This window comes from Camellia sinensis, chromosome 8, assembly GCF_055761805.1.
Source record: "Camellia sinensis isolate YWXY chromosome 8, ASM5576180v1, whole genome shotgun sequence".
In the NCBI taxonomy this organism is placed as follows: Eukaryota; Viridiplantae; Streptophyta; class Magnoliopsida; order Ericales; family Theaceae; genus Camellia; species Camellia sinensis.
The window spans coordinates 100,244,508-100,387,900 of NC_138968.1; positions in this window are offsets into that span (position 1 = coordinate 100,244,508).

Here is a 143,393-nt window from a genome sequence, read left to right on the forward strand (position 1 = left end):
TAGTTCTTGGCCATTTGAACTACACCGGGATATGTCCCTATGTTTCCCCCTCTTGGGTTAAGGGCATTTGGAATACGTTCCAATGCTTATACCTTTCCGAAACACCGGGATACGTCCCTATGTTTCTTGCATGATCATAAGTTATGCCCGGCTTCGTGCATTGTCTTGCATTTTGCCCCTGCCCTCGGGCGCATATCTTTGTCTGCTGCTTGTATGCTTTGTCCAAGTCTTCGGCCTTGTCAAAAATGGGTCGTCTTTGGGCTTTGGCACTTACTCCCATCATTCTTATGACTTTCGAGTTCTGTCAAAGAGGGGCAACTGTAGACACCCCATTTTTGACCGTCCTCAAGACCTGGCCGTCACCGTTTGAACACTCGGTGGTCGTCCTTGTTTGTGTTCGTCTTGAGTTCCAGGAGGTCTCGGCTACGCGCCTTGCCTCAGGATCTCTCGAGTCGGTTGTGTTCTATTTCCATCGGCCAAATGTTTGGCCGGTCGGCACTGTATTTGGTCGGCCGGCCACTGATTTTGGTCAATCGGCCACTTTTTCTGGCCGAGCCCTTCTCTTGAGAGGGTTTGAACCTTTTGAACCCCTGTTTTAGCGTCTTGTGAAAGCTTGAACCCTTTGAACCCTTAGCTCTAGCTTCTTGAGGAGGCTTGAACCTTTTAAACCTTTTGAACCCTTGGTTCTAGGTTCTTGAGGAAGCTTGAACCTTTTGGACCCCTGGTTTTAGCCTCTTGGGGAAGCTTGAACCTTTTGAACGTTTGCTACAAGCTTCTCCAAGAAGCTTGAACCCTTCTAAGGTGCCAAGAGAAGCTTGCACATTTTGCACCTTTTGCACAAGGTTCTAAGAGAAGCTTGACCCCTTAGCCTAGCCTCTCCAAGAAGCTTGGCCCTTTTGCTCCAAGCTTCTAAGAGAAGCATGACCCCCTTGACCCTTTCGCCTGGCTTCCCTTAGAAGCTTCAAGCCTTCATCTTTTCTATGAATCGGGGGCCTCTCCTCCCATTTCAAGGGTTAGAAAATCTGATATATATCATATATATATCACTCTCTCTCTATATATCTCCCTCTCTCTCTACATTTGTGTTGGTTAGGGGGTGCAAAAGGGTCTAGTTCTTGGCCATTTGAACTACACCGGGATATGTCCCTATGTTTCCCCCTCTTTGGTTAAGAGCATTTGGAATACGTTCCAATGCATATACCTTTCCGAAACACCGGGATACGTCCCTATGTTTCTTGCATGATCATAAGTTATGCTCGGCTTCGTGCATTGTCTTGCATTTTGCCCCTACCATCGGGCGCATATCTTTGTCTGCTCCTTGTATGCTTTGTCTAAGTCTTCAGCCTTGTCAAAAATGGGTCGTCTCTGGACTTTGACCCCTACTCCCGTCATTCTTATGACTTTCGAGTTCTGTCAAAGAGGGGCAACTGTACACGCCCCATTTTTGACCGTCCTCAAGACCTGGCCGTCACCGTTTGAACACTCGGTGGTCGTCCTTGTTTGTGTTCGTCTTGAGTTCCCGGAGGTCTCGGCTACGCGCCTTGCCACAGGATCTCTCGACTCGGCTGTGTTTTGTTTCCATCGGCCAAATGTTTGGCCGGTCGGCACTCTGTTTGGTCGGCCGGCCACTGATTTTGGTCAATCGGCCACTTTTTCTGGCCGAGCCCTTCTCTTGAGAGGGTTTGAACCTTTTGAACCCCTGTTTTAGCTTCTTTTGGAAGCTTGAACCCTTTGAACCCTTAGCTCTAGCTTCTTGAGGAAGCTTGAACCTTTTGAACCTTTTGAACCCTTGGTTCTACCTTCTTCAGGAAGCTTGAACCTTTTGGACCCTTGGTTTTAGCTTCTTGGGGAAGCTTGAACCTTTTGAACCTTTGCTACAAGCTTCTCCAAGAAGCTTGAACCCTTCTAAGGTTCCAAGAGAAGCTTGCACATTTTGCACCTTTTGCGCAAGGTTCTAAGAGAAGCTTGACCCCTTTGCCTAGCCTCTCCAAGAAGCTTGGCCCTTTTGCTCCAAGCTTCTAAGAGAAGCTTGACCCCCTTGACCCTTTTGCCTAGCTTCCCTTAGAAGCTTCAAGCCTTCATCTTCTCTATGAATCGGGGGCCTCTCCTCCCATTTCAAGGGTTAGAAAATCTGATATATATCATATATAAATCACTCTCTCTCTATACATCTCCCTCTCTCTCAACATTTGAGTTGGTTAGGGGGTGCAAAAGGGTCTAGTTCTTGGCCATTTGAACTACACCGGGAAATGTCCCTATGTTTCCCCCTATTTGGTTAAGAGCATTTGGAATACGTTCCAATGCTTATACCTTTCCGAAACACCGGGATACGTCCCTATGTTTCTTGCATGATCATAAGTTATGTTCGGCTTCGTGCATTGTCTTGCATTTTGCCCCTGCCCTCGGGCGCATATCTTTGTCTGCTGCTTGTATGCTTTGTCTAAGTCTACGGTCTTGTCAAAAATGGGTCGTCTCTGGGCTTTGACACTCACTGCCGTCATTCTTATGACTTTCGAGTTCTGTCAAAGATGGCCAACTGTAGACACCCCATTTTTGACCGTCCTCAAGACCTGGCCGTCACCGTTTGAATACTCGGTGGTCGTCCTTGTTTGTGTTCGTCTTGAGTTCCCGGAGGTCTCGGCTACGCGCCTTGCCTCAGGATCTCTCGACTCGGCTGTGTTTTGTTTCCATCGGCCAAATGTTTGGCCGGTCGGCACTCTGTTTGGTTGCCCGGCCACTGCTTTGGTCAATCGGCCACTTTTTCTGGCCGAGCCCTTCTCTTGAGAGGGTTTGAACCTTTTGAACCCCTATTTTAGCTTCTTATGGAAGCTTGAACCCTTTGAACCCTTAGCTCTACCTTCTTGCGGAAGCTTGAACCTTTTGAACCCTTGGTTCTAACTTCTTGAGGAAGCTTGAACCTTTTGGACCCTTGGTTTTAGCTTCTTGGGGAAGCTTGAACCTTTTGAACCTTTGCTACAAGCTTCTCCAAGAAGCTTGAACCCTTCTAAGGTTCCAAGAGAAGCTTGCACATTTTGCACCATTTGCACAAGGTTCTAAGTGAAGCTTGACCCCTTTGCCTAGCCTCACCAAGAAGCTTGGCCCTTTTGCTCCAAGCGTCTAAGAGAAGCTTGACCCCCTTGACCCTTTTGCCTAGCTTCCCTTAGAAGCTTCAAGCCTTCATCTTCTCTATGAATCGGGGGCCTCTCCTCCCATTTCAAGGGTTAGAAAATATGATATATATCATATATATATCACTCTCTCTCTATATATCTCCCTCTCTCTGTACATTTGTGTTGGTTAGGGGGTGCAAAAGGGTCTAGTTCTTGGCCATTTGAACTACACCGGGATATGTCCCTATGTTTCTCCCTCCTTGGTTAGGAGCATTTGGAATACGTTCCAATGTTATACCTTTCCGAAACACCGGGATACGTCCCTATGTTTCTTGCATGATCATAAGTTATGCTCGGCTTCGTGCATTGTCTTGCATTTTGCCTCTGCCCTCGGGCGCATATCTTTGTCTGCTGCTTGTATGCTTTGTCTAAGTCTTCGGCCTTGTCAAAAATGGGTCGTCTCTGGGCTTTGACACTCACTCCCGTCATTCTTATGACTTTCGAGTTCTGTCAAAGAGGGGCAACTGTAGACACCCCATTTTTGACCGTCCTCAAGACCTGGCCGTCACCGTTTGAACACTCGGTGGTCGTCTTTGTTTGTGTTCGTCTTGAGTTCCCGGAGGTCTCGGCTACGCGCCTTGCCTCAGGATCTCTCGACTCGGCTGTGTTTTGTTTCCATCGGCCAAATGTTTGGCCGGTCGGCACTCTGTTTGGTCGGCCGGCCACTGATTTTGGTCAATCAGCCACTTTTTCTGGCCGAGCCCTTCTCTTGAGAGGGTTTGAACCTTTTGAACCCCTGTTTTAGCTTCTTGTGAAAGCTTGAACCCTTTGAACCCTTAGCTCTAGCTTCTTGAGGAAGCTTGAACCTTTTGAACCTTTTGAACCATTGGTTCTAGCTTCTTGAGGAAGCTTGAACCTTTTGGACCCTTGGTTTTAGCTTCTTGGGGAAGCTTGAACCTTTCGAACCTTTGCTACAAGCTTCTCCAAGAAGCTTGAACCCTTCTAAGGTTCCAAGAGAAGCTTGCACATTTTGCACCATTTGCACAAGGTTCTAAGAGAAGCTTGACCCCTTTGCCTAGCCTCTCCAAGAAGCTTGGCGCTTTTGCTCCAAGCTTCTAAGAGAAGCTTGACCCCCTTGACCCTTTTGCCTAGCTTCCCTTAGAAGCTTCAAGCCTTCATCTTCTCTATGAATCGGGGGCCTCTCCTCCTATTTCAAGGGTTAGAAAATCTGATATATATCATATATATATCACACTCTCTCCATATATCTCCCTCTCTCTCTACATTTGTGTTGGTTAGGGGGTGCAAAAGGGTCTAGTTCTTGGCCATTTGAACTACACCGGGATATGTCCCTATGTTTCCCCCTCTTTGGTTAAGAGCATTTGGAATACGTTCCAATGCTTATACCTTTCCGAAACACCGGGATACGTCCCTAGGTTTCTTGCATGATCATAAGTTATGCTCGGCTTCGTGCATTGTCTTGCATTTTGCCCCTGCCCTCGGGCGCATATCTTTATCTGCTGCTTGTATGCTTTGTCTAAGTCTTCGGCCTTGTCAAAAATGGGTCGTCTCTGGGCTTTGACACTCACTCCCGTCATTCTTATGACTTTCGAGTTCTGTCAAAGAGGGGCAACTGTAGACACCCCATTTTTGACCGTGCTCAAGGCCTGGTCGTCACCGTTTGAACACTCGGTGGTCGTCTTTGTTTGTGTTCGTCTTGAGTTCCCGGAGGTCTCGACTACGCGCCTTGGCTCAGGATCTCTCGACTCGACTGTGTTTTGTTTCCATCGGCCAAATGTTTGGCCGGTCGGCACTCTATTTGGTCGGCCGGCCACTGATTTTGGTCAATCGGCCACTTTTTCTGGCCGAGCCCTTCTCTTGAGAGGGTTTGAATCTTTTGAACCCCTGTTTTAGCTTCTTGTGGAAGCTTCAACCCTTTGAACCCTTAGCTCTAGCTTCTTGAGGAAGCTTGAACCTTTTGAACCTTTTGAACCCTTGGTTCTAGCTTCTTCAGGAAGCTTGAACCTTTTGGACCCTTGGTTTTAGCTTCTTGGGGAAGCTTGAACCTTTTGAACCTTTGCTACAAGCTTCTCCAAGAAGCTTGAACCCTTCTAAGGTTCCAAGAGAAGCTTGCACATTTTGCACCTTTTGCACAAGGTTCTAAGAGAAGCTTGACCCCTTTGCCTAGCCTCTCCAAGAAGCTTGGCCCTTTTGCTCCAAGCTTCTAAGAGAAGCTTGACCCCCTTGACCCTTTTGCCTAGCTTCCCTTAGAAGCTTCAAGCCTTCATCTTCTCTATGAATCGGGGGCCTCTCCTCCCATTTCAAGGGTTAGAAAATCTGATATATATCATATATATATATCAGTCTCTCTCTATATATCTCCCTCTCTCTCTACATTTGTGTTGGTTAGGGGTTGCAAAAGGGTCTAGTTCTTGGCCATTTGAACTACACCGGGATATGTCCCTATGTTTCCCCCTCTTTGGTTAAGAGCATTTGGAATACGTTCCAATGCTTATACCTTTCCGAAACACCGGGATACGTCCCTATGTTTCTTGCATGATCATAAGTTATGCTCGGCTTCGTGCATTGTCTTGCATTTTGCCCCTGCCCTCGGGCGCATATCTTTGTCTGCGGCATGTATGCTTTGTCTAAGTCTTCGGCCTTGTCAAAAATGGGTCGTCTCTGGGCTTTGACAATCACTCCCATCATTCTTATGACTTTCGAGTTCGGTCAAAGAGGGGAAACTGTAGACACCCCATTTTTGACCGTCCTCAAGACCTGGCCGTACCCGTTTGAACACTTGGTGGTCGTCCTTGTTTGTGTTCGTCTTGAGTTCCCGGAGGTCACGGCTACGCGCCTTGCCTCAGGATCTCTCGACTCGACTATTTTGTGTTTGGTTTTCCACCAAACACTTGTGTTTTGCCTTTGAGGGGCAGGGAGTGGCTTGATGGCCATCCCCACATATCACCGGCCATGTCTTGAGGCCACCGGCTGTGTTTTGTTTCCATCGGCCAAATGTTTGGCCGGTCGGCACTCTGTTTGGTCGGCCGGCCACTGATTTTGGTCAATCGGCCACTTTTTCTGGCCGAGCCCTTCTCTTGATTTTGAATCCCTGTTTTACCTTCTTGTGGAAGTTTGAACCCTTTTAACCCTTAGCTCTAGCTTCTTGAGGAACCTTTTGAACGTTTTGAACCCTTGGTTCTAGCCTCTTGAGGAAGCCTGAACCTTTTGGACCCTTGGTTTTAGCTTCTTGGGGAAGCTTGAACCTTTTGAACCTTTTCTACAAGCTTCTCCAAGAAACTTGAACCCTTCTAAGGTTCCAAGAGAAACGTGCACATTTCGCACCTTTTGCACAAGGTTCTAAGAGAAGCTTGACCCCTTTGCCTAGCCTCTCCAAGAAGCTTGGTCCTTTTGCTCCAAGCTTCTAAGAGAAGCTTGACCCCCTTGACCCTTTTGCCTAGCTTCCCTTAGAAGCTTCAAGCCTTCATCTTCTCTATGAATCGGGGGCCTCTCCTCCTATTTCAAGGGTTAGAAAATCTGATATATATCATATATATATCACACTCTCTCCATATATCTCCCTCTCTCTCTACATTTGTGTTGGTTAGGGGGTGCAAAAGGGTCTAGTTCTTGGCCATTTGAACTACACCGGGATATGTCCCTATGTTTCCCCCTCTTTGGTTAAGAGCATTTGGAATACCTTCCAATGCTTATACCTTTCCGAAACACCGGGATACGTCCCTATGTTTCTTGCATGATCATAAGTTATGCTCGGCTTCGTGCATTGTCTTGCATTTTGCCCCTGCCCTCGGGCGCATATCTTTGTCTGCTGCTTGTATGCTTTGTCTAAGTCTTCGGCCTTGTCAAAAATGGGTCGTCTCTGGGCTTTGACACTCACTCCCGTCATTCTTACGACTTTCGAGTTCTGTCAAAGAGGGGAAACTGTAGACACCCCATTTTTGACCGTCCTCAAGACCTGGCTGTCACCGTTTGAACACTCGGTGGTCGTCCTTGTTTGTGTTCGTCTTGAGTTCCCGGAGGTCACGGCTACGCGCCTTGCCTCAGGATCTCTCGACTCGACTATTTTGTGTTTGGTTTTCCACCAAACACTAGTGTTTTGCCTTTGAGGGGCAGGGAGTGGCTTGATGGCCATCCCCACACATCACCGGCCATGTCTTGAGGCCACCGGCTGTGTTTTGTTTCCATCGGCCAAATGTTTGGCCGGTCGGCACTCTGTTTGGTCGGCCGGCCACTGATTTTGGTCAATCGGCCACTTTTTCTGGCCGAGCCCTTCTCTTGAGAGGGTTTGAACCTTTTGAACCCCTGTTTTAGCTTCTTGTGGAAGCTTGAACCCTTTGAACCCTTAGCTCTAGCTTCTTGAGGAACCTTTTGAACCTTTTGAACCCTTGGTTCTAGCTTCTTGAGGACGCTTGAACCTTTTGGACCCTTGGTTTTAGCTTCTTGGGGAAGCTTGAACCTTTGCTACAAGCTTCTCCAAGAAACTTGAACCCTTCTAAGGTTCCAAGAGAAGCGTGCACATTTTGCACCTTTTGCACAAGGTTCTAAGAGAAGCTTGTCCCCTTTGCCTAGCCTCTTCAAGAAGCTTGGCCCTTTTGCTCCAAGCTTCTAAGAGAAGCTTCACCCCCTTGACCCTTTTGCCTAGCTTCCCTTAGAAGCTTCAAGCCTTCATCTTCTCTATGAATCGGGGGCCTCTCCTCCCATTTCAAGGGTTAGAAAATATGATATATATCATATATATATCACTCTCTCTCTATATATCTCCCTCTCTCTCTACATTTGTGTTGGTTAGGGGGTGCAAAAGGGTCTAGTTCTTGGCCATTTGAACTACACCGGGATATGTCCCTATGTTTCCCCCACTTTGGTTAAGAGCATTTGGAATACGTTCCAATGCTTATACCTTTCCGAAACACCGGGATACGTCCCTATGTTTCTTGCATGATCATAAGTTATGCTCGGCTTCGTGCATTGTCTTGAATTTTGCCCCTGCCCTCGGGCGCATATCTTTGTCTGCTGCTTGTATTCTTTGTCTAAGTCTTCGGCCTTGTCAAAAATGGGTCGTCTCTGGGCTTTGACACTCACTCCCGTCATTCTTATGACTTTCGAGTTCTGTCAAAGAGGGGCAACTGTAGACACCCCATTTTTGACCGTCCTCATGACCTGGCCGTCACCGTTTGAGCACTCGGTGGTCGTCTTTGTTTGTGTTCGGGTCTTGAGTTCCCGGAGGTCTCGGCTACGCGCCTTGGCTCAGGATCTCTCGACTCGGCTGTGTTTTGTTTCCATCGGCCAAATGTTTGGCCGGTCGGCACTATGTTTGGTCGGCCGGCCACTGATTTTGGTCAATCGGCCACTTTTTCTGGCCAAGCCCTTCTCTTGAGAGGGTTTGAACCTTTTGAACCCCTGTTTTAGCTTCTTGTGGAAGCTTGAACCCTTTGAATCCTTAGCTCTAGCTTCTTGAGGAAGCTTGAACCTTTTGAGCCTTTTGAACCCTTGGTTCTAGCTTCTTCAGGAAGCTTGAACCTTTTGGACCCTTGGTTTTAGCTTCTTGGGGAAGCTTGAACCTTTTGAACCTTTGCTACAAGCTTCTCCAAGAAGCTTGAACCCTTCTATGGTTCCAAGAGAAGCTTGCACATTTTGCACCTTTTGCACAAGGTTCTAAGAGAAGCTTGACCCCTTTGCCTAGCCTCTCCAAGAAGCTTGGCCCTATTGCTCCAAGCTTCTAAGAGAAGCTTGACCCCCCTGACCCTTTTGCCTAGCTTCCCTTAGAAGCTTCAAGCCTTCATCTTCTCTATGAATCGGGGGCCTCTCCTCCCATTTCAAGGGTTAGAAAATCTGATATATATCATATATATATCAGTCTCTCTCTATATATCTCCCTCTCTCTCCACATTTGTGTTGGTTAGGTGGTGCAAAAGGGTCTAGTTCTTGGCCATTTGAACTACACCGGGATATGTCCCTATGTTTCCCCCACTTTGGTTAAGAGCATTTGGAATACGTTCCAATGCTTATACCTTTCCGAAACACCGGGATATGTCCCTATGTTTCTTGCATGATCATAAGTTATGCTCGGCTTCGTGCATTGTCTTGCATTTTGCCCCTGCCCTCGGGCGCATATCTTTGTCTGCTGCTTGTATGCTTTGTCTAAGTCTTCGGCCTTGTCAAAAATGGGTCGTCTCTGGGCTTTGACACTCACTCCCGTCATTCTTATGACTTTCGAGTTCTGTCAAAGAGGGGCAATTGTAGACACCCCATTTTTGACCGTCCTCATGACCTGGCCGTCACCGTTTGAACACTCGGTGGTCGTCTTTGTTTGTGTTCGTCTTGAGTTCCCGGAGGTCTCCGCTACGCGCCTTGGATCAGGATCTCTCGACTCGGCTGTGTTTTGTTTCCATCGGCCAAATGTTTGGCCGGTCGGCACTCTGTTTGGTCGGCCGGCCACTGATTTTGGTCAATCGGCCACTTTTTCTGGCCGAGCCCTTCTCTTGACAGGGTTTGAACCTTTTGAACCCCTGTTTTACCTTCTTGTGGAAGCTTGAACCCTTTGAACCCTTAGCTCTAGCTTCTTGAGGAAGCTTGAACCATTTGAGCTTTTTGAACCCTTGGTTCTAGCTTCTTCAGGAAGCTTGAACCTTTTGGACCCTTGGTTTTAGCTTCTTGGGGAAGCTTGAACCTTTTGAACCTTTGCTACAAGCTTCTCCAAGAAGCTTGAACCCTTCTATGGTTCCAAGAGAAGCTTGCACATTTTGCACCTTTTGCACAAGGTTCTAAGAGAAGCTTGACCCCTTTGCCTAGCCTCTCCAAGAAGCTTGGCCCTATTGCTCCAAGCTTCTAAGAGAAGCTTGACCCCCCTGACCCTTTTGCCTAGCTTCTCGTAGAAGCTTCAAGCTTTCATCTTCTCTATGAATCGGGGGCCTCTCCTCCCATTTCAAGGGTTAGAAAATCTGATTTCTATCATATATATATATCAGTCTCTCTCTATATATCTCCCTCTCTCTCTACATTTGTGTTGGTTAGGGGGTGCAAAAGGGTCTAGTTCTTGGCCATTTGAACTACACCGGGATATGTCCCTATGTTTCCCCCACTTTGGTTAAGAGCATTTGGAATACGTTCCAATGCTTATACCTTTCCGAAACACCGGGATACGTCCCTATGTTTCTTGCATGATCATAAGTTATGCTCGGCTTCGTGCATTGTCTTGCATTTTGCCCCTGACCTCGGGCGCATATCTTTGTCTGCTGCTTGTATGCTTTGTCTAAGTCTTCGGCCTTGTCAAAAATGGGTCGTCTCTGGGCTTTGACACTCACTCCCGTCATTCTTATGACTTTCGAGTTCTGTCAAAGAGGGGCAACTGTAGACACCCCATTTTTGACCGTCCTCAAGACCTGGCCGTCACCGTTTGAACACTCGGTGGTCGTCTTTGTTTGTGTTCGTCTTGAGTTCCCGGAGGTCTCGGCTACGCGCCTTGGCTCAGGATCTCTCGACTCGGCTGTGTTTTGTTTCCATCGGCCAAATGTTTGGCCGGTCGGCACTCTGTTTGGTCGGCCGGCCACTGATTTTGGTCAATCGGCCACTTTTTCTGGCCGAGCCGTTCTCTTGAGAGGGTTTGAACCTTTTGAACCCCTGTTTTACCTTCTAGTGGAAGCTTGAACCCTTTGAACCCTTAGCTCTAGCTTCTTGGGGAAGCTTGAACCTTTTGAACCTTTTGAACCCTTTGAACCCTTAGCTCTAGCTTCTTAAGGAAGCTTGAACCTTTTGGACCCTTGGTTTTAGCTTCTTGGGGAAGCTTGAACCTTTTGAACCTTTGCTACAAGCTTCTCCAAGAAGCTTGAACCCTTCTAAGGTTCCAAGAGAAGCTTGCACATTTTGCACCTTTTGCACAAGGTTCTAAGAGAAGATTGACGCCTTTGCCTAGCCTCTCCAAGAGGCTTGGCCCTTTTGCTCCAAGCTTCTAAGAGAAGCTTGACCCCCTTGACCCTTTTGCCTTGCTTCCCTTAGAAGCTGCAAGCCTTCATCTTCTCTATGAATCGGGGGCCTCTCCTCCCATTTCAAGGGTTAGAAAATCTGATATATATCATATATATATCACTCTCTCTCTATATATCTCCCTCTCTCTCTACATTTGTGTTGGTTAGGGGTTGCAAAAGGGTCTAGTTCTTGGCCTTTGGAACTACACCGAGATATGTCCCTATGTTTCCCCCTCTTTGGTTAAGAGCATTTGGAATACGTTCCAATGCTTATACCTTTCCGAAACACCGGGATACGTCCCTATGTTTCTTGCATGATCATAAGTTATGCTCGGCTTCGTGCATTGTCTTGCATTTTGCCCCTGCCCTCAGGCGCATATCTTTGTCTGCTGCTTGTATGCTTTGTCTAAGTCTTCGGGCTTGTCAAAAATGGGTCGTCTCTGGGCTTTGACACTCACTCCCGTCATTCTTATGACTTTCGAGTTCTGTCAAAGTGGGGCAATTGTAGACACCCCATTTTTGACCGTCCTCAAGACCTGGCCGTCACCGCTTGAACACTCGGTGGTCGTCCATGTTTTTGTTCGTCTTGAGTTCCCGGAGGTCTCGGCTATGCGCCTTGCCTCAGGTTCTCTCGACTCGACTATTTTGTGTTTGGTTTTCCACCAAACACTTGTGTTTTGCCTTTGAGGGGCAAGGAGTGGCTTGATGGCCATCCCCACATATCACCGGCCATGTCTTGAGGCCACCGGCAGTGTTTTGTTTCCATCGGCCAAATGTTTGGCCGGTCGGCACTCTGTTTGGTCGGCCGGCCACTGATTTTGGTCAATCGGCCACTTTTTCTGGCCGAGCCCTTCTCTTGAGAGGGTTTGAACTATTTGAACCCCTGTTTTAGCTTCTTGTGGAAGCTTGAAACCTTTGAACCCTTAGCTCTAGCTTCTTGAGGAAGCTTGAACCTTTTGAACCCTTGGTTCTAGCTTCTTGAGGAAGCTTGAACCTTTTGGACCCTTGGTTTTAGCTTCTTGGGGAAGCTTGAACCTTTTGAACCTTTGCTACAAGCTTCTCCAAGAAGCATGAACCCTTCTAAGGTTCCAAGAGAAGCTTGCACCTTTTGCACCTTTTGCACAAGGTTCTAAGAGAAGCTTGACCCCTTTGCCTAGCCTCTCCAAGAAGCTTGACCCCCTTGACCCTTTTGCCTAGCTTCCCTTTGAAGCTTCAAGCCTTCATCTTCTCTATGAATCGGGGGCCTCTCCTCTCATTTCAAGGGCTAGAAAATCAGATATATATCATATATATATCACTCTCTCTCTATATATCTCCCTCTCTCTCTACATTTGTGTTGGTTAGGGGGTGCAAAAGGGTCTAGTTCTTGGCCATTTGAACTACACCGGGATATGTCCCTATGTTTCCCTCTCTTTGGTTAAGAGCATTTGGAATACGTTCCAATGTTTATATCTTTCCGAAACACCGGGATACGTCCTTATGTTTCTTGCATGATCATAAGTTATGCTCGGCTTCGTGCATTGTCTTGCATTTTGCCCCTGCCCTCGGGCGCATATCTTTGTCTGCTGCTTGTATGCTTTGTCTAAGTCTTCGGCCTTGTCAAAAATGGGTCGTCTATGGGCTTTGACACTCACTCCCGTCAATCTTATGACTTTCGCGTTCTGTTAAAGAGGGGCAACTGTAGACACCCCATTTTTGACCGTCCTCAAGACCTGGCCGTCACCGTTTGAACACTCGGTGCTCGTCCTTGTTTGTGTTCGTCTTGAGTTCACGGTGGTCTCGGCTACGCGCCTTGCCTGAGGATCTCTCGACTCGACTATTTTGTGTTTGGTTTTCCACCCAACACTTGTGTTTTGCCTTTGAGGGGCAGGGAGTGGCTTGATGGCCATCCCCACATATCACCGGCCATGTCTTGAGGCCACCGGCAGTGTTTTGTTTCCATCGGCCAAATGTTTGGCCGGTCGGCACTCTGTTTGGTCGGCCGGCCACTGATTTTGGTCAATCGGCCACTTTTTCTGGCCGAGCCCTTCTCTTGAGAGGGTTTGAACTATTTGAACCCCTGTTTTAGCTTCTTGTGGAAGCTTGAAACCTTTGAACCCTTAGCTCTAGCTTCTTGGGGAAGCTTGAACCTTTTGAACCCTTGGTTCTAGCTTCTTGAGGAAGCTTGAACCTTTTGGACCCTTGGTTTTAGCTTCTTGTTGAAGCTTGAACCTTTTGAACCTTTGCTACAAGCTTCTCCAAGAAGCTTGAACCCTTCTAAGGTTCCAAGAGAAGCTTGCACATTTTGCACCTTTTGCACAAGGTTCTAAGAGAAGCTTGACCCCTTTGCCTAGCCTCTCCAAGAAGCTTGGCCCTTTTGCTCCAAGCTTCTAAGAGAAGCTTGACCCCCTTGACCCTTTTGCCTAGCTTCCCTTAGAAGCTTCAAGCCTTCATCTTCTCTATGAATCGGGGGCCTCTCCTCCCATTTCAAGGGTTAGAAAATCTGATATATATCATATATATATCACTCTCTCTCTGTATATCTCCCTCTCTCTCTACATTTGTGTTGGTTAGGGGGTGCAAAAGGGTCTAGTTCTTGGCCATTTGAACTACACCGGGATATGTCCCTATGTTTTCCCCTCTTTGGTTAAGAGCATTTGGAATACGTTCCAATGCTTATACCTTTCCGAAACACCGGGATACGTCCCTATGTTTCTTGCATGATCATAAGCTATGCTCGGCTTCGTGCATTGTCTTGCATTTTGCCCCTGCCCTCGGGCGCATATCTTTGTCTGCTGCTTGTATGCTTTGTCTAAGTCTTCGGCCTTGTCAAAAATGGGTCGTCTCTGGGCTTTGACACTCACTCCCGTCATTCTTATGACTTTCGAGTTCTGTCCAAGAGGGGCAACTGTAGACACCCCATTTTTGACCGTCCTCAAGACCTGGCCGTCACCGTTTGAACACTCGGTGGTCATCCTGGTTTGTGTTCGTCTTGAGTTCCCGGAGGTCTCGGCTACGCGCCTTGCCTCAGGATCTCTCGACTCGACTATTTTGTGTTTGGTTTTCCACCAAACACTTGTGTTTTTCCTTTGAGGGGCAGGGAGTGGCTTGATGGCCATCCCCACACATCACCGGCCATGTCTTGAGGCCACCGGCTGTGTTTTGTTTCCATCGGCCAAATGTTTGGCCGGTCGTGTGAGGCCCCAGACTTTTTGTAAACCTTATTAGGTCCCTAAATTTTGAATTATTATAATAAAGCCCTTAGTTCGTCGATTAATCGCAAATTAAGCCCTAGGACTGAAAACGCATCACGGGCGAATCCATACAAACCCTAATCGATCCTGGAAGCTTAGAAATCACCTCTAACACTCTAATATTAATTACTTAGCTCTCAAATTTTAGATTAATTGCTCTAAACCTTAACTTTTGATTTTTACAGTCATCGTTCGGTTATTTACCTTTAAATTCAAAGCAAGATAATACAAACTGAATTATTTTACACTTGAAATAGATACTTTAATTGAACCTAACCCCTCACATTTTTATTAAATCACAAATTGACCCCAAACAAGTACTTATATATATATATATGCACTTTTACCCAAAAATCTTTTTTAATAATAAATTTTACAATTTCTTAGATTTGTACAATATATATATATATATATATAACATGTCCATCAATGCACCATCACATGGCTAGCCATCATACCCCCCCTAGACTATAATCATTGTACTTTAAAATCTCTTGAAATCTTGGAGCAATAATGACTTTGGTACCTATAAAGATTTGCTATATATATGTGTGTACTTCTAACTAGAAGATATTTACATTAGTCCTAGACCTAACTAGATCATAATTAAATACATCATTAAGGTTCCAATCCTCCTCCTTTCATTATATTTAATGTGAAGCCTCGGAAAAATGTATTTGAATTATTTCCTTAAATCTCCTTAGTTTCTTAAATTATTTCGAATCTTATCAGTTAGCATTTTTAATTTTTATCGGAACAAGAATATCCTAGCCTAATTAGGTTCCTTAGCCTAATTTAATTTAATTATACATAAGTAAGGTTCCAATACATGAGTTTAATTCCAACTCCTCACTTCTTTATTTAAATTCTAAATTTACCCCAAACTAGTATTTGTACCTTGTACCTTGAAGTACCATCAATCTTGTAATATATATGTATACACCATGAGGAATGTGCCTAGGATATATAAAAAAAAAAAAAAAAAAAAAAATCTCCCTTCACCCTTCCCTATGCCTAGCCTTCCTAGAAGAAAGTGAGAAATCAATTTCCAAGAAACATCATCATGAACTTCTAGGAAAAACCACCAACCTAGTACCTAGACCTAGGGTGCTAATTCCAAAACTAGTTCCCTTTTAACTAAGTGTTGCCTAAATCATTGACCAAGCCTCCCAAATCCCTTCCAGTTCCTTAGAATCCAAACAAATCCTAACCTTTCCATCCATTTCCAACTAAGGGACTTTTTAGACTTTTTGCCTCAAGGGATTGTCTATAAATACCAACACACCCCCTAGCTTGAAAACACACATAACACACTCACTCATACACACATTAGGTTAGAGAGAGGGAGGAGAGCAAGAAAGAGAAGTCTAGAGGAGAAGGAGAGGGAGGAAGAAGAGAGCCTTCTTATGCAAACTTAGTAGGTAAGCCACCAACACAACCTTCTCTTCATTTCCTTTTCTAATGCATGTTCTAAAGTTTCTAAATATTGTTCTGGATCTGTTATTATCAACTTCTTATGTCAAAAAAAAAAATGCTAAGGGTTGTGTATTGATTTCTCCCCTCTTGTATTTTTCCCATTTTGGCATAAACCATCTTCTCTTTGTACAAGTCTCTCAACTTTTCAAGGGCACTCTTTCAAAAAAAATTTCTGAGTTAAACATGTGATAGATAGCATATTTTCCTCACAAAAGAAATGAAACTTTCCCATGGTGGAACCCCCTTTTTATAAATTTACTTGTTTTGGGCATTCTACCTTAAAACTTGTTTTTGCAGTCAACTTTAAAAAATTCCAGAACAATTTAAAAAAATATTCTGAACCTCTATTTTATGTCAAAACCTTCCTTTAAAAGGTAGCTTTCAAATAAAATCTGTTTCATAAAAAAAAATTGAGCGGTTTGCAAGAAAATCAAGTTTTCGTAACAGTCGACGGATCTGGACAGATTTTGGACAGCACTGGTCTATTTTCTAAATAACATAAAATCTGGAAAAGTAATCCCATTTACGAAAAATGTTCTAGAAACTAGATCAAATTCTCTACGAACCATAGGGAGACCAAGTCCGGTGGAGGATCTAAAATAGATCTTTTATTTTAATCTTTATGTGATACTAAATCTGGAATTTTTGTTATGTGTGGATGTTTTATACCCTTGAGTACATGAGATTGCTTATTAGCTTATGATCATATCTTGGCATGATATTATATGTGTTGTGGTTATGTTATTTACCTTTATCATCTTAAGAATGCATGCTTATATGGATATTATTGTCTTATAAGTTGTCTATCCTTGATGTGAAACATTTAACTCAACGGGAAACCTAATTGGGAGGGTATTGGGTTTTCGAGCACTTGAGTAATGAAATGATGAGAATATGTGTTATATGGATTGATTGGGATGCGTTCCCTACTTGAAGGTTAAGAGTTGCGCGAGTGGTTTTCGAAACCCTTGAACGGAGCGGTTGTATTCGGACCCTAGGTATTTGGTGTGAGGAGGGATTTGGGCAAGGCCCTATTTTACCGTCTCTTTTGAGGCCCTGCGGTTGGCGCTACGCGGTATGTAACCGTTGGTAGGCATCCGAGGTTAGTTCTACAACAAAGCAGCAAAAGAGGGGGCATACCAAATAATCCGCATCCGATTCTTGTGGTTGGGAGGACGAAATCTCTTTGGGGGATTTCTAGTTTACTAACATCTAACTTGTAACCCTTTATTTATTTATTTGAGTATCATGCTTTACTACTTGATGTTATAATTGTGATTATGTATTGGACTGGGAAAAAGGGGTGGGGTGTGTGTGTGTTTACTGGGCATTCAAAGCTCACGGCGTATCATGCCAGGTGACGACGCGGAACTTATAGCAAGAGACGACGAGCCGGAAACCTTCGAAGACTTTTGGCTATCTTAGGAAAGTTAGGAGTTCTTCTTGGATATTTTGTAAGACTCATGCGAAGATTTAAACTTTCTTTTGGGATGTAATGTAATGGAACAAACTTTTGTAATAAAGATATTCGTGGCTATTATGTTCTATATATTTATATGTATGAACCTTATCGTTGCTTATGAGACCTTGTGTCAATACCTTTTAAGATCTGTCAAAAGGGTAGTGCACTGCCTAAGAAAGCTGGACTTAGAAGGGAGGCTATTTTGACTCCTCCGGCGATCTGGGATCTTACTTGGCTATTGACCATAGGACTCATTAGTGAGTCTCTCTTGACTACAACCAATAGTGTAGAATTGGGGCGTCACAATATGGTATCAGAGCCTAGGTTCAACCCTTACCCACGCGTTTCAACCTGCGATTAGAGACTACCTTGCCCTGACTATGTTAGAATCTTTCTTGACCTATCTTAGGGAATTCCTTCGAATTTCGGGCACGCCAACATCAACTTGTGAGGACCTACTTCAGGATCGTGAAATGGTTTTAACTTTGAGTGAGGCCTCACATCGCACAGTAGGGGGTACTATTAGTTCTGTGCGTCTTCTATCGATTGTCGTACCCTCATCTTGTATTCATAACCTTTATTCAGTGTCATCCTTTTCCAAGATTAAGTCTTGTCCATCTGGTCCTGTTTTATATACTACTATTTGTAAATTCGACCTTCTTTGACCCTTGGTTATTTTATTTAGCCCAAGACTTCTTGTAAATAATTTCATTTTCTTTACTCGGTGATGAATCTTGGATATTCAGTTTGAAACGCGGATGGCCAACGCAGTTTCAAGTTAAATATCTAGTTTAGTCACTACATTTATAACCTTGATCACATTGAAGTTCGAAACCTTAACATCATACCGTTCATCCATATTTCAGTTAATCCTCATGTTATCACCATAACTGCTTCGTATTCTTCGCCTCCACTTCAATCCAATTTTAGGAATCTCGTAATTATTATTATGTATATATGAAGTTGTGCTATGTGAACACCCTAGGATAATTAAACTCTGAATTAGTAGCTTACCTATAAGGAATTGCCTCTGTAATTTTTGACTTACACCTCACCCTCACTCAAAGAAAAACAAATGGTGGACCCTACTTCGAGACAAGTAATAACATGAGCTTGCAAGCAACAATAGAAATGAGGTACTAGGAAATCGAAACGTTAAGAATGGACTAGTGACCGTGGCTAAAATCCCGAACCCTATCAAGAATCAAATTTTGGAAGAGTCTTACCATCTTTGTGGAAATAATTGGCAAAACATTGACTTCAGAATGAAAGGAGGTAGAATCCAAGAGGATTTGGAGCTTGTAGAAAGAAAACCCAACTTCATGAGGGACCAGAAAGGAGCAACCAGAAGGCAACCGGTAGAGTATTTGCCTTGCAAGAGAAAGAAGCAGACCTGTCAGTAATTGAGGGTAATTTAGTGCTATACAATTCTTGGGTGCGCGTTTTATTTGATACCGGTGCATCACATTCTTTTATATCCTCTGCTGGTGCTAAGTCATTCGAACTTGTATGTGAACCTTTAGAAACTGCCTTAAGTGTAATGTCACCTATGGGAGGATGCGTTCGGGTAGGATCGATCTGTAAGGACTGTAAGATAGGGATGACAGACCTCCGCTTAACTTGCGACCTTCGTGTCATGGAAATGTCAGATTTTGATATCATCTTAGGCATGGACCGGTTGTCCGCCCACCGAGCGGTGATCGACTATCGTCAAAGGAAAGTGGTAGATGAAACACGTTTCCAGTTTAAGGGGGATAGACAAGGCCCCATGGCTTCGACAAAACATCGGACGCAGTGGCGCGATGAACTTGCGGGTAGAATAGCAAGTCTGATTCTAAATGAGGAGGGCCATGGAGAAATAGAACTTCCGCGCATAGTATGCGATTATGCAGATGTATTTCCTACGGAATTACCAGGATTGTCGCCAACTCGGGAAGTAGACTTTAGCATCGAGCTGTAACCTGGAACTACCCTAATATCCATGGCCCCGTATCACATGGCACCCGCAGAATTACTCTAGCTGGATATGAACTAGGAGGGGAAGCAGACCATTAGTGGACCTTAATCAAGGAATCTAGGGACATCACAATGATGACATGGGCGCAGTTTAGAAATCTATTCCTAAAAAGGTATCTTCGAGATGTGACCAAACAAGAAAGGATTCGAGAAATTCAGAAGCCAGAACAAGACACAATAACACAATATGTAGTAAATGCTGAAGGAAAGACACGGAGATTCGAGTGGGGCCTAGACCCTATAGCTAGAGAAAGGGTCTTACCTCAACGACTCCAAACCTATGACAAAGTAGTAGACACTACCTTAGATAGGAAAGTGGCTGATGCAAGGAGGATTTGGAACAAAAGGAAAGAGAATCAATCATTTGTAGGACCCCGAAGAAACCAAAAGGGAAACGTGGCACAAAAACCTTATTCCAGACTGCCACCACAACAACCATAACAACAAAAATTGAAGAAAAGTTTTCAAGAAAGACCAGTAAGGCTGATCCAGTGCTATCATTGTCAACAGATGGGACATAGGAGGTTTGAATGTCCCCAGCAGGACAGAGATCAAGAAAAACATTTAAGACAACAACAATGGGTAATTAAGCCAGTGACTGCTGAGCAACAAAGTTTCAAGGTGAACCCAGCCAAATTAGCACTTTATGATAAGGGAACACAAGGTAAACAGAGGCGTAATGAAGAATGGAGGAATATGATGAGGAAATGTTACAAGTGTGGCCAACCAAGACATTATAAGAAGAAGTGTCCTCAACTTGCTAAATTAGGATATCAGGTAAAAGGAACGGGAGCAAACACGCAAGGGATTAGCGGTCAAAAACCATGGATAAATATAACAAGCTGGTCGAGTATGTCAGTGGATAGGAAACAACAAGAGGTCTAGACCCAACAGTAGTTAGGGGCCAATCGGCAGAGCATTCACACTACAAGCAGAAGAAGATCTCACCATGCCGCATCCAAGGGACAAGTAAGGTGCCGCAAGCAAACTGGAAGAACTGCAAAGAGGGCTTAAGGAAAGTAAAACTAGGATAATAGTTAGGACCTTCTTTGAAGGACTTTTTGTAATTCGCGCATAAGGTGTAAATTCTTCTTAATTAATCCATGTCTTGGTACTTTACACTCATCTCATAATTCTTAAGTACATGTTTTATCCATCCCATCCCTCGTAACTATGCTATATCAAACCATTAGAACTTGTATGTGGACCCTTGGAAATTGAATGTACGACAATTCTTGACTCCTGAAGAACAAAGATACCCGACATCAACCTCATCCTAGAAATAGATTTGTTACCTAAACCTTAGCTATTCTCTAAAGTTGCCAAATGAAGGAAATGACTTACCCATCCAACAGAATGCTTTTATTATTTAAGGGGGATAGATTAATGATGCAACAAATCAACCAACACAATGGGAAGTGTAGATCGCCACATCAGGAAATTGGCAAAACAAGCCCTCACGCGGAAGCAGCAGCGTCATTACCCTTGTAGTCAATAGTTCAAGAAGCGCGGGATATTAGCTTATCTCCTTAGTCATTAATCAGAGAGGAATTCGATTCAAGATGCTATTATTAGAAAGACCAATGGGGACTCTAGACAGAATGAAGAATAACATAAAAGAGAAGATGATCTGAATGATTTAAAAACACGCTGCCAGCACAAGGACGTAATTACCCACAACAATTTCGAGGACGAAATTTATTTAAGGGGGATAGGTTGTGAGGCCCCAGACTTTTTGTAAACCTTATTAGGTCCCTAAATTTTGAATTATTATAATGAAGCCCTTAGTTCGTCGATTAATCGCAAATTAAGCCCTAGGACTGAAAACGCATCACGGGCGAATCCATACAAACCCTAATCGATCCTGGAAGCTTAGAAATCACCTCTAACACTCTAATATTAATTACTTAGCTCTCAAATTTTAGATTAATTGCTCTAAACCTTAACTTTTGATTTTTACAGTCATCGTTCGGTTATTTACCTTTAAATTCAAAGCAAGATAATACAAACTGAATTATTTTACACTTGAAATAGATACTTTAATTGAACCTAAGCCCTCACATTTTTATTAAATCACAAATTGACCCCAAACAAGTACTTATATATATATATATATATGCACTTTTACCCAAAAATCTTTTTTAATAATATATTTTACAATTTCTTAGATTTGTACAATATATATATATATATATATATATATAACATGTCCATCAATGCACCATTACATGGCTAGCCATCATACCCCCCCTAGACTATAATCATTGTACTTTAAAATCTCTTGAAATCTTGGAGCAATAATGACTTTGGTACCTATAAAGATTTGCTATATATATGTGTGTACTTCTAACTAGAAGATATTTACATTAGTCCTAGACCTAACTAGATCATAATTAAATACATAATTAAGGTTCCAATCCTCCTCCTTTCATTATATTTAATGTGAAGCCTCGGAAAAATGTATTTGAATTATTTCCTTAAATCTCCTTAGTTTCTTAAATTATTTCGAATCTTGTCAGTTAGCATTTTTAATTTTTATCGGAACAAGAATATCCTAGCCTAATTAGGTTCCTTAGCCTAATTTAATTTAATTATACATAAGTAAGGTTCCAATACATGAGTTTAATTCCAACTCCTCACTTCTTTATTTAAATTCTAAATTTACCCCAAACTAGTATTTGTACCTTGTACCTTGAAGTACCATCAATCTTGTAATATATATGTATACACCATGAGGAATGTGCCTAGGATATATAAAAAAAAAAAAAAAAATCTCCCTTCACCCTTCCCTATGCCTAGCCTTCCTAGAAGAAAGTGAGAAATCAATTTCCAAGAAACATCATCATGAACTTCTAGGAAAAACCACCAACCTAGTACCTAGACCTAGGGTGCTAATTCCAAAACTAGTTCCCTTTTAACTAAGTGTTGCCTAAATCATTGACCAAGCCTCCCAAATCCCTTCCAGTTCCTTAGAATCCAAACAAATCCTAACCTTTCCATCCATTTCCAACTAAGGGACTTTTTAGACTTTTTGCCTCAAGGGATTGTCTATAAATACCAACACACCCCCTAGCTTGAAAACACACATAACACACTCACTCATACACACATTAGGTTAGAGAGAGGGAGGAGAGCAAGAAAGAGAAGTCTAGAGGAGAAGGAGAGGGAGGAAGAAGAGAGCCTTCTTATGCAAACTTAGTAGGTAAGCCACCAACACAACCTTCTCTTCATTTCCTTTTCTAATGCATGTTCTAAAGTTTCTAAGTAATGTTCTGGATCTGTTATTATCAACTTCTTATGTCAAAAAAAAAAAATGCTAAGGGTTGTGTATTGATTTCTCCCCTCTTGTATTTTTCCCATTTTGGCATAAACCATCTTCTCTTTGTACAAGTCTCTCAACTTTTCAAGGGCACTCTTTCAAAAAAAATTTCTGAGTTAAACATGTGATAGATAGCATATTTTCCTCACAAAAGAAATGAAACTTTCCCATGGTGGAACCCCCTTTTTATAAATTTACTTGTTTTGGGCATTCTACCTTAAAACTTGTTTTTGCAGTCAACTTTAAAAAATTCCAGAACAATTTAAAAAAATATTCTGAACCTCTATTTTATGTCAAAACCTTCCTTTAAAAGGTAGCTTTCAAATAAAATCGGTTTCATAAAAAAAAATTGAGCGGTTTGCAAGAAAATCAAGTTTTCGTAACAGTCGACGGATCTGGACAGATTTTGGACAGCACTGGTCTATTTTCTAAATAACATAAAATCTGGAAAAGTAATCCCATTTACGAAAAATGTTCTAGAAACTAGATCAAATTCTCTACGAACCATAGGGAGACCAAGTCCGGTGGAGGATCTAAAATAGATCTTTTATTTTAATCTTTATGTGATACTAAATCTGGAATTTTTGTTATGTGTGGATGTTTTATACCCTTGAGTACATGAGATTGCTTATTAGCTTATGATCATATCTTGGCATGATATTATATGTGTTGTGGTTATGTTATTTACCTTTATCATCTTAAGAATGCATGCTTATATGGATATTATTGTCTTATAAGTTGTCTATCCTTGATGTGAAACATTTAACTCAACGGGAAACCTAATTGGGAGGGTATTGGGTTTTCGAGCACTTGAGTAATGAAATGATGAGAATATGTGTTATATGGATTGATTGGGATGCGTTCCCTACTTGAAGGTTAAGAGTTGCGCGAGTGGTTTTCGAAACCCTTGAACGGAGCGGTTGTATTCGGACCCTAGGTATTTGGTGTGAGGAGGGATTTGGGCAAGGCCCTATTTTACCGTCTCTTTTGAGGCCCTGCGGTTGGCGCTACGCGGTATGTAACCGTTGGTAGGCATCCGAGGTTAGTTCTGCAACAAAACAGCAAAAGAGGGGGCATACCGAATAATCCGCATCCGATTCTTGTGGTTGGGAGGACGAAATCTCTTTGGGGGATTTCTAGTTTACTAACATCTAACTTGTAACCCTTTATTTATTTATTTGAGTATCATGCTTTACTACTTGATGTTATAATTGTGATTATGTATTGGACTGGGAAAAAGGGGTGGGGTGTGTGTGTGTTTACTGGGCATTCAAAGCTCACGGCGTATCATGCCAGGTGACGACGCGGAACTTATAGCAAGAGACGACGAGCCGGAAACCTTCGAAGACTTTTGGCTATCTTAGGAAAGTTAGGAGTTCTTCTTGGATATTTTGTAAGACTCATGCGAAGATTTAAAGTTTCTTTTGGAATGTAAGGTAATGGAACAAACTTTTGTAATAAAGATATTCGTGGCTATTATGTTCTATATATTTATATGTATGAACCTTATCGTTGCTTATGAGACCTTGTGTCAATACCTTTTAAGATCTGTCAAAAGGGTAGTGCACTGCCTAAGAAAGCTGGACTTAGAAGGGAGGCTATTTTGACTCCTCCGGCGATCTGGGATCTTACGTGGCTATTGACCATAGGACTCATTAGTGAGTCTCTCTTGACTACAACCAATAGTGTAGAATTGGGGCGTCACAGGTCGGCACTCTGTTTGGTCGGCCGGCCACTGATTTTGGTCAGTCGGCCACTTTTTCTGGCCGAGCCCTTCTCTTGAGAGGATTTGAACCTTTTGAACCCCTGTTTTAGCTTCTTGTCGAAGCTTGAACCTTTTGAACCCTTGGTTCTAGCTTCTTGAGGAAGCTTGAACCTTTTGGACCCTTGGTTTTAGCTTCTTGGGGAAGCTTGAACCTTTTGAACCTTTGCTACAAGCTTCTCCAAGAAGCTTGAACCCTTCTAAGGTTCCAAGAGAAGCTTGCACATTTTGCACCTTTTGCACAAGGTTCTAAGAGAAGCTTGATCCCTTTGCCTAGCCTCTCCAAGAAGCTTGGCCCTTTTGCTCCAAGCTTCTAAGAGAAGCTTGACCCCCTTGACCCTTTTGCCTAGCTTCCCTTTGAAGCTTCAAGCCTTCATCTTCTCCATGAATCGGGGGCCTCTCCACCCATTTCAAGGGTTAGAAAATCTGATATATATCATATATATATCACTCTCTCTCTATATATCTCCCTCTCTCTCTACATTTGTGTTGGTTAGGGGGTGCAAAAGGGTCTAGTTCTTGGCCATTTGAACTACACCGGGATATGTCCCTATGTTTTCCCCTCTTTGGTTAAGAGCATTTGGAATGCGTTCCAATGCTTATACCTTTCCGAAACACCGGGATACGTCCCTATGTTTCTTGCATGATCATAAGTTATGCTCGGCTTCGTGCATTGTCTTGTATTTTGCCCCTGCCCTCGGGCGCATATCTTTGTCTGCTGCTTGTATGCTTTGTCTAAGTCTTCGGCCTTGTCAAAAATGCGTCGTCTCTGGGCTTTGACACTCACTCCCGTCATTCTTATGACTTTCGAGTTCTGTCAAAGAGGGGCAACTGTAGACACCCTATTTTTGACCGTCCTCAAGACCTGCTGTCACCGTTTGAACACTCGGTGGTCATCCTTGTTTGTGTTCGTCTTGAGTTCCCAGAGGTCTCGGCTACGCGCCTTGCCTCAGGATCTCTCGACTCGGCTGTGTTTTGTTTCCATCGGCCAAATGTTTGGCCGGTCGGCACTCTGTTTGGTCGGCTGGCCACTAATTTTGGTCAATTGGACACTTTTTCTTGCCGAGCCCTTCTCTTGAGAGGGTTTGAACCTTTTGAACCACTGTTTTAGCTTCTTGTGGAAGCTTGAACACTTTGAAACCTTAGCTCTAGCTTCTTGAGGAAGCTTGAACATTTTGAACCTTTTGAACCCTTGGTTCTAGCTCCTTGAGGAAGCTTGAACCTTTTGGACCCTTGGTTTTAGCTTCTTGGGGAAGCTTGAACCTTTTGAACCTTTGCTACAAGCTTCTCCAAGAAGCTTGAACCCTTCTAAGGTTCCAAGAGAAGCTTGCACATTTTGCACCTTTTGCACAAGGTTCTAAGAGAAGCTTGACCCCTTTGCCTAGCCTCTCCAAGAAGCTTGGCCCTTTTGCTCCAAGCTTCTAAGAGAAGCTTGACCCCCTTGACCCTTTTGCCTAGCTTCCCTTAGAAGCTTCATGCCTTCATCTTCTCTATGAATCGGGGGCCTCTCCTCCCATTTCAAGGGTTAGAAAATCTGATATATATCATATATATATCACTCTCTCTCTATATATCTCCCTCTCTCTCCACATTTGTGTTGGTTAGGGGGTGCAAAAGGGTCTAGTTCTTGGCCATTTGAACTACACCGGGATATGTCCCTATGTTTCCCCCTCTTTGGTTAAGAGCATTTGGAATACGTTCCAACGCTTATACCTTTCCGAAACACCGGGATACGTCCCTATGTTTCTTGCATGATCATAAGTTATGCTCGGCTTCGTGCATTGTCTTGCATTTTGCCCCTGCCCTCGGGCGCATATCTTTGTCTGCTGCTTGTATGCTTTGTCTAAGTCTTCGGCCTTGTCAAAAATGGGTCGTGTCTGGGCTTTGACACTAACTCCCGTCATTCTTATGACTTTCGAGTTCTGTCAAAGAGGGGCAACTGTAGACACCCCATTTTTGACCGTCCTCAAGACCTGGCCGTCACCGTTTGAACACTCGGTGGTCGTCCTTGTTTGTGTTCGTCTTGAGTTCCCGGAGGTCTGGGCTACGCGCCTTGCCTCAGGATCTCTCGACTCGGCTGTGTTTTGTTTCCATCGGCCAAATGTTTGGCCAGTCGGCACTCTGTTTGGTCGGCCGGCCACTGATTTTGGTCAATCGGCCACTTTTTCTGGCCGAGCCCTTCTCTTGAGAGGGTTTGAACCTTTTGAACCCATATTTTAGCTTCTTGTGGAAGCTTGAACTCTTTGAACCCTTAGCTCTAGCTTCTTGAGGAAGCTTGAACCTTTTGAACCATTTGAACCCTCGGTTCTAGCATCTTCAAGAGCTTGAACCTTTTGGACCCTTGGTTTTAGCTTCTTGGAGAAGCTTGAACCTTTTGAACCTTTGCTACAAGCTTCTCCAAGAAGCTTGAACCCTTCTAAGGTTCCAAGAGAAGCTTGCACATTTTGCACCTTTTCCACAAGGTTCTAAGAGAAGCTTGACCCCTTTGCCTAGCCTCTCCAAGAAACTTGGCCCTTTTGCTCCAAGCTTCTAAGAGAAGCTTGACCCCCTTGACCCTTTTGCCTAGCTTCCCTTAGAAGTTTCAAGCCTTCATCGTCTCTATGAATCGGGGGCCTCCCCTCCCATTAAAGGGTTAGGAAATCTGATATATATCATATATATATCACTCTCTCTCTATATATCTCCCTCTCTCTCTACATTTGTGTTGGTTAGGGGGTGCAAAAGGGTCTAGTTCTTGGCCATTTGAACTATACCGGGATATGTCCCTATGTTTCCCCCTCTTTGGTTAAGAGCATTTGGAATACGTTCCAATGCTTATACCTTTCCGAAACACCGGGATACGTCCCTATGTTTCTTGCATGATCATAAGTTATGCTTGGCTTCGTGCATTGTCTTGCATTTTGCCCCTGCCCTCGGGCGCATATCCTTGTCTGCTGCTTGTATGCTTTGTCTAAGTCTTCGGCGTTGTCAAAAATGGGTCGTCTCTGGGCTTTGACACTCACTCCCGTCATTCTTATGACTTTCGCGTTCTGTCAAAGAGGGGCAACTGTAGACACCCCATTTTTGACCGTCCTCAAGACCTGGCCGTCACCGTTTGAACACTCGGTGGTTGTCCTTGTTTCTGTTCGTCTTGAGTTCCCGGAGGTCTCGGCTACGCGCCTTAACTCAGGATCTCTCGACTCGACTATTTTGTGTTTGGTTTTCCACCCAACACTTCTGTTTTGCCTTTGAGGGGCAGCGAGTGGCTTGATGGCCATCCCCACACATCACCGGCCAAGTCTAGAGGCCACCGGCTGTGTTTTGTTTCCATCGGCCAAATGTTTGGCCGGTCGGCACTCTGTTTGGTCGGCCGGCCACTGATTTTGGTCAATCGGCCACTTTTTCTGGCCGAGCCCTTCCCTTGAGAGGGTTTGAACCTTTTGAACCCCTGTTTTAGCTTCTTGTGGAAGCTTGAACCCTTTGAACCCTTAGCTCCAGCTTCTTGAGGAAGCTTGAACCTTTTGAACCCTTGGTACTAGCTTCTTGAGGGAGCTTGAACATTTTGGACCCTTGGTTTTAGCTTCTTGGGGAAGCTTGAACCTTTTGAACCTTTGCTACAAGCCTCTCCAAGAAGCTTGAACCCTTGAAAGGTTCCAAGAGAAGCTTGCACATTTTGCACCTTTTGCACAAGGTTCTAAGAGAAGCCTGACCCCTTTGCCTAGCCTCTCCAAGAAGCCTGACCCCCTTGACCCTTTTGCCTAGCTTCCCTTAGAAGCTTCAAGCCTTCATCTTCTCTATGAATCGGGGGCCTCTCCTCCCATTTCAAGGGTTAGAAAATCTGATATATATCATATATATATCACTCTCTCTCTATATATCTCCCTCTCTCTCTACATTTGTGTTGGTTAGGGGGTGCAAAAGGGTCTAGTTCTTGGCCATTTGAACTACACCGGGATATGTCCCTATGTTTCCCCCTCTTTGGTTAAGAGCATTTGGAATACGTTCCAATGCTTATACCTTTCTGAAACCCCGGGATACGTCCCTATGTTTCTTGCATGATCATAAGTTATGCTCGGCTTCGTGCATTGTCTTGCATTTTGCCCCTGCCCTCGGGCGCATATCTTTGTCTGCTGCTTGTATGCTTTGTCTAAGTCTTCGGCCTTGTCAAAAATGGGTCGTGTCTGGGCTTTGACACTCACTCCCGTCATTCTTATGACTTTCGAGTTCTGTCAAAGAGGGGCAACTGTAGACACCCCATTTTTGACCGTCCTCAAGATCTGGCCGTCACCGTTTGAACACTCGGTGGTCGTCCATGTTTGTGTTCGTCTTGAGTTCCCGGAGGTCTCGGCTACGCGCCTTGCCTCAGGATCTCTCGACTCGGCTGTGTTTTGTTTCCATCGGCCAAATGTTTTGCCGGTCGGCACTCTGTTGGGTCGGCCGGCCACTGATTTTGGTCAATCGGCCACTTTTTCTGGCCGAGCCCTTCTCTTGAGAGGGTTTGAACCTTTTGAACCCCTGTTTTAGCTTCTTGTGGAAGCTTGAACCCTTTGAACCCTTAGCTCTAGCTTCTTGAGGAAGGTTGAACCTTTTGAACCTTTTGAACCCTTAGTTCTAGCACTTGAGGAAGCATGAAACTTTTGGACCCTTGGTTTTAGCTTGTTAGGGAAACTTGAACCCTTTGAACCTTTGCTACAAGCTTCTCCAAGAAGCTTGAACCCTTCTAAGGTTCCAAGAGAAGCTTGCACATTTTGCACATTTTGCACAAGGTTCTAAGAGAAGCTTGACCCCTTTGCCTAGCCTCTCCAAGAAGCTTGGCCCTTTTGCTCCAAGCTTCTAAGAGATGCTTGACCCCCTTGACCCTTTTGCCTAGCTTCCCTTAGAAGCTTCAAGCCTTCATCTTCTCTATGAATCGGGGGCCTCTCCTCCCATTTCAAGGGTTAGAAAATCTGATATATATCATATATATATCACTCTCTCTCTGTATATCTCCCTCTCTCTCTACATTTGTGTTGGTTAGGGGTTGCAAAAGGGTCTAGTTCTTGGCCATTTGAACTACACCGGGATAAGTCCCTATGTTTCCCCCTCTTTGGTTAAGAGCATTTGGAATACGTTCCAATGCTTATACCTTTCCGAAACACCGGGATACGTCCCTATGTTTCTTGCATGATCAGAAGTTATGCTCGGCTTCGTGCATTGTCTTGCATTTTGCCCCTGCCCTCGGGCGCATATCTTTGTCTGCTGCTTGTATGCTTTGTCTAAGTCTTCGGCCTTGTCAAAAATGGGTCGTCTCTGGGCTTTGACACTCACTCCCGTCATTCTTATGACTTTCGAGTTCTGTCAAAGAGGGGCAACTGTAGACACCCCATTTTTGACCGTCCTCAAGACCTGGCCGTCACCGTTTGAACACTCGGTGGTCGTCCATGTTTGTGTTTGTCTTGAGTTCCCGGAGGTCTCGGCTACGCGCCTTGCCTCAGGATCTCTCGACTCGACTATTTTGTGTTTGGTTTTCCACCAAACACTTGTGTTTTGCCTTTGAGGGGCAGGGAGTGGCTTGATGGCCATTCCCACACATCACCGGCCATGTCTTGAGGCCACCGGCAGTGTTTTGTTTCCATCGGCCAAATGTTTGGCCGGTCGGCACTCTATTTGGTCGGCCGGCCACTGATTTTGGTCAATGGGCCACTTTTTCTGTCGAGCCCTTCTCTTGAGAGGGTTTGAACCTTTTGAACCCCTGTTTTAGCTTCTTTGTGTAAGCTTGAACCCTTTGAACCCTTAGCTCTAGCTTCGTGAGGAAGCTTGAACCTTTTGAACCCTTTGTTCTAGCTTCTTGAGGAAGCTTGAACCTTTTGGACGCTTGGTTTTAGCTTCTTGGGGAAACTTGAACCTTTTGAACCTTCGCTACAAGCTTCTCGAAGAAGCTTGAACCCTTCTAAGGTTCCAAGAGAAGCTTGCACATTTTGCACCTTTTGCACAAGGTTCTAAGAGAAGCTTGACCCCTTTGCCTAGCCTCTCCAAGAAGCTTGGCCCTTTTGCTCCAAGCTTCTAAGAGAAGCTTGACCCCCTTGACCCTTTTGCTCCAAGCTTCTAAGAGAAGCTTGACTCCCCTGACCCTTTTGCCTAGCTTCCCTTAGAAGCTTCAAGCCTTCATCTTCTCCACGAATCAAGGGCCTCTCCTCCCATTTCAAGGGTTAGAAAATCTGATATATATCATATATATATCACTCTCTCTCTATATATCTCCCTCTCTCTCTACATTTGTGTTGGTTAGGGGGTGCAAAAGGGTCTAGTTCTTGGCCATTTGAACGACACCGGGATATGTCCCTATGTTTCCCCCTCTTTGGTTAAGAGCATTTGGAATACGTTGCAATGCTTATACCTTTCCGAAACACCGGGATACGTCCCTATGTTTCTTGCATGATCATAAGTTATGCTCGGCTTCGTGCATTGTCTTGCATTTTGCCCCTGCCCTCGGGCGCATATCTTTGTCTGCTGCTTGTATGCTTTGTCTAAGTCTTCGGCCTTGTCAAAAATGGGACGTCTCTGGGCTTTGACACTCACTGCCGTCATTCTTATGACTTTCGAGTTCTGTCGAAGAGGGGCAACTGTAGACACCCCATTTTTGACCGTCCTCAAGACCTGGCCGTCACCGTTTGAACACTCGGTGGTCGTCCTTGTTTGTGTTCGTCTTGTGTTCCCGGAGGTCTCGGCTACGCGCCTTGCGTCAGGATCTCTCGACTCGGCTGTGTTTTGTTTCCATCGGCCAAATGTTTGGCCGGTCGGCACTCTGTTTGGTCGGCCGGCCACTAATTTTGGTCAATCGGCCACTTTTCCTGGCCGAGCCCTTCTCTTCAGAGGGTTTAAACCTTTTAAACCCCTGTTTTAGCTTCTTGTGGATGCTTGAACCCTTTGAACCCTTAGCTCTAACTTCTTGAGGAAGCTTGAACCTTTTGAACCTTTTGAACCCTTGGTTCTAGCTTCTTGAGGAAGCTTGAACCTTTTGGACCCTTGGTTTTAGCTTCTTGGGGAAGCTTAAACCTTTTGAAGCTTAGCTACAAGCTTCTCCAAGAAGATTGAACCCTTCTAAGGTTCCAAAAGAAGCTTGCACATTTTGCACCTTTTGCACAAGGTTCTAAGAGAAGCTTGACCCCTTTGCCTAGCCTCTCCAAGAAGCTTGGCCCTTTTGCTCCAAGCTTCTAAGAGAAGCTTGACCCCCTTGACCCTTTTGCCTAGATTCCCTTAGAAGCTTCAAGCCTTCATCTTCTCTATGAATCGGGGGCCTCTCCTCCCATTTCAAGGGTTAGAAAATCTAATATATATCATATATATATCACTCTCTCTCTATATATCTCCCTCTCTCTCTACATTTGTGTTGGTTAGGGGGTGCAAAAGGGTCTAGTTCTTGGCCATTTGAACTACACCGGGATATGTCCCTATGTTTCCCCCTCTTTGGTTAAGAGCATTTGGAATACGTTCCAATGCTTATACCTTTCCGAAACACCGGGATACGTCCCTATGTTTCTTGCATGATCATAAGTTATGCTCGGCTTCGTGCATTGTCTTGCATTTTGCCCCTGCCCTCGGGCGCATATCTTTGTCTGCTACTTGTATGCTTTGTCTAAGTCTTCGGCCTTGTCAAAAATGGGTCGTCTCTGGGCTTTGACACTCACTCCCGTCATTCTTATGACTTTCGAGTTCTGTCAAAGAGGGGCAACTGTAGACACCCCATTTTTGACCGTCCTCAAGACCTGGCCGTCACCGTTTGAACACTCGGTGGTCGTCCTTGTTTGTGTTCGTCTTGAGTTCCCGGAGGTCTCGGCTACGCGCCTTGCCTCAGGATCTCTCGACTCGGCTGTGTTTTGTTTCCATCGGCCAAATGTTTGGCCGGTCGGCACTCTGTTTGGTCGGCCGGCCACTAATTTTGGTCAATCGGCCACTTTTTCTGGCCGAGCCCTTCTCTTGAGAGGGTTTGAACCTTTTGAACCCCTATTTTAGCTTCTTGTGGAAGCTTGAACCCTTTGAACCCTTAGCTCTAGCTTCTTGTGGAAGCTTGAAACTTTTGAACCCTTTGAACCCTTGGTTCTAGCTTCTTGAGGAAGCTTGAACCTTTTGGACCCTTGGTTTTAGCTTCTTGGGGAAGCTTGAACCTTTTGAACCTTTGCTACAAGCTTCCCCAAGAAGCTTGAACCCTTCTAAGGTTCCAAGAGAGGCTTGCACATTTTGCACCTTTCGCACAAGGTTCTAAGAGAAGCTTGGCCCCTTTGCCCAGCCTCTCCAAGAAGCTTGGCCCTTTTGCTCCAAGCTTCTAAGAGAAGCTTGACCCCCTTGACCCTTTTGCCTAGCTTCCCTTAGAAACTTCAAGCCTTCATCTTCTCGATGAATCGGGGACCTCTCCTCCCATTTCAAGTGTTAGAAAATCTGATATATATCATATATATATCACTCTCTCTATATATGTCTCCCTCTCTCTCTACATTTGTGTTGGTTAGGGGGTGCAAAAGGGTCTAGTTCTTGGCAATTTGAACTACACCGCGATATGTCCTTATGTTTCCCCCTCTTTGGTTAAGAGCATTTGGAATACGTTCCAATGCTTATACCTTTCCGAAACACGGGGATACGTCCCCATGTTTCTTGCATGATCATAAGTTATGCTCAGCTTCGTGCATTGTCTTGCATTTTGCCCCTGCCCTCGGGCGCATATCTTTGTCTGCTGCTTGTATGCTTTGTCTAAGTCTTCAGCCTTGTCAAAAATGGGTCGTCTCTGGGCTTTGACACTCACTCCCGTCATTCTTATGACTTTCGAGTTCTGTCAAAGAGGGGCAACTGTAGACACCCCATTTTTGACCGTCCTCAAGACCTGGCCGTCACCGTTCGAACACTCGGTGGTCGTCCTTGTTTGTGTTCGTCTAGAGTTCCCGGAGGTCTCGGCTACGCGCCTTGCCTCAGGATCTCACGACTCGGCTGTGTTTTGTTTCCATCGGCCAAATGTTTGGCCAGTCGGCACTCTGTTTGGTCGGCCGGCCACTGATTTTGGTCAATCGGCCACTTTTCCTGGCCGAGCCCTTCTCTTGAGAGGGTTTGAACCTTTTGAACCCCTGTTTTAGCTTCTTGTGGAAGATGGAACCCTTTGAACCATTAGCTCAAGCTTCTTGAGGAAGCTTGAACCTTTTGGACCCTTGGTTTTAGCTTCTTGGGGAAGCTTGAACCTTTTAAACCTTTGCTACAAGCTTCTCCAAGAAGCATCAACCCTTCTAAGGTTCCAAGAGAAGCATGCACATTTTGCACCTTTTGCACATGGTTCTAAGAGAAGCTTGACCCCTTTGCCTAGCCTCTCCAAGAAGCTTGACCCTTTTGCTCCTAGCTTCTAAGAGAAGCTTGACCCCCTTTACCCTTTTGCCTAGCTTCCCTTAGAAGCTTCAAGCCTTCATCTTCTCTATGAATCGGGGGCCTCTCCTCCCATTTCAAGGGTTAGAAAATCTGATATATATCATATATATATCACTCTCTCTCTACATTTGGGTTGGTTAAGGGGTGGAAAAGGGTCTAGTTCTTGGCCATTTGAACTACACCGGGATATGTCCCTATGTTTCCCCCTCTTTGGTTAAGAACATTTGGAATGCGTTCCAATGCTTATACCTTTCCGAAACACGGGGATACGTCCCTATGTTTCTTGCATGATCATAAGTTATGCTCGGCTTCGTCCATTGTCTTGCATTTTGCCCCTGCCCTCGGGCGCATATCTTTGTCTGCTGCTTGTATGCTTTGTCTAAGTCTTCGGCCTTGTCAAAAATGGGTCGTCTCTGGGCTTTGACACACATTCCCGCCATTCTTATGACTTTCGAGTTCTGTCAAAGAGGGTCAACTGTAGACAACCCATTTTTGACCGTCCTCAAGACCTGGCCGTCACCGTTTGAACACTCGGTGGTCGTCCTTGTTTGTGTTCGTCTTGAGTTCCCGGAGGTCTCGGCTACGCGCCTTGCCTCAGGATCTCTCGACTCGACTATTTTATGTTTGGTTTTCCACCAAACACTTGTGTTTCTCCTTTGAGCGGCAGGGAGTGGCTTGATGGCCATCCCCACACATCACCGGCCATGTCTTGAGGCCACCGGCTGTGTTTTGTATCCATCGGCCAAATGTTTGGCCGGTCGGCACTCTGTGTGGTCGGCCAGCCACTGATTTTGGTCAATCGGCCACTTTTTCTGGCCGAGCCCTTCTCTTGAGAGGGTTTGAACCTTTTGAACCCCCGTTTTAGCTTCTTGTGGAAGCTTGAACCCTTTGAACCCTTAGCTCTAGCTTCTTGAGGAAGCTTGAACCTTTTGAACCCTTGGTTCTAGCTCCTTGAGGAGGCTTGAACCTTTTGGACCCTTGGTTTTAGCTTCTTGGGGAAGCTTGAACCTTTTGAACCTTTGCTACAAGCTTCTCCAAGAAGCTTGAACCCTTCTAAGGTTCCAAGAGAAGCTTGCACATTTTGCACCTTTTGCACAAGGTTCTAAGAGAAGCTTGACCCCTTTGCCTAGCCTCTCCAAGAAGCTTGGCCCTTTTGCTCCAAGCTTCTAAGAGAAGCTTGACCCCCTTGACCCTTTTGCCTAGCTTCCCTTAGAAGCTTCAAGCCTTCATCTTCTCTATGAATCGGGGGCCTCTCCTCCCATTTCAAGGGTTAGAAAATATGATATATATCATATATATATCACTCTCTCTCTATATATCTCCCTCTCTCTCTACATTTGTGTTGGTTAGGGGGTGCAAAAGGGTCTAGTTCTTGGCCATTTGAACTACACCGGGATATGTCCCTATGTTTCCCCCTCTTTGGTTAAGAGCATTTGGAATACGTTCCAATGCTTATACCTTTCCGAAACACCGGGATACGTCCCTATGTTTCTTGCATGATCATAAGTTATGCACGGCTTCGTGCATTGTCTTGCATTTTGCCCCTGCCCTGGGGCGCATATCTTTGTCTGCTGCTTGTATGCTTTGTCTAATTCTTCGGCCTTGTCAAAAATGGGTCGTCTCTGGGCTTTGACACTCACTCCTGTCATTCTTATGACTTTCGAGTTCTGTCAAAGAGGGGCAACTGTAGACACCCCATTTTTGACCGTCCTCAAGACCTGGCCGTCACCGTTTGAACACTCGGTGGTCGTCCTTGTTTGTGTTCGTCCTGAGTTCCCGGAGGTCTCGGCTACGCGCCTTGCCTCAGGATCTCACGACTCAACTGTGTTTTGTTTCCATCGGCCAAATGTTTGGCCAGTCGGCACTCTGTTTGGTCGGCCAGCCACTGATTTTGGTCAATCGGCCACTTTTCCTGGCCGAGCCCTTCTCTTGAGAGGGTTTGAACCTTTTGAACCCCTGTTTTAGCTTCTTGTGGAAGCTTGAACCCTTTGAACCATTGGCTCAAGCTTCTTGAGGAAGCTTGAACCTTTTGAACCCTTGGTTCTAGCTCCTTGAGGAAGCTTGAACCTTTTGGACCCTTGGTTTTAGCTTCTTGGGGAAGCTTGAACCTTTTGAACCTTTGCTACAAGCTTCTCCAAGAAGCTTGAACCCTTCTAAGGTTCCAAGAGAAGCATGCACATTTTGCACCTTTTGCACATGGTTCTAAGAGAAGCTGGACCCCTTTGCCTAGCCTCTCCAAGAAGCTTGCCCCTTTTGCTCCCAGCTTCTAAGAGAAGCTTGACCCCCTTGGCCCTTTTGCCTAACTTCCCTTAGAAGCTTCAAGCCTTCATCTTCTCTATGAATCGGGGGCCTCTCCTCCCATTTCAAGGGTTAGAAAATCTGATATATATCTTATATATATCACTCTCTATCTATATATCTCCCTCTCTCTCTACAGTTGTGTTGGTTAGGGGGTGCAAAAGGGTCTAGTTCTTGGCCATTTGAACTACACCGGGATATGTCCCTATGTTTCCCCCTCTTTGGTTAGGAGCATTTGGAATACGTTCCAATGCTTATACCTTTCCGAAACACCGGGATACGTCCCTATGTTTCTTGCATGATCATAAGTTATGCTCGGCTTCGTGCATTGTCTTGCATTTTGCCCCTGCCCTCGGGCGCATATCTTTGTCTGCTGCTTGTATGCTTTGTCTAAGTCTTCGGCCTTGTCAAAAATGGGTCGTCTCTGGGCTTTGACACTCATTCCCGTCATTCTTATGACTTTCGAGTTCTGTCAAAGAGGGGTAACTGTAGACAACCCATTTTTGACCGTCCTCAAGACCTGGCCGTCACCGTTTGAACACTCGGTGGTCGTCCTTGTTTGTGTTCGTCTTGAGTTCCCGGAGGTCTCGGCTATGCGCCTTGCCTCAGGATCTCTCGACTCGACTATTTTGTGTTTGGTTTTCCACCAAACACTTGTGTTTTGCCTTTGAGGGGCAGGGAGTGGCTTGATGGCCATCCCCACACATCACCGGCCATGTCTTGAGGCCACCGGGTGTGTTTTGTTTCCATCGGCCAAATGTTTGGCCGGTCGGCACTTTGTTTGGTCGGTCGGCCACTGATTTTGGTCAATCGGCCACTTTTTCTAGCCGAGCCCTTCTCTTGAGAAGGTTTGAACCTTTTGAACCCCTATTTTAGCTTCTTGTGGAAGCTTGAACCCTTTGAACCCTTAGCTCTAGCTTCTTGAGGAAACTTGAACCTTTTGAACCCTTGGTTCTAGCTTCTTGAGGAAGCTTTAACCTTTTGGACCCTTGGTTTTAGCCTCTTGGGGATGCTTGAACCTTTTGAACCTTTGCTACAAGCTTCTCCAAGAAGCTTGAACCCTTCTAAGGTTCCAAGAGAAGCTTGCACATTTTGCACCTTTTGCACAAGGTTCTAAGAGAAGCTTGACCCCTTTGCCTAGCCTCTCCAAGAAGCTTGGCCCTTTTGCTCCAAGCTTCTAAGAGAAGCTTGACCACCTTGACCCTTTTGCCTAGCTTCCCTTAGAAGCTTCAAGCCTTCATCTTCTCCATGAATCGGGGGCCTCTCCTCCCATTTCAAGGGTTCGAAAATCTGATATATATCATATATATATCACTCTCTCTCTATATATCTCCCTCTCTCTCTACATTTGTGTTGGTTAGGGGGTGCAAAAGGGTCTAGTTCTTGGCCATTTGAACTACACCGGGATATGTCCCTATGTTTCCTCCTCTTTGGTTAAGAGCATTTGGAATACGTTCCAATGCTTATACCTTTCCGAAACACCGGGATACGTCCCTATGTTTCTTGCGTGATCATAAGTTATGCTCGGCTTCGTGCATTGTCTTGCATTTTGCCCCTGCCCTCGGGCGCATATCTTTGTCTGCTGCTTGTATGCTTTGTCTAAGTCTTCGGCCTTGTCAAAAATGGGTCGTCTCTGGGCTTTGACACTCACTCCCGTCATTCTTATGACTTTCGAGTTCTGTCAAAGAGGGGCAACTGTAGACACCCCATTTTTGACCGTCCTCAAGACCTGGCCGTCACCGTTTGAACACTCGGTGGTCGTCCTTGTTTGTGTTCGTCTTGAGTTCCCGGAGGTCTCGGCTACGCGCCTTGCCTCAGGATCTCACGACTCGACTGTGTTTTGTTTCCATCGGCCAAATGTTTGGCCAGTCGGCACTCTATTTGGTCGGCCGGCCACTGATTTTGGTCAATCGGCAACTTTTCCTGGCCGAGCCCTTCTCTTGAGAGGGTTTGAACCTTTTGAACCCCTGTTTTAGCTTCTTGTGGAAGCTTGAACCCTTTGAACCATTGGCTCAAGCTTCTTGAGGAAGCTTGAACCTTTTGAACCCTTGGTTCTAGCTCCTTGAGGAAGCTTGAACCTTTTGGACCCTTGGTTTTAGCTTCTTGGGGAAGCTTGAACCTTTTGAACCTTTGCTACAAGCTTCTCCAAGAAGCATGAACCCTTCTAAGGTTCCAAGAGAAGCATGCACATTTTGCACCTTTTGCACATGGTTCTAAGAGAAGCTTGACCCCTTTGCCTAGCCTCTCCAAGAAGTTTGCCCCTTTTGCTCCCAGCTTCTAAGAGAAGCTTGACCCCCTTGGCCCTTTTGCCTAACTTCCCTTAGAAGCTTCAAGCCTTCATCTTCTCTATGAATCGGGGGCCTCTCCTCCCATTTCAAGGGTTAGAAAATCTGATATATATCTTATATATATCACTATCTCTCTATATATCTCCCCTCCCTCTCTACATTTGTGTTGGTTAGGGGGTGAAAAAGGGTCTAGTTCTTGGCCATTTGAACGACACCGGGATATGTCCCTATGTTTCCCCCTCTTTGGTTAGGAGCATTTGGAATACGTTCCAATGCTTATACCTTTCCGAAACACCGGGATACGTCCCTATGTTTCTTGCATGATCATAAGTTATGCTCGGCTTTGTGCATTGTCTTGCATTTTGCCCCTGCCCTCGGGCGCATATCTTTGTCTGCTGCTTGTATGCTTTGTCTAAGTCTTCGGCCTTGTCAAAAATGGGTCGTCTCTGGGCTTTGACACTCATTCCCGTCATTCTTATGACTTTCGAGTTCTGTCAAAGAGGGGTAACTGTAGACAACCCATTTTTGACCGTCCTCAAGACCTGGCCGTCACCGTTTGAACACTCGGTGGTCGTCCTTGTTTGTGTTCGTCTTGAGTTCCCGGAGGTCTCGGCTATGCGCCTTGCCTCAGGATCTCTCGACTCGACTATTTTGTGTTTGGTTTTCCACCAAACACTTGTGTTTTGCCTTTGAGGGGCAGGGAGTGGCTTGATGGCTATCCCCACACATCACCGGCCATGTCTTGAGGCCACCGGCTGTGTTTTGTTTCCATCGGCCAAATGTTTGGCCGGTCGGCACTCTGTTTGGTCGGCCGGCCACTGATTTTGGTCAATCGGCCACTTTTTCTAGCCGAGCCCTTCTCTTGAGAAGTTTTGAACCTTTTGAACCCCTATTTTAGCTTCTTGTGGAAGCTTGAACCCTTTGAACCCTTAGCTCTAGCTTCTTGAGGAAGCTTGAACCTTTTGAACCTTTTGAACCCTTGGTTCTAGCTTCTTGAGGAAGCTTTAACCTTTTGGACCCTTGGTTTTAGCTTCTTGGGGATGCTTGAACCTTTTGAACCTTTGCTACAAGCTTCTCCAAGAAGCTTGAACCCTTCTATGGTTCCAAGAGAAGCTTGCACATTTTGCACCTTTTGCACAAGGTTCTAAGAGAAGCTTGACCCCTTTGCCTAGCCTCTCCAAGAAGCTTGGCCCTTTTGCTCCAAGCTTCTAAGAGAAGCTTGACCCCCTTGACCCTTTTTCCTAGCTTCCCTTAGAAGCTTCAAGCCTTCATCTTCTCTATGAATCGGGGGCCTCTCCTCCCATTTCAAGGGTTAGAAAATCTGATATATATCATATATATATCACTCTCTCTCTATATTTCTCCCTCTCTCTCTACATTTGTGTTGGTTAGGGGGTGCAAAAGGGTCTAGTTCTTGGCCATTTGAACTACACCGGGATATGTCCCTATGTTTCCCCCTCTTTGGTTAAGAGCATTTGGAATACGTTCCAATGCTTATACCTTTCCGAAACACCGGGATACGTCCCTATGTTTCTTGCATGATCATAAGTTATGCTCGATTTCGTGCATTGTCTTGCATTTTGCCCTTGCCCTCGGGAGCATATCTTTGTCTGCTGCTTATATGCTTTGTCTAAGTCTTTGGCCTTGTCAAAAATGGGTCGTCTCTGGGCTTTGACACTCACTCCCGTCATTCTTATGACTTTCGAGTTCCGTTAAAGAGGGGCAACTGTAGACACCCCATTTTTGACCGTCCTCAAGACCTGGCCGTCACCGTTTGAACACTCGGTGGTCGTCCTTGTTTGTGTTCGTCTTGAGTTCCCGGAGGTCTCGGCTACGCGCCTTGCCTCAGGATCTCTCGACTCGGCTGTGTTTTGTTTCCATCGGCCAAATGTTTGGCCGGTCGGCACTCTGTTTGGTCGGCCGGCCACTGATTTTGGTCAATCGGCCACTTTTTCTGGCCGAGCCCTTCTCTTGAGAGGGTTTGAACCTTTTGAATCCCTATTTTAGCTTCTTGTGGAAGATTGAACCCTTTGAACCCTTAGCTCTAGCTTCTTGAGGATGCTTGAACCTTTGAACCTTTTGAACCCTTGGTTCTAGCTTCTTGAGGAAGCTTGAACCTTTTGGACCCTTGGTTTTAGCTTCTTGGGGAAGCTTGAACCTTTTGAACCTTTGCTACAAGCTTCTCCAAGAAGCTTGAACCCTTCTAAGGTTCCAAGAGAAGCTTGCACATTTTGCACCTTTTGCCCAAGGTTCTAAGAGAAGCTTGACCACTTTGCCTAGCCTCTCCAAGAAGCTTGGCCCTTTTGCTCCAAGCTTTTAAGAAAAGCTTGACCCCCTTGACCCTTTTGCCTAGCTTCCCTTAGAAGCTTCAAGCCTTCATCCTCTCTATGAATCGGGGGAGTCTCCTCCCATTTCAAGGGTTAGAAAATCTGATATATATCATATATATATCACTCTGTCTCTATATATCTCCCTCTCTCTCTACATTTGTGTTGGTTAGGGGGTGCAAAAGGGTCTAGTTCTTGGCCATTTGAACTACACCGGGATATGTCCCTATGTTTCCCCCTCTTTGGTTAAGAGCATTTGGAATACGTTCCAATGCTTATACCTTTCCGAAACACCGGGATACGTCCCTATGTTTCTTGTATGATTATAAGTTATGCTCGGCTTCGTGCATTGTCTTCCATTTTGCCCCTGCCCTCGGGCGCATATCTTTGTCTGCTGCCTGTATGTTTTGTCTAAGTCTTCGGCCTTGTCAAAAATGGGTCGTCTCTGGGCTTTGACACACACTCCCGTCATTCTTATGACTTTCGAGTTCTGTCAAAGAGGGGCAACTGTAGACACCCCATTTCTGACCGTTCTCAAGACCTGGCCGTCACCGTTTGAACACTCGGGGGTCGACCTTGTTTGTGTTCGTCTTGAGTTCGCGGAGGTCTCGGCTACGCGCCTTGCCTCAGGATCTCTCGACTCGACTGTTTTGTGTTTGGTTTTGCCACCAAACACTTGTGTTTTGCCTTTGAGGGGCAGGGAGTGGCTTGATGGCCATCCCCACACATCACCGGCCATGTCTTGAGGCCACCGGCTGTGTTTTGTTTCCATCGGCCAAATGTTTGGCCGGTCGGCACTCTGTTTGGTCGGCCGGCCACTGATTTTGGTCAATCGGCCACTTTTTCTTGCCGAGCCCTTCTCTTGAGAGGGTTTGAACCTTTTGAACCCCTGTTTTAGCTTCTTATGGAAGCTTGAACCCTTTGAACCCTTAGCTCTAGCTTCTTGAGGAAGCTTGAACCTTTTGAACCCTTGTTTCTAGCTTCTTGAGGAAGCTTGAACCTTTTGGACCCTTGGTTTTAGCTTCTTGGGGAAGCTTGAACCTTTTGAACCTTTGCTACAAGCTTCTGCAAGAAGCTTGAACCCTTCTAAGGTTCCAAGAGAAGCTTGCACATTTTGCACCATTTGCACAAGGTTCTAAGAGAAGCTTGACCCCTTTGCCTAGCCTCTCCAAGAAGCTTGGCCCTTTCGCTCCAAGCTTCTGAGAGAGGCTTGACCTCCTTGACCCTTTTGCCTTGCTTCCCTTAGAAGCTTCAAGCCTTCATCTTCTCTATGAATCGGGGGCCTCTCCTCCCATTTCAAGGGTTAGAAAAGTTGATATATATCATATATATATATCACTCTCTCTATATATATCTCCCTCTCTCTCTACATTTGTGTTGGTTAGGGGGTGCAAAAGGGTCTAGTTCTTGGCCATTTGAACTACACCGGGATACGTCCCTATGTTTCCCCCTCTTTGGTTAAGAGCATTTGGAATACGTTCCAATGCTTATACCTTTCCGAAACACCGGGATACGTCCCTATGTTTCTTGCATGATCATAAGTTATGCTCGGCTTCGTGCATTGTCTTGCATTTTGCCCCTGCCCTCGGGCGCATATCTTTGTCTGCTGCTTGTATGCTTTGTCTAAGTCTTCGGCCTTGTCAAAAATGGGTCATCTCTGGGCTTTGACACTCACTCCCGTCATTCTTATGACTTTCGAGTTCTGTCAAAGAGGGGCAACTGTAGACACCCCATTTTTGACCGTCCTCAAGACCTGGCCGTCACCGTTTGAACACTCGGTGGTCGTCCTTGTTTGTGTTCGTCTTGAGTTCCCGGAGGTCCCGGCTACACGCCTTGCCTCAGGATCTCTCGACTCGGCGGTGTTTTGTTTCCATCGGCCAAATGTTTGTCCGGTCGGCACTCTGTTTGGTCGGCAGGCCACTGATTTTGGTCAATCAGCCACTTTTTCTGGTCGAGCCCTTCTCTTGAGAGGGTTTGAACCTTTTGAACCCCCTATTTTAGTTTCTTGTGGAAGCTTGAACCCTTTGAAACCATAGCTCTAGCTTCTTGAAGAAGCTTGAACCTTTTGAACCCTTGGTTCTAGCTTCTTGACTAAGCTTGAACCTTTTGGACCCTTGGTTTTAGCTTCTTGGGGAAGCTTGAACCTTTTGAACCTTTGTTACAAGCTACTCCAAGAAGCTTGAACCCTTCTAAGGTTCCAAGAGAAGCTTGCACATTTTGCACCTTTTGCACAAGGTTCTAAGAGAAGCTTGACCCCTTTGCCTAGCCTCTCCAAGAAGCTTGGCCCTTTTGCTCCAAGCTTCTCTTAAAAGCTTGACCCCCTTGACCCTTTTGCCTAGCTTCCCTTAGAAGCTTCAAGCCTTCTTCTTCTCTATGAATCGGGGGCCTCTCCTCCCATTTCAAGGGTTAGAAAATCTGATATATATCATATACATATCACTCTCTCTCTATATATCTCCCTCTCTCTCTACATTTGTGTTGGTTAGGGGGTGCAATAGGGTCTAGTTCTTGGCCATTTGAACTACACCGGGATATGTCCCTATGTTTCCCCCTCTTTGGTTAAGAGCATTTGGAATACGTTCCAATGCTTATACCTTTCCGAAACACCGGGATACGTTCCTATGTTTCTTGCATGATCATAAGTTACGCTCGGGTTCGTGCATTGTCTTGCATTTTGCCCCTGCCCTCGGGCGCATATCTTTGTCTGCTGCTTGTATGCTTTGTCTAAGTCTTCGACCGTGTCAAAAATGGGTCGTCTCTGGGCTCTGACACTCACTCCCGTCATTCTTATGACTTTCGAGTTCTGTCAAAGAGGGGCAACAGTTGACACCCCATTTTTGACCGTCCTCAAGACCTGGCCATCACCGTTTGAACACTCGGTGGTCGTCCTTGTTTGTGTTCGTCTTGAGTTCCCAGAGGTCTCGGCTACGCGCCTTGCCTCAGGATCTCTCGACTCGACTGTTTTGTGTTTGGTTTTCCACCAAACACTTGTGTTTTGCCTTTGAGGGGCAGGGAGTGGCTTGATGGCCATCCCCGCACATCACCGACCATGTCTTGAGGCCACCGGCTGTGTTTTGTTTCCATCGGCCAAATGTTTAGCCGGTCGGCACTCTGTTTGGTCGGCCGGCCACTGATTTTGGTCAATCGGCCACTTTTTCTGGCCGAGCCCTTCTCTTGAGAGGGTTTGAACCTTTTGAATCCCTGTTTTAGCTTCTTGTGGAAGCTTGAACCCTCTGAACCCTTAGCTCTAGCTTCTTGAGGAAGCTTGAACCTTTTGAACCTATTGAACCCTTGGTTCTAGCATCTTGAGGAAGCTTGAACCTTTTGGACCCTTGGTTTTAGCTTCGTGGGGAAACTTGAACTTTTTGAACCTTTGCTACAAGCTTCTCCAAGAAGCTTGAACCCTTCTAAGGTTCCAAGAGAAGCTTGCACATTTTGCACCTTCTGCACAAGGTTCTAAGAGAAGCTTGACCCCTTTGCCTAGCCTCTCCAAGAAGCTTGGCCCTTTTGCTCCAAGCTTCAAAGAGAAGCTTGACCCCCTTGACCCTTTTTCCTAGCTTCCCTTAGATGCTTCAAGCCTTCGTCTTCTCTATGAATCGGGGGCCTCTCCTCCCATTTCAAGGGTTAGAAAATCTGATATATATCATATATATATCACTCTCTCTCTATATATCTCCCTCTCTCTCTACATTTGTGTTGGGTAGGAGGTGCAAAAGGGTCTAGTTCTTGGCCATTTGAACTACAGCGGGATATGTCCCTATGTTTCCCCGTCTTTGGTTAAGAGCATTTGGAATATGTTCCAATGCTTATACCTTTCCGAAACACCGAGATACGTCCCTATGTTTCTTGCATGATCATAAGTTATGCTCGGCTTCGTGCATTGTCTTGCATTTTGCCCCTGCCCTCGGGCGCATATCTTTGTCTGCTGCTTGTATGCTTTGTCTAAGTCTTCGGCCTTGTCGAAAATGGGTCGTCTCTGGGCTTTGAGACTCACTCCCGTCATTCTTATGACTTTTGAGTTCTGTTAAAGAGGGGAAACTATAGACACCATATTTTTAACCGTCCTCAAGACCTGGCCGTCACCGTTTGAACACTCGGTGGTCGTCCTTGTTTGTGTTCGTCTTGAGTTCCCGGAGGTCTCGGCTACGAGCCTTGCCTCAGGATCTCTCGACTCGACTGTTTTGTGTTTGGTTTTCCACCAAACACTTGTGTTTTGCCTTTGAGGGGCAGGGAGTGGCTTGATGGCCATCCCCGCACATCACCGGCCATGTCTTAAGGCCACCGGCTGTGTTTTGTTTCCATCGGCCAAATGTTTGGCCGGTCGGCACTATGTTTGGTCGGTCGGCCACTGATTTTGGTCAATCGGCCACTTTTTCTGGCTGAGCCCTTCTCTTGAGAGGGTTTGAACCTTTTGAACCCCTGTTTTAGCTTCTTGTGGAATCTTGAAACCTTTGACCCCTTAACTCTAGCTTCTTGAGAAAGTTTGAACCTTTTGAACGCTTGGTTCTAGCTTCTTGAGGAAGCTTGAACCTTTTGGACCCTTGGTTTTAGCTTCTTGGGGATGCTTGAACCTTTTGAACCTTTGCTACAAGCTTCTCCAAGAAGCTTGAACCCTTCTAAGGTTCCAAGAGAAGCTTGCACATTTTGCACCTTCTGCACAAGGTTCTAAGAGAAGCTTGTACATTTTGGCCCTTTTGCTCCAAGCTTCTAAGAGAAGCTTGACCCCCTTGACCCTTTTGCCTAGCTTCCCTTAGAAGCTTCAAGCCTTCATCTTCTCTATGAATCGGGGGCCTCTCCTCCCATTTCAAGGGTTAGAAAATCTGATATATATCATATACATATCACTCTCTCTCTATATATCTCCCTCGCTCTCTACATTTGTGTTGGTTAGGAGGTGCAAAAGGGTCTAGTTCTTGGCCATTTGAACTACATCGGGATATGTCCCAATGTTTCCCCCTCTTTGGTTAAGAGCATTTGGAATACGTTCCAATGCTTATACCTTTCCGAAACACCGGAATACGTCCCTATGTTTCTTGCATGATCATATGTTACGCTCGGCTTCGTGCATTGTCTTGCATTTTGCCCCTGCCCTCGGGCGCATATCTTTGTCTGCTGCTTGTATGCTTTGTCTAAGTCTTCGGCCTTGTCAAAAATGGGTCGTCTCTGGGCTTTGACACTCACTCCCGTCATTCTTATGACTTTCGAGTTCTGTCAAAGAGGGGCAACTGTAGACACCCCATTTTTGGCCGTCCTCAAGACCTGGCCGTCACCGTTTGAACACTCGGTGATCGTCCTTGTTTGTGTTCGTCTTGAGTTCCCGGAGGTCTCGGCTACGCGCCTTGCCTCAGGATCTCTCGACTCGACTGTTTTGTGTTTGGTTTTCCACCAAACACTTGTGTTTTGCCTTTGAGGGGCAGGGAGTGGCTTGATGGCCATCCCCACACATCACCGGCCATGTCTTGAGGCCACCGGCTGTGTTTTGTTTCCATCGGCCAAATGTTTGGCCGGTCGGCACTCTATTTGGTCGACCGGCCACTGATTTTGGTCAATCGGCCACTTTCTCTGGCCGAGCCCTTCTCTTGAGAGGGTTTGAACCTTTTGAACCCCTGTTTTAGCTTCTTGTGAAAGCTTGAACCCTTTGAACCTTTTCAACCCTTGGTTCTAGCTTCTTGAGGAAGCTTGAACCTTTTGGACCCTTGGTTTTAGCTTCTTGGGGAAGCTTGAACCTTTTGAACCTTTGCTACAAGCTTCTCCACGAAGCTTGAACCCTTCTAAGGTTCCAAGAGAAGCTTGCACATTTTGCCCCTTTTCCCCAAGGTTCTAAGAGAAGCTTGACCACTTTGCCTAGCCTCTCCAAGAAGCTTGGCCCTTTTGCTCCAAGCTTTTAAGAAAAGCTTGACCCCCTTGACCCTTTTGCCTAGCTTCCCTTAGAAGCTTCAAGCCTTCATCCTCTCTATGAATCGGGGGAGTCTCCTCCCATTTCAAGGGTTAGAAAATATGATATATATCATATATATATCACTCTCTCTCTATATATCTCCCTCTCTCTCTACATTTGTGTTGGTTAGGGGGTGCAAAAGGGTCTAGTTCTTGGCCATTTGAACTACACCGGGATATGTCCCTATGTTTCCCCCTCTTTGGTTAAGAGCATTTGGAATACGTTCCAATGCCTATACCTTTCCGAAACACCGGGATACGTCCCTATGTTTCTTGTATGATTATAAGTTATGCTCGGCTTCGTGCATTGTCTTCCATTTTGCCCCTGCCCTCGGGCGCATATCTTTGTCTGCTGCCTGTATGCTTTGTCTAAGTCTTCGGCCTTGTCAAAAATGGGTCGTCTCTGGGCTTTGACACACACTCCTGTCATTCTTATGACTTTCGAGTTCTGTCAAAGAGGGGCAACTGTAGACACCCCATTTCTGACCGTCCTCAAGACCTGGCCGTCACCGTTTGAACACTCGGGGGTCAACCTTGTTTGTGTTCGTCTTGAGTTCCCGGAGGTCTCGGCTACGCGCCTTGCCTCAGGATCTCTCGACTCGACTATTTTGTGTTTGGTTTTCGACCAAACACTTGTGTTTTGCCTTTGAGGGGCAGGGAGTGGCTTGATGGCCATCCCCACACATCACCGGCCATGTCTTGAGGCCACCGGCTGTGTTTTGTTTCCATCGGCCAAATGTTTGGCCGGTCGGCACTCTGTTTGGTCGGCCGGCCACTGATTCTGGTCAATCGGCCACTTTTTCTTGCCGAGCCCTTCTCTTGAGAGGGTTTGAACCTTTTGAACCCCTGTTTTAGCTTCTTGTGGAAGCTTGAACCCTTTGAACCCTTAGCTCTAGCTTCTTGAGGAAGCTTGAACCTTTTGAACCCTTGGTTCTAGCTTCTTGAGGAAGCTTGAACCTTTTGGACCCTTGGTTTTAGCTTCTTGGAGAAGTTTGAACCTTTTGAACCTTTGCTACAAGCTTCTGCAAGAAGCTTGAACCCTTCTAACGTTCCAAGAGAAGCTTGCACATTTTGCACCATTTGCACAAGGTTTTAAGAGAAGCTTGACCCCTTTGCCTAGCCTCTCCAAAAAGCTTGGCCCTTTCGCTCCAAGCTTCTAAGAGAGGCTTGACCTCCTTGACCCTTTTGCCTTGCTTCCCTTAGAAGCTTCAAGCCTTCATCTTCTCTATGAATCGGGGGCCTCTCCTCCCATTTCAAGGGTTAGAAAATTTGATATATATCATATATATATCACTCTCTCTCTATATATCTCCCTCTCTCTCTACATTTGTGTTGGTTAGGGGGTGCAAAAGGGTCTAGTTCTTCGCCATTTGAACTACACCGGGATACGTCCCTATGTTTCCCCCTCTTTGGTTAAGAGCATTTGGAATACGTTCCAGTGCTTATACCTTTCCGAAACACCGGGATACGTCCCTATGTTTCTTGCATGATCATAAGTTATGCTCGGCTTCGTGCATTGTCTTGCATTTTGCCCCTGCCCTCGGGCGCATGTCTTTGTCTGCTGCTTGTATGCTTTGTCTAAGTCTTCGGCCTTGTCAAAAATGGGTCATCTCTGGGCTTTGACACTCACTCCCGTCATTCTTATGACTTTCGAGTTCTGTCAAAGAGGGGCAACTGTAGACACCCCATTTTTGACCGTCCTCAAGACCTGGCCGTCACCGTTTGAACACTCGGTGGTCGTCCTTGTTTGTGTTCGTCTTGAGTTCCCGGAGGTCCCGGCTACACGCCTTGCCTCAGGATCTCTCGACTCGGCGGTGTTTTGTTTCCATCGGCCAAATGTTTGTCCGGTCGGCACTCTGTTTGGTCGGCAGGCCACTGATTTTGGTCAATCGGCCACTTTTTCTGGTCGAGCCCTTCTCTTGAGAGGGTTTGAACCTTTTGAACCCCCTATTTTAGTTTCTTGTGGAAGCTTGAACCCTTTGAAACCATAGCTCTAGCTTCTTGAAGAAGCTTGAACCTTTTGAACCTTTTGAACCCTTGGTTCTAGCTTCTTGACAAAGCTTGAACCTTTTGGACCCTTGGTTTTAGCTTCTTGGGGAAGCTTGAACCTTTTGAACCTTTGTTACAAGCTACTCCAAGAAGCTTGAACCCTTCTAAGGTTCCAAGAGACGCTTGCACATTTTGCACCTTTTGCAAAAGGTTCTCAGAGAAGCTTGACCCCTTTGCCTAGCCTCTCCAAGAAGCTTGGCCCTTTTGCTCCAAGCTTTTCTTAGAAGCTTGACCCCCTTGACCCTTTTGCCTAGCTTCCCTTAGAAGCTTCAAGCCTTCTTCTTCTCTATGAATCGGGGGCCTCTCCTCCCATTTCAAGGGTTATAAAATCTGATATATATCATATACATATCACTCTCTCTCTATATATCTCCCTCTCTCTCTACATTTGTGTTGGTTAGGGGGTGCAATAGGGTCTAGTTTTGGCCATTTGAACTACACCGGGATATGTCCCTATGTTTCCCCCTCTTTGGTTAAGAGCATTTGGAATACGTTCCAATGCTTATACCTTTCCGAAACACCGGGATACGTTCCTATGTTTCTTGCATGATCATAAGTTACGCTCGGGTTCGTGCATTGTCTTGCATTTTGCCCCTGCCCTCGGGCGCATATCTTTGTCTGCTGCTTGTATGCTTTGTCTAAGTCTTCGGCCGTGTCAAAAATGGGTCGTCTCTGGGCTTTGACACTCACTCCCGTCATTCTTATGACTTTCGAGTTCTGTCAAAGAGGGGCAACAGTTGACACCCCATTTTTGACCGTCCTCAAGACCTGGCCATCACCGTTTGAACACTCGGTGGTCGTCCTTGTTTGTGTTCGTCTTGAGTTCCCAGAGGTCTCGGCTACGCGCCTTGCCTCAGGATCTCTCGACTCGACTGTTTTGTGTTTGGTTTTCCACCAAACACTTGTGTTTTGCCTTTGAGGGGCAGGGAGTGGCTTGATGGCCATCCCCGCACATCACCGACCATGTCTTGAGGCCACCGGCTGTGTTTTGTTTCCATCGGCCAAATGTTTGGCCGGTCGACACTCTGTTTGGTCGGCCGGCCACTGATTTTGGTCAATCGGCCACTTTTTCTGGCCGAGCCCTTCTCTTGAGAGGGTTTGAACCTTTTGAATCCCTGTTTTAGCTTCTTGTGGAAGCTTGAACCCTTTGAACCCTTAGTTCTAGCTTCTTGAGGAAGCTTGAACCTTTTGAACCTTTTGAACCCTTGGTTCTAGCTTCTTGAGGAAGCTTGAACCTTTTGGACCCTTGGTTTTAGCTTCGTGGGGAAACTTGAACTTTTTGAACCTTTGCTACAAGCTTCTCCAAGAAGCTTGAACCCTTCTAAGGTTCCAAGAGAAGCTTGCACATTTTGCACCTTCTGCACAAGGTTCTAAGAGAAGCTTGACCCCTTTGCCTAGCCTCTCCAAGAAGCTTGGCCCTTTTGCTCCAAGCTTCAAAGAGAAGCTTGACCCTCTTGACCCTTTTTCCTAGCTTCCCTTAGATGCTTCAAGCCTTCGTCTTCTCTATGAATCGGGGGCCTCTCCTCCCATTTCAAGGGTTAGAAAATCTGATATATATCATATATATATCACTCTCTCTCTATATATCTCCCTCTCTCTCTACATTTCTGTTGGTTAGGAGGTGCAAAAGGGTCTAGTTCTTGGCCATTTGAACTACACCGGGATACTTCCCTATGTTTCCCCGTCTTTGGTTAAGAGCATTTGGAATATGTTCCAATGCTTATACCTTTCCGAAACACCGAGATACGTCCCTATGTTTCTTGCATGATCATAAGTTATGCTCGGCTTCGTGCATTGTCTTGCATTTTGCCCCTGCCCTCGGGCGCATATCTTTGTCTGCTGCTTGTATGCTTTGTCTAAGTCTTCGGCCTTGTCGAAAATGGGTCGTCTCTGGGCTTTGAGACTCACTCCCGTCATTCTTATGACTTTCGAGTTCTGTTAAAGAGGGGCAACTATAGACACCATATTTTTGACCGTCCTCAAGACCTGGCCGTCACCGTTTGAACACTCGGTGGTCGTCCTTGTTTGTGTTCGTCTTGAGTTCCCGGAGGCCTCGGCTACGCGCCTTGCCTCAGGATCTCTCGACTCGATTGTTTTGTGTTTGGTTTTCCACCAAACACTTGTGTTTTGCCTTTGAGGGGCAGGGAGTTGCTTGATGGCCATCCCCGCACATCACCGGCCATGTCTTAAGGCCACCGGCTGTGTTTTGTTTCCATCGGCCAAATGTTTGGCCGGTCGGCACTATGTTTGGTCGGTCGGCCACTTATTTGGTCAATCGGCCACTTTTTCTGGCTGAGCCCTTCTCTTGAGAGGGTTTGAACCTTTTGAACCCCTGTTTTAGCTTCTTGTGGAAGCTTGAACCCTTTGACCCCTTAACTCTAGCTTCTTGAGAAAGTTTGAACCTTTTGAACGCTTGGTTCTAGCTTCTTGAGGAAGCTTGAACCTTTTGGACCCTTGGTTTTAGCTTCTTGGGGATGCTTGAACCTTTTGAACCTTTGCTACAAGCTTCTCCAAGAAGCTTGAACCCTTCTAAGGTTCCAAGAGAAGCTTGCACATTTTGCACCTTCTGCACAAGGTTCTAAGAGAAGCTTGCACATTTTGGCCCTTTTGCTCCAAGCTTCTAAGAGAAGCTTGACCCCCTTGACCCTTTTGCCTAGCTTCCCTTAGAAGCTTCAAGCCTTCATCTTCTCTATGAATCGGGGGCCTCTCCTCCCATTTCAAGGGTTAGAAAATCTGATATATATCATATACATATCACTCTCTCTCTATATATCTCCCTCGCTCTCTACATTTGTGTTGGTTAGGAGGTGCAAAAGGGTCTAGTTCTTGGCCATTTGAACTACATCGGGATATGTCCCTATGTTTCCCCCTCTTTGGTTAAGAGCATTTGGAATACGTTCCAATGCTTATACCTTTCCGAAACACCGGAATACGTCCCTATGTTTCTTGCATGATCATATGTTACGCTCGGCTTCGTGCATTGTCTTGCATTTTGCCCCTGCCCTCGGGCGCATATCTTTGTCTGCTGCTTGTATGCTTTGTCTAAGTCTTCGGCCTTGTCAAAAATGGGTCGTGTCTAGGCTTTGACACTCACTCCCGTCATTCTTATGACTTTCGAGTTCTGTCAAAGAGGGGCAACTGTAGACACCCCATTTTTGGCCGTCCTCAAGACCTGGCCGTCACCGTTTGAACACTCGGTGATCGTCCTTGTTTGTGTTCATCTTGAGTTCGCGGAGGTCTCGGCTACGCGCCTTGCCTTAGGATCTCTCGACTCGACTGTTTTGTGTTTGGTTTTCCACCAAACACTTGTGTTTTGCCTTTGAGGGGCAGGGAGTGGCTTGATGGCCATCCCCACACATCACCGTCCATGTCTTGAGGCCACCGGCTGTGTTTTGTTTCCATCGGCCAAATGTTTGGCCGGTCGGCACTCTATTTGGTCGGCCGGCCACTGATTTTGGTCAATCGGCCACTTTCTCTGGCCGAGCCCTTCTCTTGAGAGGGTTTGAACCTTTTGAACCCCTGTTTTAGCTTCTTGTGAAATCTTGAACCCTTTGAACCTTTTGAACCCTTGGTTCTAGCTTCTTGAGGAAGCTTGAACCTTTTGGACCCTTGGTTTTAGCTTCTTGGGGAAGCTTGAACCTTTTGAACCTTTGCTACAAGCTTCTCCAAGAAGCTTGAACCCATCTAAGGTTCCAAGAGAAGCTTGCACATTTTGCACCTTTTGCACAAGGTTCTAAGAGAAGCTTGACCCCTTTGCCTAGCCTCTCCAAGAAGCTTGGCCCTTTTGCTCCAAGCTTCTAAGAGAAGCTTGACCCCGATGACCCTTTTGCCTAGCTTCCCTTAGAAGCTTCAAGCCTTCATCTTCTCTATGAATCGGGGGCCTCTCCTCCCATTTCAAGGGTTAGAAAATCTGATATATATCATATATATATCACTCTCTCTCTATATATATTTCCCTCTCTCTCTACATTTGTGTTGGTTAGGGGGTGCAAAAGGGTCTAGTTCTTGGCCATTTGAACTACACCGGGATATGTCCCTATGTTTCCCCCTCTTTGGTTAAGAGCATTTGGAATACGTTCCAATGCTTATACCTTTCCGAAACACCGGGATACGTCCCTATGTTTCTTGCATGATCATAAGTTATGCTCGGCTTCGTGCATTGTCTTGCATTTTCCCCTGCCCTCGGGCGCATATCTTTGTCTGCTGCTTGTATGCTTTGTCTAAGTCTTCGGCCGTGTCAAAAATGGGTCGTCTCTGGGCTTTGACACTCACTCCCGTCATTCTTATGACTTTCGAGTTCTGTCAAAGAGGGGCAACAGTTGACACCCCATTTTTTACCGTCCTCAAGACCTGGCCATCACCGTTTGAACACTCGGTGGTCGTCCTTGTTTGTGTTCGTCTTGAGTTCCCAGAGGTCTCGGCTACGCGCCTTGCCTCAGGATCTCTCGACTCGACTGTTTTGTGTTTGGTTTTCCACCAAACACTTGTGTTTTGCCTTTGAGGGGCAGGGAGTGGCTTGATGGCCATCCCCGCACATCACCGACCATGTCTTGAGGCCACCGGCTGTGTTTTGTTTCCATCGGCCAAATGTTTGGCCGGTCGGCACTCTGTTTGGTCGGCCGGCCACTGATTTTGGTCAATCGGCCACTTTTTCTGGCCGAGCCCTTCTCTTGAGAGGGTTTGAACCTTTTGAATCCCGGTTTTAGCTTCTTGTGGAAGCTTGAACCCTTTGAACCCTTAGCTCTAGCTTCTTGAGGAAGCTTGAAACTTTTGAACCTTTTGAACCCTTGGTTCTAGCTTCTTGAGGAAGCTTGAACCTTTTGGACCCTTGGTTTTAGCTTCGTGGGGAAACTTGAACCTTTTGAACCTTTGCTACAAGCTTCTCCAAGAAGCTTGAACCCTTCTAAGGTTCCAAGAGAAGCTTGCACATTTTGCACCTTCTGCACAAGGTTCTAAGAGAAGCTTGACCCCTTTGCCTAGCCTCTCCAAGAAGCTTGGCCCTTTTGCTCCAAGCTTCTAAGAGAAGCTTGACCCCCTTGACCCTTTTGCCTAGCTTCCCTTAGATGCTTCAAGCCTTCGTCTCCTCTATGAATCGGGAGCCTCTCCTCCCATTTCAAGGGTTAGAAAATCTGATATATATCATATATATATCACTCTCTCTCTATATATCTCCCTCTCTCTCTACATTTGTGTTGGTTAGGAGGTGCAAAAGGGTCTAGTTCTTGGCCATTTGAACTACAGCGGGATATGTCCCTATGTTTCCCCGTCTTTGGTTAAGAGCATTTGGAATATGTTCCAATGCTTATACCTTTCCGAAACACCGAGATACGTCCCTATGTTTCTTGCATGATCATAAGTTATGCTCGGCTTCGTGCATTGTCTTGCATTTTGCCCCTGCCCTCGGGCGCATATCTTTGTCTGCTGCTTGTATGCTTTGTCTAAGTCTTCGGCCTTGTCGAAAATGGGTCGTCTCTGGGCTTTGAGACTCACTCCCGTCATTCTTATGACTTTCGAGTTCTGTTAAAGAGGGGCAACTATAGACACCATATTTTTGACCGTCCTCAAGACCTGGCCGTCACCGTTTGAACACTCGGTGGTCGTCCTTGTTTGTGTTCGTCTTGAGTTCCCGGAGGTCTCGGCTACGCGCCTTGCCTCAGGATCTCTCGACTCGACTGTTTTGTGTTTGGTTTTCCACCAAACACTTGTGTTTTGCCTTTGAGGGGCAGGGAGTGGCTTGATGGCCATCCCCGCACATCACCGGCCATGTCTTCAGGCCACCGGCTGTGTTTTGTTTCCATCGGCCAAATGCTTGGCCGGTCGGCACTATGTTTGGTCGGTCGGCCACTGATTTTGGTCAATCGGCCACTTTTTCTGGCTGAGCCCTTCTCTTGAGAGGGTTTGAACCTTTTGAACCCCTGTTTTAGCTTCTTGTGGAAGCTTGAACCCTTTGACCCCTTAACTCTAGCTTTTTGAGAAAGTTTGAACCTTTTGAACGCTTGGTTCTAGCTTCTTGAGGAAGCTTGAACCTTTTGGACCCTTGGTTTTAGCTTCTTGGGGATGCTTGAACCTTTTGAACCTTTGCTACAAGCTTCTCCAAGAAGCTTGAACCCTTCTAAGGTTCCAAGAGAAGCTTGCACATTTTGCACCTTCTGCACAAGGTTCTAAGAGAAGCTTGCACATTTTGGCCCTTTTGCTCCAAGCTTCTAAGAGAAGCTTGACCCCCTTGACCCTTTTGCCTAGCTTCCCTTAGAAGCTTCAAGCCTTCATCTTCTCTATGAATCGGGGGCCTCTCCTCCCATTTCAAGGGTTAGAAAATCTGATATATATCATATACATATCACTCTCTCTCTATATATCTCCCTCGCTCTCTACATTTGTGTTGGTTAGGAGGTGCAAAAGGGTCTAGTTCTTGGCCATTTGAACTACATCGGGATATGTCCCTATGTTTCCCCCTCTTTGGTTAAGAGCATTTGGAATACGTTCCAATGCTTATACCTTTCCGAAACACCGGAATACGTCCCTATGTTTCTTGCATGATCATATGTTACGCTCGGCTTCGTGCATTGTCTTGCATTTTGCCCCTGCCCTCGGGCGCATATCTTTGTCTGCTGCTTGTATGCTTTGTCTAAGTCTTCGGCCTTGTCAAAAATGGGTCGTCTCTGGGCTTTGACACTCACTCCCGTCATTCTTATGACTTTCGAGTTCTGTCAAAGAACTGTAGACACCCCATTTTTGGCCGTCCTCAAGACCTGGCCGTCACCGTTTGAACACTCGGTGATCGTCTTTGTTTGTGTTCATCTTGAGTTCCCGGAGGTCTCGGCTACGCGCCTTGCCTCAGGATCTCTCGACTCGACGGTTTTGTGTTTGGTTTTCCACCAAACACTTGTGTTTTGCCTTTGAGGGGCAGGGAGTGGCTTGATGGCCATCCACACGCATCACCGGCCATGTCTTGAGGCCACCGGCTGTGTTTTGTTTCCATCGGCCAAATGTTTGGCCGGTCGGCACTCTATTTGGTCGGCCGGCCACTGATTTTGGTCAATCGGCCACTTTCTCTGGCCGAGCCCTTCTCTTGAGAGGGTTTGAACCTTTTGAACCCCTGTTTTAGCTTCTTGTGAAAGCTTGAACCCTTTGAACCTTTTGAACCCTTGGTTCTAGCTTCTTGAGGAAGCTTGAACCTTTTGGACCCTTGGTTTTAGCTTTTTGGGGAAGCTTGAACCTTTTGAACCTTTGCTACAAGCTTCTCCAAGAAGCTTGAACCCATCTAAGGTTCCAAGAGAAGCTTGCACATTTTGCACCTTTTGCACAAGGTTCTAAGAGAAGCTTGACCCCTTTGCCTAGCCTCTCCAAGAAGCTTGGCCCTTTTGCTCCAAGCTTCTAAGAGAAGCTTGACCCCGATGACCCTTTTGCCTAGCTTCCCTTAGAAGCTTCAAGCCTTCATCTTCTCTATGAATCGGGGGCCTCTCCTCCCATTTCAAGGGTTAGAAAATCTGATATATATCATATATATATCACTCTCTCTCTATATATCTCCCTCTCTCTCTACATTTCTGTTGGTTAGGGGGTGCAAAAGGGTCTAGTCCTTGGCCATTTGAACTACACCGGGATATGTCCCTATGTTTCCCCCTCTTTGGTTAAGAGCATTTGGAATACGTTCCAATGCTTATACCTTTCCGAAACACCGGGATACGTCCCTATGTTTCTTGCATGATCGTAAGTTATGCTCGGCTTCGTGCATTGTCTTGCATTTTGCCCCTGCCCTCGGGCACATATCTTTGTCTGCTGCTTGTATGCTTTGTCTAAGTCTTCGGCCTTGTCAAAAATGGGTCGTCCCTGGGCTTTGACGCTCACTCCCATCATTCTTATGACTTTCGAGTTCTGTCAAAGAGGGGCAACAGTAGACACCCCATTTTTGACCGTCCTCAAGACCTGGCCGTCACCGTTTGAACACTCGGTGGTCGTCCTTGTTTGTGTTCGTCTTGAGTTCCCAGAGGTCTCGGCTACGCGCCTGGCCTCAGGATCTCTCGACTCGACTGTTTTGTGTTTGGTTTTCCACCAAACACTTGTGTTTTGCCTTTGAGGGGCAGGGAGTGGCTTGATGGCCATCCCCACACAGCACCGGCCATGTCTTAAGGCCACCGGTTGTGTTTTGTTTCCCTCGGCCAAATGTTTGGCCTGTTGGCAATTTGTTTGGTCGGCCGGCCACTGATTTTGGTCAATCGGCCACTTTTTCTGGCCGAGCCCTTCTCTTGAGAGGGTTTGAACCTTTTGAACCCCTGTTTTAGTTTCTTGTGGAACCTTGAACCCTTTGAACCCTTAGCTCTAGCTTCTAGAGGAAGCTTGAACTTTTTGAACCCTTGGTTCTAGCTTCTTGAGGAAACATGAACCTTGTGGACCCTTGGTTTTAGCTTCTTGGGGAAGCTTGAACCTTTTGAACCTTTGCTCCAAGCTTCTCCAAGAGCTTGAACCCTTCTAAGGTTCCAAGAGAAGCTTGCACCTTTTGCACCTTTTGCACAAGGTTCTAAGAGAAGCTTGACCCCTTTGCCTAGCTTCTCCACGAAGCTTGGCCCTTTTGCCTCAAGCTTCTAAGAGAAGCTTGACCCCGATGACCCTTTTGCCTAGCTTCCCTTAGAAGCTTCAAGCCTTCATCTTCTCTATGAATCGAGTGCCTCTCCTCCCATTTCAAGGGTTAGAAAATCTGATATATATCATATATATATCACTCTCTCTATATATATCTCCCCCTCTCTCTACATTTGTGTGGGTTAGAGGGTGCAAAAGGGTCTAGTTCTTGGCCATTTGAACTACACCGGGATATGTCCCTATGTTTCCTCCTCTTTGGTTAAGAACATTTGGAATACATTCCAATGCTTATACCATTCCGAAACACCGTGATACGTCCCTATGTTTCTTGCATGATCATAAGTTATGCTCGGCTTCGTGCATTGTCTTGCATTTTGCCCCTGCCCTCGGGCGCGTATCTTTGTCTGCTGCTTGTATGCTTTGTCGAAGTCTTCGGCCTTGTCAAAAATGGGTCGTCTCTGGGCTTTGACACTCACCCCCGTCATTCTTATGACTTTCGAGTTCTGTCAAAGAGGGGCAACTATAGACACCCCATTTTTGACCGTCCTCAAGACCTGGCCGTCACCGTTTGAACACTCGGTGGTCCTCCATGTTTGTGTTCGTCTTGAGTTCCCGGAGGTCTCGGCTACGCGCCTTGGCTCACGATCTCTCGACTCGACTGTTTTGTGTTTGGTTTTCCACCAAACACTTGTGTTTTGCCTTTGAGGGGCAGGGAGTGGCTTGATGGCCATCCCCACACATCACCGGCCATGTCCTGAGGCCACTGGCTGTGTTTTGTTTCCATCGGCCAAATGTTTGGCCGGTCGGCACTCTGTTTGGTCGGCCGGCCACTGATTTTGGTCAATCGCCCAATTTTTCTGGCCGAGCCCATCTCTTGAGAGGGTTTGAAACTTTTGAACCCCTGTTTTTGTTTCATGTGGAACCTTTTGAACGTTTTGAACCTTTTGAACCCTTGGTTCTAGCTTCTTGAGGAAGCTTGAACCTTTTGGACCCTTGGTTTTAGCTTCTTGGGGAAGCTTGAACCTTTTGAACCTTTGCTACAAGTTTCTCCAAGAAGCTTGAACCCTTCTAAGGTTCCAAGAGAAGCTTGCACATTTTGCACCTTTTGCACAAGGTTCTTAGAGAAGCTTGACCCCTTTGCCTAGCCTCTCCAAGAAGCTTGGCCCTTTTGCTCCAAGCTTCTGAGAGAAGCTTGACCCCCTTGACCCTTTTGCCTAGCTTCCCTCAGAAGCTTCAAGCCTTCATCTTCTCCATGAATCGGGGGCCTCTCCTCCCATTTCAAGGGTTAGAAAATCTGATATATATCATATACATATCACTCTCTCTCTAGATATCTCCCTCTCTCTCTACATTTGTGTTGGTTAGGGGGTGCAAAAGGGTCTAGTTCTTGGCCATTTGAACTACACCAGGATATGTCCCTATGTTTCCCCCTCTTTGGTTAAGAGCATTTGGAATACGTTCCAATGCTTATACCTTTCCGAAACACCGGGATACGTCCCTATGTTTCTTGGATGATCATAAGTTACGCTCGGCTTCGTGCATTGTCTTGCATTTTGCCCCTGCCCTCGGGCGCATATCTTTGTCTGCTGCTTGTATGCTTTGTCTAAGTCTTCGGCCTTGTCAAAAATGGGTCGTCTCTGGGCTTTGACACTCACTCCCGTCATTCTTATGACTTTCGAGTTCTGTCAAAGAGAGGCAACTGTAGACACCCCATTTTTGACCGTCCCCAAGACCTAGCCGTCACCGTTTGAACACTCGGTGATCGTCCTTGTTTGTGTTCGTCTTGAGTTCCCGGAGGTCTCGGCTACGCACCTTGCCTCAGGATCTCTCGACTCGACTGTTTTGTGTTTGGTTTTCCACCAAACACTTGTGTTTTGCCTTTCAGGGGCAGGGAGTGGCTTGATGGCCATCCCCACACATCACCGGCCATGTCTTGAGGCCACCGGCTGTGTTTTGTTTCCATCGGCCAAATGTTTGGCCGGTCGGCACTCTGTTTGGTCGGCCAGCCACTGATTTTGGTCAATCGGCCATTTTTTCTGGCCGAGCCCCTCTCTTGAGAGGGTTTGAACCATTGGAACCCCTGTTTTAGCTTCTTGTGGAAGCTTGAACCCTTAGCTCTAGCTTCTTGGGGAAGCTTGAACCTTTTGAACCTTTTGAACCCTTGGTTCTAGTTTCTTGAGGTGGTTTGAACCTTTTGGACCCTTGGTTTTAGCTTCTTGGGGAAGCTTGAACCTTTTGAACCTTTGCTACAAGCTTCTTCAAGAAGCTTGAACCCTTCTAAGGTTCCAAGAGAAGCTTGCACATTTTGCACCTTCTGCACAAGGTTCTAAGAGAATCTTGACCCCTTTGCCTAGCCTCTCCAAGAAGCTTGGCCCTTTTGCTCCAAGCTTCTAAGAGAAGCTTGACCCCCTTGACCCTTTTGCCTTGCTTCCCTTAGAAGCTTCAAGCCTTCATCTTCTGTATGAATCGGGGGCCTCTCCTCCCATTTCAAGGGTTAGAAAATCTGATATATATCATATATATATCACTCTCTCTCTATATATCTCCCTCTCTCTCTACATTTGTGTTGGTTAGGGGGTGCAACGGGGTCTAGTTCTTGGCCATTTGAACTACACCGGGATATGTCCCTATGTTTCCCCCTCTTTGGTTAAGAGCATTTGGAATACGTTCCATTGCTTATACCTTTCCGAAACACCGGGATACGTCCCCATGTTTCTTGCATGACCATAAGTTATGCTCCGCTTCGTGCATTGTCTTGCATTTTGCCCCTGCCCTCGAGCGCATATCATTGTCTGCTGCTTGTATGCTTTGTCTAAGTCTTCGGCCTTGTCAAAAATCGGTCATCTCTGGGCTTTGACACTCACTCCCGTCATTCTTATGACTTTCGAGTTCTGTCAAAGAGGGGCAACTGTAGACACCCCATTTTTGACCGTCCTCAAGACCTGGCCGTCACCGTTTGAACACTCGGTGGTCGTCCTTGTTTGTGTTCGTCTTGAGTTCCCGGAGGTCTCGGCTCCGCGCCTTGCCTCAGGATATCTCGACTCGACTGTGTTGTGTTTGGTTTTCCACCAAACACTTGTGTTTTGCCTTTGAGGGGCAGGGAGTGGCTTGATGGCCATCCCCACACATCCGGCCATATCTTGAGGCCACCGGCTGTGTTTTGTTTCCATCGGCCAAATATTTGGCCGGTTGGCAGTCTGTTTGGTCGGCCGGCCACTGATTTTGGTCAATCGGCCACTTTTTCTGGCCGATCCCTTCTCTTGAGAGGGTTCGAACCTTTTGAACCCCTAGTTTAGCTTCTTGTGAAAGCTTGAACCCTTTGAACCCTTAGCTCTAGCTTCTTGAGGAAGCTTGAACCTTTTGAACCTTTTGAACCCTTGGTTCTAGCTTCTTGAGGAAGCTTGAACCTTTTGGACACTTGGTTTTAGCTTCTTGGGGAAGCTTGAACCTTTTGAACCTTTCCTCCAGGCTTCTCCAAGAAGCTTGAACCCTTCTAAGGTTCCAAGAGAAGCTTGCACATTTTGGACCTTTTGCACACGGTTCTAAGAGAAGCTTGACCCCTTTGCCTAGCTTCTCCAAGAAGCTTGGCCCTTTTGCTCCAAGCTTCTAAGAGAAGCTTGACCCCCTTGACCCTTTTGCCTAGCTTCCCTTAGAAGCTTCAAGCCTTCATCTTCTCTATGAATCGAGGGCCTCTCCTCCCATTTCAAGGGTTAGAAAATCTGATATATATCATATATATATCACTCTCTCTCTATATATCTCCCTCTCTCTCTACATTTTTGTGGGTTAGAGGGTGCAAAAGGGTCTAGTTCTTGGCCATTTGAACTACACCGGGATATGTCCCTATGTTTCCCCCTCTTTGGTGAAGAGCATTTGGATTACGTTCCATTGCTTATACCTTTCCGAAACACCGGGATACGTCCCTATGTTTCTTGCATGATCATAAGTTATGCTCGGCTTCGTGCATTGTCTTGCATTTTGCCCCTGCCCTCGGGCGCGTATCTTTGTCTGCTGCTTGAATGCTTTGTCGAAGTCTTCGGCCTTGTCAAAAATGGGTCGTCTCTGGGCTTTGACACTCACCCCCGTCATTCTTATGACTTTCGAGTTCTGTCAAAGAGGGGCAACTGTAGACACCCCATTTTTTATCGTCCTCAAGACCTGGCCGTCACCGTTTGAACACTCGGTGGTCGTCCTTCTTTGTGTTCGTCTTGAATTCCCGGAGGTCTCGGCTACGCGCCTCGCCTCAGGATCTCTCGACTCGACTGTTTTGTGTTTGGTTTTCCACCAAACACTTGTGTTTTGCCTTTGAGGGGCAGGGAGTGGCTTGATGGCCATCCCCACACATCACCGGCTATGTCTTGTGGCCACCAGCTGTGTTTTGTTTCCATCGGCCAAATGTTTGGCCGGTCGGCACTCTGTTTGGTCGGCCGGCCACTGATTTTGGTCAATCGGCCACTTTTTCTGGCCGAGCCCTTCTCTTGAGAGGGTTTGAACCATTTGAACCCCTTTTTTAGCTTCTTGTGGAAGCTTGAACCCTTAGCTCTAGCTTCATGGGGAAGCTTGAACCTTTGGAACCTTTTGAGCCCTTGGTTCTAGCTTCTTGAGGCTGCTTGAAACTTTTGGACCCTTGGTTTTAGCTTCTTGGGGAAGCTTGAACCTTTTGAACCTTTGCTACAAGCTTCTTCAAGAAGCTTGAACCCTTCTAAGGATCCAAGAGAAGCTTGCACATTTTGCACCTTCTGCACAAGGTTCTAAGAGAAGCTTGACCCCTTTGCCTAGCCTCTCCAAGAAGCTTGGCCCTTTTGCTCCAAGCTTCTAAGAGAAGCTTGACCCCCTTGACCCATTTGCCTAGCTTCCCATAGAAGCTTCAAACCTTCATCTTCTCTATGATTCGGGGGCCTCTCCTCCCATTTGAAGGGTTAGAAAATCTGATATATATCATATATATATCACTCTCTCGCTATATATCTCCCCCTCACTCTACATTTGTGTGGGTTAGAGGGTGCAAAAGGGTCTAGTTCTTGGCCATTTGAACTACACCGGGATATGTCCCTATGTTTCCCCCTCTTTGGTTAAGAACATTTGGAATACATTCCAATGCTTATACCATTCCGAAACACCGTGATACGTCCCTATGTTTCTTGCATGATCATAAGTTATGCTCGGCTTCGTGCATTGTCTTGCATTTTGCCCCTGCCCTCGGGCGCGTATCTTTGTCTGCTGCTTGTATGCTTTGTCGAAGTCTTCGGCCTTGTCAAAAATGGGTCGTCTCTGGGCTTTGACACTCACCCCCGTCATTCTTATGACTTTCGAGTTCTGTCAAAGAGGGGCAACTGTAGACACCCCATTTTTTATCGTCCTCAAGACCTGGCCGTCACCGTTTGAACACTCGGTGGTCGTCCTTCTTTGTGTTCGTCTTGAATTCCCGGAGGTCTCGGCTACACGCCTCGCCTCAGGATCTCTCGACTCGACTGTTTTGTGTTTGGTTTTCCACCAAACACTTGTGTTTTGCCTTTGAGGGGCAGGGAGTGGCTTGATGGCCATCCCCACACATCACCGGCTATGTCTTGTGGCCACCAGCTGTGTTTTGTTTCCATCGGCCAAATGTTTGGCCGGTCGGCACTCTGTTTGGTCGGCCGGCCACTGATTTTGTTCAATCGGCCACTTTTTCTGGCCGAGCCCTTCTCTTGAGAGGGTTTGAACCATTTGAACCCCTTTTTTAGCTTCTTGTGGAAGCTTGAACCCTTAGCTCTAGCTTCATGGGGAAGCTTGAACCTTTGGAACCTTTTGAGCCCTTGGTTCTAGCTTCTTGAGGCTGCTTGAAACTTTTGGACCCTTGGTTTTAGCTTCTTGGGGAAGCTTGAACCTTTTGAACCTTTGCTACAAGCTTCTTCAAGAAGCTTGAACCCTTCTAAGGTTCCAAGAGAAGCTTGCACATTTTGCACCTTCTGCACAAGGTTCTAAGAGAAGCTTGACCCCATTGCCTAGCCTCTCCAAGAAGCTTGGCCCTTTTGCTCCAAGTTTCTAAGAGAAGCTTGACCCCCTTGACCCATTTGCCTAGCTTCCCATAGAAGCTTCAAACCTTCATCTTCTCTATGAATCGGGGGCCTCTCCTCCCATTTGAAGGGTTAGAAAATCTGATATATATCATATATATATCACTCTCTCTCTATATATCTCCCCCTCACTCTACATTTGTGTGGGTTAGAGGGTGCAAAAGGGTCTAGTTCTTGGCCATTTGAACTACACCGGGATATGTCCCTATGTTTCCCCCTCTTTGGTTAAGAACATTTGGAATACATTCCAATGCTTATACCATTCCGAAACACCGTGATACGTCCCTATGTTTCTTGCATGATCATAAGTTATGCTCGGCTTCGTGCATTGTCTTGCATTTTGCCCCTGCCCTCGGGCGCGTATCTTTGTCTGCTGCTTGTATGCTTTGTCGAAGTCTTCGGCCTTGTCAAAAATGGGTCGTCTCTGGGCTTTGACACTCACCCCCGTCATTCTTATGACTTTCGAGTTCTGTCAAAGAGGGGCAACTGTAGACACCCCATTTTTTATCGTCCTCAAGACCTGGCCGTCACCGTTTGAACACTCGGTGGTCGTCCTTCTTTGTGTTCGTCTTGAATTCCCGGAGGTCTCGGCTACGGGCCTCGCCTCAGGATCTCTCGACTCGACTGTTTTGTGTTTGGTTTTCCACCAAACACTTGTGTTTTGCCTTTGAGGGGCAGGGAGTGGCTTGATGGCCATCCCTACACATCACCGGCTATGTCTTGTGGCCACCAGCTGTGTTTTGTTTCCATCGGCCAAATGTTTGGCCGGTCGGCACTCTGTTTGGTCGGCCGGCCACTGATTTTGGTCAATCGGCCACTTTTTCTGGCCGAGCCCTTCTCTTGAGAGGGTTTGAACCATTTGAACCCCTTTTTTAGCTTCTTGTGGAAGCTTGAACCCTTAGCTCTAGCTTCATGGGGAAGCTTGAACCTTTGGAACCTTTTGAGCCCTTGGTTCTAGCTTCTTGAGGCTGCTTGAAACTTTTGGACCCTTGGTTTTAGCTTCTTGGGGAAGCTTGAACCTTTTGAACCTTTGCTACAAGCTTCTTCAAGAAGCTTGAACCCTTCTAAGGTTCCAAGAGAAGCTTGCACATTTTGCACCTTCTGCACAAGGTTCTAAGAGAAGCTTGACCCCATTGCCTAGCCTCTCCAAGAAGCTTGGCCCTTTTGCTCCAAGCTTCTAAGAGAAGCTTGACCCCCTTGACCCATTTGCCTAGCTTCCCATAGAAGCTTCAAACCTTCATCTTCTCTATGAATCGGGGGCCTCTCCTCCCATTTGAAGGGTTAGAAAATCTGATATATATCATATATATATCACTCTCTCTCTATATATCTCCCCCTCACTCTACATTTGTGTGGGTTAGAGGGTGCAAAAGGGTCTAGTTCTTGGCCATTTGAACTACACCGGGATATGTCCCTATGTTTCCCCCTCTTTGGTTAAGAACATTTGGAATACATTCCAATGCTTATACCATTCCGAAACACCGTGATACGTCCCTATGTTTCTTGCATGATCATAAGTTATGCTCGGCTTCGTGCATTGTCTTGCATTTTGCCCCTGCCCTCGGGCGCGTATCTTTTTCTGCTGCTTGTATGCTTTGTCGAAGTCTTCGGCCTTGTCAAAAATGGGTCGTCTCTGGGCTTTGACACTCACCCCCGTCATTCTTATGACTTTCGAGTTCTGTCAAAGAGGGGCAACTATAGACACCCCATTTTTGACCGTCCTCAAGACCTGGCCGTCACCATTTGAACACTCGGTGGTCGTCCATGTTGAGTTCCCGGAGGTCTCGGCTACGCGCCTTGGCTCACGATCTCTCGACTCGACTGTTTTGTGTTTGGTTTTCCACCAAACACTTGTGTTTTGCCTTTGAGGGGCAGGGAGTGGCTTGATGGCCATCCCCACACGTCACCGGCCATGTCTTGAGGCCACCGGCTGTGTTTTGTTTCCAGCGGCCAAATGTTTGGCCGGTCGGCACTCTATTTGGTCGGCCGGCCACTGATTTTGGTCAATCAGCCACTTTCTCTGGCCGAGCCCTTCTCTTGAGAGGGTTTGAACCTTTTGAACCCCAGTTTTAGCTTCTCGTGAAACTTTTGGACCCTTGGTTTTAGCTTCTTGGGAAAGCTTGAACCTTTTGAACCTTTGCTACAAGTTTCTCCAAGAAGCTTGAACCCTTCTAAGGTTCCAAGAGAAGCTTGCACATTTTGCACCTTTTGCGTAAGGTTCTAAGAGAAGCTTGACCCCTTTGCCTAGCCTCTCCAAGAAGCTTGGCCCTTTTGCTCCAAGCTTCTGAGAGAAGCTTGACCCCCTTGACCCTTTTGCCTAGCTTCCCTTAGAAGCTTCAAGCCTTCATCTTCTCCATGAATCGGGGGCCTCTCCTCCCATTTCAAGGGTTAGAAATTCTGATATATATCATATACATATCACTCTCTCTCTAGATATCTCCCTCTCTCTCTACATTTGTGTTGGTTAGGGGGTGCAAAAGGGTCTAGTTCTTGGCCATTTGAACTACACCGGGATATGTCCCTATGTTTCCCCCTCTTTGGTTAAGAGCATTTGGAATACGTTCCAATGCTTATACCTTTCCGAAACACCGGGATACGTCCCTATGTTTCTTGGATGATCATAAGTTACGCTCGGCTTCGTGCATTGTCTTGCATTTTGCCCCTGCCCTCGGGCGCATATCTTTGTCTGCTGCTTGTATGCTTTGTCTAAGTCTTCGGCCTTGTCAAAAATGGGTCGTCTCTGGGCATTGACACTAACTCCCGTCATTCTTATGACTTTCGAGTTCTGTCAAAGAGGGGCAACTGTAGACACCCCATTTTTGACCGTCCCCAAGACCTAGCCGTCACCGTTTGAACACTCGGTGGTCGTCCTTGTTTGTGTTCGTCTTGAGTTCCCGGAGGTCTCGGCTACGCGCCTTGTCTCAGGATATCTCGACTCGACTGTGTTGTGTTTGGTTTTCCACCAAACACTTGTGTTTTGCCTTTGAGGGGCAGGGAGTGGCTTGATGGCCATCCCCACATATCCGGCCATATCTTGAGGCCACCGGCTGTGTTTTGTTTCCATCGGCCAAATATTTGGCCGGTTGGCAGTCTGTTTGGTCGGCCGGCCACGGATTTTGGTCAATCGGCCACTTTTTCTGGCCGATCCCTTCTCTTGAGAGGTTTCGAACCTTTTGAACCCCTATTTTAGCTTCTTGTGAAAGCTTGAACCCTTTGAACCCTTAGCTCTAGCTTCTTGAGCAAGCTTGAACCTTTTGAACCTTTTGAACCCTTGGTTCTAGCTTCTTGAGGAAGCTTGAACCTTTTGGACACTTGGTTTTAGCTTCTTGGGGAAGCTTGAACCTTTTGAACCTTTCCTCCAGGCTTCTCCAAGAAGCTTGAACCCTTCTAAGGTTCCAAGAGAAGCTTGCACATTTTGCACCTTTTGCACACGGTTCTAAGAGAAGCTTGACCCCTTTGCCTAGCTTCTCCAAGAAGCTTGGCCCTTTTGCTCCAAGCTTCTAAGAGAAGCTTGACCCCCTTGACCCTTTTGCCTAGCTTCCCTTAGAAGCTTCAAGCCTTCATCTTCTCTATGAATCGAGGGCCTCTCCTCCCATTTCAAGGGTTAGAAAATCTGATATATATCATATATATATCACTCTCTCTCTATATATCTCCCTCGCTTTCTACATTTGTGTGGGTCAGAGGGTGCAAAAGGGTCTAGTTCTTGGCCATTTGAACTACACCGGGATATGTCCCTATGTTTCCCCCTCTTTGGTGAAGAGCATTTGGATTACGTTCCATTGCTTATACCTTTCCGAAACACTGGGATACGCCCCTATGTTTCTTGCATGATCATAAGTTATGCTCGGCTTCGTGCATTGTCTTGCATTTTTCCCCTGCCCTCGGGCGCGTATCTTTGTCTGCTGCTTGAATGCTTTGTCGAAGTCTTCGGCCTTGTCAAAAATGGGTCGTCTCTGGGCTTTGACACTCACCCCCGTCATTCTTATGACTTTCGAGTTCTATCAAAGAGGGGCAACTGTAGACACCCCATTTTTTATCGTCCTCAAGACCTGGCCGTCACCGTTTGAACACTCGGTGGACGTCCTTCTTTGTGTTCGTCTTGAATTCCCGGAGGTCTCGGCTACGTGCCTCGCCTCAGGATCTCTCGACTCGACTGTTTTGTGTTTGGTTTTCCACCAAACACTTGTGTTTTGCCTTTGAGGGGCAGGGAGTGGCTTGATGGCCATCCCCACACATCACCGGCTATGTCTTGTGGCCACCAGCTGTGTTTTGTTTCCATCGGCCAAATGTTTGGCCGGTCGGCACTCTGTTTGGTCGGCCGGCCACTGATTTTGGTCAATCGGCCACTTTTTCTGGCCGAGCCCTTCTCTTGAGAGGGTTTGAACCATTTGAACCCCTGTTTTAGCTTCTTGTGGAAGCTTGAACCCTTAGCTCTAGCTTCTTGGGGAAGCTTGAACCTTTGGAACCTTTCGAGCCCTTGGTTCTAGCTTCTTGAGGCTGCTTGAACCTTTTGGACCCTTGGTTTTAGCTTCTTGGGGAAGCTTGAACCTTTTGAACCTTTGCTACAAGCTTCTTCAAGAAGCTTGAACCCTTCTAAGGTTCCAAGAGAAGCTTGCACATTTTGCACCTTCTGCACAAGGTTCTAAGAGAAGCTTGACCCATTTGCCTAGCCTCTCCAAGAAGCTTGGCCCTTTTGCTCCAAGCTTCTAAGAGAAGCTTGACCCCCTTGACCCATTTGCCTAGCTTCCCATAGAAGCTTCAAGCCTTCATCTTCTCTCTGAATCGGGGGCCTCTCCTCCCATTTCAAGGCTTAAAAAATCTGATATATATCATATATATATCACTCTCTCTCTCTATATCTCCCTCTCTCTCTACATTTGTGTTGGTTAGGGGGTGCAAAAGGGTCTAGTTCTTGGCCATTTGAACTACACCGGGATATGTCCTTATGTTTCCCCCTCTTTGGTTAAGAACATTTGGAATACGTTCCAATGCTTATACCTTTCCGAAACACCGGGATACCTCCCCATGTTTCTAGCATGATCATAAGTTATGCTCGGCTTCGTGCATTGTCTTTCATTTTGCCGCTGCCCTCGGGTGCATATCTTTGTCTGCTGCTTGTATGCTTTGTCTAAGTCTTCGGCCTTGTCAAAAATGGGTCATCTCTGGGCTTTGACACTCACTCCCATCATTCTTATGACTTTCGAGTTCTGTCAAAGTGGGGCAACTGTAGACACCCCATTTTTAACCGTTCTCAAGACCTGGCCGTCACCGTTAGAACACTCGGTGGTCGTCCTTGTTTGTGTTCGTCTTGAGTTCCCGGAGGTCTCGGCTACGCGCCTTGCCTCAGGATCTCTCGACTCGACTGTTTTGTGTTTGGTTTTCCACCAAACACATTTGTTTGGCCTTTGAGGGGCAGGGAGTGGCTTGATGGCCATCCCTACACGTCACCGGCCATGTCTTGAGGCCGCCGGCTGTGCTTTGTTTCCGTCGGCCAAATGTTTGGCCGGTTGGCGCTCTGTTTGGTCGGCCGGCCACTGATTTTGGTCAATCGGCCAATTTTTCTGGCCGAGCCCTTCTCTTGAGAGGGTTCGAACCTTTTGAACCCCTGTTTTAGGTTCCTGTGGAAGCTTGAACCCTTTGAACCCTTAGCTCTAGCTTCTTGAGGAAGCTCGAACCTTTTGGACCCTTGGTTTTAGCTTCTTGGGGAAGCTTGAAACTTTTGAACCTTTGCTACAAGCTTCTCCAAGAAGCTTGAAACCTTCGAAGGTTCCAAGAGAGGCTTGCACATTTTGCACCTTTGCACAAGGTTCTTAGAGAAGCATGACCCTTTTGCCTAGCCTCTCCTAGAAGCTTGGCCCTTTCGCTCCAAGCTTCTAAGAGAAGCTTGACCCCCTTGACCCTTTTGCCTAGCTTCCCTTAGAAACTTCAAGCCTTCATCTTCTCTATGAATCGGGGGCCTCTCCTCCCATTTCAAGGGTTAGAAAATCTGATATATGTCATATATATATCACTCTCTCTCTATTTATCTCCCTCTCTCTCTACATTTGTGTTGGTTAGGGGTGCAAAAGGGTCTAGTTCTTGGCCATTTGAACTACACCGGGATATGTCCCTACGTTTCCCCCTCTTTGGTTAAGAACATTTGGAAGACGTTCCAATGCTTATACCTTTCCGAAACACCGGGATACGTCCCTATGTTTCTTGCATGATCATAAGTTATGCTCGGCTTCGTGCATTGTCGTGCATTTTGCCCCTGCCCTCGGGGGCATATCTTTGTCTGCTGCTTGTATGCTTTGTCTAAGTCTTCGGCCTTGTCAAAAATGGGTCGTCTCTGGGCTTTGACACTCACTCCCGTCATTCTTATGACTTTCGAGTTCTGTCAAAGAGGGGCAACTGTAGACACCCCATTTTTGACCGTCCTCAAGACCTGGCCATCACCGTTTGACCACTCGGTGGTCGTCCTTGTTTGCGTTTTAGGGGCAGGGAGGGGCTTGATGGCCATCCCCACACATCACCGGCCATGTCTTGAGGCCAGCGGCTGTGTTTTGTTTCCATCGGCCAAATATTTGGCCGGTTGGCACTCTGTTTGGTCGGCCGGCCACTGATTTTGGTCAATCGGCCACTTTTTCTGGCCGAGCCCTTCTCTTGAGAGGGTTCGAAACTTTTGAACCCCTATTTTAGCTTCTTGTGGAAGCTTGAACCCTTTGAACCCTTAGCTCTAGCTTCTTGAGGAAGCTTGAACCTTTTGAACCCTTGGTTATATCTTCTTGAGGAAGCTTGAACCTTTTGGACCCTTGGTTTTAGCTTCTTGGGGAACCTTGAACCTTTTGAACCTTTGCTACAAGCTTCTCCAAGAAACTTGAACCCTTCTAAGGTTCCAAGAGAAGCTTGCACATTTTGCACCTTCTGCACAAGGTTCTAAGAGAAGCTTGACCCCTTTGCCTAGCCTCTCCAAGAAGCTTGGCCCTTTTGCTCCAAGCTTCTAAGAGAAGCTTGACCCCCTTGACCCTTTTGCCTAGCTTCCCTTAGAAGCTTCAAGCCTTCATCTTCTCTATGAATCGGGGGCCTCTCCTCCCATTTCAAGGGTTAGAAAATCTGATATATATCATATACATATCACTCTCTCTCTATATATCTCCCTCTCCCTCAACATTTGTGTTGGTTAGGGGTGCAAAAGGGTCTAGTTCTTGGCCATTTGAACTACACCAGGATATGTCCCTATGTTTCCCCCTCTTTGGTTAAGAACATTTGGAATACGTTCCAATGCTTATACCTTTCCGAAACACCGGGATACGTCCCTATGTTTCTTGCATGATCATAAGTTACGCTCAGCTTCGTGCATTGTCTTCCATTTTGCCCCTGCCCTCGGGCGCATATCTTTGTCTGCTGCTTGTATGCTTTGTCTAAGTCTTCGGCCTTGTCAAAAATGGGTCGTCTCTGGGCTTTGACACTCACTCCCGTCATTCTTATGACTTTCGCGTTCTGTCAAAGAGGGCAACTGTAGACACCCATTTTTGACCGTCCTAAAGACCTGGCCGTCACCGTTTGAACACTCGATGGTCATCCTTGTTTGTGTTCGTCTTGAGTTCCCGGAGGTCTCGGCTACGCGCCTTGCCTCAGGATCTCTCGACCCGACTGTTTTGTGTTTGGTTTTCCACCAAACACTTGTGTTTTGCCTTTGAGGGGCAGGGAGTGGCTTGATGGCCATCCCCACACATCACCGGCCATGTCTTGAGGCCACCGGCTGTGTTTTGTTTCCATCGGCCAAATCTTTGGCCGGTCGGCACTCTGTTTGGTCGGCCGGCCACTGATTTTGGTCAATCGGCCACTTTTTCTGTCCGAGCCCTTCTCTTGAGAGGGTTTGAACCTTTTGAACCCCTGTTTTAGCTTCTTGTGGAAGCTTGAACCCTTAGCTCTAGCTTCTTGGGGAAGCTTGAACCTTTTCAACCTTTTGAACCCTTGGTTCTAGCTTCTTGAGGAAGCTTGAACCTTTTGGACCGTTGGTTTTAGCTTCTTGGGGAAGCTTGAACCTTTTGGACCTTTGCTCCAAGCTTCTCCAAGAAGCTTGAACCCTTCTAAGGTTCCAAGAGAAGCTTGCACATTTTGCACCTTTTGCACACGGTTCTAAGAGAAGCTTGACCCCTTTGCCTAGCTTCTCCAAGAGGCTTGGCCCTTTTGCTCCAAGCTTCTAAGAGAAGCTTGACCCCCTTGACCCTTTTGCCTAGCTTCCCTTAGAAGCTTCAAGCCTTCATCTTCTTTATGAATCGGGGGCCTATCCTCCCATTTCAAGGGTTAGAAAATCTGATATATAACATATATATATATCACTCTCTCTATATATATCTCCCTCTCTCTCTACATTTGTGTTGGTTAGGGGGTGCAAAAGGGTCTAGTTCTTGGCGATTTGAACTACACCGGGATATGTCCCTACGTTTCCCCCTCTTTGGTTAAGAGCATTTGGAATACGTTCCAATGCTTATACCTTTCCGAAACACCGGGATACGTCCCTATGTTTCTTGCATGATCATAAGTTACGCTCGGCTTCGTGAATTGTCTTGCATTTTGCCCCTGCCCTCAGGCGCATATCTTTGTCTGCTGCTTGTATGCTTTGTCTAAGTCTTCGGCCTTGTCAAAAATGGGTCGTCTCTGGGCTTTGACACTCACTACCGTCATTCTTATGACTTTCAAGTTCAGTCAAAGAGGGGCAACTGTAGACACCCCATTTTTGACCGTTCTCAAGACCTGGCCATCACCGTTTGAACACTCGGTGATCGTCCTTGTTTGTGTTCGTCTTGAGTTCCCGGAGGTCTCGGTTACGCGCCTTGCCTCAGGATCTCTCGACTCGACTGTTTTGTGTTCGGTTTTCCACCAAATACTTGTGTTTTGCCTTTGAGGGGCAGGGAGTGGCTTGATGGCCATCCCCACACATCACCGGCCATGTCTTGAGGCCACCGGCTGTGTTTTGTTTCCATCTACCAAATGTTTGGCCGGTCGGCACTATGTTTGGTCGCCGGCCACTGATTTTGGTCAATCGGCCACTTTTTATGGCCGAGCCCTTCTCTTGAGAGGGTTTGAACCTTTTGAACCCCTGTTTAGCTTCTTGTGGAAGCCTGAACCCTTTGAACCCTTAGCTCTAGCTTCTTGAGGAAGCTTGAACCTTTTGAACCTTTTGAGCCCTTGGTTCTAGCTTCTTGAGGAAGCTTGAACCTTTTGGACCCTTGATTTTAGCTTCTCGGGGATGCTTGAACCTTTTGAACCTTTGCTCCAAGCTTCTCCAAGAAGCTTGAACCCTTCGAAGGTTCCAAGAGAAGCTTGCACATTTTGCACCTTCTGCACAAGGTTCTAAGAGAAGCTTGACCCCTTTGCCTAGCCTCTCCAAGAAGCTTGGCCCTTTTGCTCCAAGCTCCTAAGAGAAGCTTGACCCCATTGACCCTTTTGCCTAGCTTCCCTTAGAAGCTTCATGCCTTCATCTTCTCCATGAATCGGGGGCCTCTCCTCCATTTCAAGGGTTAGAAAATCTGATATATATCATATACATATAACTCTCTCTATATATCTCCCTCTCTCTCTACATTTGTGTTGGTTAGGGGTTGCAAAAGGGTCTAGTTCTTGGCCATTTGAACTACACCGGGATATGTCCCTATATTTCCCCCTCTTTGGTTAAGAGCATTTGGAATACGTTCCAATGCTTATACCTTTCCGAAACACTGGGATACGTCCCTCTGTTTCGTGCATGATCAGAAGTTACGCTCGGCTTCGTGCATTGTCTTGCATTTTGCCCCTGCCCTCGGGCGCATACCTTTGCCTGCTGCTTGTATGCTTTGTCTAAGTCTTCGGCCTTGTCAAAAATGGGTCGTTTCTGGGCTGTGACACTCACTCCCGTCATTCTTATGACTTTCGAGTTCTGTCAAAGAGGGGCAACTGTAGACACCCCATTTTTGACCGTCCGCAAGACCTGGCCGTCACCGTTTGAACACTCGGTGATCGTCCTTGTTTGTGTTCGTCTTGAGTTCCCGGAGGTCTCGGCTACGCGCCTTGCCTTAGGATCTCTCGACTTGACTGTTTTGTTTTTGGTTTTCAACCAAAGACTTGTGTTTTGCCTTTGAGGGGCAGGGAGTGGCTTGATGGCCATCCCCACACATCACCGGCCATGTCTTGAGGCCACCGGCTGTGTTTTGTTTCCATCGGCCAAATGTTTGGCCGGTCGGCACTCTGTTTGGTCGGCCGGCCACTGATTTTGGTCATTCGGCCACTTTTTCTAGCCGAGCCCTTCTCTTGAGAGGGTTTGAACCTTTTGAACCCCTGTTTTAGCTTCTTGTGGAAGCTTAAACCCTTAGCTCTAGCTTCTTGGGGAAGCTTGAACCTTTTGAAGCTTTTGAACCCTTGGTTCTAGCTTCTTGAGGAAGCTTGAACCTTTTGGACCCTTGGTTTAGCTTCTTGGAGAAGCTTGAACCTTTTGAACCTTTGCTCCAAGCTTCTCCAAGAAGCTTGAACCCTTCTAAGGTTCCAAGAGAAGCTTGCACATTTTGCACCTTTTGCACACGGTTCTAAGAGAAGCTTGACCCCTTTGCCTAGCTTCTCCAAGAAGCTTGGCCCTTTCGCTCCAAGCTTCTAAGAGAAGCTTGACCCCCTTGACCCTTTTGCCTAGCTTCCCTTAGAAGCTTCAAGCCTTCATCTTCTCTATGAATCGGGGGCCCCTCCTCCCATTTCAAGGGTTAGAAAATCTGATATATATCATATACATATCACTCTCTCTCAATATATCTCCCTCTCTCTCTACATTTGTGTTGGTTAGGGGTGCAAAAGGGTTTAGTTCTTGGCCATTTGAACTACACCAGGATATGTCCCCACGTTTCCCCCTCTTTGGTTAAGAGCATTTGGAATACGTTCCAATGCTTATACCTTTCCGAAACACCGGGATACGTCCCTATGTTTCTTGCATGACCATAAGTTACGCTCGGCCTCGTGAATTGTCTTGCATTTTTCCCCTGCCCTCGGGCGCATATCTTTGTCTGCTGCTTGTATGCTTTGTCTAAGTCTTCGGCCTTGTCAAAAATGGGTCGTCTCTGGGCTTTGACACTCACTACCGTCATTCTTATGACTTTCAAGTTCAGTCAAAGAGGGGCAACTGTAGACACCGCATTTTTGACCGTCCTCAAGACCTGGCCGTCACCGTTTGAACACTCGGTGATCGTCCTTGTTTGTGTTCGTCTTGAGTTCCCGGAGGTCTCGGTTACGCGCCTTGCCTCAGGATCTCTCGACTCGACTGTTTTGTGTTCGGTTTTCCACCAAACACTTGTGTTTTGCCTTTGAGGGGCAGGGAGTGGCTTGATGGCCATCCCCACACATCACCGACCATGTCTTGAGGCCACCAGCTGTGTTTTGTTTCCATCTACCAAATGTTTGGCCGGTCGGCACTGTGTTTGGTCGGCCGGCCACTGATTTTGATCGATCGGCCACTTTTTATGGCCGAGCCCTTCTCTTGAGAGGGTTTGAACCTTTTGAACCCCTGTTTTAGCTTCTTGTGGAAGCCTGAACCCTTTGAACCCTTAGCTCTAGGTTCTTGAGGAAGCTTGAACCTTTTGAACCATTTGAACCCTTGGTTCTAGCTTCTTGTGGAAGCTTGAACCTTTTGGACCATTGGTTTTTGCTTGTTGGGGATGCTTGAACCTTTTGAACCTTTGCTACAAGCTTCTCCAAGAAGCTTGAAACCTTCTAAGGTTCCAAGAGAAGCTTGCACATTTTGCACCTTCTGCACAAGGTTCTAAGAGAAGCTTGACCCCTTTGCCTAGCCTCTCCAAGAAGCTTGGCCCTTTTGCTCCAAGCTTCTAAGAGAAGCTTGACCCCCTTGACCCTTTTGCCCTGCTTCCCTTAGAAGCTTCAAGCCTTCATCTTCTCTGTGAATCGGGGGCCTCTCCTCCCATTTCAAGCGCTAGAAAATCTGATATATATCATATAGATATCACTCTCTCTATATATATCTCCCTCTCTCTCTACATTTGTGTTGGTTAGGGGGTGCAAAACGGTCTAGTTCTTGGCCATTTGAACTACACCGGGATATGTCCCTATGTTTCCCCCTCTTTGGTTAAGAGCATTTGGAATACGTTCCAAAGCTTATACCTTTCCGAAACACCGGGATACGTCCCTATGTTTCTTGCATGATCATAAGTTATGCTCGGCTTCGTGCATTGTCTTGCATTTTGCCCCTACCCTCGGGCGCATATCTTTGTCTGCTGTTTGTATTCTTTGTCTAAGTCTTCGGCCTTGTCAAAAATGGGTCATCTCTGGGCTTTGACACTCACTCCCGTCATTCTTATGACTTTCGAGTTCTCTCAAAGAGGGGCAACTGTAGACACCCCATTTTTGACCGTCCTCAAGACCTGGCCGTCACCGTTTGAACGCTCGGTGGTCGTCCTTGTTTGTGTTCGTCTTGAGTGCCCGAATGTCTCGGCTACGCGCCTTGCCTCAGGATCTCTCGACTCGACTGTTTTGTGTTCGGTTTTCCACCAAACACTTGTGTTTTGCCTTTGAGGGGCAGGGAGTGGCTTGATGGCCATCCCCACACATCACCGGCCATGTCTTGAGGCCACCAGCTGTGTTTTGTTTCCATCTACCAAATGTTTGGCCGGTCGGCACTGTGTTTGGTCGGCCGGCCACGGATTTTGGTCAATCGGCCACTTTTTATGGCCGAGCCCTTCTCTTGAGAGGGTTTGAACCTTTTGAACCCCTGTTTTAGCTTCTTGTGGATGCTTGAACCCTTTGAACCCTTAGCTCTAGCTTCTTGAGGAAGCTTGACCCTTTTGAACCTTTTGAACCCTTGGTTCTAGCTTCTTGAGGAAGCTTGAACCTTTTGGACCCTTGGTTTTTGCTTCTTGGGGAAGGTTGAACCTTTTGAACCTTTGCTACAAGCTTCTCCAAGAAGCTTGAACCCTTCTAAGGTTCCAAGAGAAGCTTGCACATTTTGCACCTTCTGCACAAGGTTCTAAGAGAAGCTTGACCCCTTTGCCTAGCCTCTCCAAGAAGCTTGGCCCTTTTGCTCCAAGCTTCTAAGAGAAGCTGGACCCCCTTGACCCTTTTGCCTAGCTTCCCTTAGAAGCTTCAAGCCTTCATCTTCTCTGTGAATCGGGGGCCTCTCCTCCCATTTCAAGCGTTAGAAAATCTGATATATATCATATATATATCACTCTCTCTCTATATATCTCCCTCTCTTTCTACATTTGTGTTGGTTAGGAGGTGCAAAAGGGTCTAGTTCTTGGCCATTTGAACTACACCGGGATATGTCCCTATGTTTTCCCCTCTTTGGTTAAGAGCATTTGGAATACGTTCCAAAGCTTACACCTTTCCGAAACACCGGGATACGTCCCTATGTTTCTTTCATGATCATAAGTTATGCTCGGCTTCGTGCATTGTCTTGCATTTTGCCCCTGCCCTCGGGCGCATATCTTTGTCTGCTGTTTGTATGCTTTGTCTAAGTCTTCAGCCTTGTCAAAAATGGGTCATCTCTGGGCTTTGACACTCACTCCCGTCATTCTTATGACTTTCGAGTTCTCTCAAAGAGGGGCAACTGTAGACACCCCATTTTTGACCGTCCTCAAGACCTGGCCGTCACCGTTTGAACACTCGGTGGTCGTCCTTGTTTGTGTTCGTCTTGAGTGCCCGGATGTCTCGGCTACGCGCCTTGCCTCAGGATCTCTCGACTCGACAGTTTTGTGTTTGGTTTTCCACCACACACTTGTGTTTTGCCTTTGAGGGGCAGGGAGCGGCTTGATGGCCATCCCCACACATCACCGGCCATGTCTTGAGGCCACCAGCTGTGTTTTGTTTCCATCGGCCAAATGTTTGGCCAGTTGGCACTCTGTTGGTCGGCCGGCCACTGATTTTGGTCAATCGGCCACTTTTTCTGGCCGAGCCCTTCTCTTGAGAGGGTTTGAACCTTTTGAACCCCTATTTTTGCTTCTTGTGGATGCTTGAACCCTTTGAACCCTTAGCTCTAGCTTCTTGAGGAAGCTTGACCCTTTTGAACCTTTTGAACCCTTGGTTCTAGCTTCTTGAGGAAGCTTGAACCTTTCGGACCCTTGGTTTTAGCTTCTTGTGGAAGCTTGAACCATTTGAACCTTTGCTCCAAGCTTCTCCAAGAAGCTTGAACCCTTCTAAGGTTCCAAGAGAAGCTTGCACATTTTGCACCTATTGCACAATGTTCTAAGAGAAGCTTGACCACTTTGCCTAGCCTCTCCAAGAAGCTTGGCCCTTTTGCTCCAAGCTTCTAAGAGAAGCTTGACCCCCTTCACCCTTTTGCCTAGCTTCCCTTAGAAGCTTCAAGCCTTCATCTTCTCTATGAATCGGGGGCCTCTCCTCCCATTTCAAGGGTTAGAAAATCTGATATATATCATATACATATCATATACATATCACTCACTCTCTATATGTCTCCCTCTCTCTCTACATTTGTGTTGGTTAGGGGGTGCAAAAGGGTCCAGTTCTTGGGCATTTGAACTACACCGGGATATGTCCCTATGTTTCCCCCTCTTTGGTTAAGAGCATTTGGAATACGTTCCAATGCTTATACCTTTCCGAAACACCGGGATACGTCCCTATGTTTCTTGCATGATCATAAGTTACGCTCGGCTTCGTGCATTGTCTTGCATTTTGCCCCTGCCCTCGGGCGCATATCTTTGCCTGCTGCTTGTATGCTTTGTCTAAGTCTTCGGCCTTGTCAAAAATGGGTCGTCTCTGGGCTTTGACACTCACTCCCGTCATTCTTATGACTTTCGAGTTCTGTCAAAGAGGGGCAACTGTAGACAACCCATTTTTGACCGTCCTCAAGACCTGGCCATCACCGTTTGAACACTCATGGTCGTCCTTGTTTGTGTTCGTCTTGAGTTCCCGGAGGTCTCGACTACGCGCCTTGCCTCAAGATCTCTCGACTCGACTGTTTTGTGTTTGGTTTTCACCAAACACTTGTGTTTTGCCTTTGCGGGGCAGGGAGTGGCTTGATGGCCATCCCCACACATCACCGGCCATGCCTTGAGGCCACCGGCTGTGTTTTGTTTCCATCGGCCAAATGTTTGGCCGGTCGGCACTCTGTTTGGTCGGCCGGCCACTGATTTTGGTCAATCGGCCACTTTTTCTGGCCGAGCCCTTCTCTTGAGAGGGTTTGAACCTTTTGACCCCCTGTTTTAGCTTCTTGTGGAAGCTTGAACCCTTTGAACCCTTAGCTCTAGCTTCTTGAGGAAGCTTGACCCTTTTGAACCTTTTGAACCCTTGGTTCTAGCTTCTTGAGGAAGCTTGAACCTTTTGGACCCTTGGTTTTAGCTTCTTGGGGAAGCTTGAACCTTTTGAACCTTTGCTACAAGCTTCTCCAAGAAGCTTGAACCCTTCTAAGGTTCCAAGAGAAGCTTGCACATTTTGCACCTTCTGCACACGGTTCTAAGAGAAGCTTGACCCCTTTGCCTAGTCTCTCCAAGAAGCTTGGCCCTTTTGCTCCAAGCTTCTAAGAGAAGTTTGACCCCCTTGAACCTTTTGCCTAGCTTCCCTTAGAAGCTTCAAGCCTTCATCTTCTCTATGAATCGGGGGCCGCTCCTCCCATTTCAAGGGTTAGAAAATCTGATATATATCATATATATATATATATATCACTCTCTCTATATATATCTCCCTCTCTCTCTACATTTGTGTTGGTTAGGGGGTGCAAAAGGGTCTAGTTCTTGGCCATTTGAACTACACCGGGATATGTCCCTATGTTTCCCCCTCTTTGGTTAAGAGCATTTGGAATACGTTCCAATGCTTATACCTTTCCGAAACACCGGGATACGTCCCTATGTTTCTTGCAAGATCATAAGTTATGCTCGGCTTCGTGCATTGTCTTGCATTTTGCCCCTGCCCTCGGGCGCATATCTTTGTCTGCTGCTTGTATGCTTTGTCTAAGTCTTCGGCCTTGTCAAAAATGGGTCGTCTCTGGGCTTTGACACTCACTCCCGTCATTCTTATGACTTTCGAGTTCTGTCAAAGAGGGGCAACTGTAAACACCCCATTTTTGACCGTCCTCAAGACCTGGCCGTCACGGTTTGAACACTCGGTGGTCGTCCATGTTTGTGTTCGTCTTGAGTTCCCGAAGGTCTCGGCTACGCGCCTTGGCTTTGGATCTCTCGACTCGACTGTTTTGTGTTTGGTTTTCCACCAAACACTTGTGTTTTGCCTTTGAGGGGCAGGGAGTGGCTTGATGGCCATCCGCACACATCACCGGCCATGTCTTGAGGCCAACGGCTGTCTTTTGTTTCCATCAGCCAAATGTTTGGCCGGTTGGCACTCTGTTTGGTCGGCCGGCCCCGGATTTTGGTCAATCGGCCACTTTTTCTGGCCGAGCCCTTCTCTTTAGAGGGTTTGAACCTTTTGAACCCCTGTTTTAGCTTCTTGTGGAAGCTTGAACCCTTTGAACCCTTAGCTCTAGCTTCTTCAGGAAGCTTCACCCATTTGAACCTTTTGAACCTTTCGGACCCTGGTTTTAGATTCTTGGGGAAGCTTGAACCTTTTGAACCTTTGCTCCAAGCTTCTCCAAGAAGCTTGAACCCTTCTAAGGTTCCAAGAGAAGTTTGCACATTTTGCACCTTTTGCACACGGTTCTAAGAGAAGCTTGACCCCATTGCCTAGCTTCTCCAAGAGGCTTGGCCCTTTTGCTCCAAGCTTCTAAGAGAAGCTTGACCCCCTTGACCCTTTTGCCTAGCTTCCCTTAGAACCTTCAAGCCTTCATCTTCTCTATGAATCGAGGGCCTCTCCTCCCATTTCAAGGGTTAGAAAATCTGATATATATGATATAGATATCACTCTCTCTCTATATATCTCACTATCTCTCTACATTTCTGTGGGTTAGAGGGTGCAAATGGGTCTAGTTCTTGGCCATTTGAACTACACCGGGATATGTCCCTATGTTTCCCCCTCTTTGGTTAAGAGCATTTGGAATACGTTCCAATGCTTATACCTTTTCGAAACACCGGGATACGTCCCCATGTTTCTTGCATGATCATAAGTTATGCTCGGCTTCGTGCATTGTCTTGCATTTTGCCCCTGCCCTCGGGCGCGTATCTTTGTCTGCCGCTTGTATGCTTTGTCTAAGTCTTCGGCCTTGTCAAAAATGGGTTGCCTCTGGGCTTTGACACTCACCCCCGTCATTCTTATGACTTTCGAGTTCTGTCAAAGAGGGGCAACTGTAGACACCCCATTTTTGACCGTCCTCAAGATCTGGCCGTCACCGTTTGAACACTCGGTGGTCGTCCTTCTTTGTGTTCGTCTTGAGTTCCCGGAGGTCTCGGCTACGCGCCTTGCCTCGGGATCTCTCGACTCGACTTTTTTGTGTTTGGTTTTCCACCAAACACTTGTGTTTTGCCTTTGAGGGGTAGGGAGTGGCTTGATGGCCATCCCACCACATCACCGGCCATTCCTTGAGGCCACCGGCTGTGTTTTGTTTCCATCGGCCAAATGTTTGGCCGGTCGGCACTCTGTTTGGTCGGCCGGCCCCTGATTTTGGTCAATCGGTCACTTTTTCTGGCCGAGCCCTTCTCTTGAGAGGGTTTGAACCTTTTGAACCCCTGTTTTAGCTTCTTGTGGAAGCTTGAACACTTTGAACCCTTAGCTCTAGCTTCTGGAGAAAGCTTGAACGTGTTGAACCTTTTGAACCCTAAGTTCTAGCTTCTTGAGGAAGCTAGAACCTTTTGGACCCCTGGTTTTAGCTTCTTGGGGGAGCTTGAACCTTTTGAACCTTTCCTACAAGCTTCTACAAGAAGCTTGAACCCTTCTAAGGTTCCAAGAGAAGCTTGCACATTTTGCACCTTTTGCACAAGGTTCTAAGAGAAGCTTGACCCCTTTGCCTAGCCTCTCCAAGAAGCATGGCCCTTTTGCTCCAAGCTTCTAAGAGAAGCTTGACCCCCTTGACCCTTTTGCCTAGCTTCCCTTAGAAGCTTCAAGCCTTCATCTTCTCTATGAATCGGGGGCCTCTCCTCCCATTTCAAGGGTTAGAAAATCTGATATATATCATATACATATCACTCTCTCTCAATATATCTCCCTCTCTCTCTACATTTGTGTTGGTTAGGGGTGCAAAAGGGTCTAGTTCTTGGCCATTTGAACTATACCAGGATATGTCCCTACGTTTCCCCCTCTTTGCTTAAGAGCATTTGGAATACGTTCCAATGCTTATACCTTTCCGAAACACCGGGATACGTCCCTATGTTTCTTGCATGATCATAAGTTACGCTCGGCTTCGTGAATTGTCTTGCATTTTGCCCCTGCCCTCGGGCTCATATCTTTGTCTGCTGCTTGTATGCTTTGTCTAAGTCTTCGGCCTTGTCAAAAATGGGTCGTCTCTGGGCTTTGACACTCACTACCGTCATTCTTATGACTTTCAAGTTCAGTCAAAGAGGGGCAACTGTAAACACCCCATTTTTGACCGTCCTCAAGACCTGGCCGTCACCGTTTGAACACTCGGTGATCGTCCTTGTTTGTGTTCGTCTTGAGTTCCCGGAGGTCTCGGTTACGCGCCTTGCCTCAGGATCTCTCGACTCGACTGTTTTGTGTTTGGTTTTCCACCAAACACTTGTGTTTTGCCTTTGAGGGGCAGGGAGTGGCTTGATGGCCATCCCCACACATCACCGGCCATGTCTTGAGGCCACCGGCTGTGTTTTGTTTCCATCTACCAAATGTTTGGCCGGTCGGCACTGTGTTTGGTCGGCCGGCCACTGATTTTGGTCAATCGGCCACTTTTTATGGCCGATCCCTTCTCTTGAGAGGGTTTGAACCTTTTGAACCCCTGTTTTAGCTTCTTGTGGAAGCCTGAACCCTTTGAACCCTTAGCTCTAGGTTTTTGAGGAAGATTGAACCTTTTGAACCATTTGAACCCTTGGTTCTAGCTTCTTGAGGAAGCTTGAACCTTTTGGACCCTTGGTTTTTGCTTGTTGGGGAAGCTTGAACCTTTTGAACCTTTGCTACAAGCTTCTCCAAGAAGCTTGAAACCTTCTAAGGTTCCAAGAGAAGCTTGCACATTTTGCACCTTCTGCACAAGGTTCTAAGAGAAGCTTGACCCCTTTGCCTAGCCTCTCCAAGAAGCTTGGCCCTTTTGCTCCAAGCTTCTTAGAGAAGCTTGACCCCCTTGACCCTTTTGCCCAGCTTCCCTTAGAAGCTTCAAGCCTTCATCTTCTCTGTGAATCGGGGGCCTCTCCTCCCATTTCAAGCGCTAGAAAATCTGATATATATCATATAGATATCACTCTCTCTATATATATCTCCCTCTCTCTCTACATTTGTGTTGGTTAGGGGGTGCAAAAGGGTCTAGTTCTTGGCCATTTGAACTACACCGGGATATGTCCCTATGTTTCCCCCTCTTTAGTTAAGAGCATTTGGAATACGTTCCAATGCTTGTACCTTTCCGAAACACCGGGATACGTCCCTATGTTTCTTGCATGATCATAAGTTATGCTCGGCTTCGTGCATTGTCTTGCATTTTTCCCCTACCCTCGGGCGCATATCTTTGTCTGCTGTTTGTATGCTTTGTCTAAGTCTTCGGCCTTGTCAAAAATGGGTCATCTCTGGGCTTTGACACTCACTCCCGTCATTCTTATGACTTTCGAGTTCTCTCAAAGAGGGGCAACTGTAGACACCCCATTTTTGACCGTCCTCAAGACCTGGCCGTCACCGTTTGAACACTCGGTGGTCGTCCTTGTTTGTGTTCGTCTTGAGTGCCCGGATGTCTCGGCTACGCGCCTTGCCTCAGGATCTCTCGACTCGACAGTTTTGTGTTTGGTTTTCCACCACACACTTGTGTTTTGCCTTTGAGGGGCAGGGAGTGGCTTGATGGCCATCCCCACACATCACCGGCCATGTCTTGAGGCCACCAGCTGTGTTTTGTTTCCATCGGCCAAATGTTTGGCCAGTTGGCACTCTGTTGGTCGGCCGGCCACCGATTTTGGTCATTCGGCCACTTTTTCTGGCCGAGCCCTTCTCTTGAGAGGGTTTGAACCTTTTGAACCCCAGTTTTAGCTTCTTGTGGATGCTTGAACCCTTTGAACCCTTAGCTGTAGCTTCTTGAGGAAGCTTGACCCTTTTGAACCTTTTGAACCCTTGGTTCTAGCTTCTTGGGGAAGCTTGAACCTTTTGGACCCTTGGTTTTAGCTTCTTGGCGAAGCTTGAACCTTTTGAACCTTTGCTCCAAGCTTTTCCAAGAAGCTTGAACCCTCCTAAGGTTCCAAGAGAAGCTTGCACATTTTGCACCTTTTCCACACGGTTCTAAGAGAAGCTAGACCCCTTTGCCTAGCTTCTCCAAGAAGCTTGGCCCTTTTGCTCCAAGCTTCTAAGAGAAGCTTGACCCCCTTCACCCTTTTGCCTAGCTTCCCTTAGAACCTTCAAGCCTTCATCTTCTCTATGAATCGAGGGCCTCTCCTCCCATTTCAAGGGTTAGAAAATCTGATATATATCATATACATATCACTCTCTCTCAATATATCTCCCTCTCTCTCTACATTTGTGTTGGTTAGGGGTGCAAAAGGGTCCAGTTCTTGGCCATTTGAACTATACCAGGAAATGTCCCTACGTTTCCCCCTCTTTGGTTAAGAGCATTTGGAATACGTTCCAATGCTTATACCTTTCCGAAACACCGGGATACGTCCCTATGTTTCTTGCATGATCATAAGTTACGCTCGGCTTCGTGAATTGTCTTGCATTTTGCCCCTGCCCTCGGGCGCATATCTTTGTCTGCTGCTTGTATGCTTTGTCAAAGTCTTCGGCCTTGTCAAAAATGGGTCGTCTCTGGGCTTTGACACTCACTACCGTCATTCTTATGACTTTCAAGTTCAGTCAAAGAGGGGCAACTGTAGACACCCCATTTTTGACCGTCCTCAAGACCTGGCCGTCACCGTTTGAACACTCGGTGATCGTCCTTGTTTGTGTTCGTCTTGAGTTCCCGGAGGTCTCGGTTACGCGCCTTGCCTCAGGATCTCTCGACTCGACTGTTTTGTGTTTGGTTTTCCACCAAACACTTGTGTTTTGCCTTTGCGGGGCAGGGAGTGGCTTGATGGCCATCCCCACACATCACCGGCCATGTCTTGAGGCCACCGGCTGTGTTTTGTTTCCATCTACCAAATGTTTGGCCGGTCGGCACTGTGTTTGGTCGGCCGGCCACTGATTTTGGTCAATCGGCCACTTTTTATGGCCGAGCCCTTCTCTTGAGAGGGTTTGAACCTTTTGAACCCCTGTTTTAGCTTCTTGTGGAAGCCTGAACCCTTTGAACCCTTAGCTCTAGGTTCTTGAGGAAGCTTGAACCTTTTGAACCATTTGAACCCTTGGTTCTAGCTTCTTGAGGAAGCTTGAACCTTTTGGACCCTTGGTTTTTGTTTGTTGGGGAAGCTTGAACCTTTTGAACCTTTGCTCCAAGCTTCTCCAAGAAGCTTGAAACCTTCTAAGGTTCCAAGAGAAGCTTGCACATTTTGCACCTTCTGCACAAGGTTCTAAGAGAAGCTTGACCCCTTTGCCTAGCCTCTCCAAGAAGCTTGGCCCTTTTGCTCCAAGCTTCTAAGAGAAGCTTGACCCCCTTGACCCTTTTGCCCAGCTTCCCTTAGAAGCTTCAAGCCTTCATCTTCTCTGTGAATCGGGGGCCTCTCCTCCCATTTCAAGCGCTAGAAAATCTGATATATATCATATAGATATCACTCTCTCTATATATATCTCCCTCTCTCTCTACATTTGTGTTGGTTAGGGGGTGCAAAAGGGTCTAGTTCTTGGCCATTTGAACTACACCGGGATATGTCCCTATGTTTCCCCCTCTTTGGTTAAGAGTATTTGGAATACGTTCCAATGCTTATACCTTTCCGAAACACCGGGATACGTCCCTATGTTTCTTGCATGATCATAAGTTATGCTCGGCTTCGTGCATTGTCTTGCATTTTTCCCCTACCCTCGGGCGCATATCTTTGTCTGCTGTTTGTATGCTTTGTCTAAGTCTTCGGCCTTGTCAAAAATGGGTCATCTCTGGGCTTTGACACTCACTCCCGTCATTCTTATGACTTTCGAGTTCTCTCAAAGAGGGGCAACTGTAGACACCCCATTTTTGACCGTCCTCAAGACCTGGCCGTCACCGTTTGAACACTCGGTGGTCGTCCTTGTTTGTGTTCGTCTTGAGTGCCCGGATGTCTCGGCTACGCGCCTTGCCTCAGGATCTCTCGACTCGACAGTTTTGTGTTTGGTTTTCCACCACACACTTGTGTTTTGCCTTTGAGGGGCAGGGAGTGGCTTGATGGCCATCCCCACACATCACCGGCCATGTCTTGAGGCCACCAGCTGTGTTTTGTTTCCATCGGCCAAATGTTTGGCCAGTTGGCACTCTGTTGGTCGGCCGGCCACCGATTTTGGTCATTCGGCCACTTTTTCTGGCCGAGCCCTTCTCTTGAGAGGGTTTGAACCTTTTGAACCCCAGTTTTAGCTTCTTGTGGATGCTTGAACCCTTTGAACCCTTAGCTGTAGCTTCTTGAGGAAGCTTGACCCTTTTGAACCTTTTGAACCCTTGGTTCTAGCTTCTTGGGGAAGCTTGAACCTTTTGGACCCTTGGTTTTAGCTTCTTGGCGAAGCTTGAACCTTTTGAACCTTTGCTCCAAGCTTTTCCAAGAAGCTTGAACCCTCCTAAGGTTCCAAGAGAAGCTTGCACATTTTGCACCTTTTCCACACGGTTCTAAGAGAAGCTAGACCCCTTTGCCTAGCTTCTCCAAGAAGCTTGGCCCTTTTGCTCCAAGCTTCTAAGAGAAGCTTGACCCCCTTCACCCTTTTGCCTAGCTTCCCTTAGAACCTTCAAGCCTTCATCTTCTCTATGAATCGAGGGCCTCTCCTCCCATTTCAAGGGTTAGAAAATCTGATATATATCATATACATATCACTCTCTCTCAATATATCTCCCTCTCTCTCTACATTTGTGTTGGTTAGGGGTGCAAAAGGGTCCAGTTCTTGGCCATTTGAACTATACCAGGAAATGTCCCTACGTTTCCCCCTCTTTGGTTAAGAGCATTTGGAATACGTTCCAATGCTTATACCTTTCCGAAACACCGGGATACGTCCCTATGTTTCTTGCATGATCATAAGTTACGCTCGGCTTCGTGAATTGTCTTGCATTTTGCCCCTGCCCTCGGGCGCATATCTTTGTCTGCTGCTTGTATGCTTTGTCAAAGTCTTCGGCCTTGTCAAAAATGGGTCGTCTCTGGGCTTTGACACTCACTACCGTCATTCTTATGACTTTCAAGTTCAGTCAAAGAGGGGCAACTGTAGACACCCCATTTTTGACCGTCCTCAAGACCTGGCCGTCACCGTTTGAACACTCGGTGATCGTCCTTGTTTGTGTTCGTCTTGAGTTCCCGGAGGTCTCGGTTACGCGCCTTGCCTCAGGATCTCTCGACTCGACTGTTTTGTGTTTGGTTTTCCACCAAACACTTGTGTTTTGCCTTTGCGGGGCAGGGAGTGGCTTGATGGCCATCCCCACACATCACCGGCCATGTCTTGAGGCCACCGGCTGTGTTTTGTTTCCATCTACCAAATGTTTGGCCGGTCGGCACTGTGTTTGGTCGGCCGGCCACTGATTTTGGTCAATCGGCCACTTTTTATGGCCGAGCCCTTCTCTTGAGAGGGTTTGAACCTTTTGAACCCCTGTTTTAGCTTCTTGTGGAAGCCTGAACCCTTTGAACCCTTAGCTCTAGGTTCTTGAGGAAGCTTGAACCTTTTGAACCATTTGAACCCTTGGTTCTAGCTTCTTGAGGAAGCTTGAACCTTTTGGACCCTTGGTTTTTGTTTGTTAGGGAAGCTTGAACCTTTTGAACCTTTGCTCCAAGCTTCTCCAAGAAGCTTGAAACCTTCTAAGGTTCCAAGAGAAGCTTGCACATTTTGCACCTTCTGCACAAGGTTCTAAGAGAAGCTTGACCCCTTTGCCTAGCCTCTCCAAGAAGCTTGGCCCTTTTGCTCCAAGCTTCTAAGAGAAGCTTGACCCCCTTGACCCTTTTGCCCAGCTTCCCTTAGAAGCTTCAAGCCTTCATCTTCTCTGTGAATCGGGGGCCTCTCCTCCCATTTCAAGCGCTAGAAAATCTGATATATATCATATAGATATCACTCTCTCTATATATATCTCCCTCTCTCTCTACATTTGTGTTGGTTAGGCGGTGCAAAAGGGTCTAGTTCTTGGCCATTTGAACTACACCGGGATATGTCCCTATGTTTCCCCCTCTTTGGTTAAGAGCATTTGGAATACGTTCCAATGCTTATACCTTTCCGAAACACCGGGATACGTCCCTATGTTTCTTGCATGATCATAAGTTATGCTCGGCTTCGTGCATTGTCTTGCATTTTTCCCCTACCCTCGGGCGCATATCTTTGTCTGCTGTTTGTATGCTTTGTCTAAGTCTTCGGCCTTGTCAAAAATGGGTCATCTCTGGGCTTTGACACTCACTCCCGTCATTCTTATGACTTTCGAGTTCTCTCAAAGAGGGGCAACTGTAGACACCCCATTTTTGACCGTCCTCAAGACCTGGCCGTCACCGTTTGAACACTCGGTGGTCGTCCTTGTTTGTGTTCGTCTTGAGTGCCCGGATGTCTCGGCTACGCGCCTTGCCTCAGGATCTCTCGACTCGACAGTTTTGTGTTTGGTTTTCCACCACACACTTGTGTTTTGCCTTTGAGGGGCAGGGAGTGGCTTGATGGCCATCCCCACACATCACCGGCCATGTCTTGAGGCCACCAGCTGTGTTTTGTTTCCATCGGCCAAATGTTTGGCCAGTTGGCACTCTGTTGGTCGGCCGGCCACCGATTTTGGTCATTCGGCCACTTTTTCTGGCCGAGCCCTTCTCTTGAGAGGGTTTGAACCTTTTGAACCCCAGTTTTAGCTTCTTGTGGATGCTTGAACCCTTTGAACCCTTAGCTCTAGCTTCTTGAGGAAGCTTGACCCTTTTGAACCTTTTGAACCCTTGGTTCTAGCTTCTTGAGGAAGCTTGAACCTTTTGGACCCTTGGTTTTAGCTTCTTGGCGAAGCTTGAACCTTTTGAACCTTTGCTCCAAGCTTTTCCAAGAAGCTTGAACCCTCCTAAGGTTCCAAGAGAAGCTTGCACATTTTGCACCTTTTCCACACGGTTCTAAGAGAAGCTAGACCCCTTTGCCTAGCTTCTCCAAGAAGCTTGGCCCTTTTGCTCCAAGCTTCTAAGAGAAGCTTGACCCCCTTCACCCTTTTGCCTAGCTTCCCTTAGAACCTTCAAGCCTTCATCTTCTCTATGAATCGAGGGCCTCTCCTCCCATTTCAAGGGTTAGAAAATCTGATATATATCATATACATATCACTCTCTCTCAATATATCTCCCTCTCTCTCTACATTTGTGTTGGTTAGGGGTGCAAAAGGGTCCAGTTCTTGGCCATTTGAACTATACCAGGAAATGTCCCTACGTTTCCCCCTCTTTGGTTAAGAGCATTTGGAATACGTTCCAATGCTTATACCTTTCCGAAACACCGGGATACGTCCCTATGTTTCTTGCATGATCATAAGTTACGCTCGGCTTCGTGAATTGTCTTGCATTTTGCCCCTGCCCTCGGGCGCATATCTTTGTCTGCTGCTTGTATGCTTTGTCAAAGTCTTCGGCCTTGTCAAAAATGGGTCGTCTCTGGGCTTTGACACTCACTACCGTCATTCTTATGACTTTCAAGTTCAGTCAAAGAGGGGCAACTGTAGACACCCCATTTTTGACCGTCCTCAAGACCTGGCCGTCACCGTTTGAACACTCGGTGATCGTCCTTGTTTGTGTTCGTCTTGAGTTCCCGGAGGTCTCGGTTACGCGCCTTGCCTCAGGATCTCTCGACTCGACTGTTTTGTGTTTGGTTTTCCACCAAACACTTGTGTTTTGCCTTTGCGGGGCAGGGAGTGGCTTGATGGCCATCCCCACACATCACCGGCCATGTCTTGAGGCCACCGGCTGTGTTTTGTTTCCATCTACCAATTGTTTGGCCGGTCGGCACTGTGTTTGGTCGGCCGGCCACTGATTTTGGTCAATCGGCCACTTTTTATGGCCGAGCCCTTCTCTTGAGAGGGTTTGAACCTTTTGAACCCCTGTTTTAGCTTCTTGTGGAAGCCTGAACCCTTTGAACCCTTAGCTCTAGGTTCTTGAGGAAGCTTGAACCTTTTGAACCATTTGAACCCTTGGTTCTAGCTTCTTGAGGAAGCTTGAACCTTTTGGACCCTTGGTTGTTGTTTGTTGGGGAAGCTTGAACCTTTTGAACCTTTGCTCCAAGCTTCTCCAAGAAGCTTGAAACCTTCTAAGGTTCCAAGAGAAGCTTGCACATTTTGCACCTTCTGCACAAGGTTCTAAGAGAAGCTTGACCCCTTTGCCTAGCCTCTCCAAGAAGCTTGGCCCTTTTGCTCCAAGCTTCTAAGAGAAGCTTGACCCCCTTGACCCTTTTGCCCAGCTTCCCTTAGAAGCTTCAAGCCTTCATCTTCTCTGTGAATCGGGGGCCTCTCCTCCCATTTCAAGCGCTAGAAAATCTGATATATATCATATAGATATCACTCTCTCTATATATATCTCCCTCTCTCTCTACATTTGTGTTGGTTAGGCGGTGCAAAAGGGTCTAGTTCTTGGCCATTTGAACTACACCGGGGTATGTCCCTATGTTTCCCCCTCTTTGGTTAAGAGCATTTGGAATACGTTCCAATGCTTATACCTTTGCGAAACACCGGGATACGTCCCTATGTTTCTTGCATGATCATAAGTTATGCTCGGCTTCGTGCATTGTCTTGCATTTTGCCCCTACCCTCGGGCGCATATCTTTGTCTGCTGTTTGTATGCTTTGTCTAAGTCTTCGGCCTTGTCAAAAATGGGTCATCTCTGGGCTTTGACACTCACTCCCGTCATTCTTATGACTTTCGAGTTCTCTCAAAGTGGGGCAACTGTAGACACCCCATTTTTGACCGTCCTCAAGACCTGGCCGTCACCGTTTGAACACTCGGTGGTCGTCCTTGTTTGTGTTCGTCTTGAGTGCCCGGATGTCTCGGCTACGCGCCTTGCCTCAGGATCTCTCGACTCGACAGTTTTGTGTTTGGTTTTCCACCACACACTTGTGTTTTGCCTTTGAGGGGCAGGGAGTGGCTTGATGGCCATCCCCACACATCACCGGCCATGTCTTGAGGCCACCAGCTGTGTTTTGTTTCCATCGGCCAAATGTTTGGCCAGTTGGCACTCTGTTGGTCGGCCGGCCACCGATTTTGGTCATTCGGCCACTTTTTCTGGCCGAGCCCTTCTCTTGAGAGGGTTTGAACCTTTTGAACCCCAGTTTTAGCTTCTTGTGGATGCTTGAACCCTTTGATCCATTAGCTCTAGCTTCTTGAGGAAGCTTGAACCATTTGAACCTTTTGAACCCTTGGTTCTTGCTTCTTGAGGAAGCTTGAACCTTTTGGACCCTTGGTTTTAGCTTCTTGGCGAAGCTTGAACCTTTTGAACCTTTGCTCCAAGCTTTTCCAAGAATCTTGAACCCTCCTAAGGTTCCAAGAGAAGCTTGCACATTTTGCACCTTTTCCACACGATTTTAAGAGAAGCTAGACCCCTTTGCCTAGCTTCTCCAAGAAGCTTGGCCCTTTTGCTCCAAGCTTCAAAGAGAAGCTTGACCCCCTTGACCCTTTTGCCTAGCTTCCCTTAGAACCTTCAAGCCTTCATCTTCTCTATGAATCGAGGGCCTCTCCTCACATTTCAAGGGTTAGAAAATCTGATATATATCATATATATATCACTCTCTCTCCATATATATCCCTCTCTCTCTACATTTGTGAGGATTAGAGGGTACAAAAGGGTCTAGTTCTTGGCCATTTGAACTACACCGGGATATGTCCCTATGTTTCCCCCTCTTTGGTTCAGAGCATTTGGAATACGTTCCAATGCTTATACCTTTCCGAAACACCGGGATACGTCCCTATGTTTCTTGCATGATCATAAGTTATGCTCGGCTTCGTGCATTGTCTTGCATTTTGCCCCTGCCCTCAGGCGCATATCTTTGTCTGCTGCTTGTATGCTTTGTCTAAGTCTTCGGCCTTGTCAAAAATGGGTCGTCTCTGGGCTTTGACATTCACCCCCGTCATTCTTATGACTTTCGAGTTCTGTCAAAGAGGGGCAACTGTAGACACCCCATTTTTGTCTGTCCTCAAGACCTGGCCGTCACCGTTTGAACACTCGGTGGTCGTCCTTGTTTGTGTTCGTCTTGAGTTCCCGGAGGTCTCGGCTACGCGCCTTGCCTCAGGATCTATCAACTCGACTGCTTTGTGTTTGGTTTTCCACCAAACACTTGTGTTTTGCCTTTGAGGGGCAGGGAGTGGCTTGATGGCCATCCCCACACTTCACCGGAAATGTCTTGAGGCCACCAGCTGTGTTTTGTTTCCATCGGCCAAATATTTGGCCGATCGGCACTCTGTTTGGTCGGCCGGCCACTGATTTTGGTCAATCGGCCACTTTTTCTGGCCGAGCCCTTCTCTTGAGAGGGTTTGAACCATTTGAACCCCTGTTTTTGCTTCATATAGAAGCTTGAACCCTTTGAACCCTTAGCTCTAGGTTCTTGAGGAAGCTTGAACCTTTTAACCCTTTTGAACCCTTGGTTCCAGCTTCTTGAGGAAGCTTGAACGTTTTGGACCCTTGGTTTTAGCTTCTTGCGGAAGCTTGAACCTTTTGAACCTTTGCTCCAAGCTTCTCCAAGAAGCTTGAACCCTTCTAAGGTTCCAAGAGAAGCTTGCACATTTTGCACCTTCTGCACAAGGTTCTAAGAGAAGCTTGACCCCTTTGCCTAGCCTCTCCAAGAAGCTTGGCCCTTTTGCTCCAAGCTTCTGAGAGAAGCTTGACCCCCTTAACCCTTTTGCCTAGCTTCCCTTAGAAGCTTCAAGCCTTCATCTTCTCTATGAATCGAGGGACTCTCTTATCATTTCAAGGGTTAGAAAATCTGATTTATATCATATATATATCACTCTCTCTCTATATATATCCCTCTCTCTCTACATTTGTGTGGGTTAGAGGGTGCAAAAGGGTCTAGTTCTTGGGCATTTGAACTACACCAGGATATGTCCCTATGTTTCCCCCTCTTTGGTTATGAGCATTTGGAATACGTTCCAAAGCTTATACGTTTCCGAAACACCGGGATACGTCCCTATGTTTCTTGCATGATCATAAGTTATGCTCGGCTTCGTGCATTGTCTTACATTTTGCCCCTGCCCTTGGGCGCGTATCTTTGTCTGCTGCTTGTATGGTCAAAAATGGGTTGTCTCTGGGCTTTGACACTCACCCCCGTCATTCTGATGACTTTCGAGTTCTGTAAAAGAGGGGCAACTGTAGACAACCCATTTTTGACCGTCCTCAAGACCTGGCTGTCACCGATTGAACACTCGGTCGTCGTCCTTGTTTGTGTTCGTCTTGAGTTCCCGGAGGTCTCAGCTACGCGCCTTGCCTCAGGATCTCTCGACTCGACTGTTTTGTGTTTGGTTTTCCACCAAACACTTGTGTTTTGCCTTTGAGGGGCAGGGAGTGGCTTGATGGCCATCCCCACACATCACCGGCCATGTCTTGAGGCCACTGGCTGTGTTTTATTTCCATCGGCCAAATGTTTGGCCGGTCGGCACTCTGTTTGGTCGGCCGGCCACTGATTTTGGTCAATCGGCCACTTTTTCTGGCCGAGCCCTTCTCTTGAGAGGGTTTGAACCTTTTGAACCCCTGTTTTTGCTTCATGTGGAAGCTTGAACCCTTTGAAACCTTAGCTCTAGGTTCTTGTGGAAGTTTGAACCTTTTGACCCTTTTGAGCCCTTGGTTCTATCTTCTTGAGGAAGCTTGAACCTTTCGGACCCTTGGTTTTAGCATCGTGGGGAAGCTTGAACCTGTTGAACCTTTGCTCCAAGCTTCTCCAAGAAGCTTGAACCCTTCTAAGGTTCCAAGAGAAGCTTGCACATTTTGCACCTTCCGTACAAGGTTCTAAGAGAAGCTTGACCCCTTTGCCTAGCCTCTCCAAGAAGCTTGGCCCTTTTGCTCCAAGCTTCTAAGAGAAGCTTGACCCCCTTCACTCTTTTGCCTAGCTTCCCTTAGAAGCTTGAAGCCTTCATCTTCTCTATGAATCGGGGGCCTCTCCTCCCATTTCAAGGGTTAGAAAATCTGATATATATCATGTACATATCACTCTTTCTATATATATCTCCCTCTCTCTCTACATTTTTGTGGGTTAGAGGGTACAAAAGGGTCTAGTTCTTGGCCATTTGAAGTACACCGGGATATGTCCCTATGTTTCCCCCTCTTTGGTTAAGAGCATTTGGAATACGTTCCAATGCTTATACCTTTCCGAAACACCGGGATACGTCCCTATGTTTCTTGCATGATCATAAGTTATGCTCGGCTTCGTGCATTGTCTTGCATTTGGCCCCTACCCTCGGGCGCGTATCCTTGTCTGCTGCATCTATGCTCTGTCTAAGTCTTCGGCCTTGTCAAAAATGGGTCGTCTTTGGGCTTTGACACTCACCCCCGTCATTCTTATGACTTTCGAGTTCTGTCAAAGAGGGGCAACTGTAGACACCCCATTTTTGACCGTCCTCAAGACCTGACCATCACCGTTTGAACACTCAGTGGTCGTCCTTGTTTGTGTTCGTCTTGAGTTCCCGAAGGTCTTGGCTACGCGCCTTGCCTCAGGATCTCTCGACTCGACTGTTTTGTGTTTGGTTTTCCACCAAACACTTGTGTTTTGCCTTTGAGGGGCAGGGAGTGGCTTGATGGCCATCCCCACACATCACCGGCCATGTCTTGAGGCCACCGGCTGTGTTTTGTTTCCATCGGCCAAATGTTTAGCCGGTCGGCACTCTGTTTTGTCGGCCGGTCACTGATTTTGGTCAATCGGCCACTTTTTCTAGCCGAGCCCTTCTCTTGTGAGGGTTTGAACCTTTTGAACCCCTGTTTTTGCTTCATGTGGAAGCTTTAACCGTTGGATCCCTTAGCTCTAGGTTCTTGAGGTAGCTTGAACCTTTTGAACCCTTGGTTCTAGCTTCTTGAGGAAGCTTGAACCTTTCGGACCCTTGGTTTTAGCTTCTTGTGGAAGCTTGAACCATTTGAACCTTTGCTCCAAGCTTCTCCAAGAAGCTTGAACCCTTCTAAGGTTCCAAGATAAGCTTGCACATTTTTCACCTTTTGCACAAGGTTCTAAGAGAAGCTTGACCCCTTTGCCTAGCCTCTCCAAGAAGCTTGGCCCTTTCACTCCAAGCTTCTAAGAGAAGCTTGACCACCTTGACCCTTTTGCCTAGCTTCCCTTAGAAGCTTCAAGCCTTCATCTTCTCTATGAATCGGGGGCCGCTCCTCCCATTTCAAGGGTTAGAAAATCTGATATATATCATATATATATCACTCTCTCTATATATCTCCCTCTCTCTCTACATTTGTGATGGTTAGGGGGTGCAAAAGGGTCTAGTTCTTGGCCATTTGAACTACACCGGGATATGTCCCTATGTTTCCCCCTCTTTGGTTAAGAGCATTTGGAATACGTTCCAATGCTTATACCTTTCCGAAACACCGGGATACGTCCTTATGTTTCTTGCATGATCATAAGTTATGCTCGGCTTCGTGCATTGTCTTGCATTTTGCCCCTGCCCTCGGGCGTATAACTTTGTCTGCTGCTTGTATGCTTTGTCTAAGTCTTCGGCCTTGTCAAAAATGGGTCGTCTCTGGGCTTTGACACTCACTCCCGTCATTCTTATGACTTTCGAGTTCTGTCAAAGAGGGGCAACTGTAGACACCCCATTTTTGACCGTCCTCAAGACCTGGCCGTCACCGTTTGAACACTCGGTGGTCGTCCTTGTTTGTGTTCATCTTGAGTTCCCGGAGGTCTCGGCTACGCGCCTTTCCTCACGATCTCTCGACTCGACTGTTTTGTGTTTGGTTTTCCACCAAACACTTGTGTTTTGCCTTTGCGGGGCAGGGAGTGGTTTGATGGCCATCACCACACATCACCGGCCATGTCTTGAGGCCGCCGGCTGTGTTTTCTTTCCATGTGCCAAATGTTTGGCCGGTCGGCACTCTGTTTGGTCGGCCGGCCACTGATTTCGGTCAATCGGTCACTTTTTCTGGCCGAGCCCTTCTCTTGAGAGGGTTTGAACCTTTTGAACCCCTGTTTTAGCTTCTTGTGGAAGCTTGAACACTTTGAACCCTTAGCTCCAGCTTCTGGAGAAAGCTTGAACGTGTTGAACCTTTTGCACCCTAAGTTCTAGCTTCTTGAGGAAGCTTGAACCTTTTGGACCCCTGGTTTTAGCTTCTTGGGAGAGCTTGAACCTTTTGAACCTTTACTACAAGCTTCTACAAGAAGCTTGAACCCTTCTAAGGTTCCAAGAGAACCTTGCACATTTTGCACCTTTTGCACAAGGTTCTAAGAGAAGCTTGACCCCTTTGCCTAGCCTCTCCAAGAAGCTTGGCCCTTTTGCTCCAAGCTTCTAAGAGAAGCTTGACCCCCTTGACCCTTTTGCCTAGCTTCCCTTAGAAGCTTCAAGCCTTCATCTTCTCTATGAATCGGGGGCCTTTCCTCCCATTTCAAGGGTTAGAAAATCTGATATATGTCATATATATATCACTCTCTCTCTATATATCTCCCTCTCTCTCTACATTTGTGTTGGTTAGAGGGTGCAAAAGGGTCTAGTTCTTGGCCGTTTGAACTACACCGGGATATGTCCCCATGTTTCCCCCTCTTTGGTTAAGATCATTTCGAATACGTTCCAATGCTTATACCTTTCCGAAACACCGGGATATGTCCCTATGTTTCTTGCATGATCATAAGTTATGCTCGGCTTCGTGCATTGTCTTGCATTTTGCCCCTGCCCTCGGGCGCATATCTTTTTCTACTGCTTGTATGCTTTGTCTAAGTCTTCGGCCTTGTCAAAAATGGGTCTTCTCTGGGCTTTGACACTCACTCCCGTCATTCTTATGACTTTCGAGTTCTGTCAAAGAGGGGCAACTGTAGACACCCCATTTTTGACCGTCCTCAAGACCTGACCGTCACCGTTTGAACATTCGGTGGTCGTCCTTGTTTGTGTTCGTCTTGAGTTCCTGGAGGTCTCGGCTACGCGCCTTGCCTCGGGATCTCTCGACTCGACTGTTTTGTGTTTGGTTTTCCACCAAACACTTGTGTTTTGCCTTTAAGGGGCAGGGAGTGGCTTGATGGCCATCCCACCATATCACCGGCCATGCCTTGAGGCCACCGGCTGTGTTTTGTTTCCATCGGCCAAATGTTTGGCCGGTCGGCACTCTGTTTGGTCGGCCGGCCACTGATTTTGGTCAATCGGCCACTTTTTCTGGCCGAGCTATTCTCTTGAGAGGGTTTGAACCTTTTGAACCCCTGTTTTAGCTTCTTGTGGAAGCTTGAACACTTTGAACCCTTAGCTCTAGCTTCTTGAGGAAGCTTGAACCTTTTGAACCCTTGGTTCTAGCTTCTTGAGGAAGCTTGAACCTTTTGGACCCTTGGTTTTAGCTACTTGGGGAAGCTTGAACCTTTTGAACCTTTGCTCCAGGCTTCTCCAAGAAGCTTGAACCCTTCTAAGGTTCCAAGAGAAGCTTGCACATGTTGCACCTTTTGCACACGGTTCTAAGAGAAGCTTGACCCCTTTGCCTAGCTTCTCCAAGAAGCTTGGTCCTTTTGCTCCAAGCTTCTAAGAGAAGCTTGTCCCCCTTGACCCTTTTGCCTGGCATCCCTTACAAGCTTCAAGCCTTCATCTTCTCTATGAATCGAGGGCTTCTCCTCCCATTTCAAAGGTTAGAAAATCTGATATATATCATATATATATCACTCTCACTCTATATACCTCCCTCTCTCGCTACATTTGTGTGGGTTAGAGGGTGCAAAAGTGTCTAGTTCTTGGCCATTTGAACTACACCGGGATATGTCCCTATGTTTCCCCCTCTCTGGTTAAGAGCATTTGGAATACGTTCCAATGCTTATACCTTTCCGAATCACCGGGACACGTCCCTATGTTTCTTGCATGATTATAAGTTATGCTCGGCTTCGTGCATTGTCTTGCATTTTACCCCCGCCCTCGGGCGCATATCTTTGTCTGCTGCATGTATGCTTTGTCTCAGTCTTCGGCCTTGTCAAAAATGGGTCGTCTCTGGGCTTTGACACTCACCCCCGTCATTCTTATGACTTTCGAGTTCTGTCAAAGAGGGACAACTGTAGACACCCCATTTTTGACCGTCCTCAAGACCTGGCCGTCTCCGTTTGAACACTCGGTGGTCGTCCTTGTTTGTGTTCGTCTTGAGTTCCCGGAGGTCTCCGCTACGCGCCTTGCCTCAGGATCTCTCGACTCGACTGTTTTGTGTTTGGTTTTCAACCAAACACTTGTGTTTTGCCTTTGAGGGGCAGGGAGTGGTTTGATGGCCATCACCACACATCACCGGCCATGTCTTGAGGCCGCCGGCTGTGTTTTCTTTCCATCGGCCAAATGTTTGGCCGGTCGGCACTCTGTTTGGTCGGCCGACCACTGATTTCGGGCAATCGGTCACTTTTTCTGGCCGAGCCCTTCTCGTGAGAGGGTTTGAACCTTTTGAACCCCTGTTTTAGCTTCTTGTGGAAGCTTGAACACTTTGAACCCTTAGCTCTAGCTTCTTGAGGAAGCTTGAACCTGTTGAACCTTTTGAACCCTTGGTTCTAGCTTCGTGAGGAAGCTTGAACCTTTTGGACCCTTGGTTTTAGCATCTTGGGGAAGCTTGAACCTTTTGAACCATTGCTCCAGGCTTCTCCAAGAAGCTTGAACCCTTCTAAGGTTCCAAGAGAAGCCTGCACATTTTGCACCTTTTGCACACGGTTCTAAGAGAAGCTTGACCCCTTTGCCTAGCTTCTCCAAGAAGCTTGGCCCTTTTGCTCCAAGCTTCAACGAGAAGCTTGACCCCATTGACCCTTTTGCTTGGCTTCCCTTACAAGCTTCAAGCCATCATCTTCTCTATGAATCGAGGGCCTCTCCTCCCATTTCAAAGGTTAGAAAATCTGATATATATCATATATATATCACTCTCGCTCTATATATCTCCCTCTCTCTCTACATTTGTGTGGGTTAGAGGGTGCAAAAGTGTCTAGTTCTTGGTCATTTGAACTATACCGGGATATGTCCCTATGTTTCCCCCTCTTTGGTTAAGAGCATTTGGAATACGTTCCAATGCTTATACCTTTCCGAATCACCGGGATACGTCCCTATGTTTCTTGCATGATCATAAGTTATGCTCGGCTTCGTGCATTGTCTTGCATTTTGCCCCTGCCCTCGGGCGCATATCTTTGTCTGCTGCTTGTATGCTTTGTCTAAGTCTTCGACCTTGTCAAAAATGGGTCGTCTCTGGGCTTTGACACTCACCCCCGTCATTCTTATGACTTTCGAGTTCTGTCAAAGAGGGGCAACTGTAGACACCCCATTTTTGACCGTTCTCAAGACCTGGCCGTCACCGTTTGAACACTCGGTGGTCGTCCTTGTTTGTGTTCGTCTTGAGTTCCCGGAGGTCTCGGATACACGCCTTGCCTCAGGATCTCTCGACTCAACTGTTTTGTGTTTGGTTTTCCACCAAACACTTGTGTTTTGCCTTTGAGGGGCAGGGAGTGGCTTGATGGCCATCCCCACACATCACCGGCCATGTCTTGAGGCCACCGGCTGTGTTTTATTTCCATCGGCCAAATGTGTGGCCGGTCGGCACTCTGTTTTGTCGGCCGGCCACTGATTTTGGTCAGTCGGCCACTTTTTCTGGCCGATCCCTTCTCTTGAGAGGGTTTGAACCTTTTCAACCCCTGTGTTAGCTTCTTGTGGAAGCTTGAACCCTTTGAACCCTTAGCTCTAGCTTCTGGAGAAAGCTTGCACGTGTTGAACCTTTTGAACCCTAAGTTCTAGCTTCTTGGGGAAGCTTGAACCTTTTGGACCCCTGGTTTTAGCTACTTGGGGAGCTTGAACCTTTTGAACCTTTACTACAAGCTTCTCCAAGAAGCTTGAACCCTTCTAAGGTTCCAAGAAGAAGCTTGCACATTTCGCATAAGGTTCTAAGAGAAGCTTGACCCCTTTGCCTAGCCTCTCCAAGAAGCTTGGCCCTTTTGCTCCAAGCTTCTAAGAGAAGCTTGACCCCCTTGACCCTTTTGCCTAGCTTCCCTTAGAAGCTTCAAGCCTTCATCTTCTCTATGAATCGAGGGCTCACCTCCCATTTCAAGGGTTAGAAAATCTGATATAAATCATATATATATCACTCTCTCTCTATATATCTCCCTCTCTCTCTACATTTGTGTTGGTTAGAGGGTGCAAAAGGGTCTAGTTCTTGACAATTTGAACTACACAGGGATATGTCCCTATGTTTCCCATCTTTGGTTAAGAGCATTTGGAATACGTTCCAATGCTTATACCTTTCCGAAACAACGGGATACGTCCCTATCTTTCTTCCATGATCATAAGTTATGCTCGGCTTCGTGCATTGTCTTGCATTTTGCCCCTGCCCTCGGGCGTATAACTTTGTCTGCTGCTTGTATGCTTTGTTTAAGTCTTCGGCCTTGTCAAAAATGGGTCGTCTCTGGGCTTTGACACTCACTCCCGTCATTCTTATGACTTTCGTGTTCTGTCAAAGAGGGGCAACTGTAGACACCCCATTTTTTACCGTCCTCAAGACCTGGCCGTCACAGTTTGAACACTCCGTGGTCGTCCTTGTTTGTTTTCGGCTTGAGTTCCCGGAGGTCTCGGCTACGCGCCTTGCCTCAGGATCTCTCGACTCGACTGTTTTGTGTTCGGTTTTCCACTAAACACTTGTGTTTTGCCTTTGAGGGGCAGGGAGTGGCATGATGGCCATCCCCACACATCATCGGCCATGTCTTGAGGCCACCGGCTGTGTTTTGTTTCCATTGGCCGAATGTTTGGCCGGTCGGCACTCTGTTTGGTCGGCCGGCCACTGATTTTGGTCAATCGGCCACTTTTTCTGGCCGAGCCCTTCTCTTGAGAGGGTTTGAAACTTTTGAACCCCTGTTTTAGCTTCTTGTGGAAGCTTGAACCTTTTGGACCCTTGGTTTTAGCTTCTTGGGGAAGATTGAACCTTTTGAACCTTTGCTCCAAGCTTCTCCAAGAAGCTTGAACCCTTCAAAGGTTCCAAGAGAAGCTTGCACATTTTGCATCTTTTGCACATTGTTCTAAGAGAAGCTTGACCCCTCTACCTAGCTTCTCCAAGAAGCTTGGCCCTTTTGCTCCAAGCTTCTAAGAGAAGCTTGACCCCCTTGACCCTTTTGCCTAGCTTCCCTTAGAAGCTTCAAGCCTTCATCTTCTCTATGAATCGGGGGCCTCTCCTCCCATTTCAAGGGTTAGAAAATCTGATATGTATCATATATATATCTCCCTCTCTCTCTACATTTGTGAGGGTTAGAGGGTGCAAAAGGGTCTAGTTCTTGGCCATTTGAACTACACCGGGATATGCTCCTATGTTTCCCCCTCTTTGGTTAAGAGCATCTGGAATACGTTCCAATGGTTATACCTTTCCGAAACACCGGAATACGTCCCTATGTTTCTTGCATGATCATAAGTTATGCTCGGCTTCGTGCATTGTCTTGCATTTTGCCCCTGCCCTCGGGCGCATATCTTTGTCTGCTGCTTGTATGCTTTGTCTAAGTCTTCGGCCTTGTCAAAAATGGGTCGTCTCTTTGCTTTGACACTCACCCCCGTCATTCTTATGACTTTCGAGTTCTGTCAAAGAGGGGCAACTGTAGACACCCCATTTTTGACCGTCCTCAAGACCTTGCCGTCACCGTTTGAACACTCGGTGGCCGTCCTTGTTTGTGTTGGTCTTGAGTTCCCGGAGGTCTCGGCTACGTGCCTTGCCTCAGGATCTCTCGACTCGACTATTTTGTATTTGGTTTTCCACAAAACACTTGTGTTTTGCCTTTGAGGGGCAGGGAGTGGCTAGATGGCCATCCCCACACATCACCGGCCATGTCTTGAGGCCACCGGCTGTGTTTTGTTTCCCTCGGCCAAATGTTTGGCCGGTCGGCACTCTGTTTGGTCGGCCGGCCATTGATTTTGGTCAATCGGCCACTTTTTCTGGCCGAGCCCTTCTCTTGAGAGGGTTTGAACCTTTTGAACTCCTGTTTTAGCTTCTTGTGGAAGCTTGAACCCTTTGAACCCTTAGCTCTAGCTTCTTGAGGTAGGTTGAACCTATTGAACCTTTTGAACCCTTGGTTCTAGCTTCTTGAGGAAGCCTGAACCTTTTGGACCCTTGGTTTTAGCTTCTTGGGGAAGCTTGAACCTTTTTAACCTTTGCTACAAGCTTCTCCAAGAAGCTTGAACCCTTCTAAGGTTCCAAGAGAAGCTTGCACATTTTGCACCTTTTGCACAAGGTTCTAAGAGAAGCTTGGCCCCTTTGCCTAGCCTCTCCAAGAAGCTTGGCCCTTTTGCTCCAAGCTTCCAAGAGAAGCTTGACACCCCTGGCCCTTTTGCCTAGCTTCCCTTAGAAGCTTCAAGCCTTCATCTTCTCTATGAATCGGGGGCCTCTCCTCCCATTTCAAGGGTTAGAAAATCTGATATATATCATATACATATCACTCTCTCTCTAGATATCTCCCTCTCTCTCTACATTTGTGTTTGTTAGAGGGTGCAAAAGGGTCTAGTTCTTGGCCATTTGAACTACACCGGGATATGTCCCTACGTTTCCCTTTTGGTTAAGAGCATTTGGAATACGTTCCAATGCTTATACCTTTCCGAAACACCGGGATACGTCCCTATGTTTCTTGCATGATCATAAGTTATGCTTGGCTTCGTGCATTGTCCTGCATTTTGCCCCTGCCCTCGGGCGTATAACTTTGTCTGTTTCTTGTATGCTTTGTTTAAGTCTTCGGCCTTGTCAAAAATGGGTCATCTCTGGGCTTTGACACTCACTCCCGTCATTCTTATGACTTTCGTGTTTTGTCAAAGTGGGGCAACTGTAGGCACCCCATTTTTGACCGTCCTCAAGACCTGGCCGTCACAGTTTGAACACTCGGTGGTCGTCCTTGTTTGTGTTGGTCTTGAGTTCCCGGAGGTCTCAACTACGCGCCTTGCCTCAGGATCTCTCGACTCGACTGTTTTGTGTTTGGTTTTCCACCAAACACTTGTGCTTTGCCTTTGAGGGGCAGGGAGTGGCTTGGTGGCCATCCCCACACATGATCGGCCATGTCTTGAGGCCACCGGCTGTGTTTTGTTTCCATCGGCCAAATGTTCGGCCCGTCGGCACTCTGTTTGGTCGGCCGGCCACTGATTTTGGTCAATCGGCCACTTTTTCTGGCCGAGCCCTTCTCTTGAGAGGGTTTGAACCTTTTGAACCCCTGTTTTAGCTTCTTGTGGAAGCTTGAACCCCTTGAACCCTTAGCTCTAGCTTCTTGATGAAGCTTGAACCTTTTGAACCTTTTCAACCCTTGGTTCTAGCTTCTTGAGGAAGCTTGAACCTTTTGGACCCTTGGTTTTAGCTTCTTGGGGAAGCTTGAACCTTTTGAACCTTTACTACAAGCTTCTCCAAGAAGCTTGAACCCTTCTAAAGTTCCAAGAGAAGCTTGCACATTTTGCACCTTTTGCACAAGGTTCTAAGAGAAGCTTGACCCCTTTGCCTAGCCTCTCCAAGAAGCTTGGCCCTTTTGCTCCAAGCTTCTCAGAGAAGCTTGACCCCCTTGACCCTTTTGCCTAGCTTCCCTTAGAAGCTTCAAGCCTTCATCTTCTCTATGAATCGGGGGCCTCCCCTCCCATTTCAAGGGTTAGAAAATCTGATATATATCATATATATATCACTCTCTCTCTATATATCTCCCTCTCTCTCTACATTTGTGTTGGTTAGAGGGTGTAAAAGGGTCTAGTTCTTGGCCATTTGAACTACACCGGGATATGTCCCTATGTTTCCCCCTCTTTGGTTAAGAGCATTTGGAATACGTTCCAATGCTTATACCATTCCGAAACGCCGGGATACGTCCCTATGTTTCTTGCATGATCATAAGTGATGCTTGGCTTCGTGCATTGTCTTGCATTTTGCCCCTGCCCTCGGGCGCATATCTTTGTCTGCTGCTTGTATGCTTTGTCTAAGTCTTCGGCCTTGTCAAAAGTGGGTCGTCTCTGGGCTTTGACACTCACCCCCGTCAATCTTGTGACTTTCGAGTTCTGTCAAAGAGGGGCAACTGTAGACACCCCATGTTTGACCGCCCTCAAGACCTGGCCATCACCGTTTTGAACACTCGGTGGCCGTCCTTGTTTGTGTTCGTCTTGAGTTCCCGGAGGTCTCGGCTACGTGCCTTGCCTCAGGATCTCTCGACTCGACTGTTTTGTGTTTGGTTTTCCACCAAACACTTGTGTTTTGCCTTTGAGGGCAGGGAGTGGCTTGATGGCCATCCCCACACATCACCGGCCATGTCTTGAGGCCACCGGCTGTGTTTTGTTTCCATCGGCCAAAAGTTTGGCCGGTCGGTCGGCACTCTGTTTGGTCGGCCGGCCACTGATTTTGGTCAATCGGCCACTTTTACTGCCCGAGCCCTTCTCTTGAGAGGGTTTGAACCTTTTGAACCCCTATTTTAGCTTCTTGTGGAAGCTTGAACCCTTTGAACCCTTAGCTCTAGCTTCTTGAGGAAGCTTGAACCTTTTGAACCTTTTGAACCCTTGGTTCTGCTTCTTGAGGAAGCTTGAACCTTTTGGACCCTTGGTTTTAGTTTCTTGGGGAAGCTTGAACCTTTTGAACCTTTGCTACAAGCTTCTCCAAGAAGCTTGAACCCTTCTAAGGTTCCAAGAGAAGCTTGCACATTTTGCACCTTTTGCACAAGGTTCTAAGAGAAGCTTGACCCCTTTGCCTAGCCTCTCCAAGAAGCTTGGCCCTTTTGCTCCAAGCTTCTGAGAGAAGCTTGACCCCCTTGACCCTTTTGCCTAGCTTCCCTTAGAAGCTTCAAGCCTTCATCTTCTCTATGAATCGGGGGCCTCTCCTCCCATTTCAAGGGTTAGAAAATCTGATATATATCATATATATATCACTCTCTCTCTATATATCTCCCTCTCTCTCTACATTTGTGTTGGTTAGAGGGTGCAAAAGGGTCTAGTTCTTGGCCATTTGAACTACACCGGGATATGTCCCTATGTTTCCCCCTCTTTGGTTAAGAGCATTTGGAATACGTTCCAATGCTTATACCTTTCCGAAAGACCGGGATACGTCCCTATGTTTCTCGCATGATCATAAGTTATGCTCGGCTTCGTGCATTGTGTTGCATTTTGCCCCTGCCCTCAGCCGCATATCTTTGTCTGCTGCTTGTATGCTTTGTCTAAGTCTTCGGCCTTGTCAATAATGGGTCGTCTCTGGGCTTTGACACTCACCCCCGTCATTCTTATGACTTTCGAGTTCTGCCAAAGAGGGGCAACTGTAGACACCCCATTTTTTACCGTCCTCAAGACCTGGCCGTCACCGTTTGAACACTCGGTGGCCGTCCTTGTTTGTGTTCGTCTTGAGTTCCCGGAGGTCTCGGCTACGCGCCTTGCCTCAGGATCTCTCGACTCGACTGTTTTGTGTTTGGTTTTCAACCAAACACTTGTGTTTTGCCTTTGAGGGGCGGGGAGTGGCTTGATGGCCATCCCCACACATCACCGGCCATGTCTTGAGGCCACCGGCTGTGTTTTGTTTCCATCGGCCAAATGTTTGGCCGGTCGGCACTCTGTTTGGTCGGCCGGCCACTGATTTTGGTCAATCGACCACTTTTTCTGGCCGAGCCCTTCTCTTGAGAGGGTTTGAAACTTTTGAACCCCTGTTTTACCTTCTTGTGGAAGCTTGAACCCTTTGAACATTTAGCTCTAGCTTCTTGAGGAAGCTTGAACCTCTTGAACCTTTTGAACCCTTGGTTCTAGCTTCTTGAGGAAGCTTGAACCGTTTGACCCTTGGTTTTAGCTTCTTGGGGAAGCTTGAACCTTTTGAACCTTTGCTCCAAGCTTCTCCAAGAAGCTTGAACCCTTCAAAGGTTCCAAGAGAAGCTTGCACATTTTGCACCTATTGCACAAGGTTCTAAGAGAAACTTGACCCCTTTGCCTAGCCTCTCCAAGAAGCTTGGCCCTTTTGCTCCAAGCTTCTAAGAGAAGCTTGACCCCCTTGACCCTTTTGCCTAGCTTCTCTTAGAAGCTTCAAGCCTTCATCTTCTCTATGAATCAGGGGCCACTCCTCCCATTTCGAGGGTTAGAAAATTTGATATATATCATATATATATCACTCTCTCTATATATATCTCCCTCTCTCTCTACATTTGTGTTCGTTAGTGGGTGCAAAAGGGTCTAGTTCTTGGCCATTTGAACTACACCGGGATATGCCCCTATGTTTCCCTCTCTTTGGTTAAGAGCATTTGGAATACGTTCCAATGCTTATACCTTTCCGAAACACCGGGATACGTCCCTATGTTTCTTGCATGATCATAAGTTATGCTCAGCTTCGTGCATTGTCTTGCATTTTGCCCCTGCCCTCGGGCGCATATCTTTGTCTGCTGCTTGTATGCTTTGTCTAAATCTTCGGCATTGTCAAAAATGGGTCGTCTCTGGGCTTCGACACTCACTCCCGTCATTCTTATGACTTTCGAGTTCTGTCAAAGAGGGGCTACTGTAGACACCCCATTTTTGACCGTCCTCAAGACCTGGTCGTCACCGTTTGAACACTCGGTGATCGTCCTTGTTTGTGTTCGTCTTGAGTTCCCAGAGGTCTCGGCTACGCGGCTTGCCTTAGGATCTCTCGACTCGACTGTTTTGTGTTTGGTTTTCCACCAAACACTTGTGTTTTGCCTTTGAGGGGCAGGGAGTGGCTTGATGGCCATCCCCACACATCACCGGCCATGTCTTGAGGCCACCGGCTGTGTTTTGGTTCCATCGGCCAAATGTTTGGCCGGTCAGCACTCTGTTTGGTCGGCCGGCCACTGATTTTGGTCAATCGCCCACTTTTTCTGGCCGAGCCCTTCTCTTGAGAGGGTTTGAACCTTTTGACCCCCTGTTTTAGCTTCTTGTGGAAGCTTGAACCCTTTGAACCCTTAGCTCTAGCTTCTTGAGGAAGCTTGAACCTTTTGAACCTTTTGAACCCCTGCTTCTATCTTCTTGAGGAAGCTTGAACCTTTTGGACCCTTGGTTTTAGCTTCTTGGGGAAGCTTGAACCTTTTGAACCTTTGCTCCAAGCTTCTCCAAGAAGCTTGAACCCTTCTAAGCTTCCAAGAGAAGCTTGCACATTTTGCACCTTTTGCACAAGGTTCTAAGAGAAGCTTGAACCCTTTGCCTGGCTTCTCCAAGAAGCTTGGCCCTTTTGCTCCAAGCTTCTAAGAGAAGCTTGACCCCCATGACCCTTTTGCCTAGCTTCCCTTAGAAGCTTCAAGCTTTCATCTTCTCTATGAATTGAGGGCCTCTCCTTCCATTTCGAGGGTTAGAAAATCTGATATATATCATATATATATCACACTCTCTCCATATATCTCCCTCTCCGTCTACATTTGTGTGGGTTAGAGGGTGCAAAAGGGTCTAGTTCTTGGCCATTTGAACTACACCGGGATATGTCCCTATGTTTCCCCCTCTTTGGTTAAGAGCATTTGGAATACGTTCCAATGCTTATATCTTTCCGAAACACCGGGATACGTCCCTATGTTTCTTGCATGATCATAAGTTATGCTCGGCTTCGTGCATTGTCTTGCATTTTGCCGCTGCCCTCGGGCGCATATCTTTGTCTGCTTCTTGTATGCTTTGTCTAAGTCTTCGGCCTTGTCAAAAATGGGTCGTCTCTGGGCTTTGACACTCACTCCCGTCATTCTTATGACTTTCGAGTTCTGTCAAAGAGGGGCTACTGTAGACACCCCATTTTTGACCATCCTCAAGACCTGGCCGTCACCGTTTCAACATTCGGTGGTCGTCCTTGCTTGTGTTCGTCTTGAGTTCCCGGAGGTCTCGGCTACGCGCCTTACCTCAGGAACTCTCGACTCGACTGTTTTGTGTTTAGTTTTCCACCAAACACTTGTGTTTTGCCTTTGAGGGGCAGGGAGTGGCTTGATGGCCATCCCCACACATCACCGGCCATGTCTTGTGGCCACCGGCTGTGTTTTGTTTCCATCGGCCAAATGTTTGGCCGGTCGGCACTCTGTTTGGTCGGTCGGCCACTGATTTTGGTCAATCGGCCACTTTTTCTGGCCGAGCCCTTCTCTTTAGAGGGTTTGAACCTTTTGAACCCCTATTTTAGCTTCTTGTGGAAGCTTGAACCCTTTGAACCCTTAGTGTCACACCCCGAACTTGCCCCTAAAAGTTCGGGCATGACCCATTCTGAAACAGACATATAATCTAGTATATATATTGCATATGGGGCCTTGATGGAAGCACAAAGTATTAGAAGAATACAAAACCAACAAACTCCATTGAGCTATTTCTAACATGCCAGGATCTCATACATTACATGCATCATAATAGGTTGATAGAGTCCAAAAAAAATATTCCTTAACAGTACTTATATATAAACCCATATACAGACCCAGCCCTGTAGTCGGGCGTGTAACAAAACTATTGGAGTTATATACATTCAACCTTGGAAGGATAGCCAAGAAATAAGCTAATTATCTTAACAAACTTCACAAAATAGGTGGCCTCGTGAGTGCTTGGATACACGAAGGTTGACAAAAGAAACCGGGCGTCATAGATTAGGATTGACCACCTGGTTGGTTGCCTACAGAAACAGACATAACAGAGAGTGAGCCGGGCTCAGTGAATAGTGATACATAATGAAACAAAGCTCAACTTGAAACATGACATATCAATACATGTGGAAATGCGGAGATTACAAAGTTAGCCTGATTCTGTATTCATCTTATAACGGCCTTAGGCCCAATCTTGAACATAACAGCTTGACATATCACATTCTTAATTCATAACGGCATGAAGCCTTTAAACATGGTGGCATAATGCCCTTGAACATAGTGGCACAAGGCCCTTAAACATGGTGGCACAAAGCCCTTGTAACATATGGCACTAAGGCCCTTGAAACGTGTGGCACAAGGCCCTTGTAACTTGTTGGCATTGGAGCCCTTGTAAGTGGCATAAAGCCCTTGAAACCATACTTATACGAACTCAAGAGGTGTCTCACACGGATTCTAGAGGTGGCTCACGTCGTAGCACTTAGTTCCGTGTAGCACTTTGTTTCATATCATAATAGCTTATATTGAGTGACCGTAGGCCCGGAGTCTTATAGAATAAAGGTATTTTATCTTTCCCATTTCATTCTTTACATATTTGGAACATACTTGAGTACTAACATGCATACTTGAAACATTAATCATAGTTGCGTACTTGAGACATTAACATAATCGCGTAAACGAAATGCTAATGAAAATTATTAGCCATATGTAAAGAAGATAATGATACTACTACTCACAGTGTTGCGATAATGCGCTTGTTCCTCCCGGAGTGTGCCCTGCACACATTCAACTTTTAGAGTTTAGTTTCCTTTTTTCATATCAAATTACTTTCTGTTTCGTTTTACTTTGAAGGAATTTATCCATATTAAAGAGGCATCAAATACATATTCCGACAACACTAGAGGGTTCTACACGCAAAACAGAGTGATCCATGTTTTTCAGCATGGGCCGCACGTGCGGCAGTGAGCCCCGCACGTGCGGCAAGCTCTCCCGCACGTGCGGCAAAATGCCCCGCACGTGCCTTTTAGACAGTGGCCAAGCCCCTGTTTTTCACCATTTCCCACACGTGCGGCCATGACTCCTGCACGTGCGGCAGCACCTCCCGCACGTGCGGCCATGACCCCCGCACGTGCGGCGATTCTGCTCAAAATTGTCCGAAAATTTCTTACAAAATCCCATCTTTTGGTACATCCTCACAAGGCTTATTTTAATATTTTTAGTTGACAATACATAACCTAAAATTCATATTACAAAGGCTTCAAATACATACATTAAAGTAGATAACACTAATTCTTGGATTCTTAACTATGATCAAATTTCCCCTTTTTGCACCAACATCACATATATTGCATCAACATATATATATAGGGTGAGTTCTTCATGATCTTTCATGAGAAAGAAAGAAATCAAGCTAAATTCTCCTCATACATACATAAGCAACTTAGTTCAAGCTCATCCAATGGATAAAACATGATTCAATTACACCTTGGATTCAATTATCATGGTTGTATCATCCTCAAATTCAAGAGAGGAATTATAAGAGGTAGACAAACTTACCTTGAGTTGAGATCTCCCAAAGTCTCTCTAGATTATTCAATCTCTAGCCTTTAGTGAAACTCCCTTCAAATTTCTCTCTACTCTTACTCTCACCATCCTTTTTCATGAAATGTGTTGAACTATGTTCAAAGCTCAAAGAACACACACACATATATATATATATATATATATATATAAGACTAATAAGACAAAAGTCAATCGTTTAAACATCCGAAATTGAAATTTCCCAAAAATGCTTAATATTACTTAAAAATTACGCTGATTATATATGTGAAGTCAATTTCAGATAATTAAGCCTTTAAGGCTTCCAATTTCTGATCTAAGCTTTCTCATGTAACAGATACTTTCCTTATTGAACAGATAGACATTCTTAAACATATGCTTTAAACATGGAGTTAACTTTCTTATCCCTAATTTCTCATGGCATTACACAGTAAGCATCCTAAATCACAAAATAGGATCCGAAAATATAACAAGGAACGTGTACGAGGGTCGGGTTATTACACTCTCCCCCCCTTAAATAAGTTTGGTCCCCAAACTTGTTTTACCTTAGGGTAGAAACAAATGCGGATACTGATGTTGCATTTCCTCTTCTTTTTCCCAAGTTGCGTCAGTTCCGTAATGTTCTTGCCATTCCACTTTTACCATTGGAATTTCTCGGTTTCGTAATTGTTTCACTTGCCGATCTAAAATGCGGATTGGTTTCTCCTCATAAGTTAACTTATCATCGAGTTCAATTTGGTGATGATCAACAACATGAGACGGATCCGCAAGATACCCCCGAAGCATAGAGACATGAAACACATTATGCACTTGACTCATATATGGCGGAAGGGCAACCTGGTAAGCTACTAGACCCACCCTTTCTAAAATTTGAAAGGGACCAACGTAGCGGGGCGTTAGCTTACCCTTTTTCCCGAATCTTGGATGGCCTTTCATCGGAGTAACCTTGATAAAGACGTGGCTGTCCACTTCAGATTCCAAATCTCTCCGTCGGTTATCCGCAAAACTTTTTTGTCTACTTTGAGTCATTTTTAATCTTTCCCGAATAACTTTAACTTTTTCCGTTGTTAACTGAACAATTTTAGGCCCTAGCAAGGATTTGTCCCCAACTTCAGCCCAACATACGGGAGAACAACACAGTCTTCCATACAAAACTTCATAGGGTGCCATTGCAATACTTGAGTGGTAACTATTGTTGTATGCAAACTCTACCAGCGGTAAATGGGTTTCCCAACTTTCTTGAAACTCTAGCACACACATCCGGAGCATATCTTCCAGAGTTTGTATCGTTCTCTCGGATTGACCGTCAGTCTGAGGATGGAAAGCTGTGCTGAACTTTAATTCTGTACCCATGGCTTCTTGTAAACTTTGCCAGAATCTGGAGACGAACTTCGGATCCCTATCCGATACAATTGAGACCGGTACACCATGCAGCCTTACAATTTCATTCACATAAATGACCGCCAGTTTATCTGCATTGTATTGAGTCTTCACTGGTAGAAAGTGGGCGGACTTAGTCAATCGGTCGACAATGACCCATATAGAATTCATACCCCGAGGTGTCCGTGGTAATCCCATAACAAAATCCATAGTTAGATGTTCCCACTTCCATTCCGGGATTGGAAGGGGTTGTAATAATCCTGCTGGTCTTTGATGCTCCGCTTTCACTTGCTGACACTGTAAACACTTAGAGACGAATTCTGCAATTTCCTTTTTCATGTTTGGCCACCAAAAATTTTGTTTCAGATCCTAGTACATTTTAGTACTTCCCGGATGCATGGAAAACCTTGAGGCGTGCGCTTCTTCCATCAATTTCCGTTTAAGTTCCAACACATTAGGGACACATACTTGATTTTGAAATTTGAGTACCAAATCCACTAAACTGAACCCCGAGTGTGGTTTTGTCTCTAACTCATCACATACCTTCTTTAAAATGTCATCCTCCATTTGATGTAACTTAATCTCTTCAAGTAAGGTCGGTTGAGTCATTACTGCTGCTAGGACTGTCTCCTGTCCATGTATCTTAAATTCCACTCTCATCTTATCCAACTCATTTACCAATTCTCTTTGCTCCGTAAACAGGTTGGCCAAATCTCACATATTTTTCCGACTAAGAGCATCCGCAACCATGTTGGCCTTACCAGGATGATAATGGATCTGTAAATCATAGTCTTTAATTAACTCTAACCACCGACGCTGCCGCATGTTCAATTCCTTCTAGGTAAAAAGGTACTTAAGGCTTTTGTGGTCGGTGTAAACTTCGCAGGTAGTACCATACAAATAGTGCCGTCATATCTTTAAAGCAAAAACCACCGCCGCGAGCTCAAGATCATGCGTGGGATAATTCTTTTCATTGGGTTTAAGCTGTCGTGAAGCATAGGCAATAACCCTTCCACCTTGCATAAGCACACACCCTAATCCTTTATGGGACGCATCACTGTAAATTACAAACCCTTCGGTGCCAGACGGTAAAGCCAAAACTGGAGCTGTGGTTAATTTCATCTTCAATTCCTGGAAAGTAGATTCCCGATCTTTTGACGATTCAAATGTAACTCCCTTTCGAGTCAATTGTGTAAGTGGCACAGCAATTTTGGAAAAATCTTGAACAAATCTCCGGTAATAGCCCGCTAACCCCATAAAGCTACGCACTTCAGTCACATTAGTAGGAGTCGGCCATTTCACAATCGCCTTAATTTTGTGTGGATCAACAGAAACTCCTTCCTTTGTGATAATATGCCCCAGAAACGCCACCTCGAGTAGCCAGAATTCACATTTCTTTAGCTTTGCATACAATTTCTTTTCCCGGAGGGTTTGGAGAATTAAGCGAAGATGGGTCTCATGAGCTTCCGCATTCTTTGAATAAATGAGGATATCGTCAATAAAGACCACCACAAATTCATCCAAATAGGACTTAAAGACACGGTTCATCAAATCCATAAAAGCTGCTGGGGCGTTAGTAACTCCAAAGGGCATAACCAAAAATTCATAGTGACCGTACCGGGTTCGAAAGGCTGTCTTCTCAACATCGTCAGCCTTGACTTTTAATTGGTGGTATCCAGACCGTAGATCAATCTTAGAAAAGACCTGTGCCCCTCGAAGCTGATCAAATAGGTCATCGATTCTTGGCAATGGATACTTATTCTTAATTGTTTGGCCGGTCGGCACTCTGTTTGGTCGGCCGGCCACTAATTTTGGTCAATCGGCCACTTTTTCTGGCCGAGCCCTTCTCTTGAGAGGGTTTGAACCTTTTGAACCCCTGTTTTAGCTTCTTGTGGAAGCTTGAACCCTTAGCTCTAGCTTCTTGAAGAAGCTTGAATCTTTTGAACCTTTTGAACCCTTGCTTCTAGCTTCTTGAGGAAGCTAGAACCTTTTGGACCCTCGGTTTTAGCTTCTTGGGAAAGCTTGAACCTTTTGAACCTTTGCTACAAGCTTCTCCAAGGGAAGCTTGAACCTTTTGAACCTTTTGAACCTTTGCTATAACCTTTTGAACCCTTCTAAGGTTCCAAGAGAAGCTTGCACATTTTGCACCGTTTGCACAATGTTCTAAGAGAAGCTTGACCCCTTTGCCTAGCTTCTCCAAGAAGCTTGGCCCTTTTGCTCCAAGCTTCTGAGAGAAGCTTGACCCCCTTGACCCTTTTGCCTAGCTTCCCTTAGAAGCTTCAAGCCTTCATCTTCTCTATGAATCGAGGGCCTCTCCCCCCATTTCAAGGGTTAGAAAATCTGATATATATCATATATATATCACTCTCTCTATATATGTCTCCCTCTCTCTCTACATTTGTGTGGGTTAGAGGGTGCAAAAAGGTCTAGTTCTTGGCCATTTGAACTACACCGAGATATGTCCCTATGTTTCCCCCTCTTTGGTTAAGAGCATTTGGAATACGTTCCAATGCTTATACCTTTCCAAAACACCGGGATACGTCCCTATGTTTCTTGCATGATCATAAGTTATGCTCGGCTTCGTGCATTGTTGTAGCGACCCTAATTTTCTTAAGCCATTTATTTATTATTATGATTATTATATCTTATTTTATTTTTGACTTTATTAATTGTGTAAGTTATATGAAAATTTAATGTGGTATTTAATGAATTTAATGTGGTAATTAATTAATTTAATGTGTTATTTAATTATATATAATTAACCTAAATATTTATATTTGTTTTATATATAAAAAAAAGAAAAGAAAGATGTATTTATATTTGTTATTTATATATATATATATATATAATATCGTATATTTATATTTATATATATTATAAATTGTTGTATAATATTATTTAATAGTTTATTAGGTTGTTATGGATGAGATTTAGGTTATATATATATATAATATGTAGTCAATTAGGTTATAAACAAAAAGAAAGAAGAAGAGAGTGCTGTGTGTGTGGCGTGAGAGTGAGAGAGAGAGAGAGAGAGAGAGAGATATCAAGAAAAGAAAACCAAGATCAAGAAAAGAAAAAAAAAACCCAAGAAAGCCGACATAAAGAGGAACACCGGGAAAAAGGAAGAGGGAAAAAATAAAAGGAATAGGGTTTTGTTTTGGTGGCTTCTTTAGCTCTCTAAATATTTTATTGATCTTCAAAATAATATTGTGAGTACAAAACCCACTTTTCTTGATTTATGTTTAATCCGCTGTTTTACTTATTTATTTATTTTTATTTGTTTGATGTTAGTTTGATTTTGTTTTACTTAAAGATATAGATTAATTTTAATTATTTTGATTAGTTGTGGATATAAGATTTAGGGTTTATAGATGATAGATTAATTTTAATTATTTTGACTAGTAGTATATGTAAAGTTTAGGGTTCTTAGATAAGTGATTGATTTTAATTACTTTGATTTGTTGTGTAGGTAAACTTTGAGGATTTTTAGATGATTAATTGATTGTAATAATTTTAATTAGTTGGATATGTAAGGTTTAGGATTTTTAGATGATTGATTAATTTTAATTATGTTGATTAGACGTATATGTAAGGTTTAGGATTTTTAGATGATTAATTGATTGTAATAATTTTAATTAGTTGGGTATGTAAGGTTTAAGATTTTTAGATGATTGATTAATTTTAATTATGTTGACTAGACGTATATGTAAGGTTTAGGATTTTTAGATGATTAATTGATTGTAATAATTTTAATTAGTTGGGTATGTAAGGTTTGGGATTATTTTTAGATGATTGATTAATTTTAATTATGTTGATTAGACGTATATGTAAGGTTTAAGATTTTTAGATGATTAATTGATTGTAATAATTTTAATTAGTTGGGTATGTAAGGTTTGAGATTTTTTAGATGATTGATTAATTTTAATTATGTTGATTAGACGTATATGTAAGGTTTAGTATTTTTAGATGATTAATTGATTGTAATAATTTCAATTAGTTGGGTATGTAAGGTTTGGGATTTTTTTAGATGATTGATTAATTTTAATTATTTTCATTAGACGTATATGTAAGGTTTAAGATTTTTAGATGATTAATTGATTGTAATAATTTTAATTAGTTGGGTATGTAAGGTTTGAGATTTTTTTTAGATGATTTGTTAATTTTAATTATGTTGATTAGACGTGTATGTAAGGTTTAGGATTTTTAGATGATTAATTGATTGTAATAATTTTAATTAGTTTGGTAGGTAAGGTTTGAGATTTTTTTTAGATGATTGATTAATTTTAATTATGTTGATTAGATGTATATGTAAGGTTTATGATTTTTAGATGATTGATTAATTTTAATTATGTTGATTAGATGTATATGTAAGGTTTAAGATTTTAGATCATTAATTAATTGTAATTATTTCAATTAGTTGGATATTTAAGGTTCAGAATTTTTAAACGATTGACTAATTTTTAATTATTTACATTAGACGTGTATGTAAGTTTTAGAGTTTTTTTTTTTTTGGATGATTGATTGATTTTAATTATTTGCATTAGTTGGGTATGCAAGGTTTAAGGTTTTATTTTGGGTGACTTTATTAATTCTTTGAGTGATTCTTTGATCTTCAAAAATAATTGTGAATACAAAATCCACTTCCCTTGATTTATATTTAATTCTTTGTTTTTATTTATTTATTTGATATTAGTCTGATTTTGTATTCACACAAAGATGATAGATTGATTTTAATTATTTTGACTAGTGGTGTATGTAAAGTTTAGGGTTTATAGATGATTGATTGATTTTAATTGTTTTGATTGGTTGTTTATGTATGGTTTAGGGTTTTTAGATGATTGATTGATTTTAATTATTTTGATTAGTTGCATGCAAGGTTTAGGGTTTTTTTTTTATATGGATTGATTTTATGATTGTAATCACACTCATGATTAAATAAAATTAAAATAAACTTAGAATCCATAGATATTGGTTAGAGGATGGATTGATTCGTTGTTTTTATTTATTTATTTTTATTTGGTATTGGATTGATTTTGTATTTGCATGTAAATGAAGGATTGATTTTACTTATTTGGATTAGTTATGTATGCCATGTTTATGATTTTTATATGGATTTATTTTATGGTTGTAATTACACTTATGGTCATATGAAATTAAAATTAATTATGAACCTTTAGATAAATTCCTTATACTCCACCATGACTCCATGGATTGTTGTTTTATTTGAGTGATGGGGAGAAAGAGTGTATAAAAAAGTGAGGATTATGAGAGTTGTTTAATGCCTTATGCCCGGCATTGCTATATTTATCTCATGATGTTGATGAGATGTCAATTATATTGTTGCCTCGTTCTCATGAGTAGACGAGTGCTTTGATTTACGCGTGTACGTATATGCTAACCATCCGGGGAGTGTGAGTCAAACTCGGGACGATATCCCTGTGCAAGTTTGGCTTCGGAGCAGTGTTAGATATACGGGAGGCACATGGGATATATTTGTAGGCCAGAAGTGGAGGGCCGAAGTGGTGGAGTTAAGGAACAAAGAATTTAATTATGAATTTATTAGTATAGTGTGTATGGTATTGTTATGTACATGATAAAAAAAATAGTAAACGATCTTGATAAATTATGAAATTTGAGCAGAAGCATGTATACGTGATTTTGGACAACTCTTGTGTTGTAGCTTTTTATTAAAATGATCGATTAGAACTTATAATCGAATGACCTTGGTTATTGTCGGTTTGATTCACTTTGGTAATGCAGATTTTATAAGCTGTTTTAACCCATGAAACGAGTTCATTTTTATTGGTTTCGCATAAACTGAAGTAAAACATTATTCTGCACACTTTTCATGTTTTGAACTTTTTCGGAAAAAAAAATCATCTTATGGCAGTTTTTGTTCGTTTTCAACTTCATATTTTTCGATTGAATTCCGTCTAGATTTTTAGATCAAGCCTTTCTCTTAACCTGTTCAGTTTCTGTTAAATTCGTTCACGCTGTCTTTTAGGAAATTTGATTCTGTACAACTTTCGTTCTTTGAGTTTTGATCAATTCGAATTGTTTAAGTATGAAACGGTGTAATTTTATATATATATTTTTAATAAGTTACTTATGATTAAATTATACTAACTTTATTTGTTTTGTAGGTTGGTGGGTCTTACTAACTTTTTATGCAGGGCTGACCCACCATATTTTTTATTTCTATTTTGTCTATTCTATAATCAATTTATATTTCGTTGTGTACGGACAAGAAACTAAATGCCATCGTATCTCGGGAAACTACCCATTCGTCTCGGTAAGGTTGGAACTACTTGTCTTGTTCCGTAACAAGAAATAATGTACTTTTTGTTTGTGTCTGGTGGACACGTGGGTGTCAATTCTTGTACTCATACCAGTATACATGTATACTAACCCGTTTTGTCTCTTGGCAACTCGGGTGCGTTCTGTTTGAGCGCAGCTGAGCTTCCTTTGCAGGATTAGTTGAGGCTACAGTGGTGACGAGAAGTAACTAAAGTTTTTGGGCATATCTCTTTGATTTCTTTTTTTTTTTTTTTTTTTTATAGTTTAGGGTTGTTAGCAGTTTATGTATTTATTATTATTATTATTATTATTATTATGACTTTAGTATTAGAATAATTTGGCATGGTTTGTAACCGTACTTTATTTAAGTTGTTTTGACTAGTTGTTGTTACCTTAATGTTGAGGTATTTGTTAGTTATGAATTTATGGTGGATGGTTTTGGTTATTGTAGATTTTTTTGTTTCACTCCCAGAATTTGGATGATAGAATGTCGATTGGGGTTTAGCACTAATTTAATATTTAATTGTCCGAATTTTGGGGCGTGACAATTGTCTTGCACTAATTTAATATTTAACTGTCCGAATTGCATTTTACGTCCCTATGTTTCTTGCAAGATCATAAGTTATGCTCGGCTTCGTGCATTGTATTCCATTTTGCCCCTGCCCTCGGGCGCATATCTTTGTCTGCTGCTTGTATGCTTTGTCTAAGTCTTCGGCATTGTCAAAAATGGGTCGTCTCTGGGCTTTGACACTCACTCCCGTCCTTCTTATGACTTTCGAGTTCTGTCAAAGAGGGGCTACTGTAGACACCCCATTTTTGACCGTCCTCAAGACCTGGCCGTCACCGTTTGAACACTCGGTGATCGTCCTTGTTTGTGTTCGTCTTGAGTTCCCGGAGGTCTCGGCTACGCGCCTTGCCTCAGGATCTCTCGACTCAACTGTTTTGTGTTTGGTTTTCCACCAAACACTTGTGTTTTGCCTTTGAGGGGCAGGGAGTGGCTTGATGGCCATCCCCACACATCACCGGCCATGTCTTGAGGCCACCGGCTGTGTTTTGTTTCCATTGGCCAAATGTTTGGCCGGTCGGCACTCTGTTTGGTCGGCCGGCCACTAATTTTGGTCAATCGGACACTTTTTCTGGCCGAGCCCTTCTCTTGAGAGGGTTTGAACCTTTTGAACCCCTATTTTAGCTTCTTGTGGAAGCTTGAACCCTTTGAACCCTTAGCTCTAGCTTCTTGAGGAAGCTTGAACCTTTTGAACCCTTTGAACCCTTGCTTCTAGCTTCTTGAGGAAGCTTGAACCTTTTGGACCCTAGGTTTTAGCTTCTTGGGGAAGCTTGAACCTTTTGAACCTTTGCTACAAGCTTCTCCAAGAAGCTTGAACCCTTCTAAGGTTCCAAGAGAAGCTTGCACATTTTGCACCTTTTGCACAAGGTTCTAAATAAAGCTTGATCCCTTTGCCTAGCTTCTCCAAGGAGCTTGGCCCTTTTGCTCCAAGCTTCTAAGAGAAGCTTGACCCCCTTGACCCTTTTGCCTAGCTTCCCTTAGAAGCTTCAAGCCTTCATCTTCTCTATGAATCGAGGGACTCTCCCCCCATTTCAAGGGTTAGAAAATCATATATGTATCGTATATATATCACTCTCTCTCTATATATCTCCCTCTCTCTCTACATTTGTGTGGGTTAGAGGGTGCAGAAGGGTCTAGTTCTTGGCCATTTGAACTACACCGGGATATGTCCCTATGTTTCCCCCTCTTTGGTTAAGAGCATTTGGAATACGTTCCAATGCTTATACCTTTCCGAAACACCGGGATACGTCCCTATATCTCTTGCATGATCATAAGTTATGCTCGGCTTCGTGCATTGTCTTGTATTTTGCCGCTGCCCTCGGGCGCATATTTTTGTCTGCTGCTTGTACGCTTTGTCTAAGTCTTCGGCCTTGTCAAAAATGGGTCGTCTCTGGGCTTTGACACTCACTCCCGTTATTCTTATGACTTTCGAGTTCTGTCAAAGAGGGGCAACTGTAGACACCCCATTTTTGACCGTCCTCAAGACCTGGCCGTCACCGTTTGAACATTCGGTGGTCGTCCTTGTTTGTGTTCGTCTTGAGTTCCCGGAGGTCTCGGCAACGCGCCTTGCCTCAGGATCTCTCGACTCGACTGTTTTGTGTTTGGTTTTCCACCAAACACTTGTGTTTTGCCTTTGAGGGCCAGGGAGTGGCTTGATGGCCATCCCCACACATCACCGGCCATGTCTTGAGGCCACCGGCTGCGTTTTGTTTCCATCGGCCAAATGTTTGGCCGGTCAGCACTCTGTTTGGTTGGCCGGCCACCGATTGTGGTCAATCGGCCACTTTTTCTGGCCGAGCCCTTCTCTTGAGAGGGTTTGAACCTTTTGAACCCCTATTTTAGCTTCTTGTGGAACCTTGAACCCTTTGAACCCTTAGCTCTAGCTTCTTGAGGAAGCTTGAACCTTTTGAACCTTTTGAACCCTTGCTTCTAGCTTCTTGAGGAAGCCTGAACCTTTTGGACCCTCAGTTTTAGCTTCTTGGGAAAGCTTGAACCTTTTGAACCTTTGCTAAAAGCTTCTCCAAGAAGCTTGAACCCTTCTAAGGTTCCAAGAGAAGTTGCACATTTTACACCTTTTGCACAAGGTTCTACGAGAAGCTTGACCCCTTCACCTAGCTTCTCCAAAGAGCTTGGCCCTTTTGCTCCAAGCTTCTAAGAGAAGCTTGACCCCCTTGACCCTTTTGCCTAGCTTCCCTTAGAAGCTTCAAGCCTTCATCTTCTCTATGAATCGGGGGCCTCTCCTCCCATTTCAAGGGTTAGAAAATCTGATATATATCATATATATATCACTCTCTCTATATATATCTCCCTCTCTCTCTACATTTGTGTGGGTTAGAGGGTGCAAAAGGGCCTAGTTCTTGGCCATTTGAACTACACCGGGATATGTCCCTATGTTTCCCCCTCTTTGGTTAAGAGCATTTGGAATACGTTCCAATGCTTATACCTTTCCGAAACACCGGGATACGTCCCTATGTCTCTTGCATGATCATAAGTTATGCTCGGCTTCGTGCATTGTCTTGTATTTTGCCGCTGCCCTCGGGCGCATATTTTTGTCTGCTGCTTGTATGCTTTGTCTAAGTCTTCGGCCTTGTCAAAAATGGGTCGTCTCTGGGCTTTGACACTCACTCCTGTCATTCTTATGACTTTCGAGTTCTGTCAAAGAGGGGCAACTGTAGACACCCCATTTTTGACCGTCCTCAAGACCTGGCCGTCACCGTTTGAACATTCGGTGGTCGTCCTTGTTTGTGTTCGTCTTGAGTTCCCGGAGGTCTCGGCAACGCGCCTTGCCTCAGGATCTCTCGACTCGACTGTTTTGTGTTTGGTTTTCAACCAAACACTTGTGTTTTGCCTTTGAGGGCCAGGGAGTGGCTTGATGGCCATCCCCACACATCACCGGCCATGTCTTCAGGCCACCGGCTGCGTTTTGTTTCCATCGGCCAAATGTTTGGCCGGTCGGCACTCTGTTTGGTTGGCCGGCCACCGATTTTGGTCAATCGGCCACTTTTTCTGGCCGAGCCCTTCTCTTGAGAGGGTTTGAACCTTTTGAACCCCTATTTTAGCTTCTTGTGGAACCTTGAACCCTTTGAACCCTTAGCTCTAGCTTCTTGAGGAAGCCTGAACCTTTTGGACCCTCAGTTTTAGCTTCTTGGGAAAGCTTGAACCATTTGAACCTTTGCTAAAAGCTTCTCCAAGAAGCTTGAACCATTCTAAGGTTCCAAAAGAAGCTTGCACATTGTGCACCTTTTGCACAAGGTTCTAAGAGAAGCTTGAACCCTTTGCCTAGCTTCTCCAAGAAGCTTGGCCCTTTTGCTCCAAGCTTCTAAGAGAAGCTTTACCCCCTTGACCCTTTTGCCTAGCTTCCCTTAGAAGCTTCAAGCCTTCATCTTCTCTATGAATCGAGGGCCTCTCCCCCATTTCAAGGGTTAGAAAATCTGATATATATCATATATATATCACTCTCTCTCTATATATCTCCCTCTGTCTCTACATTTGTGTGGGTTAAAGGGTGCAAAAGGGTCTAGTTCTTGGCCATTTGAACTACACCGGGATATGTCCCTATGTTTCCCCCTCTTTGGTTAAGAGCATTTGGAATACGTTCCAATGCTTATACCTTTCCGAAACACCGGGATACGTCCCTATTTTCTTGCATGATCATAAGTAATGCTCGGCTTCGTGCATTGTCTTGCATTTTGCCCCTGCCCTCGGGCGCATATCTTTGTCTGCTGCTTGTATGCTTTGTCTAAGTCTTCGGCCTTGTCAAAAATGGGTCGTCTCTGGGCTTTGACACTCACTCCCGTCATTCTTATGACTTTCGAGTTCTGTCAAAGAGAGGCAACTGTAGACACCCCATTTTTGACCGTCCTCAAGACCTGGCCGTCACCGTTTGAACACTCGGTGGCCGTCCTTGTTTGTGTTCGTCTTGAGTTCCCGGAGGTCTCGGCTACGCGCCTTGCCTCAGGATCTCCCGACTCGACTATTTTGTGTTTGGTTTTCCACCAACCACATGTGTTTTGCCTTTGAGGGGCAGGGAGTGGCTTGATGGCCATCCCCACACATCACCGGCCATGTCTTGAGGCCACCGGCTGCGTTTTGTTTCTATCGGCCAAATGTTTGGCCGGTCGGCACTCTGTTTGGTCGGCCGGCCACTGATTTTGGTCAATCGGCCACTTTTTCTGGCCGAGCCCTTCTCTTGAGAGGGTTTGAACCTTTTGAACCCCTGTTTTTGCTTCTTGTGAAAGCTTGAACCCTTTGAACCCTTAGATCTAGCTTCTTGAGGAGGCTTGAACCTTTTGAACCCTTGCTTCTAGCTTATTGAGGAAGCCTGAACCTTTTGGACCCTCGGTTTTTGCTTCTTGGGGAAGCTTGAACCTTTTGAACCTTTGCTAAAAGCTTCTCCAAGAAGCTTGAACCCTTCTAAGGTTCCAAGAGAAGCTTGCACATTTTGCTCCTTTTGTACAAGGTTCTAGGAGAAGCTTGACCCCTTTGCCTAGCTTCTCCAAGAAGCTTGGCCCTTTTGCTCCAAGCTTCTAAGAGAAGCTTGACCCCCTTGACCCTTTTGCCTAGCTTCCCTTAGATGCTTCAAGCCTTCATCTTCTCTATGAATCGAGGGCCTCTGCCCCCATTTCAAGGGTTAGAAAATCATATGTATATCATATCTATACCACTCTCTCTCTATATATCTCCCTCTCTCTCTACATTTGTGTGGGTTAGAGGGTGCGAAAGGGTCTAGTCCTTGGCCATTTGAACTACACCGGGCTATGTCCCTATGTTTCCCCCTCTTTGGTTAAGAGCATTTGGAATACGTTCCAATGCTTATAACTTTCCGAAACACCGGGATACGTCCCTATGTTTCTTGCATGATCATAAGTTATGCTCGGCTTCGTGCATTGTCTTGCATTTTGCCCCTGCCCCTCGGGCGCAAATCTTTGTCTCCTGCTTGTATGCTTTGTCTAAGTCTTCGGCCTTGTCAAAAATGGGTCGTCTCTGGGCTTTGACACTCACTTCCGTCATTCTTATGACTTTCGAGTTCTGTCAAAGAGGGGCAACTGTAGACACCCCATTTTTGACCGTCCTCAAGACCTGGCCGTCACCGTTTGAACACTCGGTGGTCGTCCTTGTTTGTGTTCGTCTTGAGTTCCCGGAGGTCTCGGCTACGCGCCTTGCCTCAGGATCTCTCGACTCGACTGTTTTGTGTTTGGTTTTCCACCAAACACTTGTGTTTTGCCTTTGAGGGGCAGGGAGTGGCTTGATGGCCATCCCCACACTTCACCGGCCATGTCTTGAGGCCACCGGCTGTGTTTTGTTTCCATCGGCAAAATGTTTGGCCGGTCGGCACTCTGTTTGGTCGGCCGGCCACTGATTTTGGTCAATCGGCCACTTTTTCTGGCCGAGCCCTTCTCTTTAGAGGGTTTGAACCTTTTGAACCCCTGTTTTAGCTTCTTGTGGAAGCTTGAACCCTTTGAACCCTTAGCTCTAGCTTCTTGAGGAAGCTTGAACCTTTTGAACCCTTGCTTCTAGCTTCTTGAGGAAGCCTGAACCTTTTGGACCCTCAGTTTTAGCTTCTTGGGGATGCTTGAACATTTTGAACCTTTGCTAAAAACTTCTCCAAGAAGCTTGAACCCTTCTAAGGTTCCAAGAGAAGCTTGCACATTTTGCACCTTTTGCACAAGGTTCTAAGAGAAGCTTGACCCCTTTGCCTAGCTTCTCCAAGAAGCTTGGCCCTTTTGCTCCAACCTTCTAAGAGAAGCTTGACCCCCTTGACCCTTTTGCCTAGCTTCCCTTAGAAGCTTCAAGCCTTCATCTTCTCTATGAATCGAGGGCCTCTCCCCCCATTTCAAGGGTTAGAAAATCATATATATATCATATATATACCACTCTCTCTCTATATATCTCCCTCTCTCTCTACATTTGTGTGGGTTAGAGGGTGCAAAAGGGTCTAGTTCTTGGCCATTTGAACTACACCGGGATATGTCCCTATGTTTCCCCCTCTTTGGTTACGAGCATTTGGAATACGTTCCAATGCTTCTACCGTTCCGAAACACCGGCATACGTCCCTATGTTTCTTGCATGATCATAAGTTATGCTCGGCTTCGTGCATTGTCTTGCATTTTGCCCCTGCCCTCGGGCGCATATCTTTGTCTGCTGCTTGTATGATTTGTCTAAGTCTTCGGCCTTGTCAAAAATGGGTCGTCTCTGGCCTTTGACACTCACTCCCGTCATTCTTATGACTTTCGAGTTCTGTCAAAGAGGGGCAACAGTAGAGACCCCATTTTTGACCGTCCTCAAGACCTGGCCGTCACCGTTTGAACACCCGGTGGTTGTCTTTGTTTGTGTTCGTCCTGAGTTCCCGGAGGTCTCGGCTACGCGCCTTGCCTCAGGATCTCTCGACTCGACTGTTTTGTCTTTGGTTTTCCACCAAACACATGTGTTTTGCCTTTGAGGGGCAGGGAGTGGCTTGATGGCCATCCCCACACATCACCGGCCATGTCTTGAGGCCACCGGCTGTGTTTTGTTTCAATCGGCCAAATGTTTGGCCAGTCGGCACTCTGTTTGGTAGGCCGGCCACTGATTTTGGTCAATCGGCCACTTTTTCCAGCCGAGCCCTTCTCTTGAGAGGGTTTGAACCTTTTGAACCCCTGTTTTAGCTTCTTGTGGAAGCTTGAACCCTTTGAACCCTTAGCTCTAGCTTCTTGAGGAAGCTTAAACCTTTTGAACCCTTGCTTCTAGCTTCTTGAGGAAGCCTGAACCTTTTGGACCCTCGGTTTTTGCTTCTTGGGGAAGCTTGAACCTTTTGAACCTTTGCTAAAAGCATCTCCAAGAAGCTTGAACCCTTCTAAGGTTCCAAGAGAAGCTTGCACATTTTGCACCTTTTGCACAAGGTTCTAAGAGAAGCTTCACCCCTTTGCCTAGCTTCTCCAAGAAGCTTGGCCCTTTTGCTCCAAGCTTCTAAGAGAAGCTTGACCCCCTTGACCCTTTTGCCTAGCTACCCTTAGAAGCTTCAAGCCTTCATCTTCTCTATGAATCGAGGGCCTCTCCCCCATTTCTTGGGTTAGAAAATCAGATATATATCTTATATATATCACTCTCTCTCTATATATCTCCCTCTCTCTCTACATTTGTGTGGGTTAGAGGGTGCAAAAGGGTCTCGTTCTTGGCCATTTGAACTACACTGGGATATGTCCCTATGTTTCCCCCTCCTTGGTTAAGAGCATTTGGAATACGTTCCAATGCTTATACCTTTCCGAAACACCGGCATACGTCCCTATGTTTCTTGCATGATCATAAGTTATGCTCGACTTCGTGCATTGTCTTGCATTTTGCCCCTGCCCTCGGGCGCATATCTTTGTCTGCTGCTTGTATGCTTTGTCTAAGTCTTCGGCCTTGTCAAAAATGGGTCGTCTCTGGGCTTTGACACTCACTCCCGTCATTCTTATGACTTTCGAGTTCTGTCAAAGAGGGGCAACTGTAGACACCCCATTTTTGACCGTCCTCAAGACCTGGCCGTCACCGTTTGAATACTCGGTGGTCGTCCTTGTTTGTGTTCGTCTTGAGTTCCCGGAGGTCTCGGCTACGCGCCTTGCCTCAGGATCTCTCGACTCGACTATTTTGTGTTTGGTTTTCCACCAAACACATGTGTTTTGCCTTTGAGGGGCAGGGAGTGGCTTGATGGCCATCCCCACACATCACCGGCCATGTCTTGAGGCCACCGGCTGTGTTTTGTTTCAATCGGCCAAATGTTTGGCCAGTCGGCACTCTGTTTGGTAGGCCGGCCACTGATTTTGGTCAATCGTCCACTTTTTCCAGCCGAGCCCTTCTCTTGAGAGGGTTTGAACCTTTTGAACCCCTGTTTTTGCTTCTTGTGGAAGCTTGAACCCTTTGAACCCCTAGCTCTAGCTTCTTGAGGACGCTTGAACCTTTTGAACCTTTTGAACCCTTGCTTCTAGCTTCTTGAGGAAGCCTAAACCTTTTGGACCCTCAGTTTTAACTTCTTATGGAAGCATGAACCTTTTGAACCTTTGCTAAAAGCTTCCCCAAGAAGCTTGAACCCTTCTAAGGTTCCAAGAGAAGCTTGCACATTTTGCACCTTTTGCACAAGGTTCTAAGAGAAGCTTGACCCCTTCGCCAAGCATCTCCAAGAAGCTTGGCCCTTTTGCTCCAAGCTTCTAAGAGAAGCTTGACCCCCTCCCCCCTTTTGCCTAGCTTCCCTTAGAAGCTTCAAGCCTTCATCTTCTCTATGAATCGAGGGCCTCTCCCCCCATTTCAAGGGTTAGAAAATCATATATATATCGTATATATATCACTTTCTCTCTATATATCTCCCTCTATCTCTACATTTGTGTGGGTTAGAGGGTGCAAAAGGGTCTAGTTCTTGGCCATTTGAACAACACCGGGATATGTCCCTATGTTTCCCCCTCTTTGGTTAAGGGCATTTCGAATACGTTCCAGTGCTTATACCTTTCCGAAACACCGGGATACGTCCCTATGTTTCTTGCAAGATCATAAGTTATTCTCGGCTTCGTGCATTGTCTGGCATTTTGCCCCTGCCCTCGGGCGCATATCTTTGTCTGCTGCTTGTATGCTTTGTCTAAGTCTTCGGCCATGTCAAAAATGGGTCGTCTCTGGGCTTTGACACTCACTCCCGTCATTCTTATGACTTTCGAGTTCTGTTAAAGAGGGGCAACTGTAGACACCCCATTTTTGACCGCCCTCAAGACTTGGCTGTCACCGTTTGAACACTCGGTGGTCGTCCTTGTTTGTGTTCGTCTTGAGTAGCCGGAGGTCTCGGCTACGCGCCTTGCCTCAGGATCTCTCGACTTGACTGTTTTGGGTTTGGTTTTCCACCAAACACTTGTGTTTTGCCTTTGAGGGGCAGGGAGTGGCTTGATGGCCGTCCCCACACGTCACCGGCCATGTCTTGAGGCCACCGGCTGTGTTTTGTTTCCATCGGCCAAATGTTTGGCCGGTCGTCACTCTGTTTGGTCGGCCGGCCACTGACTTTGGTCAATCGGCCTCTTTTTCTGGCCGAGCCCTTCTCTTGAGAGGGTTTGAACCTTTTGAACCCCTGTTTTAGCTTCTTGTGGAAGCTTGAACCCTTTGAACCCTTAGCTCTAGCTTCTTGAGGAAGCTTGAACCTTTTGAACACTTGCTTCTAGCTTCTTGAGGAAGCCTGAACCTTTTGGACCCTCGGTTTTAACTTCTTGGGGAAGCTTGAACCTTTTGAACCTTTGCTAAAAGCTTCTCCAAGAAGCTTGAACCCTTCTAAGGTTCCAAGAGAAGCTTGCACATTTTGTACCTTTTGCACAAGGTTCTAAGAGAAGCTTGACCCCTTTGCTTAGCTTCTCCAAGAAGCTTGGCCCTTTTGCTCCAAGCTTCTAAGAGAAGCTTGACCCCCTTGACCCTTTTGCCTAACTTCCCTTAGAAGCTTCAAGCCTTCATCTTCTCTATGAATCGAGGGCCTCTCCCCCCATTTCAAGGGTTAGAAAGTCATATATATATCATATATACACCACTCTCTCTATATATATCTCCCTCTCTCTCTACATTTGTGTGGGTTAGAGGGTGCAAAAGGGTCTAGTTCTTGGCCATTTGAACTACACCGGGATAAGTCCCTAGGTTTCCCCCTCTTTGGTTAAGAGCATTTGGAATACGTTCCAATGCTAATACCTTTCCGAAACACCGGGATACGTCCCTATGTTTCTTGCATGATCATAAGTTATGCTCGGCTTCGTGCATTGTCTTGCATTTTGCCCCTGCCCTCGGGCGCATATCTTTGTCTGCTGCTTGTATGCTTTGTCTAAGTCTTCGGCCTTGTCAAAAATGGTCGTCTCTAGGCTTTGACACTCACTCCCGTCATTCTTATGACTTTCGAGTTTTGTCAAAGAGGGGCAACTGTAGACACCCCATTTTTGACTGTCCTCAAGACTTGGCCGTCACCGTTTGAACACTCTGTGGTCGTCCTTGTTTGTGTTCGTCTTGAGTTCCCGGAGGTCTCAGCTACGCGCCTTGCCTCAGGATCTCTCGACTCGACTGTTTTGTGTTTGGTTTTCCACCAAACACTTGTGTTTTGCCTTTGAGGGGCAGGGAGTGGCTTGATGGCCATCCCCACACATCACCGGCCATGTCTTGAGGCCACCGGCTGTGTTTTGTTTCCATCGGCCAAATGTTTGGCCAGTCGGCACTCTGTTTGGTCGGCCGGCCACTGATTTTGGTCAATCGGCCACTTTTTCTGGCCGAGCCCTTCTCTTGAGAGGGTTTGAACCTTTTGAACCCCTGTTTTAGCTTCTTGCGAAAGCTTGAACCCTTTGAACCCTTAGCTCTAGCTTCTTGAGGAAGTTTGAACCTTTTGAACCCTTGCTTCTAGCTTCTTGAGGAAGGCTGAACCTTTTGGACCCTCGGTTTTAGCTTCTTGGGGAAGCTTGAACCTTTTGAACCTTTGCTAAAAGCATCTCCAAGAAGCTTGAACCCTTCTAAGGTTCCAAGAGAAGCTTGCACATTTTGCACCTTTTGCACAAGGTTCTAAGAGAAGCTTGACCCCTTTGCCTAGCTTCTCCAAGAAGCTTGGCCCTTTTGCTCCAAGCTTCTAAGAGAGGCTTGACCCCCTTGACCCTTTTGCCTAGCTTCCCTTAGAAGCTTCAAGCCTTCATCTTCTCTATGAATCGAGGGCCTCTCCGCCCATTTCAAGGGTTAGAAAATCTGATATATATCATATATATACCACTCTCTCTCAATATATCTCCCTCTCTCTCTACATTTGTGTGGGTTAGAGGGTGCAAAAGGGTCTAGTTCTTGGCCATTTGAACTACACCAGGATGTGTCCCTATGTTTCCCCCCTCTTTGGTTAAGAGCATTTGGAATACGTTCCAATGCTTATACCTTTCCGAAACACCGGGATACGTCCCTATGTTTCTTGCATGATCATAAGTTATGCTCAGCTTCTTGCATTGTTTTGCATTTTGCCCCTGCTCTCGGGCGCATATCTTTGTATGCTGCTTGTATGCTTTGTCTAAGTCTTCGGCATTGTCAAAAATGGGTCGTCTCTGGGCTTTGACACTCACTCCCGTCATTCTTATGACTTTCGAGTTCTGTCAAAGAGGGGCAACTGTAGACCCCCCATTTTTGACCGTCCTCAAGACCTGGCCGTCACCGTTTGAACACTCGGTGGTCGTCCTTGTTTGTGTTCGTCTTGAGTTCCCGGAGGTCTCGGCTACGCGCCTTGCCTCAGGATCTCTCGACTCGACTGTTTTGTGTTTGGTTTTCCACCAAACACATGTGTTTTGCCTTTGAGGGGCAGGGAGTGGTTTGATGGCCATCCCCACACATCACCGGCCATGTCTTGAGGCCACCGGCTGTGTTTTGTTTCCATCGACCAAATGTTTCGCCGGTCAGCACTCTGTTTGGTCGACCGGCCACTGATTTTGGTCAATCGGCCACTTTTTCTGGCCGAGCCCTTCTCTTGAGAGGGTTTGAACCTTTTGAACCCCTGTTTTAGCTTCTTGTGGAAGCTTGAGCCCTTTGAACCCTTAGCTCTAGCTTCTTGAGGAAACTTGAACCTTTTGAACCTTTTGAACCCTTGCTTCTAGCTTCTTGAGGAAGCCTGAACCTTTTGGACCCTCGGTTTTAGCTTCTTGGGAAAGCTTGAACCTTTTGAACCTTTGCTAAAAGCTTCTCCAAGAAGCTTGAACCCTTCTAAGGTTCCAAGAGAAGCTTGCACATTTTGCACCTCTTGCACAAGGTTCTAAGAGAAGCTTGACCCCTTTGCCTAGCTTCTCCAAGAAGCTTGGCCCTTTTGCTCCAAGCTTCTAAGAGAAGCTTGACCCCCTTGACCCTTTTGCCTAGCTTCCCTTAGAAGCTTCAAGCCTTCATCTTCTCTATGAATCGAGGGCCTCTCCCCCCATTTCAAGGGTTAGAAAATCATATATATATCATATATATACCACTCTCTCTCTATATATCTTCCTCTCTCTCTACATTTGGGTGGGTTACAGGGTGCAAAAGGGTCCAGTTCTTGGCCATTTGAACTACACCGGGATATGCCCCTATGTTTCCCCCTCTTTGGTTAAGAGCATTTGGAATACGTTCCAATGCTTATACCTTTCCGAAACACCGGGATACGTCCCTATGTTTCTTGCATGATCATAAGTTATGCTCGGCTTCGTGCGTTGTCTTGCATTTTGCCCCTGCCCTTGGGCGCATATCTTTGTCTACTGCTTGTATGCTTTGTCTAAGTCTTCGGCCTTGTCAAAAATGTGTCGTCTCTGGGCTTGGAAACTCACTCCCGTCATTCTTATGACTTTCGAGTTCTGTCAAAGAGGGGCAACTGTAGACACCCCATTTTTGACCGTCCTCAAGACCTGGCCGTCACCGTTTGAACACTCGGTGGTCGTCCTTGTTTGTGTTCGTCTTGAGTTCCCGGAGGTCTCGGCTACGCGCTTTCCACCAAACACATGTGTTTTGCCTTTGAGGGGCAGGGAGTGGCTTGATGGCCATCCCCACACATCACCGGCCATGTCTTGAGGCCACCGGCTGTATTTTGTTTCCATCGACCAAATGTTTCGCCGGTCGGCACACTGTTTGGTCGGCCGGCCACTGATTTTGGTCAATCGGCCACTTTTTCTGGCCGAGCCCTTCTCTTTATAGTGTTTGAACCTATTGAACCCCTGTTTTAGCTTCTTCTGGAAGCTTGAACCCTTTGAACCCTTAGCTCTAGCTTCTTGAGGAAGCTTGAACCTTTTGAACCTTTTGAACCCTTGCTTCTAGCTTCTTCAGCAAGCCTGAACCTTTTGGACCCCCGGTTTTAGCTTCTTGGGGAAGCTTGAACCTTTTGAACCTTTGCTAAAAGCTTCTCCAAGAAGCTTGAACCCTTCTAAGGTTCCAAGAGAAGCTTGCACATTTTGCACCTCTTGCACAAGGTTCTAAGAGAAGCTTGACCCCTTTGCCTAGCTTCTCCAAGAAGCTTGGCCCTTTTGCTCCAAGCTTCTAAGAGAAACTTGACCCCCTTGACCCTTTTGCCTAGCTTCCCTTAGAAGCTTCAAGCCTTCATCTTCTCTATGAATCGAGGGCCTCTCCCCCATTTCAAGGGTTAGAAAATCATATATATATCATATATATATCACTCTCTCTCTATATATCTCCCTCTCTCTCTACATTTGTGTGGGTTAGAGGGTGCAAAAGGGTCTAGTTCTTGGCCATTTGAACTACACCGGGATATGTCCCTATGTTTCCCCCTCTTTGGTTAAGAGCATTTGGAATACGTTCCATTGCTTATACCTTTCCGAAACACCGGGATACGTCCCTATGTTTCTTGCATGATCATAAGTTATGCTCGGCTTCGTGCATTGTCTTGCATTTTGCCCCTGCCCTCGGGCGCATATCATTGTCTGCTGCTTGTATGCTTTGTCTAAGTCTTCGGCCTTGTCAAAAATGGGTCGTCTCTGGGCTTTGACACTCATTCCCGTCATTCTTATGACTTTCGAGTTCTGTCAAAGAGGGGCAACTGTAGACACCCAATTTTTTACCGTCCTCAAGACTTGGCCGTCACCGTTTGAACACTCGGTGGTCGTCCTTGTTTGTGTTCGTCTTGAGTTCCCGGAGGTCTCGGCTACGCGCCTTGCCTCAGGATCTCTCGACTCGACTGTTTTGTGTTTGGTTTTCCACCAAACACATGTGTTTTGCCTTTGAGGGGCAGGGAGTGGCTTGATGGCCATCCCCACACATCACCGGCCATGTCATGAGGCCGCCGGCTGTGTTTTGTTTCCATCGGCCAAATGTTTGGCCGGTCGGCACTCTGTTTGGTCGGCCTGCCACTGATTTTGGCCAATCGGCCTCTTTTTCTGGCCGAGCCCTTCTCTTGAGAGGGTTTGAACCTTTTGAACCCCTGTGTCAGCTTCTTGTGGAAGCTTGAACCCTTCGAACCCTTAGCTCTAGCTTCTTCAGGAAGCTTGAACCTTTTGAACCTTTTGAACCCTTACTTCTAGCTTCTTGAGGAAGCCTGAACCTTTTGGACCCCCGATTTTAGCGTCTTGGGGAAGCTTGAACCTTTTGAACCTTTGCTAAAAGCTTCTCCAAGAAGCTTGAATCCTTCTAAGGTTCCAAGAGAAGCTTGCACATTTTGCACCTTTTTCACAAGGTTCTAAGAGAAGCTTGACCCCTTTGCCTAGCTTCTCCAAGAAGCTTGGCCCTTTTGCTCCAAGCTTCTAAGAGAAGCTTGACCCCCTTGACCCTTTTGCCTATCTTCCCTTAGAAGCTTCAAGCCTTCATCTTTTCTATGAATCGAGGGCCTCTCCCCCCATTTCAAGGGTTAGAAAATCATATACATACCATATATATACCACTCTCTCTATATATATCTCCCTCTCTCTCCACATTTGTGTTGGTTAGAGGGTGCAAAAGGGTCTAGTTCTTGGCCATTTGAACTACACCGGGATATGTCCCTATGTTTCCCCCTCTTTGGTTAAGAGCATTTGGAATACGTTCCAATGCTTATACCTTTCCGAAACACCGGGATACGTCCCTATGTTTCTTGCATGATCATAAGTTATGCTCGGCTTCGTGCATTGTCTTGCATTTTGCCCCTGCCCTCAGGCGCATATCTTTGTCTGCTGCTTGTATGCTTTGTCTAAGTCTTCGGCCTTGTCAAAAATGGGTCGTCTCTGGGCTTTGACACTAACTCCCGTCATTCTTATGACTTTCGAGTTCTGTCAAAGAGGGGCAACTGTAGACACCCCATTTTTGACCGTCCTCAAGACCTGGCCGTCACCGTTTGAATACTCGGTGGTCGTCCTTGTTTGTGTTCGTCTTGAGTTCCCGGAGGTCTCGGCTACGCGCCTTGCCTCAGGATCTCTCGACTCGACTATTTTGTGTTTGGTTTTCCACCAAACACATGTGTTTTGCCTTTGAGGGGCAGGGAGTGGCTTGATGGCCATCCCCACACATCACCGGCCATGTCTTGAGGCCACCGGCTGTGTTTTGTTTCAATCGGCCAAATGTTTGGCCAGTCGGCACTCTGTTTGGTAGGCCGGCCACTGATTTTGGTCAATCGTCCACTTTTTCCAGCCGAGCCCTTCTCTTGAGAGGGTTTGAACCTTTTGAACCCCTGTTTTTGCTTCTTGTGGAAGCTTGAACCCTTTGAACCCCTAGCTCTAGCTTCTTGAGGACGCTTGAACCTTTTGAACCTTTTGAACCCTTGCTTCTAGCTTCTTGAGGAAGCCTAAACCTTTTGGACCCTCAGTTTTAACTTCTTATGGAAGCATGAACCTTTTGAACCTTTGCTAAAAGCTTCCCCAAGAAGCTTGAACCCTTCTAAGGTTCCAAGAGAAGCTTGCACATTTTGCACCTTTTGCACAAGGTTCTAAGAGAAGCTTGACCCCTTCGCCAAGCATCTCCAAGAAGCTTGGCCCTTTTGCTCCAAGCTTCTAAGAGAAGCTTGACCCCCTCCCCCCTTTTGCCTAGCTTCCCTTAGAAGCTTCAAGCCTTCATCTTCTCTATGAATCGAGGGCCTCTCCCCCCATTTCAAGGGTTAGAAAATCATATATATATCGTATATATATCACTTTCTCTCTATATATCTCCCTCTATCTCTACATTTGTGTGGGTTAGAGGGTGCAAAAGGGTCTAGTTCTTGGCCATTTGAACAACACCGGGATATGTCCCTATGTTTCCCCCTCTTTGGTTAAGGGCATTTCGAATACGTTCCAGTGCTTATACCTTTCCGAAACACCGGGATACGTCCCTATGTTTCTTGCAAGATCATAAGTTATTCTCGGCTTCGTGCATTGTCTGGCATTTTGCCCCTGCCCTCGGGCGCATATCTTTGTCTGCTGCTTGTATGCTTTGTCTAAGTCTTCGGCCATGTCAAAAATGGGTCGTCTCTGGGCTTTGACACTCACTCCCGTCATTCTTATGACTTTCGAGTTCTGTTAAAGAGGGGCAACTGTAGACACCCCATTTTTGACCGCCCTCAAGACTTGGCTGTCACCGTTTGAACACTCGGTGGTCGTCCTTGTTTGTGTTCGTCTTGAGTAGCCGGAGGTCTCGGCTACGCGCCTTGCCTCAGGATCTCTCGACTTGACTGTTTTGGGTTTGGTTTTCCACCAAACACTTGTGTTTTGCCTTTGAGGGGCAGGGAGTGGCTTGATGGCCGTCCCCACACGTCACCGGCCATGTCTTGAGGCCACCGGCTGTGTTTTGTTTCCATCGGCCAAATGTTTGGCCGGTCGTCACTCTGTTTGGTCGGCCGGCCACTGACTTTGGTCAATCGGCCTCTTTTTCTGGCCGAGCCCTTCTCTTGAGAGGGTTTGAACCTTTTGAACCCCTGTTTTAGCTTCTTGTGGAAGCTTGAACCCTTTGAACCCTTAGCTCTAGCTTCTTGAGGAAGCTTGAACCTTTTGAACACTTGCTTCTAGCTTCTTGAGGAAGCCTGAACCTTTTGGACCCTCGGTTTTAACTTCTTGGGGAAGCTTGAACCTTTTGAACCTTTGCTAAAAGCTTCTCCAAGAAGCTTGAACCCTTCTAAGGTTCCAAGAGAAGCTTGCACATTTTGTACCTTTTGCACAAGGTTCTAAGAGAAGCTTGACCCCTTTGCTTAGCTTCTCCAAGAAGCTTGGCCCTTTTGCTCCAAGCTTCTAAGAGAAGCTTGACCCCCTTGACCCTTTTGCCTAACTTCCCTTAGAAGCTTCAAGCCTTCATCTTCTCTATGAATCGAGGGCCTCTCCCCCCATTTCAAGGGTTAGAAAGTCATATATATATCATATATACACCACTCTCTCTATATATATCTCCCTCTCTCTCTACATTTGTGTGGGTTAGAGGGTGCAAAAGGGTCTAGTTCTTGGCCATTTGAACTACACCGGGATAAGTCCCTAGGTTTCCCCCTCTTTGGTTAAGAGCATTTGGAATACGTTCCAATGCTAATACCTTTCCGAAACACCGGGATACGTCCCTATGTTTCTTGCATGATCATAAGTTATGCTCGGCTTCGTGCATTGTCTTGCATTTTGCCCCTGCCCTCGGGCGCATATCTTTGTCTGCTGCTTGTATGCTTTGTCTAAGTCTTCGGCCTTGTCAAAAATGGTCGTCTCTAGGCTTTGACACTCACTCCCGTCATTCTTATGACTTTCGAGTTTTGTCAAAGAGGGGCAACTGTAGACACCCCATTTTTGACTGTCCTCAAGACTTGGCCGTCACCGTTTGAACACTCTGTGGTCGTCCTTGTTTGTGTTCGTCTTGAGTTCCCGGAGGTCTCAGCTACGCGCCTTGCCTCAGGATCTCTCGACTCGACTGTTTTGTGTTTGGTTTTCCACCAAACACTTGTGTTTTGCCTTTGAGGGGCAGGGAGTGGCTTGATGGCCATCCCCACACATCACCGGCCATGTCTTGAGGCCACCGGCTGTGTTTTGTTTCCATCGGCCAAATGTTTGGCCAGTCGGCACTCTGTTTGGTCGGCCGGCCACTGATTTTGGTCAATCGGCCACTTTTTCTGGCCGAGCCCTTCTCTTGAGAGGGTTTGAACCTTTTGAACCCCTGTTTTAGCTTCTTGCGAAAGCTTGAACCCTTTGAACCCTTAGCTCTAGCTTCTTGAGGAAGTTTGAACCTTTTGAACCCTTGCTTCTAGCTTCTTGAGGAAGGCTGAACCTTTTGGACCCTCGGTTTTAGCTTCTTGGGGAAGCTTGAACCTTTTGAACCTTTGCTAAAAGCATCTCCAAGAAGCTTGAACCCTTCTAAGGTTCCAAGAGAAGCTTGCACATTTTGCACCTTTTGCACAAGGTTCTAAGAGAAGCTTGACCCCTTTGCCTAGCTTCTCCAAGAAGCTTGGCCCTTTTGCTCCAAGCTTCTAAGAGAGGCTTGACCCCCTTGACCCTTTTGCCTAGCTTCCCTTAGAAGCTTCAAGCCTTCATCTTCTCTATGAATCGAGGGCCTCTCCGCCCATTTCAAGGGTTAGAAAATCTGATATATATCATATATATACCACTCTCTCTCAATATATCTCCCTCTCTCTCTACATTTGTGTGGGTTAGAGGGTGCAAAAGGGTCTAGTTCTTGGCCATTTGAACTACACCAGGATGTGTCCCTATGTTTCCCCCCTCTTTGGTTAAGAGCATTTGGAATACGTTCCAATGCTTATACCTTTCCGAAACACCGGGATACGTCCCTATGTTTCTTGCATGATCATAAGTTATGCTCAGCTTCTTGCATTGTTTTGCATTTTGCCCCTGCTCTCGGGCGCATATCTTTGTATGCTGCTTGTATGCTTTGTCTAAGTCTTCGGCATTGTCAAAAATGGGTCGTCTCTGGGCTTTGACACTCACTCCCGTCATTCTTATGACTTTCGAGTTCTGTCAAAGAGGGGCAACTGTAGACCCCCCATTTTTGACCGTCCTCAAGACCTGGCCGTCACCGTTTGAACACTCGGTGGTCGTCCTTGTTTGTGTTCGTCTTGAGTTCCCGGAGGTCTCGGCTACGCGCCTTGCCTCAGGATCTCTCGACTCGACTGTTTTGTGTTTGGTTTTCCACCAAACACATGTGTTTTGCCTTTGAGGGGCAGGGAGTGGTTTGATGGCCATCCCCACACATCACCGGCCATGTCTTGAGGCCACCGGCTGTGTTTTGTTTCCATCGACCAAATGTTTCGCCGGTCAGCACTCTGTTTGGTCGACCGGCCACTGATTTTGGTCAATCGGCCACTTTTTCTGGCCGAGCCCTTCTCTTGAGAGGGTTTGAACCTTTTGAACCCCTGTTTTAGCTTCTTGTGGAAGCTTGAGCCCTTTGAACCCTTAGCTCTAGCTTCTTGAGGAAACTTGAACCTTTTGAACCTTTTGAACCCTTGCTTCTAGCTTCTTGAGGAAGCCTGAACCTTTTGGACCCTCGGTTTTAGCTTCTTGGGAAAGCTTGAACCTTTTGAACCTTTGCTAAAAGCTTCTCCAAGAAGCTTGAACCCTTCTAAGGTTCCAAGAGAAGCTTGCACATTTTGCACCTCTTGCACAAGGTTCTAAGAGAAGCTTGACCCCTTTGCCTAGCTTCTCCAAGAAGCTTGGCCCTTTTGCTCCAAGCTTCTAAGAGAAGCTTGACCCCCTTGACCCTTTTGCCTAGCTTCCCTTAGAAGCTTCAAGCCTTCATCTTCTCTATGAATCGAGGGCCTCTCCCCCCATTTCAAGGGTTAGAAAATCATATATATATCATATATATACCACTCTCTCTCTATATATCTTCCTCTCTCTCTACATTTGGGTGGGTTACAGGGTGCAAAAGGGTCCAGTTCTTGGCCATTTGAACTACACCGGGATATGCCCCTATGTTTCCCCCTCTTTGGTTAAGAGCATTTGGAATACGTTCCAATGCTTATACCTTTCCGAAACACCGGGATACGTCCCTATGTTTCTTGCATGATCATAAGTTATGCTCGGCTTCGTGCGTTGTCTTGCATTTTGCCCCTGCCCTTGGGCGCATATCTTTGTCTACTGCTTGTATGCTTTGTCTAAGTCTTCGGCCTTGTCAAAAATGTGTCGTCTCTGGGCTTGGAAACTCACTCCCGTCATTCTTATGACTTTCGAGTTCTGTCAAAGAGGGGCAACTGTAGACACCCCATTTTTGACCGTCCTCAAGACCTGGCCGTCACCGTTTGAACACTCGGTGGTCGTCCTTGTTTGTGTTCGTCTTGAGTTCCCGGAGGTCTCGGCTACGCGCTTTCCGCCAAACACATGTGTTTTGCCTTTGAGGGGCAGGGAGTGGCTTGATGGCCATCCCCACACATCACCGGCCATGTCTTGAGGCCACCGGCTGTATTTTGTTTCCATCGACCAAATGTTTCGCCGGTCGGCACACTGTTTGGTCGGCCGGCCACTGATTTTGGTCAATCGGCCACTTTTTCTGGCCGAGCCCTTCTCTTTATAGTGTTTGAACCTATTGAACCCCTGTTTTAGCTTCTTCTGGAAGCTTGAACCCTTTGAACCCTTAGCTCTAGCTTCTTGAGGAAGCTTGAACCTTTTGAACCTTTTGAACCCTTGCTTCTAGCTTCTTCAGCAAGCCTGAACCTTTTGGACCCCCGGTTTTAGCTTCTTGGGGAAGCTTGAACCTTTTGAACCTTTGCTAAAAGCTTCTCCAAGAAGCTTGAACCCTTCTAAGGTTCCAAGAGAAGCTTGCACATTTTGCACCTCTTGCACAAGGTTCTAAGAGAAGCTTGACCCCTTTGCCTAGCTTCTCCAAGAAGCTTGGCCCTTTTGCTCCAAGCTTCTAAGAGAAACTTGACCCCCTTGACCCTTTTGCCTAGCTTCCCTTAGAAGCTTCAAGCCTTCATCTTCTCTATGAATCGAGGGCCTCTCCCCCATTTCAAGGGTTAGAAAATCATATATATATCATATATATATCACTCTCTCTCTATATATCTCCCTCTCTCTCTACATTTGTGTGGGTTAGAGGGTGCAAAAGGGTCTAGTTCTTGGCCATTTGAACTACACCGGGATATGTCCCTATGTTTCCCCCTCTTTGGTTAAGAGCATTTGGAATACGTTCCATTGCTTATACCTTTCCGAAACACCGGGATACGTCCCTATGTTTCTTGCATGATCATAAGTTATGCTCGGCTTCGTGCATTGTCTTGCATTTTGCCCCTGCCCTCGGGCGCATATCATTGTCTGCTGCTTGTATGCTTTGTCTAAGTCTTCGGCCTTGTCAAAAATGGGTCGTCTCTGGGCTTTGACACTCATTCCCGTCATTCTTATGACTTTCGAGTTCTGTCAAAGAGGGGCAACTGTAGACACCCAATTTTTTACCGTCCTCAAGACTTGGCCGTCACCGTTTGAACACTCGGTGGTCGTCCTTGTTTGTGTTCGTCTTGAGTTCCCGGAGGTCTCGGCTACGCGCCTTGCCTCAGGATCTCTCGACTCGACTGTTTTGTGTTTGGTTTTCCACCAAACACATGTGTTTTGCCTTTGAGGGGCAGGGAGTGGCTTGATGGCCATCCCCACACATCACCGGCCATGTCATGAGGCCGCCGGCTGTGTTTTGTTTCCATCGGCCAAATGTTTGGCCGGTCGGCACTCTGTTTGGTCGGCCTGCCACTGATTTTGGCCAATCGGCCTCTTTTTCTGGCCGAGCCCTTCTCTTGAGAGGGTTTGAACCTTTTGAACCCCTGTGTCAGCTTCTTGTGGAAGCTTGAACCCTTCGAACCCTTAGCTCTAGCTTCTTCAGGAAGCTTGAACCTTTTGAACCTTTTGAACCCTTACTTCTAGCTTCTTGAGGAAGCCTGAACCTTTTGGACCCCCGATTTTAGCGTCTTGGGGAAGCTTGAACCTTTTGAACCTTTGCTAAAAGCTTCTCCAAGAAGCTTGAATCCTTCTAAGGTTCCAAGAGAAGCTTGCACATTTTGCACCTTTTTCACAAGGTTCTAAGAGAAGCTTGACCCCTTTGCCTAGCTTCTCCAAGAAGCTTGGCCCTTTTGCTCCAAGCTTCTAAGAGAAGCTTGACCCCCTTGACCCTTTTGCCTATCTTCCCTTAGAAGCTTCAAGCCTTCATCTTTTCTATGAATCGAGGGCCTCTCCCCCCATTTCAAGGGTTAGAAAATCATATACATACCATATATATACCACTCTCTCTATATATATCTCCCTCTCTCTCCACATTTGTGTTGGTTAGAGGGTGCAAAAGGGTCTAGTTCTTGGCCATTTGAACTACACCGGGATATGTCCCTATGTTTCCCCCTCTTTGGTTAAGAGCATTTGGAATACGTTCCAATGCTTATACCTTTCCGAAACACCGGGATACGTCCCTATGTTTCTTGCATGATCATAAGTTATGCTCGGCTTCGTGCATTGTCTTGCATTTTGCCCCTGCCCTCAGGCGCATATCTTTGTCTGCTGCTTGTATGCTTTGTCTAAGTCTTCGGCCTTGTCAAAAATGGGTCGTCTCTGGGCTTTGACACTAACTCCCGTCATTCTTATGACTTTCGAGTTCTGTCAAAGAGGGGCAACTGTAGACACCCCATTTTTGACCGTCCTCAAGACCTGGCCGTCACCGTTTGAACACTCGGTGGTCGTCCTTGTTTGTGTTCGTCTTGAGTTCCCGGAGGTCTCGGCTACGCGCCTTGCCCCAGGATCTCTCGACTCGACTGTTTTGTGTTTGGTTTTCCACCAAACACATGTGTTTTGCCTTTGAGGGGCAGGGAGTGGCTTGATGGCCATCCCCACACATCACCGGCCATGTCTTGAGGCCACCGGAGGTGTTTTGTTTCCATCGGCCAAATGTGTCGCCGGTCAGCACTCTGTTTGGTCGGCCGGCCACTTTTTCTGGCCGAGCCCTTCTCTTGAGAGGGTTTGAACCTTTTGAACCCCTATTTTAGCTTCTTGTGGAAGCTTGAACCCATTGAACCCTTAGCTCCAGCTTCTTGAGGAAGCTTGAACCTTTTGAACCTTTTGAACCCTTGCTTCTAGCTTCTTGAGGAAGCCTGAACCTTTTGGACCCTCGGTTTTAGCATCTTGGGGAAGCTTGAACCTTTTGAACCTTTGCTAAAAGCTTCTCCAAGAAGCTTGAACCCTTCTAAGGTTCCAAGAGAAGCTTGCACATTTTGCACCTTTTGCACAAGGTTCTAAGAGAAGCTTGACCCCCTTGACCATTTTGCCTAGCTTCCTTTAGAAGTTTCAAGCCTTCATCTTCTCTATGAATCGAGGGCCTCTCCCCCATTTCAAGGGTTAGAAAATCAGATATATATCATATATATATCACTCTCTCTCTATATATCTCCCTCTCTGTCTACATTTGTGTGGGTTAGAGGGTGCAAAAGGGTCTAGTTCTTGGCCATTTGAACTACACCGGGATATGTCCCTATGTTTCCCCCTCTTTGGTTAAGAGCATTTGGAATACGTTCCAATGCTTATACCTTTCCGAAACACCGGGATACGTCCCTATGTTTCTTCCATGATCATAAGTTATGCTCGGCTTCGTGCATTGTCTTGCATTTTGCCCCTGCCCTCGGGCGCATATCTTTGTCTGCTGCTTGTATGCTTTGTCTAAGTCTTCGGCCTTGTGAAAAATGGGTCGTCTCTGGGCTTTGACACTCTCTCCCGTCATTCTTATGACTTTCGAGTTCTGTCAAAGAGGGGCAACTGTAGACACCCCATTTTTGACCGTCCTCAAGACCTGGCCGTCACCGTTTGAACACTCGGTGGTCGTCCTTGTTTGTGTTCGTCTTGAGTTCCCGGAAGTCTCGGCTACGTGCCTTGCCTCTGGATCTCTCGACTCGACTGTTTTGTGTTTGGTTTTCCACCAAACACTTGTGTTTTGCCTTTGAGGGGCAGGGAGTGGCTTGATGGCCATCCCCACACATCACTGGCCATGTCTTGAGGCCACCGGCAGTGTTTTGTTTCCATCGGCCAAATGTTTGGCCGGTCGGCACTCTGTTTGGTCGGCCGGCCACTGATTTTGGTCAATCGGCCACTTTTTGAACCCCTGTTTTAGCTTCTTGCGAAAGCTTGAACCCTTTGAACCCTTAGCTCTAGCTTCTTGAGGAAACTTGAACCTTTTGAACCTTTTGAACCCTTGCTTCTAGCTTCTTGAGGAGGCCTGAACCTTTTGGACCCTCAGTTTTAGCTTCTTGGGGAAGCTTGAACCTTTTGAACCTTTGCTAAAAGCTTCTCCAAGAAGCTTGAACCCTTCTAAGGTTCCAAGAGAAGCTTGCACATTTTGTGTAATACCCCTGTTCCGTAATATGTTAATTGGTCCTTAACATGATGTGATTATGTGTTTGTTATGGTTTTGTATGCCATTATGTGAAAATATGTGGTTTTGAATTCCTATCTGTTCACCGTAGGAATATCTGTTTGATTTTACCACTTCGGAAATTAAATTGGAGGCCTTATCGGCCACAGTACGCGAAATTGATTACGCCATTGTGGTTGGCATAATTTTTAGAGCCTACGGTGAAATTTAATTGAAAATTGATTCTGGTCAATTTAAACTGATTAAATTGATAAATTAAGTACCCCATTATTTTATATTAAAATATTTGTTAGTGGGGCTTGTTGTATATTTGCATTGCACTCTCCTTTAGCTCTCTTAAAACTCAAAATCTGAGTTAGACAATTGAGAGTGAGAGAGAGGTCGGCCTTAGAGAGAGAAGGGAGAGAGTTGTGTGGTTTTGGCTCAAGGCTTGGGAATCTTGAAGATTAAATCCAAGAATTGACTAGAGTTTGGAAGATTAAAGCTCCTAGGTGAGTAACCAACCCCTAACTCATGAATTTGAGTTGTGATTTCGTGAATTGAAGATTAATTTGTGATCTAGACCATGAAAGGAGTTGGTTTTGATGAATTTGAAGACTATATATGCATGCATGTATGTATTGTTTTGAATTTGCATATTTGAGCTCGAATTACATAACCCATGTTGCAATTTTGGTTGAAATTCATGTATTTGACCATCTTTTCATCATATGAGACGAGAATGAAGGTTATATGTCACATGCATGTACAATCCATGGAAGTAGAAGCTTTGAATGCATGAAATGGTTACATTGGTAATGAGTTGGTGGAAAATGAGCCATGCATGTAGATAAATTATGAAATTGAGCTTCAATATGTTATAATTCTATGTTTGTACCATGTTAGTACATGATTATGTGAAGTTTGGACCGAAATCATGCATTTAGAGCCTTTGAATGTCGAGATGAAGCTCAAGAACTCAATCTGGAAAACCCAGATTTTTGATGTCCGCTCGAGCGGGGTGATTGCCGCTCGAGCGGGAAAATCGTGCTCCCAGCACTTTTTGCAGAGTTGGATGTCCGCTCGAGCATAATATTTAACGCTCGAGCGGGGAGCTTTTATAGACTAGCCTTCCGCTCGAGCGCCCTAATTCACGCTCGAGCGTAATTTTGAGGTAACCAGTACTTTTGCAGGCTCAAGGGTCCGCTCGAGCGGGGAAGTCCACGCTCGAGCGGGGACCCTGTTTTCTGAAACTCTGAAAATGCATTCTGTGTTATATTTTTCCGTTCTCCTTCACTTGTAAGCACTCTTAGGCATGCATTGAGCATTGTAAATGAGTTAACGAGTTAAGAATAAAGCCTAAAGAGGAATATGTGAATTAAAGAACGGATTGAACTGTTAGTGACCCTTTTGTGTTCATGAAATGTGTAGGGTCAAGCTCCAGGGCAAATCCACAAGCCGATCACTGTGAGTAATATCGATATTTGAATGCTTGTGAATGTCCAATTGTCTATTTCCCTATAAGCTTTATGAATTGCTAATTGGGATTATAGACGTAAGTCTGATATGAATAAACATAAATGGACCCAAGGTCGTTTTGATAAACATAAATAGACCAAAGGTCGTTTTGATAAACATAAATGGACCAAAGGTCGTTCTGATGAACATAAATGGACCAAAGGTCATTCTGATGAACATAAATGGACCCAAGGTCGTTTTGATGAACATAAATGGACCAAAGGTCGTTTTGATAAACATAAATGGACCAAAGGTCGTTCTGATAGAAATGAGTGGACTGAAGGTCGTTTTGACATGAATGAGTGGGCCGAAGGCCGTTTTGACAGAAAGGAATGGACCGAAGGTCGTCTTGATAGAAATGAGTGGACTGAAGGTCGTTTTGAGATATATGAATGGACCGAAGGTCGTTTTGATAGAAATGAGTGGACCGAAGGTCGTTTTGACATATATGAATGGACCTAAGGTCGTT